The sequence below is a fragment of the Mobula birostris genome, chromosome 18, assembly GCF_030028105.1.
Source record: "Mobula birostris isolate sMobBir1 chromosome 18, sMobBir1.hap1, whole genome shotgun sequence".
Lineage (NCBI taxonomy): Eukaryota > Metazoa > Chordata > Chondrichthyes > Myliobatiformes > Myliobatidae > Mobula > Mobula birostris.
The window spans coordinates 8,014,828-8,119,348 of NC_092387.1; the positions used below are offsets into that span (position 1 = coordinate 8,014,828).

At 47.5% G+C, this 104,521-nt stretch overlaps 1 protein-coding gene across 1 annotated transcript; it reads left to right on the forward strand.

Moving 5' to 3' along the window:
* Positions 1-700: 700 nt before the first annotated feature.
* On the forward strand, positions 701-102,273 carry fes (FES proto-oncogene, tyrosine kinase). The gene is made up of 19 exons (XM_072282137.1): positions 701-996; positions 26,804-27,037; positions 31,669-31,842; positions 37,501-37,597; positions 40,971-41,154; positions 51,185-51,322; positions 54,097-54,216; positions 62,444-62,566; positions 64,169-64,355; positions 65,209-65,286; positions 66,350-66,559; positions 70,140-70,262; positions 71,040-71,093; positions 72,261-72,379; positions 72,782-72,876; positions 75,657-75,780; positions 88,234-88,391; positions 96,684-96,806; positions 97,985-102,273. The coding sequence occupies exons 2-19, from the start codon at positions 26,813-26,815 to the stop codon at positions 98,125-98,127; spliced, it is 2,475 nt and encodes an 824-aa protein (XP_072138238.1). The 5' UTR covers positions 701-996; positions 26,804-26,812; the 3' UTR covers positions 98,128-102,273.
* Positions 102,274-104,521: the final 2,248 nt, after the last annotated feature.

The following is a 104,521-nucleotide window of genomic DNA, read 5'->3' on the forward strand; positions in this document are numbered from 1 at the left end:
TCCTGCCTAATATAAATTTCCTTCAGTTCATACATTACCCTCGGTCCTTTGGCCACTATTACATCTGGGAGATTGTTTGTGTCTTCCCTAGTGAAGACAGATCCAAAGTACCTGTTCAACTCGTCTGCCATTTCCTTGTTCCCTATAATAAATTCACCCGTTTCTGCCTTCAAGGGCCCAATTTTGGTCTTAACTATTTTTTTCCTATCCTTTCATATTATGGTCACTACCTCCTAATGGCTCCTTTACCTCGAGGTCCCTGACCGAATCCGGTTCATTGCACAACACTAAATCTAAAATCCAGATCGTGGGGTAGGTTACAAGGTCGTGGGCCGAAGGGACTGTAAGGAACACAATTAGAACAAAAAACTAAACAAAGTCCATTTTAGTGCAGTGGTCATCATTTTGCCAAACTGCGGTGATCTGGATTTTACCAAATGGCTGCGGGGTGTGGGCTCGAATTCCCCCGACTCACTTTTACCAAGGTCACACACACTATACGTACCTATCAGTCAACAACGAAATAATACTTTACCTAACACTTTCGAGTTTAAAGGACCCCCAGCACCGCGAGCGCGAGGGTTGTGCGCCGCTGCCGAGTCTGAGGCTTTTTGCGCCGCTGCCTCGCCGCGGGACCGAGTCTCTGTGTCGGCAGGGTGTCCGGCACGGCGAGGGTTAACCGGCAGCGCGGAAGGTGCAGGACATTCACACTTGTCGAGGCGAGAGGAAGGAAACTGGGGACCGGGGCGCTATGTCAGAGAGCACTTCACGAAACTAAATCAGGAGCTGCCGAGCGAACCGGGGGCAGGTTTACAGGAATCGAGGGCGGAGATGTAACTGGGGTGCGGAGCCACACAAGGCGCCTGTACCCCGGCCGTTCTCCTCTGCGGACTTCATCGAACTCCAGTTCGCAAATCGCTCGAGGGAATCAGACGACGTTTCCGGCGACTGCACGCTATATTAATAATTAGAAATAAGAAAATTGTTCATCGAGAGGTGAGTCCTGGCGAGCGGGTAAACGCCCCCGCCGCGGCGTTGCTTAAACTTCGCCTTTTGGTTTACAAGTTATTCCCGCGGGCAGAGAGCAGCAACAACAAAAGAGTCTGTGTCAGACAAGGAAAATATTTGGAGAGGATTGTTTAACTCCGGACATGGGCACCTGACGTCAAAGTTTTGTCTCGGGATAGCCCGGGTTCGCTGCGCGGCTTAAGTTGGGGGAAGAACAGGTTACGGGGGAGGGGGAGGAAGTGTGATTGTTCTGTGAGCCAGTACGGACTCGGCGGGCTGAAGGTCCGTCTGTTGAGTCATCGGGAAAGCTTGACCGGACTTTGAAGTCTGGGGCTGGGGTTTGTCGGTGGGGTTCCAGACGTGGGCCGTGCCTGGGTGCGGGAGTGCCGCGCTCTCTCGGGGAGGTCACGGCCCCTCCCGCAGGGGGGACTGGACGGAGGGGCACCTCCACATCGGACCGAACCCTGGCCCGGTTTGTGTTGCCGAACTGTTTCACCCGCCTGTTGGAGCTGTTGTAATTTATAACGTGTCTGTGTATTGCGCAGTACTGCTGCCCCAAAACAACGCATCTCACGACATATATCAGCGATAACAAACCTCATCTGGAGCTAGAACAAAGCTAAACTACAACAATGCAGCATAAAAAGAAAGAGTTACAGGGGGAGTGCTGGTAAACAGTAAGGTGCAAGGTCATACAGAGGCAGATTCCGGCTTCCTCAGGGTCCTGACGAAGGGCCTCTGCCCGAAACGTCGACTGCACCTCTTCCTGGAGATGCTGCCTGGCCTGCTGCGTTCACCAGCAACTTCGATGTGTGTTGTCAGCATGAATACCTGAGTGAAGTCACCTGGAGAGAAGTACTGGTAGACACGAAGCTGCCTCTTTATTCAATAAAAATATCACAAATAAGCTGACAGTCTTTGGAATGGGGGGGAGGGGAGAAGGAGACTTAAAGGGGAAAGACCCTTTTGGAGAAAGAGGTTTGCTTGACCCAACACTACATGACATTTTGTATACTAAAGATCAAAGAAAAATTTAGGACAATCCAAACAATTCCATATTTACAATGCTTCCTTTGAACTAACAGTTTCGAAAGCTTGCATCTTCCCACCATCATACCTTCCTGTTCACACCTATACTACAGACACCTAAATACACATGAGTAAATAATTTAAATCAGCAGGTCTGTCCTTCCAATTAATTTGGTTCTTGGTTCTTTGGAACCCATTGTTCAGAGCTGCATTTTAGATTTAATCCACTGTTCATATTCAGATCTGAAGGATAGAGGCTGAACTCAGTTGAAGTTATTTGCTGCATGTGCGAACCTCAAAAATCGCTCTAACACTACGCTGCCTGGGAAGGAATTCCCAAGACATTCCTTTGGCTGGGGGAGCTCATCCTCAGCTTGGTTTTCAGTGGGGACTTCTGCCCCGACCTCTGTTTTGCCGGTCCTTAAATCCATAGGATACAGAAGCAGAATTGGCCCGTTCGGCCTTTTGTTTATTCTCTGCTATTCAATCGTGGCTGATTTCTCTTTTTGACCCCATTCTTCCTCTTAACATCCCTTACCAATCAATAGCCTATCAACCGCTGCCCAGTGACTTGGCCTCCTCAGCCACTCTTCTCTGTAAGTTCTGTGGGTGTGGAGCCGCACGGTAACGGAAACGCTGCCGTGCACGTAGTCTTTGTTGGCCCGCAGCTGGGCTGGACGCAGCCAGAGAAGGTGTACAAACTGAGCAAGATTTTCTTTGTTGTAATGTTTCATACCCTTCAATTAATAACATCAGAAGTAGATGATTTCTCAATTTTCATTCTAAATATTCATAGTTTGCATATTATATATTAAAAAAAACCATTTCAAGTGCTGCACAAGCCATGTAAAAATTTCCTGATCTGAGCAACGGTTGGCCCGCACCAAATTAGAGGGAACGTTGCTCTCAGCTGATTGTGGCAATGAATTCCACAGTTCCATCACCCTCGGGCTGAGGAAATTTCTCCTCGACTCAGTGGATAGCCAGAGACTTTTTCTTAGAGTGGAAGTGAGGGGGGGTAATTTTAAAGTGATTGGAGGGGAGTGCAGGGGGAATGTGTACATCTGAAAGTGGTGGGTACATGGTATATGCTGCCAGAGGTGGTGAGAGAGACAGATACATTAGAAACTTAGATGGGGAAATGGAAGATGGAAACGTGGAGTACTACCTAGGAGGGTGGTGTTAGATTCAACATGGAGGAAGTTGAAAGGTTGGCACAACATTGTGGGCTGATGGACCTGTTCAGTCTTTTAACTGAGATGTTGACTATTAAACCTGCACTGTCACTTACCATGAGAATGGCTGGTCCACTTGTCACCTCAAATCTGCATTCCATCCTGGCTCTGATTTTTTGTCCCCCTACTTATTAAATATCATTCTAGTTCTGCCGCAAACACTCGACTTCCACTCGTTTTGAAGAAGAGAACTGCAATGACTCAGTGTCCCCCAAAAGAGAAAACCACGATTATGTGAAAGCCCTCTGCTGGTCAGGGTCGCTCATGGATGTAGCATCCTGGCACTCCAAAGTACAGGGCAGGACCATATGGAGAGCAAGTTGTTGTCCACGCAGCAGGTGAACCCAAAGGAAAGGCAGAGACGGATACAGTTCGGCACCAGTGTTGTCGCAGGAGTTGCCAGTCAGTGTTGAACTCAACGTAGGACTACCTTAGGGTTGCCGGTTCCAGATCTTTCCTCTGGGTTTACTCCCGATGCTTTTACCCCTTCTTCAGTTCCGCCCGGTTCAGTAGCTAAGCCACACGTGAAGGCCAGAAGTTGCACTTCCTGGTCAGAGAGTATTTGAGATGCACACCATGGGGAGCTTATCCCCACTACCCCCTCCCCCAGCCATGGCAGCCTGCAGGAACCCAATTATTGCTCTATCAAATGGGTACCTCTAGGTTCCACAGGGAAACACTGTCTCGAGACCCCTCAGCAACATCCATGCTTCAATCTAGTCCGACAAGGAGGACCCTTGACGTCACAATCTACCTCTGTATGGCATCACACATCAAAGTTGCTGGTGAACGCAGCAGGCCAGGCAGCATCTCTAGGAAGAGGTACAGTCGACGTTTTGGGCTGAGACCCTTCGTCAGGACCTCTTCCTAGAGATGCTGCCTGGCCTGCTGCGTTCACCAGCAACTTTGATGTGTGTTGCTTGAATTTCCAGCGTCTGCAGAATTCCTGGTGTTTCTGTATGACATTATTTGTTATTGTTTACCTGCACTGCGCTTTCTCCGTGACTGTTTTATTCAGCATTGTTTTACCTTGTTCAACGTCAGAATCAGGTTTAATATCACTGGCATATGTTGTGAAATTTGTTGTTTTGTGGCAACAGTGCAGTTCAATACGTGAAAAATACTCTAAATTACACAAAGGATATGTAACAGAAAAGTGCAAAAAGAGAACAAGATAGTATATTGATTCATTGTCCACTCAGGAATCTGCTGATGGAGGGAAGAATCATTGAGTGTGTGTTCTTCAGGCTCCTGTACCCCCCTCTTGAGGTTGTAATGAGGAGAGGGCTTGTCCTGAATGATGAGGGTCCTTCGTGATGGAAAGATGGATATCTTATTGATCCCAAAGGAAATTAGACTGGCACAATAGCACTAGAAGTGCACAGATATACAAACATAAAAATTGTCTGCCAATCATACGTGTGCAACCCTCTGTACTATGTAATGTTTTGATCTGTATGCGGTTGAGTGGGATCCGGGATCAGCCATGATGGAATGGTGGAGCAGACTTGATGGGCTGAATGGCCTAATTTTGCTCCTATGCCTTATGGTCTAACGGTGTGCAAGATGAACTTCTTGCTGTATCTCAGTATATGTGACAATAATAAACCAATTATAATTCTCACTTTTCTAACACCAGTGAATCTGAGCTCAGTTAGCCCAGCCTCGGGGTCAAGGGGGAATGGTGTACAGTAGGTAATTGTGCTGATGATGCTAAACAAAGAATTTCATGACACTGGCACACGTCGTGAAATTTGTTGCACTGCATCATCAGGCCAGTGCAATACGTAATGAAAAAAAACTAAGAATTATGATATACTGCAAAAAGACGGGGAATAAAAGTAGTGAGGAGGTGTTCATGAACTCACTGTCCATTCATAAATCTGATGGTAGAGGGGAAGAAGCTGTTCCTGAAACATTGTGTGTGTGTCTTCAGGCTCCTCTACCTCCCCCTTGATGGTAGCAATGAGAAGAGGACATGTTCTGGGTGATGGGTCCTTAATGACAGACGCCACCTTTCTGAGGCATCACCTTTTGAAGATGTCCTTAATGCTGGGGAGGCTAGTGCCCATGATGGAGTTGCTGTCTCTTTATAGACAGTGGTAGGACCTGAACTCTGCACACTGCCACTGTAATGCATCATGTGAAGGGCTATGCAACTGTGCCGTCCCTCGAGTCCAGGCAGAACTGTAAATTTCCTCGTGGCCATGGCTGATCAGTAGAATCTGGGGCAGTTGTTGAGAATGTGAGATTAATATAGGATTGTTGCAAATGGATGTCTGGAAAGTGAGAGAAATCTGGAACACCTGGAGGAAATCCACTCATTCATGGGGAGAAACTCCTTACAGACAGCAGTGGGCATTGAACCCGGGACCCTTGTGCTGTGATAGCATTATGCTAGCCGCTAAGAAAACGTACCACCCCAGTACTATCTACAGTCCTCCAGCTGCCATCTTACCAATGGCCTCCACAACTGAAGCATCACCTCCCTACGTTTGTTCTTCATTCTCCCACAACACTCTTCACTCTCCAAGTCACTTGTGAATCATGTGCCAAGCTAGGACACCCAGACCCCTCTTAGCAGAGCTCTCATCTTCTGCATTCCCTCCAAAGCCTTCAATTCTCCCTGAAGTCCGTACTAGCTGGAGTTTAGATGAATGATGGTGGAAGCCATCTTGAAAGGCCTAGATAGAGTGGATATGGAGAGGGGGAGCCACAGCCTCAGAATTCAAGGACGTCCCTTTGGACCAGAGGAGAGGAACTTCTTTAGCCAGAGCATAGTGAGCCTGTGGAACTCATTGCGACAGACGACTGGACTGTGGAGGCCTAGTCATTGGATATATTTAAAGCAGAGGCTGAATGGCCCAACTGTACTCCTCTATCTTCTGGTCTGTCATACTACATCACAACACAGGTGTTGGAGATGAGCCAATGTATTTTTAAAGATTCATTGTTCCCTCTTTTATTTTTACCTTGCATGACAGGCCACTATTTATAAACCTGTGATGCTTTTCTAACCTCTTTATCAACCTGTCCAGACCTGCACACGTTTCATCACCTCTCTGTCGTTCTCTTTCGCGCCTGTGCTCTCTCGTTAATGTGCTGCCAACTCAAGGTGATGGTGACCGGATCATTTGCATTTTTGGTGAATTGGGAAGTAGAAATATTGTACAAATTTCCCTGCTTCTTGAAAGATTCAGGATTGTTTCATGTCATTTGCAGTGCACAAGTGGAAAGGAGAACAAAATAATTGTTATTCCGGATCCGATGGGACACAACAAAACCACAAAAGATAAAGAACAAAATAATAATAATAAAGCACAATACATATAAATTTGAGATGTATAGATCGATTTTATTTCCATGAAGTGACACTGGGCTGTACATAAGGTGACTGATGCTTTGCCACATCCGAGCACCAACATTTCCAGATGAGCTCGATGCCTTCTGTGCTGGCTTTGACCGTCAGAATGCGGGGAAACATTGTGAACCCCCACGTCCCCATTGATTCTATGATCTCATTCTCTGGACCCGACGTGCGGGCTGTCTTCAGGAGGGTGATTCCATGGGAAGCATCTGGACCGGACAAGGTAGCTGGTCACATACTTGTGCTGACCAGCTAGCTGGTGTGTTCACTGAGATCTTTAACATAGAAACATAGAAAACCTACAGCACAATACAGGCCCTTTGGCCCACAGAGTTGTGCCGAACATGTCCTTACCATAGAAATTACTAGGCTTGCCTATAGCCCTCTATTTTACTAAGCTCCATGTACCTATCTAAAAGTCTCTTAAAAGGCCCTATCGTATCCGCCTCCACCACCATTGCCGGCAGCCCATTCCACGTACCCACCACTCTCTGAGTAAAATACTTACCCCTGACATCTCCTCTGTACCCACTCCCCAGCACCTTAAACCTGTGTCCTGTTATGACAACCATTTCAGCCCTGGGAAAAAGCCTCAGACTATCCACACGATCAATGCCTCTCATCATCTTATACACCTCTACCAGGTCACCTCTCATCCTCCGTCGCTCCAAGGAGAAAAGGCCGAGTTTAACCTCAAGCAAGCTTCAGTTATCCTGGTGCCCAAGAAGAGCATGGTCACCTTCCTCAATGACTATTGCCCCGTTGCACTTACATCCTTTGTGATGAATGTTTTGAGAGATTGGTGATGAGGTGACTTAGATCTGCTCCAATTTGCTTACAAAAGCAGCAGGTCCACAGCAGATTCCGTTTCGTTGGCTCTTCACTCAATCCTGGAACATCTGGGCAGCAAAGATGCATGTATCAGGATGTTCTCTACCAACTACAGCTCAGCATTCAATACCATCAACTCTTCAAAACTAATTAATAAGCTCCAAGACCTTGGTCTCAATACCTCCTTGTGCAATTAGATTGTGGATTTCCTTACTTGTCAGTTCGAATTGGCAACAATATCTCCTCTATGATCTCCATGAACACAGGTGAACCACACGGCTGTGTGCTTTCCCCATGCTCTACTTGCTTTACACCTATGACTGTGTGGCTAAGCACAGCTCCAACACCATCTACACGTTTGCTGACGACACCACTGTTGTGAGCTGAATCAAAGGTGGTGACAAACCAGCATACAGTGGCGGGGGGGACTGAAAATTTAGCTGAGTGGTGTCATGACAACAACTTCTCACTCAACGTCAGCAAGACCAAGGAGCTGATTATGGATTTCAGGAGAGGGAAACCAGAGGTTCATAAGCCAGTTCTTATCAGAGGATTGGTGTTGGAGAGGGTTAGCAACTTGAAGTTCCGGGGTGTTATTATTTCAGAGGCCTTGTCCTGGATCTTTCATTAGTCCTGTTAGATTTACTATTCTATAGATTTTCTGAGTATGCCCACAAGAAAATTGAATCTCTGGGTTGTATATGGTAACATATATATTTACTTTGATAATAAAATTTACCTTGAACTTTGGGAAATAATGAAGTAGTGCTGGAGTTAATGGGTGGAGATGTTGATCAGCCTTACTGCTTGGGGAAAGAAACTGCTTTTGAATCTGGTGGTCCTGGCATGGCCTTCTCCCTGATGGGAGTGGAACAAACTGTCTACAAGCAGGGTGGGTGGGATCCTTCACAATGTTGCTGGCCCTTTGCCGGTGCCTTTCCGAACATAGGCAGGTGCCGATGATGCGTTGGGCAGTTTTGACTAGCCGTTGTAGAGCCTTTCTGTTGACCGCAGTGCGGTTTCCATACCAAGCAGTGATGCAGCTTGTTAGGAAGCTCTCTGCTGCATACCTGTAGAATGATGTGAATATGGATGTGCAAAGGCGAAGTAAAGAAGCATGTTAGGATGCTCTGTACTGCACGTCTATAGAATGACGTGAGTGTGGATGTGCAAAGGCGAAGTAAAGAAGCATGTTAGGATGCTCTGTACTGCATGCCTGTAGAATGACGTGAGTGTGGATGTGCAGAGGCGAAGTACTCCCTGTCCACTCAAGCAGATGGGCCCTCAGTGTGAGGTTATAAGCACTGCCCTGGGGAGAGGCAGCTGGGTCTTTGTCTGTTATCCTGGACTGCATCTTAACCCCACAATTTTCTGACTCAGGAACAACACTTGATCACAACTTGCTGGACCAATTGTTATGATTTTGAGTGAGTTTAAAGGATAAGATAGGGTCTGTTGCAAGAGGTCTTACTGAGTGCCAGCGTCTCAGAGAGTCTATTCTGGGCCCAACATATTGATGCAATCACAAAGAAGGAACGCCAGGGGCTATATTTTATTAGCAGTTTGAGGAGATTTGTCGCAAACTTCTACAGATATACCATGGAGAACATTCTAACGGGTTGCATCACTGTCTGGTGTGGGTTTGACCACTGCACAGGATCAGAAAAAGCTGCAGAGGGCTGTAAACTCAGCCAGCTCCACCGTGGCCACCAGCCTCCCCACCCCTGAGGATACTCTAATAGAAAATGCCTCAAAAGGGTATCATCTACCATTTAATGACCCTGACCGCCCAGGGCATGCCTCCTTCTCATAACTACCACCAGGGAGGTGGTACAGGAGCCTGAAGATCACCTCTTATCCTCCTTTGCTCCAAAGAGAACAGCCCTAGCTTGCTCAACATTTTAGGAACAGCTTCTTCCCCTCGGCCATCAGATTTCTGAACGGTCAGTGAACCCATGAACACTTCCTCACTCTTTTTGCCCTTTTTCCACTACTTCATTATTTTTTAAACACTTATTGTAATTTATAGTGTATTTTGTGTGTTGCACTGTACCACTGTCACAAAACAACACATTTCACATTTGTCAGTGACATTAAACCTGATTCTGTAGTAGTGTTTGTAAACATGGCTCGTTTAACACCATTTACTTTGCTGATCAATACACACAAAATGCTGGAGGAACTCAACAGGTCAGGCAGCATCTATGGAGGAGAATATTGAGTCCCTCTATTAGGTTATTTGTTTGCCTGCTAATGGTTGGGACTGTGCTGTGGCAATTTGGTTGAACTTAGAATCAAAATCGTATTATTGCCATACACACAGTGCACTGATTCTTGAGACTTCAGCGAAAACATGTCCCACTAAGAAAAGTGCTAATTCCGTTGAAAATGAGTAACATTTTCTTATTTAAAATAATCAGGGTTGATCATCTGAGGATCTTTTGCACAAATGCAACAATTTTTCATATGTTTGTTTTTAATTTTATAAATTATATGATTATATGATAGCTCAGTACCCACAAAATCAGTTGTCCTCAGACAAGAGATTATCATTTCAATCTGATCAAAAAGTGTGGAAAAAAAAGTCATTTAAAATGTATAATATATATGCCAGATGAAAGAGTAGAGTGAAAAACCTCTTTAAAACCTAAAGCAGTGAATTTTCAACAATATTTACTCTTATTTTGTGTTTGCTCAAGATGTGACTCAAGTTTCTGTCAGCACTGTCGTATATTTATAAAAAAGCAATAAAATCAGGCAACCACATGGTCAACCATATTCCTGAGGACCCCCTTTCCACCCTCCAAATCTGCTAAATGCAACAAGGTCAAACAAGCTCCTGTAAGTTTGCTATTTTTTCAATAATTTGTACATATTGATTGTTGCTACTGTCACAACCATGACGTGTCAACACTGTCACTTCTGTACAGAAAGAATTATTTTAAATTATGACATAAATTTATGCATTTTAAGTAGAGGCCAGAGACAGCTAGCAACAGAGGGAAAACGAGATGGCTCCTGTATACAACTCATGCATGTCACATAAAAATGTGTGTTTTTGTCACTACCGTCAGACATCAATGCCGTCAGGTTTTCTGTCTGACAATGGTGACGCGTGATTTGACGGTGTTGACAAAAACATCCAAGTCATCCTCAGTGGAGGCTTGAATATAATTTATGATCACAATAAATAGGAATATGGCTTGTAATGTTTCATTAACCTCTTTATTTATAATATACACAATTTCCCCTTTATTTCTTCCACACACAGGCCTACAATATTTCTTTACTATATGTATCCCCAATGACTAAAACCATAAATGAGTTTAGTTTCACCATTTCATAATCATTTTATAAAATTTGATCAAATTAAACATAATTAAATTCATAGTAATTTTGCACAATTTCATAGTTATTGCATTAAATTCTGACCTTCCTTTTATGTATTTTTAGGAAGTTACGGCTAGGCAGCAGCTATCAGTGGAGGAGTGAAGGAGAAGAAACAGGGAATACCAAAAAAAGTGGAGAGAGAAAAATACATAGTGAGGGAGAGTTAAAGGAGGAATACCTGAGAAAGGAAAAGCAAAGATGGAAGAAGAGAGTAGAGGATCGGAAGATAAAAACTATCAGTGATTTGAATGAAAGGGAAAAGAGGAGTAAGAGAAAGGCATGGAAACGTAGACAGCAAGAGTCAAGAGAGCGTAAGAGAAAGGAAACAGAACGCCCAGAAACTGCCCCAGATAGTCCATTGGATCAGACTATACAGGAGCCAGCTCGCAGTAGGCAGTCTATAGCAGGGGAAAGGGGAAGAAAAAAAACAAGAGCAAGATACTTGAGAGAGATGAAAGCTTTGAAAAATAAACTTCAAGAGATAATAAAAGATAGGAACAAACTGAAAAAGCGTTGGTGATGAGAGCAAACTAGAAACACCACAGATATATCTGCTGGTGTCATTAGTTGTGGAGATTGGCGTGCAGTCATTTATGACCAAAATTGGTGGTTAGCAAAGGCTGTCACTGTGGATGTGCATCATCAAGATGTTCAACTGGAGTTTTTCCACCCTCGTGGGCCCAACACACGCTTCCATCCAAAACCAGGTGGAAAAGATATGTGCTTCGTACCAGTTGAAGATATTCTGGTCAGACTGATGTAGCCATCACCACCGGGTCGTGCAAGCAGGACGAGGGAGATCTACCACTTGTCTGCTGAAGTCTTGGACTTCATAGAGGAGGAGCATATTAATCGTCCACTTCCTGATAAAGCTGACTGAACGTTTTCGAAGATTTGCAAGCCCAGAAATGAATGGAATTTTTTTTTAGTTACTGGTGTGTTTTCTGATGTTTATGCTTAAAGATTGCAGTTGTACTGTAGTTTTTATTTTGCTGTTTACCATTGTTGTTAGTATTTACAGAAGGATAAAATGTACATGACAAATTGTTATTTGTTGTACCAAATTGTTAAATAAAGCTGTCAAGCAAGGAAGCATTGGCCTGAGTGGTGAAAAGGTTGGAATTGTTTGTTGTTATTAGGCCACTGTCACCACCGTTAGGTCTCAGTCACCACCGTCAGATGGAACTTCCTTCGTTTTAAATTAACATGCTTACAATCTGTTCCTCCAAAACAGTTGATTTATTAAAGTAATTGTCTCTTTAAAATTAAAAATGTGTTTTTTATGTCCAAAATTGTTATTTTGTATATTTAATGCTAATGATAAAAGTTGTATGATGTAAGAGTTTTTAAAGGAGTACACGTGAAATAGTATAAAAATGAAAAGTGAATATTCAACATTTAACAGCATATATGTGTACCTATGGTGTAGACACAATGATTTAAAAGCTCTAAATCTGTATCAAGACTAAATAAATAGGAATAATAGCTTTTTATTGTGTCTGTGTTGACAAAAACTAAGTAATGACAGGAAAAACAGGTATTTTATGAAAATGTTATAAAATCAGGAGGTTGCACTGAAATATTGCTTGATTGCTAAGACCTTGTTCTATAAATATATAAGCTTAGATTTCTTAACTTTTAAAATTTTTTCTTTTCAAAATTAAAACCTGTTTTATCCAAATTCTCAAGAATCAGTGAGTGGCTACTTTATTAGGTACTTCCGGTACCTAATATAGAGGTCACCGAGTGTGTGTTAGTGTTCTTCTGTTCCTGTAGCCCATCCTGTTCAAGGTTCAACTGTGTGTTCAGAGATGCTTTTCTGCGCACTACTGTTGTAATGCGTGGTTATTTGAGTTTCTGTCATCTTCCTGTCTGCTTGAACCAGCCTGGCCATTCTCTTCTGACCTCCTTAACAAGCCGTTTTCACCACTCACTGGATGGTTTTTCTTTGTTTTTGCACAATTCTCTGTAAACTCTAGAAACTGTTGTGTGTGAAAATCCCAGGAGATCAGCTTTTGAGATACTCAAGCCACCTCATCTGGCACCAACAATCATTCCACAAAGTCACTTCGATCACACTCAGATTTCTAGTCTGAACAACAACTGAGCCTCTTGATCGTGTCAGAATGCTTTTATATACGGTATTGAGTTGCTGCCACATGATTGGCTGATTTGATATTTGAATTAACAAGCCAGTGTACCTAATAAAGTGGCCACTACGTGTATGTTATGCTACGACAACAATAATGTATCTGAAATATCATTGGCTGTGGGGACGGTGGATTCTGCTGGTGCTGGAAAAACGTTACAGAAATATAATTATCTCTCTTAGCAAAGTTATTATGTTGCAATTTTCATTGAATGGTAGTTCCTCAGACAATGTGGCACTCTGCAGGGAGGGCCGATTTGATTTTGGACGTATCTGAAAAAGTTTCTCTCCCTGGCTTGGGCGCAATGGCACGACTGAGTAGCACTGTAACATGTTACTGCATTGACTGAGTAACATTGTCAGTGCTGTACTGGGCACAGTCATTCTGGAAGTGTGCAGACAATGCATAGAACTGATCCCTGCACAGAGTGACTGCTGTCTGCTTCTGACTGGAGCTTATCTGGCTTCTTACAATTATAGATAGTGGATCAAAGATTCGTTAAAAGTTTGGGCACAAAAAGAGTTGATTTGGTCGATGGAAGAACTCAGCAGGTAAGGCAGCATTTATGGAGAGGAACATGTCATCAAAGATTCTTGCACATTTCTGCAGATGTACCAAGGAGAGGATTCTAACTGGTTGCGTCGCCATCTGATATGGAGGGGCCTTCTGTACAGGGTTGGAAAAAGCTGCAGGAAGTTGCAAACTCAGCCATCTCCAATTGTGGTCCAAGCAGGGTTTTATAGAGCTGCAACATTACCTCACAGCTCTTGAACTCAGTCCCCAGCTAATCAAGGCCAACACAGCATCTACCTTCTTCAACACCCTATCAACTTGTGAACTGGCAACTTCTTTCCCTTTGCTTTTTGTTGTGCACCTTCCTCTTTTCACAGCCTGAACTCTCACACTTTGACACACCTCAGTATTCTCTACAAAGAAAGCACACCAAAGTGTCACCACTGACCAATGCACACAAAATGCTGGAGGAGCTAGTCAGATCAGGCAGCATCGACGGAAGGAAATAAACAGTCGATGTTTATTTTGGGACCTTTCGTCAGGACTGGAAAGGAAGGGAGTAGAAGATGAATAAGAAGGTGGGGGCTGGGAAAGAGTACACGCCGGAGGGTGGTAGGTGAGACCAGGTGAAGGGGTGAGTGGGTGAGTGGGGGAGGGGGATGAAGTGAGAAACTATGCCTGTTGTATTCCTCCAGCGTTCGGCTGTGCATGTTGCTCAGTGCATCTTACAGAGTGTGAACCTTAAAAATTGGGGTGTGAAAATCGTTGAGTTGACGAGAACTGTGAAGATGCTTCTTCTTTGAATCAGAAACCCTGTTAGCAATTCGTCATTGCACTCCCATCCCCCCAGTCCTGAACTCTGCCCCACCCATCCCCCCAGTCCTGAACTCTGCCCCACCCGTACCCCCAGTCCTGAACTCTGCCCCACCCGTACCCCCCAGTCCTGAACTCTGCCCCACCCGTATCCCCCAGTCCTGAACTCTGCCCACCAACACACCCAGTCCTGAACTCTGCCCACCAACACACCTCCAGTCCTGAACTCTGCCCACCCGTACCCCCAGTCCTGAACTCTGCCCCACCCGTACCCCCGTCCTGAATTCTGCCCACCAACACACCCCCAGTCCTGAACTCTGCCCCACCTGTACCCCCAGTCCTCAACTCTGCCCACCCGTACCCCCAGTCCTCAACTCTGCCCACCCGTACCCCCAGTCCTGAACTCTGCCCCACCCGTACCCCCCAGTCCTCAACTCTGCCCCACCCGTACCCCCAGTCCTCAACTCTGCCCCACCCGTACCCCCAGTCCTGAACTCTGCCCCACCCACACACCCAGTCCTGAACTCTGCCCCACCCACACCCCCAGTCCTGAACTCTGTCCCACGCGTACCCCCAGTCCTGAACTCTGCCCCACCCGTACCCCCAGTCCTGAACTCTGTCCCACGCGTACCCCCAGTCCTGAACTCTGCCCACGCGTACCCCCTGTCCTGAACTCTGCCCACTCGTACCCCCCAGTCCTGAAGTCTGCCCACCCGTATCCCCCAGTCCTGAAGTCTGCCCACCCGTACCCTCAGTCCTGAACTGTGCTCCATCCGTACCCCCAGTCCTGAACTGTGCCCACCCACACCCCCAGTCCTGAAATGTGCCCACCCACACCCCCAGTCCTGAACTCTGCCCCACCCATAGCCCCAGCCCTGAACTCTGCCCACCAACACACACCCAGTCCTGAACACTGCCCCACCCGTACCCCCAGTCCTGAACTCTGCCCCACCCATACCCCCAGTCCTGAACTCTGCCCCACCCGTACCCCCAGTCCTGCACTCTGCCCCACCCACACCCCCAGTCCTGAACTCTGCCCCACCCGTACCCCCCAGCATCCTGTTGGTCTCCATTCCTGAACCCTGCCCCACTCACATCCCACCCTCCGTCCTGCTGGTGCCCAGTCTCGAACTCTGCCCCATTTACCCTCCCCACCACTCCCCCACCCGCAACCCATCGGTGTCCACTCCTGTACACTTCCCTTCTCGCACCCTACCCCCACCCCATGTCCCACCTGTGTGCAGTCCTGAACCCTGCCCCTGCCCCACTCACTCCAGCCCCTTTCCCCAGTGTCTCGCTGGTGTCCCAGTCCTGTACCCTGTCCCGTTCACCCCCTCACCCCACACCGTTTTCCTCACTGGATCGGCCATTTCCTGAGAGATGTCTAGGCAGAGGTTCTCAGAAAACTCTTGTCTTTGCTATTTTGCATTCCTTTGGTTTAAAATCTAAACGCGAGGCTTGTTATTTTTGGTTTGTAACAGTCAGCCTCGAACACTTCCCCATGTTAACAGTCACCTTCTCCACTGTAACTTCCTCTTGCCATTACTGGCATTCTTCTGGCTTTGGGCCAAGCTGTTTCACTATAGTTACAACATTAGCATGGTGCGAATGTTTGCAAAAAGCAGGATAAATCCATCTAGGTTAATCATCAGAGTGATGGGAGCTGTCACTGACTCTACCTTTGAGTGGCAGTTACTTGCCTGCTGATGTCCCATGTGCATCAGTCAATTCCAAACCTCATCCTGGCCCTTGTCCAGACACTGGACAAAGTGCTCAATCCCGCAGGCCGGGTGAGAGTGGCTGTATAGACATGAAGGCACGTTTGACCAAGGGCGCCGTCAATCAGCGTCAGGTCTATTATCACCAGACCATCGGCCATTCAGCCCCGTGAGTCCATTCCACCATTCCATCGTGGCTGATTTATTATATCTCTCAACCCCGTTCTTCTGCCTTTTCCCTGTAGTCTTTGCCATCCCGTCTAATCAAGAACGTATCAACCTCCACTTTAAATATGCCCAGTTACGCGGCCTTCATAGCCGTCTGTGCCAGTGAATTAATTCCACAAATTTGCCACCCTCTGGATAAACAAATCCCTCTTCATCTCCATGCTAAATGGACATCCCTCTATTCCGAAGGTGTGCCCTCTAATCCAAGTCTTCCCCGTTATTGGAAACACCCTCTCCACGTCCACTCTATCAATATTCTGTAGTTTTCAATGAGATCTCCCTGCATTCTTCTAAACTCCACCGAGTACAAGAGCAGAGTCATCAAATGCTCCTCATATGTTAACCCTTTCATCCCAAATCATTCTTGTGAGCCTCACCAATGCCAGTACATCTTTTCTTGGATAACGGGCACAATGATACTCACAATACTCCAAGTGCAGTCTGACCAATGCCTTATAAAGCCTCAGCATGAAATGAATGCTAACATCGCATTTGACTTTCTCACCGTCGGTAACTTTTATGATTTAAAAAAAAATTAGTGTTTTGCAGAGGCAGTACGCTGCAACACATAAAGTTACTATAAACTACAAAAAATGGTTAATGAGGTAGTGTTCATGCAGGGGAGATTAAAGATGAGCTTTATTTGTCACATGTACATGGAAACCTACAATGAAATGTGTTGTCTGCATCATATTAAATCAGCCAGTATTGTGCTGGACACACCATGAATATTTCCAAGCTTCCAGAGCCAACAGAGCATAGCCAAACTTGCTGACCCTGACTGTCCGTCTTTGGAAGGTGCGAGGAGACCTGAGCGGTCACAGGGACGGCGAAGCAACTCTGTACGGACAGCAACAGCGAGAGGTTATTTCTCCTTTGTTAGGTTTCGGGCTCTGTACCCTTCTCTGATGGTCGTAACAAGGAGAGGGCATATCCCAGATGGTTAGGGTCCTTGATGGTGATACCTGCTTCTCAGGGCACCGCCTCTGATGGAGCTGGCTGACTCGACAACCCTTTCCAGCCTCTTGTGATCCCGGCCAATGGAGCCGATGGCACAACCAGTCAGAATCCTCCCCACTGTACATTCAGTAGAAATATTTCATTGTCCACTGACTTCAGTTTACTACTAAAGAGTAGAGGAGCCCTGGTAAAACTGAAGCCAGTGGGCATCAGAGGGAAAAGAGTAAACACGAGAAGGTCTACAGATGCTGGAAATCCAGAGCAACACACACAAAATGGGGGAGGAACTCAACAGGTCAGGCAGCATCTACGGAAATGAACCAAGAGTTGAAGTTTCACCGAGACCCTTCTTCGGTCCTGCCTGACCTGCTGAGTTTCTCCAGCATTTTGAGTGTGCTGCAAAGGGAAAAGAGTCCAATAGTTGGAGTCAGACCTGCAGCAGAGGGAGATGGCTGGAGTCAGATGTCAGACAGGGAGGTGGCTGGAGTCGGGGGTCACACAGGGAGGTGGCTGGAGTCGAACGTCACACAGGGAGGTGGCTGGAGTCAGATGTCAGACAGGGAGGTGGCTGGAGTTGGACGTCACACAGGGAGGTGGCTGGAGTCGGACGTTACACAGGGAGGTGGCTGGAGTCGGACGTTACACAGGGAGGTGGCTGGAGTCGGACGTTACACAGGGAGGTGGCTGGAGTCGGGAGTCACATAGAGGGAGGTGAGATGATGTTCAATTCTATTCACACTCCTCAATGTGTGTGAGCAGCAAGACCCAGGCAACATTCACAACTGCTTGTCTAATTTCCTTTGGGATCAATAGAGTGTCTGTCTTCCTGTGTCTGGTCCTAGATGACATTCAGCTCTAAGTGGCAAGAAATCAGAATCGGGTTTAATATCTCCAGCATCTGTTGTGAAATTTGTTAATTTTGTGGCAGCAGTACATTGCAATAAATAATAAATATAGAAAAAAATTGAATTACAGTAAAATTTTAATTTAACTTTAATATACATATATAAATAGAGCAAAAACAAAAATAAAAAAAAGTACTGAGGTGGTGTTCACGGGTTCAAACTCTATTTAGAAATCAAATGGCAGAGAGGAAGAAGCTGTTCTTGAATTGTGAGTGTGCGCTTTCAGGCTTCTGTACCTCCTTCCCAATGGTAACAGTGTGAAGAGGGAATGTCCTGGGTGAGAAACTAAATTCCAGTGCCTCGGTATTTCAGTGGAATAAAGGGAATTACAATGGCACGAGAGGGGAACTGGCAAGGTTGACTGGAAAGGGACACTAACAGGAAGGACAGCAGAGCAGCAATGGTCGGGGTTTCTGCGAAAAATGAGGGAAGTGCAAGACAGATATATTCCAAATAAGAAGAAATTTTCGAATGGAAGAAGGACACTACCGTGGCTGACAAGTGAAGTCAGAGCCAAAGTAAAAGAGAGGGCATAGAAGAAAGCAAAAGCTAGTGGCAAGATAAAGATTTGAGAAGCTTTTAAAAACTTGCAGAAGGAAACTAAGAAGGTCATTAGGAAGGAAAAGTTGGATTATGAAAGGAAGCTGGTAACTAATATCAAAGAAGATACTAAAAGCTTTTTTAAGTATATAAAGGGTAAAAGAGAGTTGAGGGTAGATATAGGACCAATAGAAAATGACGTTGGAGATATTGTAATGAGAGATGCAGAGGTGGCAGAGGAACTGAATGAGTATTTTGCATCAGTCTTCACAGTGCAAGACATCTGCAGTATGCTGAACATCCAAGAGTGTCAAGGAAGTGAAGTATGTGCAGTGAAAATTACTACTGAGAAGGTGCTCAGGAAGCTTAATGGTCTGAGGGTGGATAAATCTCCTGGACCTGATGGAATGCACCCTCGGGTTCTGAAGGAAGTAGCTGGAGAGATTGTGGAGGCATTAACAATAATCTTTCAAGAATTGATAGATCCTAGCATTGTACCAGATGACTGGAAAATTGCAAATGTTACCCTGCTATTTAAGAAGGGTAGGAGACAGCAGAAAGGAAACTACAGACCTGTTAGCCTGACATCAGTGGATAGGAAGCTGTTGGAATCGATTATTAGAGTTGAGATTATGGAGTACCTGGAGGCACATGACAAGATAGGCCAAAGTCAGAATGGTTTCTTGAAAGGAAAATACTGCCTGAGTAACCTACTGCAACTTTTTGAGGGAATTACAAGCAATGTAGACAAAGGAGAGGCAGTAGATGTGGTGTACTTGGATTTTCAAGGTGCTGCACATGAGGGTGCTTAGCAAGAAAAGAGCCTGTGAAATTACAGGGGAGTTTCTAGCATAGGTGGAGCATTGGCTGGTCGGCAGAAAACAGAGAGTGGGAATAAAGAGATCCTATTCTGGCTGGCTGCCGGTTACCAGTGGAGTTCCACAGGGGTCGGTTTTGGGACCACTGCTTTTTACGATGTATGTCAATGATTTGGACTATGGGATTAATGGATTTGTGGCTAAATTTGCCGATGATACAAAGATAGGTGGAGGAGCGGGTAGTGTTGAGGAAATAGAGAGCCTGCAGAGTGACTTTGCCTGCAGACAGATAGTTTAGGGGAATGGACAAAGAAGTGGCAAATGAAGTACAATGTTGGAAAGTGTATGCCTATGCACTTTGGTGGAAGAATTAGATGGGCAGACTATTATTTAGGTGGAGAGAAGAATTCAAAATCCAGAGATTCAAAGGGACTTGGGAGTCCTTGTGCAGGATACCCTAAAGGTTAACCTCCAAGTTGAGTCGATTGTGAAGAAGGGAAATACAATGTTGGCATTCATTTCTGGAGATATAGAATATAAGAGCAGGGATGTGATGTTGAGGCTCTATAAGGCACTCATGAGACCACACTTGGAGTATCGTGTGCAGTTTTGGGCTCCTTATTTTAGAAAGGATATACTGACATTGGAGAGGGTTCAGAGAAGATTCACGAGAATGATTCCAGGAATGAAAGGGTTACGGTATGAGGAATGTCTGGCAGCTCTTGGACTGTATTCCCTGGAGTTCAGGAGAATGAGGGGGGATCTCATAGAAACATTCCAAATGTTAAAAGGCCTGAACAGATTAGATATGGCGAAGTTATTTCCCATGGTAGGGGAGTCTAGGACAAGAGGGGACAACTTCAGGATTGAAGGATGTCCATTTAGAACGGAGATGCAGAGAAATTACTTTAGTCAGAGGGTGGTAAGCCTGTGGAATTTGTTGCCACGAGCGGCTGTGGAGACCAAGTCATTGAGTGTATTTAAGGCAGAGATAGATAGGTTCTTGATTAGCCAGGGCATCGAAGGGTATGGGGAGAAGGCAGGGGAGTGGGGATGACTGGAAGAATTGGATCAGCCCATGATTAAATGGCGGAGCAGACGATGGACTGAATGGCCTACTTCTTCTCCTTTATCTTACGGTGGGAGTCCTTAATGATGGAGACCATCTTCCTGAGGCAACGCTCCTTGAAGACGTCTTGGATACTCGGAGGCTAGTACCCATGATGGAGCTGACTGATTTTACAACTCTGCAGCCTACTTCAATCCTGTGCAGTAGCCCTTCTCCCCACCCCCCCAACCCCCATACCAGACCGTGATGCAGCCATTCAGAATGCCCTCCACTCTCCATGGTGCATCTGTAGAAGTTTTCAAGTTTTTAGGTGACAAGCTAAATCTCCTCAAACTCCGAGTGAAATATAGCTGCTGTCTTGCCTTCTTTGTAACTGCATCGATATGTTGGGACCAGGTTAGATCTTCAGAGATCTTGACACCCAGGAATTTGAAGCTGCTCACTCTCCCCACTTCTGATCCCTCTATGAGGATTGGTATGTGTTCCCAAGTCTTACCCTTCCTGAAGTCCACAATCAGCCCTCTGCTCTTACTGCTGTTGAGTGCCAGGTTGTTGCTGCGACACCACTAGTTGGCATATTTCACTCCTGTACGCCCTCTCATCACCATCTGAGATTCGGCCAACAATAGTTGTATCATCAGCAAATTTATCGATGGCTTTTGAGCTGTGCCTAGTCAAACATTTGTGCCAGGCAATCACCATTTCAAACAGGAGAGTTGCTTCCTCTCTTTGACAGTGAAAGGCACTTTCTGTCATCGAGTTGCCCAACTATTAACATCCTGAGGTTTGTCATTGACTAGAACATGTTGGAGGCTGAGGCTCCTGTGGTGAGTGACAAAGAGGGTCTGAGGTGTGCTGGAACAGCCTCCACCTGCATGGTTCAGTTCTGTGCCAATGACCAAAGAAGTGCTCAGTCCCTGCCAAGTCGCCTACATAACTGATAGCCTGTCCATAAGACACGGGTGCAGGCCATTCAGTCCACTGAGTCTGCTATCATGGCTAATTTATTTTCCTTCTCAACCCCGTTCTCCTGCCTTCTTCCTGTAACCTCCGCTTTAAATATACCCAATGTCTTGACCTCCTCGGCCATCTATGGCAGTGAATTCCACAGATTCACCACCATGTGGCCAAAAACGTTCCTCCTCTTCTCAGCTTTAAAGGCATGTCCTTGTATTCTAAGGTTGTGCCCTCTGGTCTTAGACTCCCCCACTATTGGAAACATCCTCTCTGTCCCCTCTATCAATATTCAGTAGAAGAATATCGACAGTTTTGAAGAAGATGGTGCTGGTGAACAACGCGACCAAGGGCAACATCCTTCAGACAGTTCACAAAACTATTTATTTTGGTTGGTTTCAAATATGGTCCTGCTACTTCTGGAGCCTATGATCTACATTTTGATGGCCTGTTTTTGGGCTGATTGAGCAATCTGGCGCTTTGCTGCCTTGGAGGAGGTTTGGTGAGGTTTCAAGCGAAGTGTGCGGCCTGGAGACGGGGTGCAGGCTCACGGCCTGCTCTATTTCTCACCGATCCCGCCGGTTAAAGTGCCAGGGAAGGTTGAAATCCACGAGGATGGGAGCGGAAGGCGAGCAGGTGTTCAGCACCATCTGCCTGCGGGTAATCGCTCCCTCTCTCGCTCCCGCTCCTGCTCTCATTCGCTACTGCTGGAAGCGGGTGTTGGAGTCCTGGGTCTTGAGCAAGCTCTGTGTCTTGGACACAGTTTGTGGACTGGACACTGTCGTTCCTGTTATGATGTGTTTCTGGTTTCTGCTGGCTCCTTCTTTGTTGCTGTTTTCTACGGTTTTGATTGGAGCAGACTGGTATTGCCGCCTGCGGTCAACGAAAGTCTGGCGCTGGAACGAGCTGAGCTGAGCATTTCTGGACTGTTTGGATGACATGTGGGTTGATGTATATATTTTCTGTTTTCCGCTTTTTTTTTGAGCCTTTTGCGCAGTTTGTTCCTTGCGTGTTGGGGTTTTTCTTTGAACAGGTTCCATGTTTCATGACTGTCTGTGGGAGGACGAATTCAGCGCTGTATACTGCACTGCATACGTACTCTGATAAAAATGTAGTTCCATTTCGATGAGATCTCCCTACATTCCTCTGAACTCCAGTGGGCCTGTACGCAGAGTCGTCAACTACTCCTCATACATTAACTCTTTCATTGCCAGGAACATTCTGGTAAACCACCCCTGGACCCTTTCCACCATCAGCACATCCTTCCTTAGCTGAGGGGCCCAAAACTGCTCACAATACTCCAAGGATGGTTTGATTAAAGCCTTATAAAGCCTCAGCATTACATCCTTGCTCTTATATTTTAGAGCAGGGTTCTCAACCAGAAGTCACTCAGGGTTCTGCGAGAGATTGTGATTTATTTAAAAAAAACATTGTTTTTTTGAACTTTGCGTGATGCTAGAGCTCGCAGTGGAGAGCAGTGACTGAGCATCCCCATTAGCAATCTCATTGGAGGTCTCTCAGCCCAGCGTGGCAGTGCCCAGTCCGACCATGTTTATTTAGTTGTGTCCATTCTGAGTTTTTGATGCGAAATAGGGGAGGCCACTGATAATTGGTGAGTGCTGTATTGCACGGAGGGGAGGACAGTAGGGTGATAATTGGTGAGCACCGTATTGCATGGAGGGGAGGAGGTTGAAGTGCGTTTCCAAACATTGAATGGACTCGCCCAACTTGGGCTGTGATGTCAGCCTCTCCCTCCCTCCCCTGACTGACCTATGGGAGTGAACAAACTCTGTTGGTGTAGTAGAAAATTGGAGGGAAATTTTCACATTGAGCATTCTCTCCACCACTGGCACACAGTGGTGATCGTATACACTGTGCACCATATGCATTGCAATTACTTACCTAGGCTGCTCTGAAAGTGTTGTCCTAATCACAAGCTCAACGGCCAAGAAGGACGAGGCAGTGGGTGTAGGAGAGTGCCGCTCCCGCAGGCCTGCCTCCGCTTCACACGCCGTTCCGAGTTTCCACTGCATGCTCGGGTCCTTCGACATCATTGCGTCTGAATGACAGAACATAGACAGTACAACACAGTACAGGCCCTTGGGCCCACAATGTTGTGCTGACCTTTCAAACTACTCCAAGATCAGTCTAACCCCTTCCTCCCACATACCCCTCCATTTTTCTTTCATCCGTCTGCCTGTTTATGAGTGTCTTAAACAGGTCTAATGTGTCTGCTTCACTCTCCATTTCCCTCCCCTCTCTTTCTCCTCACCTTTCCCCTCCGTTCCCCTTCACCAGCTTTTTAAAAAAATCTGCCTTTCCGCCTGCCCCTGCTTTCCCATTCAGAAATCGGGAAGATTCTGGGAGAAAACCTACGTATCACAAGGAGAATGTAGACGGTGCCAGGATTGAACTCTCGGCTCCGATATCCTGAGCTGTAATAGTCATGCTAACCGTGGTGCCCAATGGCATGCTGATACGAAATATTATTGAGGGTGACTACAGGGAGAGATACTGGAGATGGTCTGCTGGTGCATCTTCATTTTACTCTCACCTCAGCTCAGTGGTAAAACCTCTGAGAGTAGGGCAGTAGAAAATACAAAGTAAATTTTAATATCAAACTACCTATACACAACCCTGAGATTCACTTTCTTGTGGGCATACTCAAGCAAATCTATAGAATAATAACTATAACAGAATCAATGAAAAACTGCCCAACTAGGGCGTTCATTTAGAGTGCAGACGACAACAAACTGTACAAATACAAAAAGAAGAAATAATAATAAATAAATATCAAGAATGAGAGATGAGGAGTCCTTAAAAGTGAGTCCACTGACTGTGGGAGCATTTCAATGATGGGTGAGTGAAGTTATCCCCTTTGTTCAAGAGCCTGATGGTTGAAAGGTAATAACGGTTCCTAAACCTGGTGGTGCAAGTTCTGAGGCTCTTGTACCTTCTTCCTGACGGCAGCAGTGAGAAGAGAGTATGACCTGGGTGGTGGGGGTCTCTGATGGTGCTACTTCCTTGAAACAGCATTTCATGTAGATGTGCTCCATGGTGGTGAGGACTGGAATGGACTGTGGTGGACTGGGCCGCATCCACTACTTTTTGTAGGATTTTTCCATTCAAGGGCGTTGGTGTTTCCACACCGGGCTGTTTAGCAGACAATCGGTATACTCTCCACTACACATCTATAGAAGTTTGTCAAAGTTTTAGATGTCATGCTGAATCTCCACAAGCTCCTAAGAAAGTAGAGGCACTGCAATGTGGGCCCAGGACAGGTCCTCCGAAATAATAATGCCAAAGTTGCTGACCCTCTATACCTTTCATACTCCAACGAGGACTGGCTCTTGGACCTCTGGTTTCCTTCTCCTGAAATTTACAATCAGTTCTTTGGTCTTGCTGACATTGAGTGAGAGGTGGTTGTTAGGATACATTCAGCCAGATTTTCCACCTCCCTCCCATATGTGATTCATCACCACATCTGATGTGGCCTGCGACAGTGATGTTATCGGCAAACTTGAATATGACATTAGAGCTGTGCTTATCCACACAGTCATAAATGTAAAGTGAGTAGAGCAGGGGACCAAGCACATGGTTTGTGATGCACCAGTGCTGATGGAGACCATGGAGGAGATGTGACCAATCTGACCTGACTGTGTTCTACAAGTGAGGAAATCAAGGATCCAATTGCACAAGGAGATATTGAGGCCAAGGTCTTGGGGTTTATTGATTAGTTTTGATGGGATAATAGTATTCAATGCCAAGCAGTAGCCGATAAAGAGCATCCTGATGCTTGGACCTTTGCTGTCCGGATGTTCCAGGGTTGAGTGAAGAGCTGATGAGATGGCATCTGTTGTGGATCTGTTGCTCCTGAAGACAAATTGGAGCAGATCTAAATTGCTTCTCAGGCAAGGGTTGATGTGTTTCATCACTAACGTCTCAAAACACTTCATCACTGTGGATGTAACTGCTACTGGACAATAGATATTGAGACAGGTCAGCATGCTTTTCTTGGGCACTGGTATAATGGAAGCCTGTTTGCAGCAGGTGGGTACCACACAATGCCAATGTGAGAGGTTAAAGATCTCAGTGAACACCAGGCAGTGGAAAGGTGATACCAAACGATCTCCACACAATGGCAGGGACAGGGCTCTGCACGGAATCATAACAATTAAAATCAGGATTTTTATTACTGACGTGTGTTGTGAAATTTGTTGTTTTGCAGCAGCAGTACACCGTAATACGTAAAATATACAACAAATTACGATATAGAACAGTGAAAGAATTGCCTTGCATGCAGATCAACTCAGTGCACACTACATTGAGGTAGTGCAAGGTTAAGCAATAACAGATCTGGAGTTATGAGTAACAGCTACAGAGAAAGTACAATGCAGGTAAACAATAAGGTGCAAGATCATAATGAGGGAGATTGTAAGGTCAGGAGTCCATCTTGTCTTCTGAGGGAACCACTTAATAATCTTATAACAGTGCGGTAGAAGTTGTTCTTAAGCTTAGTGGTGCGTGCTTTTGGGCCTTTGTATCCTCTGCCGGATGAGAGGGGGAGAAGAGAGAACGTCTGTGGTTGGTGGTGTCTTTGGTTGTGCTGGTTGGTTTACTAAGGCACTGAGAAGTGTAGACCAAGTCCCTGGAGGGGTGGCAGATTTCTGTGATGTGCTCAGCTGTGTCCACAACACTCTGGTCACAGGCAGAGCAGTTATCATACCAAGCCAGATAGAATGCTTTTTACAAATCTAATAGAAACAAAAGCAGAATTAGGCCATTCAGCCCATCAAGTTTGTTCTATCATCCCATCATGGCTGATCTATTATCCCTCTCAACCCCATTCTTCTGCCTCTTTCCAATAATCTTTGATGGCCTGACTAATCAAGAATCTGTGAACCTCCGCTTTAAATAAACCCATTGACTTGGTCTCCACTGCTGTCTGTAGCAATGAATTCCACAGATACACTACCCTCTGGCTAAAGAAATTCCTCCTCATTTCTGTTCTGAAAGGATGTTCTCCCATTCTGTGGTGCATCAATAAAAATTGGTAAGGACTGATGGAGACTTGCCAGTTCACCTTGGGGAATGCTGCATCATTGGGACAGTATTCAAGGAGCTTTGTAGCACTAGAGGGGCTAGACTGCAAGGGTGCTGCATTGCCAGACGAGTGCAAGGACCCAAGCTGCAGCTGGGGAGCCTGTGCTCAGGGTGCGGCTTGTGCTTGTCCTACATCGATGATTAACGTGTTTCCTTCCTCCTGCTGGCGAAGGTACAGGCAATGGGATTCAGCTCGGATCTGTGGTGTCCGCAGAGCCACGCGGTGCTGCTGCGCCTCCAGGACTCGGAGCTGCGGATGATGGAGGTGATGAAGAAGTGGATGACCAGCCGCATGCGGAGCGACAAGGAGTACTCCGTCCTTCTTCGCCAGATGACCTCGCAGGTGGAGAGGCAGGAGAACAGCCTGCAGGCAGGAGGGGGCGACTACATCAGTCAGCTCAGCAAGGTACAGGGGAGGGATGGTGCATAGGGGGAATCTCCACAAGTGTTGGCCCAAGTTATACAGACAATGGCCAGGCCCAGAGGCAGCACTCCGCCTTTGGGAGCTCTGCAGACCCCAAGTAGAAAGGCTCTGACAGACTTGCACGGTGCTGAGGGAGGGTCACACTGTCGAGGTGGGTGGGGAGAGTGGTACTGAGGGAGTGTCACACTGTAGGAGGGGTGGTACTGTTGGAGGGTCACACTGTGGGAGGGGTGGTATTGAGGGGAGTCACATGGTGGGAGGGGCGGGTACTGAGGGAGGGTCACACTGTGGGAGGGGTGGTACTGAGGGAGGGTCTCACTGTGGGAGGAGTGGTACTGAGGGAGTGTCACACCGTGGGAGGGGTGGTACCGAGGGAGGGTCACACTGTGAGAGGGGTGGTACCGAGGGAGGGTCACACACTGGCAGGGGTGGTACTGAGGGAGGGTCACACGGTGGGAGGGGTGGTCCTGAGGGAGAGTCACACGGTGGGAGGGTGGTACTGAGGGAGGGTCACACACTGGGAGGGGTGGTACTGAGGGAGGGTCACACTGTGGGAGGGGTGGTACTGAGGGAGGGTCACACGGTGGGAGGGTGGTACTGAGGGAGGGTCACACTGTGGGAGGGGTGGTACTGAGGGGAGTCACACTGTGGGAGGAGTGGTACTGAGGGAGGGTCACACGGTGGGAGGGGTGGTACTGAGGGAGGGTCACACGGTGGGAGGGGTGGTACTGAGGGGAGTCACACTGTGGGAGGGGTGGTACTGAGGGGAGTCACACTGTGGGAGGGATGGTACCGAGGGAGGGTCTCACTGTGGGAGGGGTGGTACTGAGGGGAGTCACACTGTGGGAGGAGTGGTACTGAGGGAGAGTCACACGGTGGGAGGGGTGGTACTGAGGGAGGGTCACACGGTGGGAGGGGTGGTACTGAGGGGAGTCACACTGTGGGAGGGGTGGTACTGAGGGGAGTCACACTGTGGGAGGGATGGTACCGAGGGAGGGTCTCACTGTGGGAGGGGTGGTACTGAGGGGAGTCACACTGTGGGAGGGGTGGTACTGAGGGAGGATCACACACTGGGAGGGGTGGTACTGAGGGGAGTCACACTGTGGGAGGGGTGGTACTGAGGGAGGGTCACACGGTGGGAGGGGTGGTACTGAGGGGAGTCACACTGTGGGAGGGGTGGTACCGAGGGAGGGTCTCACTGTGGGAGGGGTGGTACCGAGGGAGGGTCACACTGTGGGAGGGGCGGTACCGAGGGAGGGTCTCACTATGGGAGGGGTGGTACCGAGGGAGGGTCACACTATGGGAGGGGTGGTCCTGAGGATGTGACACACTGTGGGAGGGGTGGTACTGAGGGGAGTCACATTGTGGGAGGGGTGGTACTGAGGGAGGGTCACACTGTGGGAGGGGCGGTACTGAGGGAGGGTCACATTGTCGGAGGGGCGGTACTGAGGGAGGGTCACACTGTGGGAGGGGTGGTACTGAGGGGAGTCACATTGTGGGAGGGGTGGTACTGAGGGAGGGCCACACTGTGGGAGGGGTGGTACTGAGGGAGGGTCTCACTGTGGGAGGGGTGGTACTGAGGGAGTGTCACACCGTGGGAGGGGTGGTACCAAGGGAGGGTCACACTGTGAGAGGGGTGGTACCGAGGGAGGGTCACACACTGGCAGGGGTGGTACCGAGGGAGGGTCACACGGTGGGAGGGGTGGTCCTGAGGGAGAGTCACACGGTGGGAGGGTGGTACTGAGGGGAGTCACACTGTGGGAAGGGTGGTACTGAGGGAGGGTCACACTGTGGAGGGGTGGTACTGAGGGGAGTCACACTGTGGGAGGGGTGGTACTGAGGGAGGGTCACACTGTGGGAGGGATGGTACTGAGGGAGGGTCTCACTGTGGGAGGGGTGGTACTGAGGGGAGTCACACTGTGGGAGGGGTGGTACTGAGGGAGGGTCACACACTGGGAGGGGTGGTACTGAGGGGAGTCACACTGTGGGAGGGGTGGTACTGAGGGAGGGTCACACTGTGGGAGGGGTGGTACTGAGGGGAGTCACACTGTGAGAGGGGTGGTACTGAGAGAGGGTCACACTGTGAGAGGGGTGGTACTGAGGAAGGGTCACACTGGGAGGGGTGGTACTGAGGGAGGGTCACACTGTGAGAGGGGTGGTACTGAGGGGAGTCACACTGTGAGAGGGGTGGTACTGAGGGGAGTCACACTGTGAGAGGGGTGGTACCGAGGGAGGGTCACACACTGGCAGGGGTGGTACTGAGGGGAGTCACACGGTGGGAGGGGTGGTCCTGAGGGAGAGTCACACGGTGGGAGGGGTGGTACTGAGGGAGGGTCACACTGTGAGAGGGGTGGTACTGAGGGGAGTCACACTGTGAGAGGGGTGGTACTGAGGGGAGTCACACTGTGAGAGGGGTGGTACTGAGGGGAGTCACACTGTGGGAGGGGTGGTACTGAGGGAGGGTCACACTGTGACTGAGGTGGTACCGAGGGAGAGTCACACTATGGGGGGGCTGATAGGGGTGGAGAGATGGTAGGTGGTAGAGTGGTGGTACTGAGGGAGGGTCACCCTGGGAGGGGTGGTACTGAGGGAGGGTCACACTGTGGTAGAGTGGTGGTACTGAGGGAGGGTCACCCTAATGGGGGGGTGGTACTGAGAGTCACACTGAAAAGTTAGAGGGACTGATTTGTAAAGGCGATTTCTCTCAGCTGATTAACATCAACCACGGTGTCAGAATCCGGTTTATTGTCACTGACATATGTTGTGAAATGTGTTTCTTTCTGGCAGCAGTTCAATGCAATACGTAATTTTAAAAATATTGTAAGTTACAAAAATAAATCAATGAATAGTGCAGATGTCGGTTAATGAGGTAGTGTACAGAAACCTGATGGTGGAGAAGCAGAGACTGCTCCTAAAACGGTGTGTCTTTAGTCTCCTGTACCTTCTCCCTGATACCACTAATGAGAAGAGGGCATGTCCCGAATGGTGAGGGTACCTCCTGGGGCACCACCTTTTGAAGATGCCCTCAGTGGCTGGAGGGTTGTGCCCACGATGGTGCTGGGTGAGTTTGCCCCCTCTGCAGCCTCTGTCGATGCTGTTTATTGGAGCCTCCAGACCAGGAGTTCATGCAACTGGTAAGAACACTCGCCACCATACATCTGTAGAAATTTGCCAGAGTCTTTGCTGAGCAAGATCAACTGGTCAATTAAAACATCGATCATTGCAAGGTCACTTCCATCCATTTCCTCTGGGGTGAGTTGAACCTGTTGTAAAGATTCGGGAATTAGGAGCAGGACTGGGCATGCAGACCTTCGAGCTCTTCACTCGTTCATCAGGATCATGCCTGCTCTATCCTGCCCTATCCTCAGCTGTCAACTCCCTTCACATCCAGAAATCTTACTAATTTGTATTTTGAATAAGTCGGTAACTGAAACTCCACAAACCTCTCTAAGATAGTTTACCAAGCTCTGTCTGAAGATTTTTTTTTCTTTATCTCTGTCCTAAATAGTTACCCTTTATTCAGTGATTATGACTCCAGGTTCTTGTCTCTTCAGCTGGCAAAACCTCGTCCCTCTCACAACTTTGTATTGAGATTTCATCCCATTCTTCTTAATAAGGTAATGGCCCCTACTGGGACACAGGCTGCCAATGACAGTGCGCCAGAGTCCTCTGCCCTGGGCCAGGCTTCAGTATCTCCAGGCCTAGTCCATCGAAGATCCTTCCTCTCCCAGGGATGAGGCCTTTAGAGCTCCTGTAGTTCTGGGTTTTCTCAGGATGAGGTTGTTAGCCCCATTTCCAGATCCCCTCCTTTCACAGCCAGGCTTGGGACTGTCTATGGTGAAGTTATCCTATTACATGCCGGAAAATATAGGGCCTTGCCCCTTCATTTGACAAACACATTATCCTGGGTGCCCGTCTAGTAAAAATTACTCACTCCAAGTTAAGTATCCACTCATTTCTTTAGGTAAGAAGACCAAAACTGTACATGGTATTGCAGTTGTGGTCTCACCAAGGTATGGCTGTGGTAAGAATACAGAACAGAACAGGCCCTCCAGCCCCTGGCGTTCACATACTCCATCAAGTGACTATCTTTACTCTTGTATCACCAAAGACTCGGCAAATTTCTATAGATGTAGTGTGGAGAGCATTCTAACTGGTTGAATCACCGTTTGGTACGGAGGCTCCCATTCACAGGAGTGAATGAAACTCCAGAGTTGTATGTTAGCCAGCTCCACCTTGGGCACAAGCCGTACACCGTCGAGGACATCTTACACAGGCAGTGCCTCTGTGTTCTGTGACGGTGGGGGAGACACCACATTGGAATCTGAATACCACATAGGTCTGGGAATACGGCTGCCGAGGTCTCTGATCTGGCATCCATCACGAAGGGCCCTCATGCCCTCTCCTCGTTACTACCATCGGGAAGGAGGCACGGGAGCCTGAAGACACACACTGAACAGCTTCCTCCCCTCGGCCATCAGGTTTCTGAATGGTCCATGAACACTGCCTCACTTACTTTACTCTCTTTTTGCATGACTTATTGGCCCTCAGTGGTGTTTTTGCGTTTTCTGGTTCTGTCAGTGAGTCTGAAAGCTTCCTGTCTGTCCTTGCAGTCCTGGGCCACCATTGTGAATCAGACGGAGGCACTGAGTCGTGCCATGCGGAAACATTCGGACGACCTGAGCTCGGGGCCCATTAACAAGCTCACCCTGCTGATCCGTGACAAGCAGCTGCTGAAGAAGAGTTACACTGAGCAGTGGCAACACATCAGCCAGGAGGTGCTGAAGGTACAGGACAGGAGGTGTATCCGTTCATCTGACTGGCTGCACATCGGGAATCTCCATCCCGGAAAACCTCTGATCCTCTGGAAGTTCCCCCCCCCCCCCTCCCCACCCTACATTTCTTCATTTCTCTTCAGTCTTTCTTCTCCCAACAGCGTTGTCTCGGACCAGCGGGCACAGTCTCGGAATAGAAGGATGTCCCTTTAGAACTGGGATGAGGAGGAATTTCTTTAGCCAGAGGGCAGAGCATCTGTGGAATTCATTTCCACGGGTGGCTGCAGAGGAGAGGCTAAGTCATCGGGTGTACTTAAAGCAAAGGTTGATAGGTTCTTGATTAGTAAGGGTGTCATACCTTGTGGGGAGAAGGCAGGAGAATGGGGTTGAGAGGGAAAATAAGTCAGTCATGATTGAATGATAGGATAGAGACCATGGGCCAAATGGCCTAATTCTGCTCCTATGTGTTGTGGTCTTTTGGTCTCCTCAGCTGGTGAAGGTGGTTTTGTAAGACTGGTCTGGTCAGAATTTCCACTGAACACTCCCAGTACACAAACCTGCATCCCTGATCTGCCCTGTACATTCCTAATAAGCCAGTCATAAGACCTCCCTTCCCCCATTACTCTGTGCATAGTGCATCCTCACAGCCCCCATATAAGCTTCACATACAGTGATCGGTATCTCTGACCAGCCACAAACAATACTGTTTAAAAAGAAATCTGCAAAGCGAAGATGCTTTCAAAAGTAATGAAATAAAAATTTCCTAAATATCAGGAAATATTCTATAAGGAGCAGTAAACAGTAAAACACTAAATCAAAGCAATATTTAGGATGAATACCCTTTGCCTTTCAAACTGCATCAATTCTTTTGGGTGCGCTGTCATGTAGTTTTATAAGAAAATCGGCTGGTAGGTTACTCCCAAGCGTCTTGGAGATCTTGCCACAGTTCTTCTGCAGACTTTGGCTGTCTTGCTGGCTTCTGTCTCTCCAGGTAATCCCAGACAGCCTCGATGATGTTGAGATCAGGGCTCTGTGGAGGCCATACCATCTGAAACCTTATTAAAAAAAAATCTAGCGTGCCCAAGACAGTTTTTAACTTACCGTACAACGCACTCTCATGGTGGTCAGCGGAAATGGTGATCGATTGCACGTTTTGGGAACATACAGACCCAGCCCGGTGCAGCTTTCTCAATAAAGGTGCCACCAAAGCCGAGAAGGGTCACAGCACTGGAGCAAAAAGGAAACGATAACAGTGGAAAGAAGGAGCAGCAGGCAGCTCAACTGCAGAACCTTCACACGCTTGGCCCACGTGTGGGAGGGGAGGTACTTCCTAGCCCGGATTGGACTCATCAGTCACCTCCAGACACACAAATAACAAACGCACCCACCAAAGCATGTCAGCGGTCCTCATCTCTCACAATGGACGCACATGCACACATAGTGACACAGAGGCCATTCAGTCCATCAGGGTTAATGCTAGCCCTCTGGGGGACAGTGCCATCAGTCCCATACCCCCGCATTATCTCACTGTAGCACTGCAACTTTATTCTTTCTACGCTAGTAATTTACAATGGCCAATTAACCCAGTGACCTGCAAGAGTCTTTGGGGTATGGGAGGAAATCGGAGCACTTTGGGAAAACCAGCTCAGTCACAGGGAGACACAAGGTGCTGCCAATGTTGGAAATCTTCAGCAATACACAAAATGCTGGAAGAACTCAGTAGATCAAGCAGCATCTATCTGTTTAAAAAAAAAAGTCAACATTTTGGGCTGAGACCCTTCCTCAGGATTTGAGTTCCCCAGCACTGTGTGTGTGTGTGTGTGTGTGTGTGTGAGAGTGTGTGTGATAGTGAGTGTGTGTGTCTGTGTGTGTGTCTGTGTGTGTGCGTGTGTGTGTGTGTGAGGTCACAGGGTGATGGTGCGAACTCCACATAGACAGCAGTGGAGGTCAGGATGGAGCCAGAGTGGCTGGAGCTGTGATACAGCAACTCTACCCACTGGGGCACCCACCTTTTGATACTGGATTTTGGAATGCATAAACCGGACACCTTGAAGATAAAGGAAGTTCAGCCTGTGGCCCTCTGGGTTTGACTAGCTGAGGACTGGAGACTAGTACAGCCCCGGGGCCTTGGCAGTCGTTTTCCCAGGCCAATGTGATATCCAGATTGAAAGGATCTAGTCTGTTGTAACCTTCTCCAAGATCCCCTCACACAGCACATTACAGACTCTTAGATAGCACATGGATGAAATACATCTTCGTGTCTATCTAAGAATCTCTAATATATCAGCCTGGCAGGGCATTCCACACACCCAGCGCTCTGTGTTTTAAAAAAAAAAAAATCCTACCTCTGATATCCCCCCTCCTATACTTTCCTCCAGTCATTTCAAAATTATACCCCCTTGTATTAGTCATTTTCCACCCTGGGAAAAAGGTGATGGCTATCCACTTGATCACTGCCTCTTACCATCTTGTACACCTCCGTCAAGTCACCTCTCAACCTCCTTTGTTCCAAAGAGAAAAGCCCTCGCTGACTCAACCTTTCCTCATAAGTCATGCTTTCTGATCCAGGCAGCGTCCTGGTAAATCTCCTCTGCACCCTCTCCAAAGCTTCCTCATCCTTCCCATACTGAAGTGACCAGAACTGAGCCAGTGTGATCCAAACAGGGTTTTGTAGAGCTGCAACATTACCTCACGGCTTTTCAACATTCAGACTGAACGGAATGAGAATCAGGTTTATGATCACTGACTTGTGTCGTGAAGCTTGTTATTTTGCGGCAGCAGTGGAAAAAAAAGTGATATATTACCAGAAGAGATATACAACTAAATAAATAGTGCCAAAGGGGAATAGTGAGGGAGTGACCATGGGTTCGCGGTCCGTTCAGAAATCTGATGGCGCAGGGGAAGGCCATGTTCCTAAAACGTTGACTGGGTGTTGTCAGGCTCCTGGACCTCCTCCCTGACGGCAACAATGAGAAGAGGGCACGTCCTGGGTTTTGGATTTTGGATTTTGGAGGTCCTTAAACATGGATGCTGCCTCCGTGAGGTACCTCTTTCTGAAATTGTCCTCACTGGTTGGGAGTGTGCCCGTGATGGGGCTGGATGAGTTTGCAACCCTCTCTGCAGCTTTTCCCAATCCTGCGTATTGGTGCTTCCATACCAGACGGTGATACCGACCGTCAGAACGCTCTCCATGGCACTTCTGTAGAAATTTGCCAGTCTTTGGTGACAAGCCATGATGGAATGGCAGAGCAGACTCAATGGGCTGAGTGGCCTGATTGTGTCCCTATGTCTTATGGTCTTATACCAAAGCACCTCAAACTCCTGAAGGAAGTATAGACACTGGTGTGCCTTCTCTGAAATGGCTTCAGTATGATCAGATCGATCCTCTGAGATGTTGATGCCCCCATCCGTGTGACTCACAATCTGAGCTGCCCTCCCGCCCCCACCACTGCTTCCCGCCTCTACCCCATGACTACAACTCCATCTGCCTGTCGTAACCTTTACCTGCAGAGCTGCAACATGTTTGTGTTTCTTGTGAAGCTTTGGGTTATGGTATGGGTGGAGGGACTTTGGGGTACACCTGACACACCCTTCCCTACAGTGGCAACTTGTGTTAGTTACAGTCGTAAATAGAACCACTTTAAAAAAACCGGTTTGTCGAGGTGTTGTGTTCTGTCGTGTTTGCCAGTATGTTCACTCCCTGTAAGGGGAGAAGCTGTTACGTGGAATGAGCCAGAAGCCAAGGTCACGTCACTGTGGTGAGCCCACACTGTTTCCCTTGGAGATGCGGGAGACTGCAGGTCCAGTGGGGAGTATGGAATGATACGGATGTTGTGTGGGCAGAGGAGATTAGTCTGATCACTGATTTAATTGGTTTGACACAGCATTGTGGGCCAAGGGGCCTGTTCCTGTACTGTTGTGTGTTCTATCCCTTCACCACCTGTACCAGCCATTTCTCCTCTACCTCCCAGTGCAGAGGAAGGGACGCGATCCCATATCGACCGTTTCCCTCCTGGCCCGGGTTCCTCCGCTACTTTCCGGTCCCCAAAGGCCGTTCAGACCAGTGCAGCTGTGCCGGCCCTCGGGTAAAGCTCTCCAGCTAAGCCCAAACACACAAGGTTCTGCAGACGCTGGAAATCCAGAGCAACTTGCACAAGTGCTGGGGGAGCTCAGCAGGTCAGGCAGCATCTACGGAGAGGAATAAGCTGCCTGTGTTTCGAGCCAAGACCCGTCATCAGAATTTGAACAGATTATCCGAATTAACATCCTGCTGAAGCGTCTCGGCCCGAAACATTGACTCTTTGTTCCTTTCCATGGACGCTGCCTGACCAACCAGACCCACTCGGCTGACTCCCTGGCCATCTCTAACCCCTCTTGAGTCTCTGTTTTATTTCACCTGAGCAGGAACTGGTTTTCCATTTTTCCCCTTTGGAAAGTTTCCTGCCGCCCCCTCTGCTGGTTTTCCTGCCACTCAATATCCGCTTGGTAATTGCTTCAACTGTAAACAGAGGTGACCATCTCCCTGATGCATCAGCCCTGCTGTCTAATCCTAGTCACAGTCCCTTCAGGAAGAGGCAAAGGTGAAACAGTCCGCATCCAACTGATTCTCCGTCCACATTTTATGGACAGTCTTCCCCACCCATTCTGACCATCCCTGGGGCCTCACACACTTGGCACACCCACAAAGACACTCTCTCGGTAGTGTAGCACGACACTGTTACATCTCGGGGCGTCAGAATTCAGAGTCCAATTCTGGCATCCTCTGTTGGAAGTTAGTGCGTTGCTTCCTATGAACGTGTGGGTTTCTTAAAAAAGTCTCAGTTACAAGTGCTTACACATCTGCTGTTTGTTACCACTACCTATGCTTATGGGCAGTTTTCATCAAGATATGCTGTTCTGCTCTACACAAACACCCACAAGCATAGGGGAAAATTAACTCCAGGAGAAAGTGCAGAGAAGACCTGCGGGTTAGTGGGTCACATAGGTGTGATTGGGTAGTGCAGCTTGTTGGGTCTGAAGGTCTGTTACCACACTGACTGTCCAAGTAAATAAAAATAGGCAGCAAATCAGGCAGCGTCTGTGGAGGTAAATGGACAATCAACAACTGGCCTGAGAGCTTTCATCCTGGACTCCTGTGTCCATCAAGTCCATCAATGCGATTTCACCTCCCTCGTTTTCTCTCATTTTAACAAGACAACTCTTTGTCAATCTTAAACACGAGAGATCCTGCAGATGCTAGAAATCTAGATCAACAAAGTCAAAACGCTGGGGGAACTCAACAAGTCAGGCAACATCAACAGAGAGGAATAAACAATCGATGTTTCAGATCATCAGGGCTGGGGGGGCGGGGGGGAGGACACCAGAATAAGAACGTTGTGGGTTGAGGAGGAGGACAAGCTGGAAGGTGAGAGGGCGAGGGGGATGAAGTAAGAAGCTGGGAGGTAATAGGTGGAAAAGGTGAACTGCTGGAGAAGAAGGAATCTTTATCATTCTGGTATTGCATTTAGTCCTCCCAATCTTCAACTCCCACTGGTGTATCCACCAAAAGTTCTCGATGTACTCTTATGTCAGCGGTAAAAGAACTGTCTCAAGTTGCATAGAAATGAGTGTTTCTCCTGAAGGCCACGCTGTAGGAAGCTGTGTTTAAGCTGTGCTTCTCTGGTTTTACAGAACACACAAAATGAAGTTGAGAAACTGAAATCACAATATCGCCAGCAAGCCAAGGAAGTGAGCGCAGCGAAGAGGAAACTTCATGAGGCTAGCAAAGGTGAGTGCAGCGGAGAGAAGAGCAAACTCTATCAGCTCCCGCAGCCATGACACTGGGAATCAGAATCTGGTTTATTATCGCTGACGTATATTGTGAAATTTGTTGTTTTGTGGCAGCAGTGCAGTGAATTATAAATTATAACAAGAAAAATACAGAATATGTCGAGGTCTTCTGTTGGTCAAGGTTGACAGTGGAAGTTGTATCCTAGCTGTCTACGTGATACGCAAGCCAGGGCAGTATGATACGGAGAGCAAGCTGTTGTCGAAGCAACAGGCTTCCCCTCCACCAGCTGATGAGTCAAAAAGAATGGCAGAGACCAATTAGCAGGAGGATTGAAGGACATTTTCAATCTCTCATTGCTGCAATCAGAGGTTCCCATCTGCTTCAAAAGAGCAACAATCATACCAGTGCCCAAGAGGAGCAGGGAGAGCTGCCTCAGTGACTAACACCCTGAGGCAGGTTGAAGCTCAAGTTGAAGTTTACTTGTCATTCAACCATACCTGAACACCCATGAATACAGCCCAATGAAACAGCGTTACTCTGGGCCAACGTACAAAACACAGTACCAACAGTCACACACAGCACAGGCCGCATCTAGCCCATGGAAGGTAGCAAGCATTTCTGCGATATCAGTAAAATACAGTCGCAGAAAAAAACTATAGTCCAAGACCCTGAATCCATGAAGGTTGCAGCAGTCTGCACCAAACATAATATGTCTTTTGCAGAGCAAGTACCGGGTGGGGGAGGGGGCAGCGCCACCTCTAGCAGAACACTGTGCCACACTGCCTCCAGTGGAGTGCATCGACTCTGGTGCCTCTCCCCTGGGTGGCAATCTCCAGCAGGCTCTTGCCATCACAAGGAAAGTGACTAAGGCAATCACTCGTACATCGCCTTCACGTACCGAAGCCTCTCTAACGCAGGAGGCGCCGTGGTCCGCACCAAGCCCAGCTCCAAAAGTTTCTCCACTGATGGGGTAGACCTGGAGTACTTTGAGTTCTTAGTGTCCAGCAGGGTCCTGCAAATGTTGAAAGTGTGTTTAAAAAAGGCAATAACACCCTTGGTTGACCCAGTAGAAGCTGCTGTGTCCAAGCGTGCTGCCATCTTACCAGATCAGACTCTTCTGTGATGAGGTGCTTTGAGAAGTTGGTCATGGCTCGAATCAACTCCTGCCTAAGCAAGGACCTGGACCCACTGCAATATGTCCACAGCAGATACAACCTCACTGGCTCTCCACTTGGCCTTGGATCATCTGGACAATAGCAATACCTACATCAGGCTGCTGTTTATTGACTACAGCTCAGTGCTCAACACCACCATATCCACAGTACTAATTACCAAGCTCCAAAACCCTGGGCCTCTGTACCTCCCTCTGCAAGTGAATGCTTGACCTCCTCACTGGGAGACCACAGTCAGTGCAGATTGGAAATGACGTCTCCTCCTCACCAACGATCAAGACGGTGCACCTCAAGCTTGTGTGCTGATGAGACCACTGCTCTACTCTCTACACAGCCATGACTGTGTGGCTCGGCACAGCTCAAACACCATCTATAAATTTGCCAGCAACACAACTACTGCTGGCAGAATTTCAGGTGGTGACAAGGAGGCGTACAGGAGCAGGATAGATCAGCTAGTTGAGTGGTGTCACAGCAACAACCTGGCACTCAACGTCAGTTAGGCTAAGGAACTGATTGTGGACTTCGGGAAGGGGAAGTTGAGGGAACACACACCAGTCCTCATCGAGGGATCAGAAATGGAAAGGGTGAACAGTTTCAAGTTCCTGGGTGTCAACATCTCTGAGAATCTGTCCTGGGCCCAACATACTGATGCAATTACAAAGAACGCACAACAGCAGCTATATTTCATTAGTAGTTTGAGGAGATTTGTTACGTCAGCAAATACACTCACAAATTTCTACAGATGGACCTTGGAGAGCATTCTGACTGGTTGCTTCACCATCTGGTACAGTGGGGCCACTGCACAGTGTTGGAAAAAAGCTGCAGAAAGTTGTAAGCTCGTCAGCTCCACGATGGGCACTAGACTCCCCAGCATCCAGTACACCTTCAAAAGACAATGCCTCAGAAAGGCAGCACCCATCATGAAGGACCCCCATCACCCAGGACATGTCCCTTCTCATTGCCACAGTCAAGTAGGAAGTACAGGAGTCTGAAGACACACAGTGAATGTTTCAGAAACAGCTTCTTCCCCTCCACCATCAGATTTCTGAATGGACAGTGAACCCATGAACACTTCCTCAGTATTTTCCCCCTCTTTTTGCAGTACTTATTTAATTTATTTTTTCATGTACTTATTGTGCTTTATAGCTTTTATTACTCTGTATTGCAATGTACTGCTGCCACATAACAACAAATTTCATCAGATACCGATGATATTAAACCTGATTCTGACCAATAGAGTTTGGCCCCAGCAGCATTGCAGGAGCTGCCTTAGGGATTCCAGCTCTCCTCAGGGTTTACTCCCCAAGAGTGGGTATAGCTGCCAGGCAGCAGAGCTTTCAGATCATAGAGTTCCTTCGCTGAGATGAGCTGCCAACCGCAGCTAACAAGCCACATCTGCCTAAAGCCAGTACTTGTGTGTCCTGATATTCCCCTATCTCTGATACTCTGTGAAGCACTTGGGAGCTTTTACTATAGAGTAGTGCCACACAGTCCAGGCCCTTCTGCCCACAGTGCTGTGCCAACCTTCTAACCTTCAACAAGATAAATCTGAGCCCTCCCTCTGCCACCACCTTGGCAGTGTGTTCCATGCTGTCACCTCTCTCTGTAAAAATCCTACCTCTGACAAACCCCCCCCCCCGGGAAAAAGTCTCTGTCTGTCCAGTCAATTTATGCATCTTATCATCTTGTGCACCTCTGTCAAGCTGTCTTTCATCCTCCTTCACTCCGATGAGCAAAGCTCAAGTTCGCTGAACCTATTGTCATAAAACATGCCCTCTAATTCAGGCAGCATCCTGGTAAATTTCCTCTGCACCCTCTCTAAAGCTTCCACATCTTTCCTATAAAGAGGTGACCAGAACTGAATACAATATTCCAAGTGCGGTCTAACCAGGGACTTACAGAGCTGTGACAATTTCTCGAGGCTCTATAACTCAATTTCCCTGGCTAGAGGAGGTCAGCACACCACACACCTTCTTAACAACTCTCAACTTTTGAGTGTTGATTGTAAATTTGTTCCTGAAGTGTAATCCTGACTCAGACACTTGGGATTAGGAACAATGGTCTGAGAGGCTCACTCTTGAGAAGGGTTGTTGCCTGACAGTCTGCTGCTCTGTCCTGGACTGAGCTGGACGTTGACCTCCGGTGTCTCTCCCCAGGCTCAGCAGAATCTGATTACAGACATTTCTTTTCTAAATTAGACAAGGAGCGGGACAAAATGAAAGACAAGTACGTCAAGGCCACCATGAAGATGCACATCCTGCACAACCAGTACGTGCTGGCCGTCCGCTCAGCCGAAGCCCACCACCAGCAGTATTACCAGCAGGAGTTACCGGGGCTGCTCGATGCACTGCAGCAGCTGCACCAGGAGATGGTTCACATCCTGTAAGTACCATCCCTGAGTGCTGTACTGAAAATACTTTCACACCCATCCCTGTTCTTTATCTAATTCAGCAGCATGGGATTTCTGCAGACAAGGGAGACACTGTACACTGTTAAAGGTGTGTAAAATACTCCACAGGAGTTATACAAAGCATAAAATACAGAAGGAAAGAAAAATTATTAATGAAGTGACAAAAGAGGCAAAATAATATCAGCCAATTACTAAGCCACACCACGCAATATACTGCCAGAGGGAGCTACATATCCAACTGTTCTTCCTGTGTCTCTCAGTCTCCCTCTGTCTCTGTCCCCCCCACCCCCCACCCCGCTCCAACTCTTCATACTAGACATGGCCAACCCTGAGGAGATTTCCTTTTTATACCCCTCTAGATCCCTTCAAAAATCAAGCATAACTTTTACCCCAGTACTTTTCCAAACAAACACGTTTCTCATCATTATCTACTCTCAGGGCTGTCGACTGTTCCTCACGGCAGGTTCTCAGAACATGCCTGTGCACTAATTTCCTAGAAACCAACTAGCACCATTCTATCTATGAACTTCCACTTTATGTTACATATTTTGCCATGTTAGCAAACTGGAATCCAATTTAACTCTTTCGTTGCAAGTGTGATATTCAGCTTAACCAGCCGTTTGCAAGAAATGGGGCAGTTTTGGTCTCCTTATTTAAGAAAGGATGTGCTGACGTTGGAGAGGGTACAGAGAAGATTCACTAGAATGATTCCGGGAATGAGAGGGTTAACATATGAGGAACGTTTGTCCGCTCTTGGACTGTATTCCTTGGAGTTTAGAAGAATGAGGGGAGACCTCATAGAAACATTTCGAATGTTAAAAGGCATGGACAGAGTGGATGTGGCAAAGTTGTTTCCCATGATGGGGGAGTCTGGTGCGAGAGGGCATGACTTAAGGATTGAAGGGCGCCCATTCAGAACAGAAATGCAAAGAAATTTTTTTAGTCAGTGGGTGGTGAATCTATGGAATTTGTTGCCACGGGCAGCAGTGGAGGCCAAGTCATTGGGTGTATTTAAGGCAGAGATTGATAGGTATCGGAGTAGCCAGGGCATCAAAGGTTATGGTGAGAAGGCGGGGGAGTGGGACTAAATGGGAGAATGGATCAGCTCATGATAAAATGGCGGAGCAGACTCGATGGGCCGAATGGCCGACTTCTGCTCCTTTGTCTTATGGTCTTATGGTCTAAGATTACAAATGACTGAGCTCCAGGGCACAGTCCAACATCTGCTCAGAATCAGAATCAGAATCGGTCCAATATCAGCTCAAAATCAGAGTCAGTCCAGCATCTGCTCAGAATCCCTCTGCCCTCTGCCCTCTGCCCTCTGCCCTCTGCCCTCCACCCTCCGCCCTCTACCCTCCGCCCTCTACCCTCTACCCTCCACCCTCCCCTCTCCCCCCTCTTCTCCCCACGGAGGAAACCCACACAGTCGCAGGCTAGCGTACAAACTCCTTACAGACAGCGGTGCGAGTTGCACCCAATTGCTGGCACTGTAAAGCATTTCACTAATCGTGCTGCCATTTAACCCTTTGTTAACAGTTCAACTGATCAACAGCTGCTCTCATCCTCCAGCTGATGGTCAATCTTCCAAAAGCAAGGAGTCTCCCCTTTTCCTCTGAATCCGAAATCATGGTCCAAGTCCCACTTCTACCATCTCCACTGAACACTCATTAATCTGAAACGTTAACCCTGTTTCTCTCATCACAGATACTCACTGATCTGGTTGGTGGTTTTATAACTGTCACATCAATTCAAGATTCGATTCAATTCGATTCCAGATTGGTTAATGTCATTTCCAGTACACAAGTGTAAAGGAAAAAGAAGTAATTGTTACTCCGGATCTGATGCAACAGGAAAAAAAGATAAAGAAGACAATAAAAACACCACAATGAATATAAATACAAAAGATGGCGTGTGTGTAGATAAGAGGACTGACAGGAAATGATGAAGTAGTGGTGATGATGTAGGGGCTTCTGACAGACAGTGGAAAAATTTTCGTGTGCTATCCAGACAGATTATGCAAGACCTAATTATATCGAGGTAGTAAAAAGAAAAAAAAGAAGAAAGAATAAAATTACAGATAAAGTGGACGCAGATAGGTAAACAGCGTAGGGGAGTCACAGATTGGGAGATGATGAGTTAAGATTAAGATTAGCTTTGTTTGTCACACGATTATTCAGTTCCTCATTTAGGGTTTGAGAGGTTCGTTCCGGCGTCTGATAGCAACGGGATGAAAGCTGTCCTTGAGCCTGGTGGTGTGTGTTCTCAAAGTTTTGTGTCTTCTGCCCAATGGGTGACAGCAGAAGTGACCGGGGTAGGAGAAGTCTTTGATTCTGTTGCTTTCCAAGGCAGGGGTCAGTGAATGGGGAGGCTGTTTGCACAATGGACTGGGCTGTGGTCACAGCATTGCAACTTCCTCATGAAAGTGTTGCTCTGGACTTCCAGCATCTGCAGAATCTCTTGTGTCTGCAGTTTCTTGTGGTCTCAAGCAGAGCAGTTACCGCAACTAGCTATGAAGCATCCAGATAAGGTGCTTCCTTTTTTTTTGTAATTTATTTTTTATTGAAGTTCATCATCAAACAAGCATTTCCATAAGATGTATTTCAGATACTGTACATATATATCATGTAGTCATATTTGTCACAAACCTCCACATAATATTTATCTGAAGTATGCACTTATAGAAAGGAGAGGAAAGAAAGAACAATCAAAAAAAGACTATGTACAGAGTAGGGAGTGATTTTTTTACAACATATTCATTGACTTGTGAGAATAAAATCAGGCCTATGAGGTGTGTAGTTAAACCACTTTTCCCCAGTATGAATCAAATTGTTCCAACTTATGATTAACAGATGCTGTTATCTTCTCCATTTTGTAAACGTCCATTGTAATTTCCATCCATACATTTGAAGTCGGGCTCTCCTGTGATAACCATTTCCTGGTCTTTTTACCAGCCACCAGCAGTACATTCATTAAACATTTATCTCTTTTCAACCATTCTTGAGGTATATACCCAAAATATATGGTCTTATTTTCTAAGGATATTTCACATTTAAAAATGTCTTGTAGGGCATTATGTATCCCACTCCAATAGTCTTTGATAATGGGGCATTCCCAGAAAATATGATAATAGTTTGCATTTTGATTTCCACAATTTCTCCTGCAAACAGGGAGGTTACTATCATAATGGGATTTCTGAGAGGGTGTAATAAAATATCAATTTTTTCCATCTGAACTCCCTCCATTTCTGTGAACTAGTACACTTCCATTGATATCTCCATGTTATTGTCCATTCTTCGTCAGATATTATTATCCCTCCTTGTTTCTCCCATTTTGTTTTAATGTATGAAGTCGAATACGTTTTAAGATTTGATAAACCCTTATACACTCTTGAAATGATTCTACTACCGTTATCTGAATTATATGCTTTTCTAAATAGCTCTATCAGACATGTACTTGCCTTGGTTACATTTTTAACCGTTCTATTAACATACTGGTGCATCTGCAAATACTGGTAAAAGTCTTGTTTTTCTAATGAGTGTTTCTCTTTGAGCATTTCAAAACTGAACAGTGTTCCTTCTTTCATTATATTGCAAATAGCTGTTATTCCTTTGCCGTCCAGTCCTTAAATCTAGTATCCAGTTTATTCAGCATAAAATCCAAGTCATATGCACATCATTTAAGAATTGCAATATCTCCCTCTAGTTTATATTCTTTTATAATAGTTTTCCATATTTTAAGAGTCCATTTCACATATGGGTTATCAATAGTATTTATGTAACATTGTAGGTTGTTATCAGCCAAAATTGCCTGTATGGGGATGGAAAGTATCCTCTCCTCAATGTTTTTCCATTGAGCGTCATATGATGGGTTGCACCAACATATCACAGCTGTCAACTGTGCTGCAAAATAATAATCTCTAAGAGAAGGTAGACCCCATCCCCCCTTTTCCTTGGCTAATTGCAAAGTTTTGAGACGAACTCTGGGCCTTTTAGCTTGCCATATATATCTTGATAACATTTTGTTCCATTCATTGAATTGATTTTGGTTAATCTCTATTGGTTGTGTCTAAAAGAGATATAATAGTCCGGGCAGTATATTCATTTTAATGGATTCAATCCTTGAACTGAGACTAAGAAAAGGAATTAGGTTCCATCTTGTTATATCTTCCTTAATTTTTTTTATATATGGGCGAATAATTGCATTCTGATAATTTTGCCAAATCTCTTGGCATAATGATGCCCAAATATTTGAAAGACTCTGTTTGCCATGCCAGGGATTTCTACTTTCAATTTCTCTTGGTGGGCTATAGTCATATGAAAGTAATTGTGTTTTATCTATGTTGATCTTGTATCCTGATAATTGACCATATTGTTCAAAGGATTGCATCAATTTAAGTAAAGAGTATGTTGGTTGCCCTAGATAGATCAAAATGTCATCCGCGTAACAGGCCAATTTATGCTCTGTCCCTTTAATAGTAATTCCCCTGATATCTTCATTTTGTCTGATGTATTGAGCTAATGGTTCCAGATATGATGTGAAGAGTAGTGGTGACCATGCACACCCTGTCTCGTGCCCCTTTCTAGGGTAAAACTATTAGATAAATATCCATTGATTTTAATCCTAGCAGTAGGGTTGTCATATAGTGCCTGTATAGTTTTAATAATTGTGTCATGGAAACCAAATCTATGTAAAACTCTGTAAAGAAAATTCCAATTAACTGAATCAAATGCCTTTTCAGCGTCCACACTTATCACTATTGCTTCAATTTCATTTTTTGTATATGATCCATAATGTGAAGTGTCCTTTGTATATTGTCTTGTGTTTGGCGTTGTTGTATAAAACCTGTCTGATCATTATGTATCAGTGTGGGGAGAAACTCTTCTAATCGTTTGGCCATAATGGAGGTAAATATTCTATAATCCACATTAAGAACAGATGTTGGTCTAAATGACCCACATTCCATTTTATCCTGCCTTCTTTCGGTATAGCTGAGATTATCGCCTCCTTCCAGCTGGGTGGCATTTGCGCCTTTTTTAGGGCCCAGTTCAGTGTGGGGAGTAAAACAGGAATTAACTCACTTCTAAACTCTTTATACCACTCAGCCGTATATCCATCTGATCCTGGTGACTTGCTTAATTTAAGCCTACTAATTGCAGTTTTTAGTTCAGCTTCAGTCATGTCAGCAGTCATCGTTCTGTTTTGTTCTTCGCTTAAAGTGGGTAACTCTAAAGAATTCAGGAAGGTGTCAATTTGGGTTAAGTTTCCCCCTGGAACTTTGGAATATAGGGTTTTGTAAAACACTTCCAAAGCTTCTTGAATTTCACTTAGCTTATTTTTTTTCATCACTTTTGTTTTTGGATCCCTTATTCTATGAATTGTATTTTCTGCTTTTTTTTTCAGTTTCCACACCAGTATTTTCATAGATTTAGATCCACTTTCATAATGCCTCTGTTTCAGAAACATTAATTTTTTTCCTGATTTCTTGTGTAACCAAACTATTAATTTCATTCCTAATTTTTTTTTCTTCTAATGTATCCTGTGACAAACTCGATTTGTGTTTTTTTTTCTAGTTCCTTCAGTTTATTTTGTAATTCCTCTAATGTTTTATTCCTTTTTTTTCTTATATGAAGATTTCGCTATAATTTTCCCTCTTAAGTCAGCCTTCAGAGTATCCCATAGAATGGGAGGTGAAACCTCTCCATTATCAGTGAATTCTAAGAAAGGACCAATTTCTTTTTTAATTTGTTCCTTAAAATAGGGATCATTGAGTAGACTTGAATTTAGTTTCCAAGTAGTATTCTTTGGTTGTAGGTCAAAATCAACAGATAAATATATAGGTGCATGGTCACTTAGATCTATTGTCCCAATTCCACAGATGTTTATTTTGTCTTTGTCTTTGTTTTTTCCAAATACTATGAAATAGTCTATTCTTGAATATATGGAATGGGGGGCAGAATAATGAGTGTAATCCCTTCTGTCAGGGAAGAGGTCCCTCCATATATCACTTAGACCAACATCCTCAAAAAGATTGTTAACTTTCTTATGTAAGGACTTTGTTTCATAAGTTTTTCTATTGGAAGAGTCTAACTTCGGTTGTATTTGTAAATTTAAGTCTCCCCCACATATCAAGAGACCTTCTGTTTCCATTACCATAATATTAGTAATTTTCTGGAAAAAACTAATATCACTTCCTGGGGGTGTGTATATATTCAATAAAGTAACTGGATTTCCATCTGTATTCCCCCTTACCAGAATATATCTGCCCTCCTCATCTCCCATTTCGAATACTTTTTCAAAATTTAGCTTACTTGAGATGAGAATAGCAACTCCTCTTCAATGTCCTGATTTATATGAGGAGAGAAACAAATTAGTGAAACCCATTCCTTTAATTTTCCATGCTCATTATCACTTGTGAGTTTCCTGTAAATATACCACATGGGCTTGTTCTTTTTTCATTTTTGATAGAATTTTACTGCATTTGATTGGATTTAACAGCCCATTGACATTAAAAGAAATGAATTTTACTTTGTCCTTAGCCATGTGTATTTATCTGTCAGTATATCATTGAAATTAGCAGAATAAAACTTAATTGATCTACTCCCTGAACAAATAAAAACCAAGAAACGCGAGTTTTTAAAAAAGGCAGCGAAGGAGTGATTCCAAGGCTGAGGTCTCTAGTAGATGACCCTGGGTTGAGCTGGAGGAAACGTCTAGCCGTTGGGGATAGCCTCTCCTACCTGTGAGTTGAGGGCCCCCACTGCAGTACCCATAAAAGTAAGTGAAAAAATCTATGTCCATTACACAGAAAAGATTTCCCTGTGTCTTCCTCCCATGTATATATTCTCATTTAGGTGGGGAAAAGGGAGCGAATGAATGAATAAAAAATAAAATAATTGAGTAATATAAAATCCACATTGTAATATGTGCTTCTTGAGATAAGTATAGCACTGTCTATTTAGTCATAGTCATAGTCATACTTTATTGATCCCGGGGGAAATTGGTTTTTGTTACAGTCGTACCATAAATAATAAATAGTAATAGAACTATAAATAGTTAAATAGTAATATGTAAATTATGCCAGTAAATTATGAATTAAGTCCAGGACCAGCCTATTGGCTCAGGGTGTCTGACCCTCCAAGGGAGGAGTTGTAAAGTTTGATGGCCACAGGCAGGAATGACCTCCTATGATGCTCTGTGTTGCATCTCGGTGGAATAAGTCTCTGGCTGAATGTACTTCTGTGCCCAACCAGTACATTATGTAGTGGATGGGAGACATTGACCAAGATGGCATGCAACTTAGACAGCGTCTTCTTTTCAGACACCACCGTCAGAGAGTCCAGTTCCATCCCCACGACATCACTGGCCTTACGAATGAGTTTGTTGATTCTGTTGGTGTCTGCTACCCTCAGCCTGCTGCCCCAGCACACAACAGCAAACATGATCGCACTGGCCACCACAGACTCGTAGAACATCCTCAGCATCGTCCGGCAGATGTTAAAGGACCTCAGTCTCCTCAGGAAATAGAGACGGCTCTGACCCTTCTTCTAGACAGCCTCAGTGTTCTTTGACCAGTCCAGTTTATTGTCAATTCGTATCCCCAGGTATTTGTAATCCTCCACCATGTCCACACTGACCCCCTGGATGGAAGCAGGGCTCACCGTACCTTAGCTCTCCTCAGGTCTACCACCAGCTCCTTAGTCTTTTTCACATTAAGCTGCAGATAATTCTGCTCACACCATGTGACAAAGTTTCCTACTGTAGCCATGTACTCAGCCTCATCTCCCTTGCTGATGCATCCAACTATGGCAGAGTCATCAGAAAACTTCTGAAGATAACAAGACTCTGTGCAGTAGTTGAAGTCTGAGGTGTAAATGGTGAAGAGAAAGGGAGACAAGACAGTCCCCTGTGGAGCCCCAGTGCTGCTGATCACTCTGTCGGACACACAGTGTTGCAAGCACACGTACTGTGGTCTGCCAGTCAGGTAATCAAGAATCCATGACACCAGGAAAGCATCCACCTGCATCGCTGTCAGCTTCTCCCCCAGCAGTGCAGGGCGGATGGTGTTGAATGAACTGGAGAAGTCAAAAAACATGACCCTCACAGTGCTTGCTGGCTTGTCCAGGTGGCCGTAGACACGGTTCAGCAGGTAGATGATGGCATCCTCAACTCCTAGTCGGGGCTGGTAGGCGAACTGGAGGGGATCTAAGTGTGGCCTGACCATAGGCCGGAGCAGCTCCAGAGCAAGTCTCTCCAGGGTCTTCATGATGTGGGAGGTCAATGCCACTGGTCTGTAGTCATTGAGGCCGCTGGGGCGTGGTGTCTTCAGCACAGGGACGAGGCAGAACGTCTTCCACAGTGCAGGAACCCTCCGGAGCCTCAGGCTCATTTTTGCTTCTGTTTAGCTTATCAACACTTTTGAAATTAGTCAGACCTTATGGCTCTTCTGGAGGGGATGAGGGCTGTCTTCAGAAAACTCACGGTCTCTTCCTGATATTCTTCTCTTGCTCTCCTCCTGTCCCCTGCTTTCTCGATTCTCTCACTATTTCCCAAGCAGAGCGGGATAACTGCTCAGCCAGGCTTTCCCTCGGTTTGATCACGCTGACGGGCAACCCTCTGTCTTTCATGTCTGCAGTCGCCTCTTCCACTGTCTGATACAGCTGCGTCCCGTCTTCATAAAACACTTGCAGTTTAGCAGGGTACGGAGTCTGGAATCTAATCTTACTTGGCTTTAATATTCACTTCGCTTCAGAATATTCCTTACGTTTCTGCAGGGCCGCTGGGGGGTAATCTTGATCGAAATATATTAATTTCCCATTCAAAAATACCACCTTCTTTCCCCAGGCCTTGCGCAGAATCTCTGCTTCGGTATTGTACTGAAGGAATCTAATTACTGTTGAGCGTGGCTTATCTTCCCTGTCTCCAGAAGGCCTCGGGACGAGTGCCCAGTGCGCTCTCTCAGTTTCAAGTTCCGTAGTCGAGGGAATCTCCAGCGCGTCCCGCAGCAACTTTTCTACCAACTCTACCATAGACAACTCCTCCGCTCCTTCGGGATAATTATATATCCTGATATTCTTCCGTTGTGATCTTCCCTCCTGGTCCAGCAGTTTACTTTCTTGTTGATTTAACACTTTTATCGTCTTACTTAGCATCTGTTCCATGTTTTGAAAGCAACCTTCTGCCTTTTCAATTCATGTCTCTGCCACCGCTATTTTCTGATTGACATTGGTGAGCTCTGACTTGATATCACTTAGTTGCTGTTTTATGTCTTTTTGGACTTCCGTATCTCTTCCAGAATTTTTATTAAATTTGCCGCTTCACCTGAACGAGGCCCAGTGTCAGCCTCGCTATCATGAGCTTGTGTAGGAGAGCCGCTTGTTGCACCCCTCTTGTCCACAGGCTTCGCAGTGACTTTTTAAAATCTCCATTCCTTTTCCCCACTCTTGCCCCCCCTTACCAGTTCAGATATTTTCAAGAGATTTTGTACTTGGTGGATTAAAGGGGCAAAATAAGTGTTTTTCCGGAGGAGCTGTTATTTTAGGCTGTCATTCTGGATGATGACATCACCCTGCTCCCGATAAGATGCTTTCTATGCAACACACACAAAATGCTGGAGGAACTCAGCAGGCCAGGCAGCATCTATGGAAAAGAGTACAGTCAACGTTACGAGTCGAGAACCTTCATCAGAATTCATGCTGATTTCCTCCAGCATTTTGTGTGTGGTGCTTGAATTTCCAGCATCTGCAGATCTTCTCTTGTTTGTGATAAGATGCTTTCTATGATGCCTGTATAAAGATGGACAGGAGTCGTCAGAAGCAGGCTGAGCTTCCTTAAACTTCTAGCAGAACCTACTGTTGTTTGATATTCCCAGCAACTGCAGGTTTTTGCTTTGGATGACTCTACAGGATACTGAATGCAGCCCGCTCTGAGTGGTTCCTGAGGTTGCTCTGACCTGTGTCCGGGCCACTGACGACGATCTTCCCATTTGTCTTCCCACACTCACAGCAAGGACATCCTGCAGGAGTACCACGAGCTGACGAGCCTGGTGCAGGACGAAGTGGTGGCAGTTCACCGGGAGATCAGCAACGCGATCGAGGCCATCGACCCGCTCAGGGAGTACGACAGCTTCATCGAGCAGAACAGGTGTGTGATCCATTCCCCTCGGCCAGTCAACCCACGTCCGGGCATGACCAGGGTCTGCAGCCCCTGTGGAAAACGTGTGTTTAATAGACACACACACACACACACACACACACACACACACACACACACACACACACACACACACACAGTCACACACACACACACACACACACACACACACACGCAGACGCACACACAGACAGACACACACACACTCACACACACAGACACACTCACACACACGCAGACGCACACACAGACACACACACACAGACAGACACACTCACACTCACACACAGACACACACACACACACACACACACAGTCACACACACACTCACACACACAGACAGACACACTCACACACACACACAGACACACACACTCACACAGACACACACACACACACACACACACACACACACACACACACACAGAGTCCGTTTTTTTCCTCTCCATAGATGCTGTCTGACCTGCTGAGCTCCTCCAGCATTTTGTGCATGTTTTGCGCTAGATTCCCCACCCACACCACGCACCCCCAAAGACGGGTCGGTTCCCACCTTCCTCAACCACTGCGGGAGCCTGGATGTGGGCACTTCAACCTGTGTGGTTTAACATCCATCATGACCTGGGCCCCCCTCCATCCCAGTCCAAGCTCAAATCTATCTTGTGTTCATTGCCAGATGCACAAGCACATGTGGCAACGAAAAATTAGCATCCACATCACAGGCACATAACATCAGATGACAGACATCCCACCCTGCAAAAACTCACCCCCCCCCGCAACCCCATATCCCCCCACCCCGGCCCTGGTCGACCTCCAAGGGTGTATTTAATACTTTGTTTAGTGATTTTGTCTAATCTGTAAACCAAGTTGGGTATATGCAGAAAATGTGACATTAAAATATGTACTTATATTATATTATCATGTTTATTCTATTACAACTTTAAGCAAGTCTACAGGGAGTTTGGCCTCATCAAGTAGGATATCAATAGAGTAGCTCCTTAGCAGCCAGCCAGCTAGTTTAAATAACGTTAGCTATGCTAATGAATGAATGACATCTGTTAAACTCACCTCAACATGTCTTTCACAGTCTTAACCCACCATGGGCAATAGAAGAGTCACTGTTGCAAACAGTGCAGCGAGCAACACTGTCATTATTTTTGAGGTCGACTGTAAAACCCGCCCACAGACAGAACTGATAGGTCTACTTAGCAGGGGTCCGCAATCGTTTTTGCACTGCAGACCGGTTTAATATTGAGAATATTCTTGTGGACCAGCTGACCGGGTGCGGGGGTGTTAATCATAACCGGAATATAGGCGATAAGTGAATCGCATCATAACATTTTAAGTAACGTTTGGATATTAAACACACAGCACATATTTCCCCCGTATGAACATATAAAATCATTGCAACACACCGATATCGCTGAATTAGTGGGAGCCCTGGGCTTGTTTCCCTGCAACAAGACGGTCCTACCGAGGGGTGATGGGAGACAGCGATACTCGAATGGGTTCCTTATATCCAGTCTATTCCGCAATTTAGTTTTCATTGCATTCATTGCAGAGATATATTGGAAATGGAAACAACGTTTTCAGTGCTTCCATAGCTATCTCAGGATATTTAGCCTTGACTTTGATCCGGAATGCCGGCAGAGATGTTATGTCAAACATACTTTTCAGCCCGCCGTCATTTGCAAGCTCGAGGAGTTGATCTTCTTCCCGCGCTGACATGGATGATTCACCGGGGACATTCACAAATGGGTCACGGACCCATTCCTTTGCACGACTTGGGTCATTGATGCCCTCACATGCGTTAAAATTCAACAGTGCATGACGGAATGAGGAAAGGTGCAACTGACTCGTATCGTTTCATATCACCAAATCATACTGTTTCCTCGCGGCCCGGTGGTTGGGGACCACTCTTAGCACGAAGAGAGACCAATCAGGATGCTCGCTCTCCCTCTCAAAAAAATATATTTCCGGGATATTGTATATAATTTCCGGGCATCAGGGAGCCACTATCGATATGCGGGAGACTCCCGGAACTTCCGGGAGAGGTGGGATGTCTGAGATGAGCAGCATTCACAAGAAAATCGAAAGTCAGACATAAATTGTGACAGATTCTGGTTAACTGGGTGACTCTGGGACCGGTACATTTTGGCCCAATTAATCAGCTGCCACAATTAGTCGAAGTTTCATGGAAATAGTTAAAAAGGTATAAAAAGACAAAACATTAACCAAGTAACAAATTATGTGCTTAAACAACATACAGAACTGTATTAGTTCCTTGTAGTTATCGACTGAGGAATTCAACCAGTATACATTGCTGTGTTCTTTTGTTTGACTGTAAATGAACAAAATCAGACATCTCGTGCAGATAATGGATTTCCTTTAATGCCCCACCTTCCCTTCGTACCCCATCTGTTACTTATTTTTATGCACACATTCTTTCTCTCACTCTCCTTTTTCTCCCTCTGTCCCTCTGAATATACCCCTTGCCCATCCTCTGGTTCCCCCCCTCCTGTCTTTCTTCCCGGACCTCCTGTCCCATGATCCTCTCGTATCCCTTTTGCCTATCACCTGTCCAGCTCTTGGCTCCATCCCTCCCCCTCCAGGGTTCTGTCCATCCATTGGGTTCCCCAGCAGGGGCGGACTCCTGGGCAGGTGCTGAGCTGGACTGTGGCTGGGGAACTCCAGGCAGGAAAGGACTGGTGTGAAGCTTGAGGGGATCGCCATGACACCTCACTCTGACTCTTCATGTCCCGCACAGGACGGTGACCGAGCTGCCCCCGGTCGTTACCTTTGACGCCAGCCTCTTGGAGGACTTGGAGGACTTGCAAGTGGGCGAGTTGCAGGTGAACGACCTGACCATCGAGTCCGTGCAGCACAGGTGAGTGTGTGCAGCCGACCATGCGTGTCATTGCCGTGCGCGTGCTCATCTGAACGTGCGTGTGTTGGACCATACCTGTATATTTGGGTTCTCATGAATATCAGAATCGGTTTATTATCACTGACGTAAGTTATGTAATTTGTTTTGTGGCATCAGCACAGTGAAACACATTTAAAAATTACTCTGGCTAAAAATAAACAGAGCAAAGGAGAGCCAAAATAGTGGGGGAGTGTTCATGGACCATTCACAAATCTGATGGCGGAGGGGACGAAGCTGTTCCTAAAATGTTGAGTGTGTGTCTTCAGGCTCCTGTACCTCCTCCCTGATGGTAGCAATGAGAACACAACGTGACCTGGATGGTGAGGGTTCTTAATGACCAGCACCACTTTGTTGGGACGTTGCCTTTTGCGGATGTCCTCAGTGGTGGGGAGGCTAGTGCCTGTGATGGCGCCTGCTGAGCCTTCAGCCCTCTGCCTGAATTTCTGATCCATTACATTGGATTCTCCAGAACGGAGGGTGATGCAGCCAGCCAGAATTTGAAATAAAGCAAAGTTAAACTCTGTGTGCGTGCTACGAATCATGGCGTCGAGGGTCATGCACACCGGCACCAAGCTGTCAGTGGGTCACGGAAGCTGGTGGTCCTGTGGATAGCAAGGAAGATCCCATCAGGATATATATCAGACAGAAAGTTGGGTAGAGTGCTGGCAGATGGAATTTAATCCCAACAAGTGCAAGCTGACACATTTTGGGGGTCAGGAATATTCAGCAAATGGTTGGGCACAAAACAATGTTGATGAACAGAGGGATCTTGGGGTTCAGGTCCATAGTCCCCTGAAAGTAGCAACACATGTCAAAGTTCAACGTATATTTATTACTGAAGTATGTATACTATGCACAATCTTGAGATTTGTCTTCTTGCAGGCAGCCACAAAACAAAGAAACATAGAAAAACCTACAACACAATACAGGCCCTTCGGCCCACAATGCTGTGCCAAACATGTACTTACTTTAGAAATTACCCAGGGTTACCCATAGCCGTCTGTTTTTCTGAGCTCCATGTACCTATCCAGCAGTCTCTTAAAAGACCCTATTGTATTCACCTCCACCACTGTCGCCAGCAGCCCATTCCACGCTCTCACCACCCTCTGCGTAAAAAAAATTTACCCCTGACATCTCCTGTATATCCACTTGCAAGCACCTTAAAACTGTGCCCTCTGGTGTCAGCCATTACAGCCCCGGGGAAAAAGCCTCTGACTATCCACACGATCAATGCCTCTCATCATCTCATACACCTCTACCAGGTCACCTCTCATCCTCCATTGCTCCAAGGAGAAAAGGCCAAGTTCACTCAACCTATTCTCATAAGGCATGCTCCCTAATCCAGGCAACATCCTTGTAATTCTCCTGTGCACCCTTTCTATAGTTTCCACATCCCTCCTGTAATGAAGTTATTTTTTATTAAGTGCAATCGTGAACAATAGCCAGATCAGAAATGCTGATCAAGTCAACTAGTTCCTAAAGAGAACTCTGATAGGCCAATCAGATGGTTCACTGCCGCTCGGGCAATCAGAACTGAGCACAGTACTCTAAGAGGGGTCTGACCAGAGTCCTGTATAGTTGTAACATTACCTCTCGGCTCTTGAACTTAATCCCATGGTTGATGAAGGCCAATACACTGTATGCCTTCTTAATCACACAATCAACCTGCGCAGCAGCTTTATGTGTCCTATGGACTCGGACTCCAAGATCCCTCTGATCCTCCACACTGCCAAGAGCCTTGCCATTAATACTATATTCTGCCATCCTATTTGGCCTACCAAAATGAACCACCTCACACTTATCTGGGTTGAACTCCATCTGCCACTTCTCAGCCCTGTTTTGCATCCTATTGATGTCCTGCTTATACCCTCTGACAGCCCTCCACACTATCCACAACACCCCCAGCCTTTGTGTCATCAGTAAACTTACTAACCCATCCCTCCATTTCTTCATCCAGGTCAGTTATAAAAATCACAAAGAGAAGGGGTCCCAGAACAGATCCCTGAGGCACACCACTGGTCACTGACCTCCATGCAGAATATGACTCATCTACAACCACTCTTTGCCTTCTGTGGGCAAGCCAGTTCTGGATCCACAAAGCAATGTCCCCTTGTATCCCATGCCTCCTTGCTTTCTCAATAAGCCTTGCATGGGGTACCTTATGAAATGCCTTGCTGAAACCCATATACACTACATCTACTGCTCTACCCTCATCAATGTGTTTAGTCACATCCTCAAAAAATTCAATCAGGCTCGTAAGGCACGACCTGCCTTTGACAAAGCCATGCTGACTATTCTTAATCAGACTATACCTCTCTAAATGTTCATAAATCCTGCCTCTCAGGATCTTCTCCATCAACTTACCAACTGCTGAAGTAAGACTCACTGATCTATAATTTCCTGGGCTATCTCTACTCCCTTTCTTGAATAAAGGAACAACATCCGCAACCCTCCAATCCTCTGGAACCTCTCCCATCCCCATTGATGATGCAAAGATCATTGCCCGAGGCTCAGCAATCTCCTCTCTCATCTCCCACAGTAGCCTGGGGTACATCTCGTCTGGTCCCGGTGTCTTATCCAACAGGAGCCTGACGTCGACAGGCCACAGCCACCGAACCGGTTCAGGGCTGAGACAAGAGCCAAGGGGTGCAGGTCACACCTGCAGAGTCAGTTCAGGGCTGTAGTTGGTCCAGGAGCCTAATGGTTGCAGGCCACAGCCACAGAGCCAGTTCAGGGCTGAGGTGAGTGAAGCCTTGGAATAGTGAGCTGAACATCAGTTCGTCCTTTGCCCTCAGCCTCAACGCCTTTTTAAAAAAAATCTAGCTCGGCACTTAAATCGGTTAAACATCAGTCGTTTTTAGCTCTTGGGTTGGAGCCCTGCACTCTGATCTGGCCCAAAGTTTGCTCCAGCATTGGCCGATAGGCTGATGAAGAAGGGATATGGTACGCTCACCTTCATCAGTTGGGGAAAAAAATGAACATTTGTGTGCTATTTGGCAACTTCACAAAACACTGGTAGTGTACAGAAGGAATATTTATTCAAAGTTCAAAGTAAATTGAGTATCAAAGTACATATATGTCACCATATACAATACTGAGATTCATTTTCTTGTGGGCATACTCAATAAATCCATAGATTAAAACCTTAACAGATTCAATGAAAGACTTGGGTATTCAACCATTATGCAAAACATAGCAACAAACACAATACACTAGAGGAACTCAGCAGGTCGGGCAGCATCCATGGAAAAGATCGGTCGACGTTTCAGGCCGGACCCCTTCGTCAGGACTGCAGGGGGAAGAGACAGAGCCCCTATAAAGAAGGTGGGGGGAGGGTGGGAAGGAGAAGGCTGGTAGGTTCCAGGTGAAAGACCAGTAAGGGGAAAGATAAAGGGGTGGGGGAGAGTAAGCAGGGAGGTGATAGGCAGGAAAGGTGAAGAAGGAATAGGGGAAAACACAATGGGTAGTAGAAGGAGGCAGAACCATGAGGGAGGTGATAGGCAGCTGGGGGAGGGGGCAGAGTGACATAGGGATAGGGGAAGGGAGGGGGAGGGAATTACCGGAAGTTGGAGAATTCTATGTTCATACCAAGGGGCTGGAGACTACCTAGACGGTATATGAGGTGTTACTCCTCCAACCTGAGCTTAGCCTTATCATGGCAGTAGAGGAGGCCATGTATGGACATATCTGAATGGGAGTGGGAAGCAGAGTTGGAGTAGGTGGCTACTGGGAGATCCTGTCTGTTGTGGCGGACGGAGCAGAGGTGCTCGACGAAGTGGTCCCCCAATCTGCGTCGGGTTTCACCGATGTAGAGGAGGCCGCACCGGGAGCACCGGATGCAATAGATGACCCCAACAGACTCACAAGTGAAGTGTTGCCTCACCTGGAAGGACTGTTTGGGGCCCTGAATGGTGGCAAGAGATGAGGTGTAGGGACAGGTGTAGCACTTACACTTACAGGGATAAGTGCCGGGTGGGAGATCAGTGGGGAGGGACGTGCGGATAAGGGAGTCGCGGAGGGACCGATCCCTGTGGAAAGCAGAAAGGGGTGCAGAGGGAAAGATGTGGGGTCCTGTTAAAGGTGGCGGAAGTTGTGGAGGACAATGTGCTGGATCCGGAGGCTGGTGGGGTGATAGGTGAGGACAAGGGGAACTCTGTCCCTGTTGTGGTGGCGGGAGGGTGGGGTGAGTGCCGAAGTGCGGGAACCCACCAGCCTTCTCCTTCCCACCCTCCCCCCACCTTCTTTATAGGGCCTCTGCCCCTTCCCTCCACAGTCCTGATGAAGGGTTCCGGCCCGAAACGTTGACTGATCGTTTCCACGGATGCTGCCCGACCTACTGAGTTCCTCCAGCATGTTGTGAGTGTTGTTTTGACCCCAGCATCTGCAGATTATTGTGTGTTTATGCAAAAGATAGTAATCTGTGCTAATTCAAAAGGAAAGAAATAATACAAAATAAGCAATAAATATCGAGAACATGACAAAGTGAGTCCATTGCTCGTGGGAACAGTTCGAGGATGGGGCAAGTGAAGATATCCCCTTTGGTTGTTGGTTGAGGGGTAGTAACTGTTCTGGAACCTGGAGATGGAGGTTCTGAGGCTCCTGTACCACCTTCCTGATGGCAGCAGTGAGGAGAGAGCATGGCCTGGGTGATGGGTGTCACTGGTGATGGATGCTGCTTTCCTGCAACAGTGTTTCTTATAGATATGCTCAGTGGTGGGGAGGGCTTTACCCAGGCTGCATCCATGACTTTTTGTAGGATTTTCCGTTAAGGGCATTGGTGTTTTCAAACCAGGTTCTGATGCAGCCAGATAACATACTCTCCACGACACACCTATAGAAGTTTGTCAAAGTTTTAAATGTTATGTCAAATCTCCGCAAACTCTTAAGGAAGGAGAGGCACTGCTGTGCTTTCTTCATAATTACACTTACGTACTGGGCCCTGGACAGGTCCTCCAGAATAATAACACCTCGGAATTTAAAGTTGCTGACCCTCTCCATCTCTGATCCTCTGATGAGGACTGGCTCATAGACCTCTGGTTTCCTCCTGAAGTCAATAATCAGCTCCTTGGTCTTGCTGGCATTGAGTGAGAGGTTGTTGATATGGCACCACTCAGCCAGATTTTCAGTCTCCCTCCTATGTGCTGATTCATCACCACCTTTGATTCAGCAAACTTAAATATGGCATTTGTAGTCACCAGGTTTCATGGAGGATGTGTTTGTGCTGGAGAGAGAGCTTAGACCATAAGATATAGGAGCGGAAGTAGGCCATTCGGCCCATTGACTCTGCTCCGCTGTTCAATCATGGGCTGATCCAATTCTTCCAATCATCCCCACTCTCCTGCCTTCTCCCCACACCCTTTGATGCCCTGGCTAATCAGGAACCTGTCTATCTCTGCCTTAAATGCACCCAATGACTTGGCCTCCACACCTGCTCATGACAACAAATTCCACAGATTTACCACCCTCTGACTAAAGTAATTTCTCCACATCTCTGTTCTAAATGGACATCCTTCAATCCTGAAGTCGTGACCTCTTGTCCGAGACTCCCTTACCATGGGAAATAACTTTGCTATGTCTAATCTGTTCAGGCCTTTTAACATTTGGAATGTTTCTATGAGATCCCTCCTCATTCTCCTGAACTCCAGGGAATACAGCCCAGGAGCTGCCAGACATTCCTCATATGGTAACCCTTTCATTCCTGGAATCATTCTCGTGAATCTTCCCTGAACCCTCTCTAATGTCAGTATATCCTTTCTCAAATGAGGAGCCCAAAACTGGACACAATATTCCAAGTGTGGTCTCATGAGTGCCTTATAGAGCCTCAACATCACATCCCTGCTCTTAAATTCTATACTCTAGAAATGAATGCCAACATTGTATGCACCTTCTTCACCACCGACCCAATCTGGAGATTAACCTTTAGGGTATCTTGCGCAAGGACTCACAAGTCCCTTTGCATCTCTGCATTTTGAATTCTCTCCCCATCTAAATAATAGTCTGCCCATTTATTTCTTCCACCAAAGTGCATGACCATACATTTTCCAACATTGTATTTCATTTGCCACTTCTTTACCTATTCTCCTAAACCTTCTAAGTCTCTCTGCAGGCTCTCTGTTTCCTCAACACTACCCACTACTCCACCTATCTTTGTGTCATTGGCACATTTAGCCACAAATCCATTAACACCGTAGTGCAAGTCATTGACATACATTGTAAGAAGTAGTGGCCCCAACACCAATCCCTGTAGAACTCCACTGGTAACCGGCAGCCAGCCAGATAAGGATCCCTTTATTCCCACTCTCTGTTTTCTGCCGACCAGCCATTGCTCCACCCACATGAGTAACTTCCCTGTAACTCCATGGGCTCTTATCTTGCTAAGCAGCCTCATGTGGGGCACCTTGTCAAAGGCCTTCTGAAAATCCAAGTACACCACATCCATTGCATCTCCTTTGTCTACCCTGCTTGTAATTTCCTCAAAGAATTGCTGTAGGTTTGTCAGGCAGGATTTTCCTTTCAGGAGACCATGCTGGCTTTGGCCTATCTTGTCATGTGCCTCCAGGTACTCTGTAATCTGATCCCTAACAACTTCCCAACCAGTGATGCCAGGCTAACAGGTCTATAGTTTCCTTTCTGCTGCCTCCCACCCTTCTTAAATAGCGGAGTAACATTTGCAATTTTCCAGACATCCGGTACATTGCCAGAATCTATCGATTCTTGAAAGATCATCGTTAATCTCTTCAGCTAATGCCTTCAGAACCCAGGTCCAGGAGATTTATCCACCCTCAGACCATTAAGCTTGCTAAGCTCCTTCACAGTCGTAATTTTCACTGCACAAACTTCGCTTCCCTGATAATCTTGAACGTCCGGTATACTGCAGACATCTTCCTCTCTGAAGACTGATGCAAAATATGCATTCCGTTCCTCTGCCATCTCTGCATCTCTCATTACAATATCTCCAGTGTCATCTTGTATTAGTCCTATATCTACCCTCGACTCCCTTTTACCCTTTATATACTTAAAGAAGCTTTCAGTATCTTCTTTGACACAAGGAAATCTGAAGATGCTGGAAATTTAAGTATCTTCTTTGATATTAGTTGTCAGCTTCCTTTCATAATTCATTTTTCCTTCCTAATGACCTTTTTAGTTTCCTTCTGCAAGTTTTTAAAAGCTTCCCAATCCTCTATCTTCCCACTAGCTCTGGCTTTTGCCCTCTCTTTTGCTTTTACTTTGGCTCTGACTTCACTTGTCAGCCACGGTAGTGTCCTTCTTCCATTCGAAAATTTCTTCTTATTTGGAATATATCTGTATTGCACCTCCCTCATTTTTCGCAGAAACCCCGACCATTGCTGCTCTGCTGTCCTTCCTGTTAGTGTCCCTTTCCAGTCAACCTTGCCAGTTCCCCTCTCATGCCATTGTAATTCCCTTTATTCCACTGAAATACCGACACATTGGATTTTATTTTGTTCCCTCTCAAGTTTCACCAGAATGCTGCTTGGATTCAGTTATGGAGAGTGATTGAATAGACTGGGCTTGTTTTCCCTGGAGTGAGGCAGTCTGAGGGATGAGCTGATAGAGGTATATAAAATTATGAGGGGTAGGTATAGAGTAGAAAGTTATATATTTTTCATGGTAGGAGTATCAAAACCAAGAGGGCATGGGTTTCAAGGAGTTTTAAAGATGATTTGGAGGGGAAAATTCTTCACACAGAGAGTGGTTGATATGTGGAATGTGTTGCCAAAGGAAGTGGTGAATTCAGATATGATTACTATGCTTAACAGCATCTAGACCGGCAAGGCATTGAAGGGTACAGACCTCATTGTAAGGGTGTTAGGGGTGATAGGGAGAAGGTGGGAGAATGGGTTTTAAAAAAAGGGCATGATTGAATGGTGGAGCAAACTCAATGGGCTGAATGGCTGTATTCTACCCCTCTGTCCCAGTGTTCGAAGTTGGCATATGTGATGAGTGTAGATGGGCGGAGAGTTTAATGTGGAAGCCGTGGGTCAAAGGGCCTGTCTTGGTGCTGTACAACTCTCCACATTGAGACGGTGTTAGCTGCATGGAGACCGCCTTGTCTGCAAGGTGGGCCATGATGTCCTCCAGGTTGGGATTGTGTTCTTGACGCCTGGCTTGTTTGCGATGCACGCCTGGCCAGGGTGGTGTGCGCTGACATCCCTGTGTTCCCACCCAGCCTAACATCCATCGAGGAGGAGCTGCAGACTCTGACGGAGACCATCAACAATCGCCAGGCCACCAGCAGACAGATCTTCAATGAGATAACGGCGGAGGAGCAGTCCACGGGCTTCCGGTCACGGTGAGCACCATAGCTGGCAAGGGCTGGCGCGCACTGCACCACTTCTCGGGCATCAGCATGAGTTTCATGGTGATGGGAAATCTAGAGCTCCAAGTATATACAGGCCACCATACACAACCCCGAGATTCATTTTCTTGTGGACATTCACAGTAAACACAAGAAGCACAATAGAATCAGTGAAAGACCACACCCAGCAAGGCGGACAAACAACCAGTGTGCAAAAGACAACAAACTGTGCAAATACAGTAAGAGAAAATAAATAATAATAATAAACAAACAATATATATCATGAACATGAGATGAAGGGTCCTTGAAAGTGAGTCCATAGGCTGTGGGAAAGGTTCAGTGACAGGGTGAGTGAAGTTATCCCCTCTGATTCAAAAGCCTGATAGTTGAGGGGTAACTACTGTTTCTGAACCTGGTGGTGTGGGTCCAGAGGCTCCTGTACCTCCTTCCTGATGGCAGCAGCGAAAAGAGAGCATGTCCAGAGAGTGGGAGAATCCCGTCACATTTTATGGATAAACCCAAGTTTTGTCTCCTCCAGCACAGACACCATCTCCCATCACTGGCCCCTTCTTTCACTGCCTCTCACTCCCACTCTCACCTCTCCTGTCGACTGACTGGCAGAGTCTGCACTGCCCATCCACCAATCCCACATCACTCCTGCATTCCGGTAATCCCTCCCCTCTGGGGGGGTGCAGAATTTACTACTGACCAGCATGTCCTTGGAATGTGGAGGGAACCGGGGTGCCTGGTCACAGAGAGCACTTGCAAGCTCCACACAGACGTTGCCTGAGGCCAGGATCGAACTCTGGTCTCTGGAGCTATGAGGTAATGGCTCCACAAACTTCTCTCAGAGCTCTCAGTCATCTGGGACCAGAGTGCGCATAATCATTTTCGTTTTATAACCCTGCTCGAGCTCTCAGCTCTTCTGAGATTAAATTTAAACAATCTCCCTCAAAAGATAATTGGCAGTTCGGCTTTTATAATCCACTAATAAACCAATACTAATTTGTGGGGCTACGGCTCAGCCACATCAGACAGAGACGAGGAGTTATTTTCTGCTTGCTGAATCTTTGGAATTCTGTGATCCCACTCCCCGGCCCCTCCCCACTCAGTTGATGCCAAGGTGGGTGGGAGTTTTGGACACTGGGGTTACAGCTGGGAGCGGGTGTTGGCTAGTGGGATAGCAGCACACAGTGAAGGGGTAGACTGAGGTACACCTCCTTCCCCTCCCAAGGTCCCTCCCATTGGTGCCGCCCTCTGGTGTTCTCTCGGTGGGAGGCGAGGCGTTCTGCGCACATACGTGCGTTCGTCTGCGGACTGCTACAAGCTTGTTCTTGCCGACAATCATCCATGCACCTCCAATCTGCAGGACGTGTCACTCAGGGACTTTGGGCTATACTATGTTTTTTGTGTGTTTACCACTGTCTTTCATGTGCTGTATGTGGTGTGCGCTGTGTGCTGTTGGCACCGTGTTTTGCAGCTTGGCCCCGGAGGAATGCTGTTTTGTTTGACTGTATTCATGTGTGGTTGAATGACAATTAAACTTCAACATGAATTTGAACCTCTGATGTGCCCTTTCTGGCCCACGTCTGGCAGAGTCTACATCTTCAGCAAGAAGTGTGCTCTGGAAGAGAGTTACCAGCAGAAGAGAGCCTTGATGTGTACCAAGGCTCGACTAGACGCCCAAAAGCTCATGCTCGAACACAAACTGAGGGAGTTGGGAGACAGGGAGCCCCCCGTGGCCCTGGCCGTCGACGAGGATTGCTGCTCCATCACCTCGGCGGTGAGGCACCACCGGACACAGGCAGGGGTGGGGGAGGCAGCGAGGCACGGGTGGGTTGGGCTGGAGATGGAGAACAGGGAAGCTGCAGCGGCTTGGGTGCCAATGAGTACCACTCCCCCATCACATCAGCAGTGAGGCAACATCGGACCCAGGCAGGCTTCTGAGGAGGTCGGCGGGACGAGCGGAGATGGGAGCAGGTTTGATATGGGAGGTGGAGGGTAGATAGGGGCAGGTGAATGCAGGGGAGACAGGGTGTAATGACAGGTGATGTGGGAGAAACAATGATATGATCACTGGGAGGGTGCAGGGTAGGATTATAGGGGGAGGGGAGTCAAGGGGAGTGATACCTGCAGGGACAGAGTGGAGCTGGGGTTCCACAGTGGTGAGGTCTGTGGTGGTGGTGGGGGGGGGGAGTGAGTAGGGGATCGGAGAACTGTGCTTGCAGCTCTGTGGTACAATTCCATGTCGGTGAATCATCTTCACCATTAGAAACCCACCACCACACCACTCCCCCCCCCCAACTCCCCACTCCCCCTACTCCCTTCCCAATACCCCCTCCTTGCCCTCGCCCTTGCTTTCCCTCCCCACTCCAACCTCCACTCATGTTCTCGCCCTTCCAACCCTTTTGCCCCTCCCCTTCCCTCCCCCACTCTCCCACCCAACCCCACTCCCCTCCACACCCTCCCCTACCTCTCCCGTCTCCCCCTCACCTCCTTCCCATTTCAGTCCCTTTCACCCTCTCCCTCTCCCTCTTCTCTCCTCCCCCTTCCCATCTCTCTCTCTCCCTCCCCCTTACCTTTCCCTTGTTCCTCCTGGCCTGGGAGCTCTGACACAGTTTGTCTCTCACCCTCAGGGGAAGGATGGTGTCCGGCCCATGACCCTGGAGACACTGAAGAACCACATCTCGGGACTCTTCAAGCCGAAGTTCAGTGTAAGCAGCGCCTACTCCCTCCACCGGTTTCCCTGGGGGTGTCGAGAGCGACAAGCGATGGGATTGAGCCGTGGTGTGAAAGAACAGACTGAATAGTAGAGCAGGGGCTGGATCGGACCTGATGAAATGGTGGGGCAGACTCGATGGGCCGAGTGGCCTGGTTCTGCTCCTATAGCTTCTAGTCTGACGGACCCAGGATGCCACGTGCGTGAGCTGTGGGCAGCAAGGTAGCACAGCAGTTAGTGTGACACTATTCCAGCTCAGGCTGTTGGAGTTCAAAGTTCAATCCTGGCATCCTCCCTGTGGAATGCATAGACTTCCCCCGGTGTTCCGGTTTCCTTCATCGTCCAGGTCATTGTAGGTTGTGCCGTGATTAGACCAGGGTCAAAGCAGTCGCTGGCAACGCTCCTCAAAGGCCAGCCGGGCTTGTTACGTGTTGTATCTCTGAATAACCAAATGAAGTAATGGACCACTGTCCAGGTACATTCTGCCCACCTTTGCCACCCTGACCTGCTGTAGAGTGTCCTGGTTGGCAGCGATACCACCCCACACCTGGGTCACCTCCTTTGGGGACAGTGGGACATCGCTCTGAGCCCCCGTGTGGGCCTCGTCTCCATCCTCTGCTCCCCGGAGGGTTCTTCCTGGCCCACAAGTGGTGGGGCGTCCCTGGGTTGGTAAGCGTGGCACAGCAGCATTACAGGTGGCATAACCTTTAACCGCTCGCGATCAGGGCAGAAATCGCACCAGGGTCCGTTCTCCCCCTGACTCTGTAGGGGTCCTCCAGGTGCCGCGGTTTCCTCCCACATTCCAAAGTTGTACAGGTTGGAGTTACTAAGTTGTGGGGATGCTATACTGGCCCCAGAAACATGACAACACTGGCGGGCAGACCCAGCACATCCTCGGACTGTGTTAGTTGTTGACACAAAATGATGCATTTCATTGTACGTTTCAATGTACTTGTGACAAATAAAGCTAAGATTTATCTCCTAGGAACGTGGGGAGGGGAGTGTTAAGGGGGAAGGGGTCGAAACTGTCTTCATGCAGTGTGTTCTGGCTCCTCCAGCTTCCCCCGCTGCTGCCCATCGTCCCGGCGGTACAGAAGCCCCTGACCCAACAGGCCTGGTACCATGGAGCCATCCCCCGAATGGAAACCCAGCAACTCCTGACCACCGAAGGAGACTTCCTGGTGCGAGAGAGCCAGAACAAGGGGGAGTACGTCCTATCCGTGATGTCTGGGGGACAGTGCCGCCATTTCATCATTCAGCACTCGGACGTAAGTGGCCGTGGGGTCCTGCCTGTTGGTGTTTATCCGTCCCGTCCACTGCTGTGTGAGGGGCCAACCTGCAGATGCTGGAAATCCTGAGCAACACAAAATGCTGGAGGAGCTCAGCACATCAGGCATTTATTCCTCTCCATAGAAGGTGCCTGACCTGCTGAGTTCCCCCACCATCTTGTGCCTGATGGAGATACTTCAGATGGTGGTAGGGATGTGTCCATGATGTATTGGGCATAGTCGACAATCCTCTGCAGCTTCTTGTGTTCTGGTGCATTTGAATTGCTGGACCAGACCATGACGCAACAGTCTTTGGTTGTCCATCGAAATCCGATGACGACGTCCACTCCTTAAACGGTGAGATCTTTGATGACTATACAGTAGACACACAAAAAATACCATGGGAAGTCAGCAGGTCAAGCAGCATCTATGGAGTGGAACAAACAGTCAAAGTTTTAGGGTCTCTGCCCGAAATTTTGACTGCTTATTCCCTTCCACAGCTGTTGCCTGACCTGCTGATTTCCTCCTCTCTCTTGTGTGTGTTCTTCTGGCTTTTCCAGCATGTGCAGAGTCTCTTGTGTCTATCTGCAGAATTCCGCTAGAGTGCTCTGTGACGTGCTAAATCTCCTTAACGGAAGAGTGTTTGGACATTGTTTGACAGTGCAACAACAACACACACAAAATGCTGAAGGAACTGTTCAGATCAGGCAGTGTCTATGGAAAGGAATAAACAGTCAGCAATCCAGACCGACCTTTCAGCAGGACTGGAAAGGAAGGACGCAGAAACCAGAACCGGAATAAGATTCAAACACGAGGAAATCTGCTGATGCTGGAAGTTCAAGCAACACACACAAATTGCTGGTCAACGCAGCAGGCCAGACAGTATCTATAAGAAGAAGCTCAGTCGATGTTTCGGGCCGAGACCCTTCGTCAGGACTAACTGAAAGAACAGATAGTAAGAGATCTGAAAGTGGGAGGGGGAGGGGGAGATCTGAAATGATAGGAGAAGACAGGAGGGGGAGGGATGGAGCCAAGAGCTGGAAAGTTGATTGGCAAAAGGGATACAAGACTGGAGAAGGGAGAGGATCATGGGATGGGAGGCCTAGGGAGAAAAAGGGGGAGGGGAGCACCAGAGGAAGATGGAGAGCAGGCAAGGAGTGATTATGAGAGGGACAGAGAGAGAAAAAAGAGAGAGAGGAAAAGGGGATAAATAAATAAATAAGGGATGGGGTAAGAATGGGAGGAGGGGCATTAACGGAAGTTAGAGAAGTCAATGTTCATGCCATCAGGTTGGAGGCTACCCAGACGGAATATAAGGTGTTGTTCCTCCAACCTGAGTGTGGCTTCATCTTGACAGTAGAGGAGGCCGTGGATAGACATGTCAGAATGGGAATGGGACATGGAATTAAAATGTGTGGCCACTGGGAGATCCTGCTTTCTCTGGCGGACAGAACGTAGGTGTTCAGCGAAGCGGTCTCCCAGTCTGCGTCGGGTCTCGCCAATATATAAAAGGCCACATCGGGAGCACCGGACGCAGTATATCACCCCAGCCGAATCACAGGTGAAGTGTCGCCTCACCTGGAAGGACTGTCTTGGGGCCCTGAATGGTGGTGAGGGAGGAAGTGTAAGGGCAGGTGTGGCACTTGTTCCGCTTACAAGGATAATTACCGGGAGGGAGATCGGTGGGAAGGGATGGGGGGGACGAATGGACAAGGGAGTCACATACAGAGCAATCCCTGCGGAAAGCAGAAAGTGGGGGGAGGGAAAGATGTGCTTGGTGTGGGATCCCATTGGAGGTGGTGGAAGTTACAGAGAATTATATGTTGGACCTGGAGGCTGGTGGGGTGGTAGGTGAGGACAATGGGAACCCTATCCCTAGTGGGGTGGCGGGAGGATGGGGTGAGAGCAGATGTGCGTGAAATGGGAGAGATTTGTTTGAGAGCAGAGTTGATGGTGGAGGAAGGGAAGCCCCTTTCTTTAAAAAAGGAAGAGATCTCCTTCGTCCTGGAATGAAAGGCCTCATCCTGAGAGCAGAGGCGGAGGAGACAGAGGAATTTCGAGAAGGAGATGGCATTTTTGCAGGAGATAGGGTGGGAAGAGGAGTAGTCCACGTAGCTGTGAGAGTCAGTAGGCTTATAGTAGACATCAGTAGATAAGCTGTCTCCAGATATAGAGACAGAAAGATCAAGAAAGGGGAGGGAGGTGTCGGAAATGGACTAGGTAAATTTGAGGGCAAGGTGAAAGTTGGAGGCCTTCTCCCTAGGCCTCCCGTCCCATGATCCTCTCCCTTCTCCAGCCTTGTATCCCTTTTGCCAATCAACTTTCCAGCTCTTGGCTCCATCCCTCCCCCTCCTGTCTTCTCCTATCATTTTGGATCTCCCCCTCCCCCTCCCACTTTCAAATCTCTTACTGTCTCTTCTTTCAGTTAGTCCTGACGAAGGGTCTCGGCCCGAAACGTCGACTGTGCATCTTCCTATGGATGCTGTCTAAACTGCTGCATTCACCAGCATTTTGTGTGTGTTACCAGAATAAGATTAAAGATTTCAAGCTAGAAGGTGATGGGGAAGTCAGGTGGATGGGGGAGGGCTTTGATAGGCAGGTGTGGAGAGGAAGTAAGAGGTATCCGTTGTTCCCAATGTGGCCTCCTTTACATTGGTGTGATCCAACACTGGTGAGACAACACTTTGTCAAGCACGTTTGCTCCATCTGCGGAAAGCAGGATTTCCCGGTGGCCAACCATTTAAATTCCTACCCCCACCCCCATTCCAACGTGTCGGTCCATGGCCTCATCTTCTGCCACAGGAGGCCATGCTCTGGTTGGAGGAGCACCACCATTCCATCTAACCCGACAGCATGAACATCAATTTCTCCTTCTGGTAACTTTTTGCTCTCCCCCTTCCCTCTTTTCCAATTCCCCACTCTGGCCCCTGTCTTGCCTCTTCCCTTCATCTGCCTATCACCTCTGTCTGGTGCCCCTCCTCCTTCCCTTTCTCCCATGGTCCACTCTTCTCTCCTATCAGATTCCTTCTTCTCCAGCCCTTTACCTCTTCCACCTATCACCTCCCAGCTTCTCACTTCATCCCCCCTCCCCCAGCCAGCTGGACTTACCCATCACCTTCCAATTAGACCTCCTTCCTCTCCCCCCGACTTCATATTCTGGCATCTTCCCCTTCCTTTCCAGTCCTGAAGAAGGGTCTCGGCCGGAAACATCGTTTGTTTGTTCATTTCCACAGATGCTCCCTGGCCCGTGGAGTCCCTCCAGCACATCGCGTGTGTTGTTCCGGATTTCCAGCGTCTGCAGAATCTCTTGTGTTTCTGAGAGTACAACAGGACAGTTGAACGTACACAGCCTCTAGGGTGCCATATATCATGTAGAAAATATCTGGTTACGATGCACAGGTACAAAATACCAAACACATTGACAATGTAGACTATCTCATGCAGGAATAGAAGTTCCTGCATTTATTGGTATATTTCTCCAGGATAAGACCATTCTCAATACGTTAAGACATGTTGGTTGGTAACTTTGAGTTAGAAGCAGAGCTGTGGATGTCTGATTTGCCCCCTTGTTTCTCAACAGTCACAGTATCGATTTGATGGTGACAGTTTTCCCACCATCCCTCTGCTCATTGACAACCTCCAGAAGACTGGACAGCCCGTCACAAAGAAAACTGGGGCGACATTGATCAGGCCTGTTGTGAAGGTACCTCACAGCGTTTCTCAGCTGAGACGAACTTTCCCACCTATTCGTCTCTTCTCCCACGCTTTCACACCCTCTACTTCACACCCTCTCTCATTTTCACCTCACTCTTTTTTCCCCCCTCTTCTCTCAATGAGTTTTTCACTCAATCTAATTTGCCTTGGAGTTCCGTGCACCCCCTCTATCACTGGTTCTCCTGTGCATTTTATACACGTTCCTGCACTCTTTATTTCTCTTGTGCCCTCTACAACTCTCCCTCTCTTCTCACCTCATCTTCTATATCTCTCTCTCTTCTCACCCTCTATCTCTCTATCTCCCACTCTCTCCTCTCTCTCTCACTCTCTATCTCTCAATTTCTCATCGTGCCCTCTGTCACCCCTCACCTGGCCCTCTGTCTCCCACTGCCCCATGTCCCCATGCCCCTCCGGCTCCCGAGCTGCCGCACCCTCTCTCCCCAAATTCCCCACGCCTGTCCCTCACCCCTCGTCCCTCTCCCCCCTGTCCCTCTCCCCGCCGTCCCTCTCCCCCCGTCCCTCTCCCCCCCATCCACCTCCTCCCCGTCCATCTCCCCTTGTCCCTCTCCCCCCCGTTCCATCTTCCTCCCCCGGTCCATCTCCTCCCCATCCATCTACCCCCCTCGTCCCTCTCCCCCATCCCTCTCCCCACCTCTCCCTCCCTCTCCCCCATCTTGCGTGCCCTTTCTTGTACTCTCTCTGTGTCGATTTCTACTGCTGAATCTGACATACTTATTACTGAAGGAGGTGCTGTGTTATTTTCCAGGACAAGTGGGTTCTGGATCACGAGGATGTTCTGATTGGAGATCAGATCGGCCGGGTAAGTGCCAGACCTGTCTGAGGGCAGATGTGTTTGCTCAGAATCCTCTGTCACCCAGTATACAGCATGAAATCCATTTCTCCTCTAAACCAGGGAGAGCCAGCTGTTCAGACCTTCGGTGGTCGAAGTGCTGTGGCGCTGAATGTCCAGGTCGACCTGAGAACATGCGTGTGAGTGGAGTTGATGATGGCGGCTGCACAGCAACCCAATGAACGCACTCACTCACACGCAGTCCTCTGCATAAGAATATAAAAGTGAGAGAAACTGGAGTAACCTCTCTAAACTCCGGTCTCTGTCTGACTCACGCCTGCTCTCACTAAACTCCGGGTCTCTGTCTGATTCATCCCTGCTCTCACTAAACTCCGGGTCTCTGTCTGACTCATCCCTGCTCTCTCTAAACTCCGGGTCTCTGTCTGATTCATCCCTGCTCTCTCTAAACTCCGGGTCTCTGTCTGACTCATCCCTGCTCTCTCTAAACTCCGGTCTCTGTCTGACTCATCCCTGCTCTCTCTAAACTCCGGGTCTCTGTCTGACTCATCCCTGCTCTCTCTAAACTCCGGTCTCTGTCTGACTCATCCCTGCTCTCTCTAAACTCCGGGTCTCTGTCTGATTCATCCCTGCTCGCTCTAAAGTTTGGATCTCTTTTTCTCAAATGAGAAAATCTGCAAATGCTGGAAATCGGCAGCATCGATGGACAAGAGTGCAGTCAACTTTTCAGGCCAAGGCCCTTCATATCAGTCCCCCTCTCTCCCGTCCCCCATCTCTCCCGTCGCCCCCCCTCCCGTTACGCACCTCTCCCATCACCCCCCTCCCATCCCCCCTCTCTCCGTGCCCACCCTCTCTCCTGTCCTCCCCCTCTCCCATCGTCCCCCCCCTCCCATCTCCCCTCTTTCTGCGCCACCCCCCTTCCCCCCACCCTCGGACCCACTGCGGCTTCCTGTGTACCCTGGAGCTGTCTGTGTGCTTTGCCTTGGTCACCGTGCTGGCTGTTGATGGGGTGCTGATGTGGCTCTGCCGAGCCGGGTGAGGCTGTGGGGACGCCGTGCTGGAACACGAGGAGTGATGTGGCTCTGTAGGAGGGGCAGGAGTTGGAGGGTGATTTGGGGAGCTTGGGAAATGTGGAAAGCTGTGGGCTGCTCCTCATCTGAGGCACCTTCCCCCCCGCAGGGCAACTTTGGCGAGGTGTTCAGTGGCAGGATGAGAAACGACAATACGTTGGTGGCTGTGAAGATGTGCCGGGAGAACCTGCCGGCCGAGCAGAAGAACAAGTTCCTGATGGAGGCCAGGTTAGCATTTGGTGCGGGGTCTGAGCCAAACCATGGATGGGACTGACCAGGCCCCGGAGTCCGGCGGGTGTGACCACCCGCTGATGTCCGGCTGCCCAATTTACCCAGCAACTGGTACGTCTTTGGAATGTGGGAGGAAACCAGAGCCCTTGGAGGAAACCCATGAGGTCACAGGGTGAAACGTGCAAACTCCTTACAGGCAGCAATGGGAATCGAACCCGGGTCGGTGATTATTGGTACTGTAATGCTACCAGGACATTCCTAGTTGTGTTATTCACGGTTATTTTCCCAGTGTTTGCTGTCGTGCTGCAGTGTAAACTTGCAATAAATGTATTTTGCATCATGAGGGAGAGAGGAGAGGCAGCTGGAATAAGGATCTCTGGGGGGCGGTTTGTCTTGCAGAATCCTGAAGCAGTATGACCATCCAAACATCGTCAGGCTGATTGGCGTCTGCACGCAGAAACAGCCCATCTACATCATTATGGAACTCGTGCAAGGTAAGCTCGGGGCTCGGGTTACTGGTTTGAGGGGCTTCTTCACCCACCAGCTTCACCCCCTTCACCCCAAAGACAGGTTTTCCCAGTGGCCACCCATTTTAATCTATTTCCCATTCCCATTCCAACATGTCAGTCCACGGCCTCCTCTACTGCCAATATGGGGCCACACACAGGTTGAGGAGAGTCACCTAATATTCGGTCTGGGTAGCCTCCAACCTGATGACATAAACATTGATTTCTCTAATTTCCACTAATTTCTTCCCCCTCTCCCGTTCTCACTTTTTCCATTCCCCATTCTGCACCCCCCTTACCCCGTCTCCTCACCACACCTGCCCATCTCCCTCTCCCTCCATCAAATCTCCCATGGTGCACTCTCCTCTCCAATCAGATTCTTCCTTCTTCAGCCCTTTACCTCTTCCACCTATCACCCCCCAGCTTCGTACTTCATCCCCCTCCCCACCTATACACATGCCCCCTCATCTGGTCCCACCCATCACCTGCCAGCTTGTCCTCCAACCCCCCCCCCACCTTCTTATTCTGGCTTCTTTCCCTTTCTCTTCCAGCCGTGGTGAATGGTCCTGTCTCAGCCTGAAACATCAACTGTTTATACCTCTCCAAAGAGCTGCCTGGCCTGCTGAGTTCCTCCATCATTTTGGTTCACTACCCATCCCTTTGTGACTTATTGAGTGCTTTGAGTGCTTCATTGCTGGCATTGGAGAGGGTCACTATCGGGAAGGTTGAGTTGGACAACACAAGCCTTCTCTCAATTCTTCCGCCTCTGCTGCATCAGTTTTGGACAACACATCTAAGGAAGGATGTGCTGGCATTGGAGAGGGTCCAGAGGATTTACGAGAATGATCCTGGAAATGAAAGGGTTAACATGCGAGGAGCATTTGACGGCTATCCGCCTGTACTCGCTCAGGTTTAGAAGAATTGGTGGGGAGCGGAAGTGGGGTGCAGTTTGTGGATCTCATGGAAACCTATCAAATATTAAAAGGCCTAGACAGAGTGGATGTGGGGAGGATGATTCCCAGGGTGGGGGCATCTAGGACCAGAGGACACAGCCTCAGGGTTGAGTGCAATCCATTTAGAACAGAGGAGGAAAGATTTCCTTAGCCAGAGGGTGGTGAATCTGTGTGATTCATTGCCACAGACATCTGTGGGGGTCAAGTCATTGGGTATATTTAAAGCGGAAGTTGATAGTTTTTGATTAATCAGGGCGTCAAAGGTTACCGGGAGAAGGTAAGAGAGTGCGGGTTGAGAGGGATAATAAATCAGCCATGATGGAATGGCGGAGCAGACTCAATGGGCCGAATGGCCCAATTCTTAACCTACGTCATGTCCATTCAGATGGCAGCTTGGGAAGATGGGAAGTGTAAGGGCACAGCTCATACCAGTTCCTTGGCCACAGAAACCTTGGGAAGGCTGCTGATATCTGCTCTGCTTTGGACCAGCAAGCCTGACAGAACTCCACTCCCTGCAAGTCGCTGGCTGTCCTGAGCGATTCACAGAGAATGCTGAAGGGACTCAGCAGGTCAGGCAGAATCTCTGGAGGGAAATGGACAGTCAATGCTTCAGGTGGAGACCTCTTGTCCAGCCCTCACTCCCCCAGTTCAGATCCTTCCCACCTACATCTGGAACAGCTCGCAGGTTTTTTTAAAACACTTCCCTCGTCAGAAGTTGCTCAGCTCCCTGAGTTTCTCCTGTACGTTGTTTGTTCCAGATTCAGTCTCTTGCAATTTTGAAAATGTTATTTATTTTATTTTAAAGTTGCAGTTCTACAGGCCTTTCCGTCCCAACAAGCCCACACCTCCCGATTATACCAGCATGACCAACTAACCCCTAAGTCTTCGGACTGTGGGAGGAAACCCACGTGGTCACAGGGAGAACATGCAAACTCCTTACTGACACCAGCGGGAATTGAACCTGGGTGTTGGTTCTACTGCTGTAACAGCATAATGTGGACTGCTATAACACCATGCGTCTCCAGGTTGCATAGCACCCTGATCTGGAAATATATCGCCCACCCTTCATCATGGCTGTGTCCAATTCCTGAAACCTCCTCCTCGACAGAGTGACTTCACAGGGACAGGAGCCAGATTCACCACCAGCTTCTCAGACACGGTCCGGGATGGTCAGTAAACACTGGCCTTCCCACCGATAACTGATCCTGAGAAGTGAATGAGTGAAAAATAATGTTAGAGCCAAACAGGTTTAAAAATTAGGTTAATTATTTGTCGGGGCGGGGGGAGCATCGAAACTTTATGCATTGTTCCCATCAACGACCAACACAGTCTGAGGATCACGCTGGGGACAGCCTGCAAGTGTTGCCAACAAAACGTGGCCACAATTCACTCACCCTAACCTGTACGTCTTTGGAATGTGCGAGGAAACCGCTGCGGTCACAAGAAGAACGTTCAAACTCCGTATGGACGGTGGCTGGAATTGGTCCCAGATCGCTGGCGTTATAAACCATTACGCTAGCCGCCATGCTACTGGCTGTGAGATCTCCCCTCGGCACTGGTGTAAAATCCTTGCCACTCCTTCCCCTCACTGCAGTCCCCACCCTCAGGCCAGCATGGATAGGTTTGGCCGAAGGACCTGTTTCCCTGCTATACAACTCCCGTCACAAACACAGAGCATGGCATTGCGACCGCCAACAACAGAGAAAGATTCTCAGCTGGTCAGGCAGCATCTGTGGGGGTGGAAATCAGTTTGCAGGGAGGTCAGCAGAGCTGGAAGTTTAAGTCGTTGAGGTTTCGCTTTCTCTCTCAATTCAGGAGGAGATTTCTTGACGTTTTTACGGAACGAAGCCAGTCGTTTGACCACCAAAGACCTGATCAAGATGGCGAAGAATGCTGCTGCGGGGATGGCCTACCTGGAGAGCAAGCATTGCATCCACAGGTCAGTGGTGGTCGTCTCCAGGGCACCCAGCAACATGCTGGGGTCACAGTGTCGCCCCGCGCCCCATGCTGGTGTCACACGTCTCCAAGGTCCCTGGACATCCAGTTACAGCCATTTCAGTAATGTCCTCACCTCTTCTATGAATGATGTCCCTCCACTCCATCTGCAGGAGGGTAGGTTGAATGAGTTAGGGCTTTTCTCTCTGGAGTGAAGGAGGATGAGAGGTGACTTTTAGAGGTATACAAGACAATAAGAGGCATTGATAGAGTTAACAGGCAGAGACATTTTGTCCAGAGTAGAATACAAGGGGGCATAATTTAAAGTGATTGGGGGAAAGAATAGGAGGGATTGACACATGGAATTATGACGTTATAGCAATTAGTGAAACTTGGCTACAGGAGGGGCAGGACTGACAGCTTAATATTCCAGGGTTCCGATGTTTCAGATGTGATCGAGGCAGAGGAATGAAAGGTCGGGGTGTAGCATTGCTTGTTAGGGAAAATATTACAGCAGTGCTCAGGCAGGACAGATTAGAGGGCTTGTCTACTGAGTCCTTATGGGTGGAGCTGAGAAACAGGAAAGGTATGGCCACATTAGTGGGATTGTAGTACAGACCACCCAAAAGTCAACGAGAATTGGAAGAGCAAATCTGCAGAGGGATAGCAGGCAACTGCAGGAAACATAAAATTGTGGTGGTAGGGGATTTTAATTTTCCATATATTGATTGGGACTCCCATACTGTTAGGGGTCTAGATGGTTTAGAGTTTGTATAATGTGTTCAGGAAAGTTTTCTAAATCAATATATAGAGGGACCAACTAGAAGGGATGCAATATTGGATCTCCTGTTAGGAAACGAATTAGGACAAGTGACGGAAGTCTGTGTAGGGGAGCACTTTGGTTCCAGTGATCATAACACCATTAGTTTCAACTTGATCATGGACAAGGATAGATCTGGTCCTAGGGTTGAGGTTCTGAACTGGAAGAAGGCCAAATTTGAAGAAATGAGAAAGGATCTAAAAAGCGTGGATCGGGACAGGTTGTTCTCTGGCAAAGGTGTGATCGGTAGGTGGGAAGCCTTCAAAGGAGAAATTTTGAGAGTGCAGAGTTTGTATGTTCCTGTCAGGATTAAAGGTAAAGTGAATAGGAATAAGGAACCTTGGTTCTCAAGGGATATTGCAACTCTGATAAAGAAGAAGAGGGAGTTGTATGACATATATAGGAAACAGGGAGTAAATAAGGTGCTTGAGGAGTATAAGAAGTGCCAGAAAATACTTAAGAAAGAAATCAGGAGGGCTAAAAGAAGACATGAGGTTGCCTTGGCAGTCAAAGTGAAGGATAATCCAAAGAGCTTTTACAGGTATATTAAGAGCAAAAGGATTGTAAGGGATAAAATTGGCCCTCTTGAAGATCAGAGTGGTCGGCTATGTGCGGAACCAAAGGAAATGAGGAATGAGGGAGATCTTAAATAGGTTTTTTGCGTCTGTATTTACTAAGGAAACTGGCATGAAGTCTATGGAGTTAAGGGAAACAAGTAGTGAGATCATGGAAACTGTACAGATTGAAAAGGAGGAGGTCCTTGCTGTCTTGAGGAAAATTAAAGTGGATAAATCCCCAGGACCTGACAGGGTGTTCCCTCAGACCTTGAAGGAGACTAGTGTTGAAATTGCAGGGGTCCTGGCTGAAATATTTAAAATGTCGCTGTCTACAGGTGAGGTGCCGGAGGACTGGAGTGTGGCTCATGTTGTTCCATTGTTTAAAAAAGGATGGCAAAGTAACCCGGGAAATAATAGGCCAGTAAGTTTAACGTCGGTAGTAGGTAAGTTATTGGAGGGAGTACTAAGAGACAGAATCTACAAGCATTTGGATAGACAGGGACTTATTAGGGAGAGTCAACATGGCTTTGTGCGTGGTAGGTCATGTTTGACCAATCTGTTGGAGTTTTTCGAGGAGGTTACCAGGAAAGTGGATGAAGGGAAGGCAGTGGATATTGTCTACATGAACTTCAGTAAGGCCTTTGACAAGGTCCCGCATGGGAGGTTAGTTAGGAAAATTCAGTCACTAGGTATACATGGAGAGGTGGTAAGTTGGATTAGACATTGGCTCGATGGAAGAAGCCAGAGAGTGGTGGTAGAGAATTGCTTCTCTGAGTGGAGGCCTGTGACTAGTGGTGTGCCACAGGGATCAGTGCGGGGTCCATTGTTATTTGTCATCTATATCAATGATCTGGATGATAATATGGTAAATTGGATCAGCAAATTTGCTGTAGGTACAAAGATTGGAGGTGTAGTAGACAGTGAGGAAGGTTTTCAGAGCCTGCAGAGGGACTTGGACCAGCTGGAAAAATGGGCTGAAAAATGGCAGATGGAGTTTAATACAGACAAGTGTGGGGTATTGCACGTTGGAAGGACAAACCAACGTAGAACATACAGGGTTAATGGTAAGGCACTGAGGAGTGCAGTAGAACAGAGGGATCTGGGAATACAGATACAAAATTCCCTAAAAGTGGCGTCACAGGTAGATAGGGTCGTAAAGAGAGCTTTTGGTACATTGGCCTTTTTTTAATCAAAGTATTGAGTATAAGAGCTGGAATGTTATGATGAGGTTGTATAAGGCATTGGTGAGGCCGAATCTGGAGTATTGTGTTCAGTTTTGGTCACCAAATTACAGGAAAGATAAAAATAAGGTTGAAAGAGTGCAGAAAAGGTTTACAAGGATGTTGCCGGGACTTGAGAAACTCAGTTACAGAGAAAGGTTGAATAGGTTAGGGCTTTATTCCCTGGAGCGTAAAAGAATGAGGGGAGATTTGATAGAGGTATATAAAATTATGATGGGTATTGATAGAGTGAATGCAAGCAGGCTTTTTCCACTGAGGCAAGGGGAGAAAAAAACCAGAGGACATGGGTTAAAGGTGAGGGGGGAAAAGTTTAAAGGGAACATTAGTGGGGGCTTCTTCACACAGAGGGTGGTGGGAGTATGGAATGAGCTGCCAGACAAGGTGGTAAATGCGGGTTCTTTTTTAACATTTAAGAATAAATTGGACAGATACATGGATGGGAGGTGTATGGAGGGATATGGTCCGTGTGCAGGTCAGTGGGACTAGGCAGAAAATGGTTCGGCACAGCCAAGAAGGGCCAAAAGGCCTGTATCTGTGCTGTTGTTTTTCTATGGTTTCTATGGATATCAGGGGAGCACCATGCCAGGGATAGTGGTAGAGGCAAATACGTTCAGGGCATTTACAGGTACAGTAAGTTTCTAGTAAGTATTTTTTTCTCTGTTCGTACATAACCAGTGCGCAGAGAATAGATGCGGAGTTAGTGGTATGTAATTGTGTGAGATGTGGGAACTCCAGGAGAACACCCCCACCCCCACCCCCGTCTCCCTGATAACTGCATCTGCACACAGAATACTAAGCTGCAGCTCCTCGGTGGGGAACTGGAGCTACAGCTCGATGACCTTAGTACGGGAGAACGAGGAGGTGATGGACAGGAGCCACAGGGAGGTAGTCACCTCTAAGTTTCAAGAGGCAGGTACTTGGGGTTCCTGTCAGGAGAGGGAAAGGGCGTAGGCAGCCAGAGCAGAGTACCCCGTGGCCTTTCCCCTCAATAATAAGTATACCACTTTGGATACTGTTGGGGATGGGGGGAGCTGCGGTAACCTGTCCTCTGCCATTGAGTCTGTCTCTGTGACTCAGGAGGGACGGGAGAAGAAGAGGATTGGGGATTCCACAATGAGAGGAGTAGACATGAGCTTTTGTGGACATGAAAGAGAGACCGAAACGGTGTGTTGCCTCCCTGGTACCAGGGTCCGGGATGTCTGGGATCGGGTCCACAGCATTCTAAAGGGGGAGGGTGAACAGCTGGAAGGCATGGTACATATTGGTACCAGCGACATGGGTAGGAAAAGGAGGTCCTGAAGAATGAATTTAGGAAGCTGTTGTAGCGTGAATGTTGTAGTGTGGATGAAATCACCAGAGAGACAGAGTCACTGGTAGATACAAAGCAGCTTCTTTATTCGACACAACAAGGTACAGCAGTCGTCTACGGACAGAGACGCTTTCGGTGGAAAGGTCTGCTAGCTCAATGTGGGCTCGATATTTATATGCTAAACTCAAAGGACAATTTGTATTTACAAGTATAGACAATGCTTCCTTTTGAAGCTACATACAAAACATCACACCTTCTGACTTCATCCTTGCCTCCCGATGCCAACGTGTCTGGGTTGGTACTCACAGTCTTTAGGAGTGCAAGTTAAATCCACAATACATTTATTTGGTATTTTACGTGCTAACATAGAGGACAATTAATATTTATAAAGTATGGATAAGGCTGTCTTCGAAACTACCTGTAAACTTCACACTTCCATCCGCAGCATCTGGCTAGTATTCCGATATTCACAGCTTTTAGGAAATGCGTTGTTGTGAACTTAATGCACAGTACTTTGTCAAACAGAAGATTAGTAGCCAGAGTAATTTAAGTGTAAATGAATGATCTACCCAAAAACTCGCTGTTACAGAAGCTAGGTAGAAATCTGAAAAACAGGTCTTCCGGAGTAGTATCTCTGGTTTGCTGTCTGTACCACATGCCAGTGAGGGGAAGGATAGGATGATTTGGCAGTTGGCTGTGTGGCTGAGGAACCGGTGCAGGGGGCAGGGATTCAGATTTCTGGATCATTGGGATCTCTTCTGGAGAAGGTACGATCTGTACAAAAGGGATGGGTTACACTTGAACCCAAGGGGGTTCCTGCTGGCAGGTTGGCTAGAACGGTTGGGGAGGGTTTAAACTAATTTGGCAGCGGGGTGGATGAGGAAGTTAGTCCTGACGAAGGGTCTCGTCCTGAAACGTCGACTGTACCTCTTCCTAGAGATGCTGCCTGGCCTGCTGCGTTCACCAGCAACTTTGATGTGTGATGGATGGGGAAGCTGGTGTACTACACAAGCAGGTGCATTGTGTAGTGAGACAGTGAGGAAGGACAGGCAGATGACAAGGCAAAATTGCAGTCAGTGAGTTCGTGTAAAAGAGGGCCAAAATCAAAAAAGTGTGATGAAGAAAGGACTGAAAATGTTATATTTGGATGCACATACTATATGGAATAAGGCAGATGATCTTGTGGTGCAGTTAGAGATTGGCAGATCAGATGTTATGGGCATCACAGAGTTGTGGCTGAAAGATCATAGTTGGAGCTTAATGTCCAAGGATCCACACTGTATCAAAAAGACAGGTAGGTAGGGAACTGGAGTGGGCTGGCTCTGTTGGTAAAGAAATGAAGCCAAATCCTTAGAAAGAGGAGACATAGGTTCAGAAGATGTAGAATCTTTGTAGGTAGAGTTAAAGTGCAAACTGATTGGAGTTATATACAAGCCTCCGAACAGTAGCCAGGATGTGCACTACAAATTACAATGAAGATGGAAAGGGCAGGTGAAAAGGACGTGGGGGGTTTCAATATGCAAGTAGATCAGGAAAATCAGGTTGGTACTGGATCCCAGTAGAAGTAATTTGTAGAATGTCTACAAGATGGCTTTTTAGAGCGGCTTGTGGTTGAGGTTACTAAGGGAACGGCAATTCTGGATTGGATGTTATGTAATTACCCAGATTTGATGAGGAAGCTTAAGGTAAAGGAACTCTAATGAGGTAGTGGTCATAATATAATAGAATTCACCCTGTAGTTTGAGAGGGAGAAGAAAAGTCAGATGTATCGGTATTATAGTGGAGTAAGTGGAATTACAGAGGCATGAAAGAGAACTGGCCAAAATTGATTGGAAGGGGACACTAGCAGGGATGATAGCAGAGCAGTAATGGCTGGAGTTTCTGGGAGAAATTCAGAAGGCTTGGGAAAGATGCATCCCAAAGATGAAGCAATATTCTAAAGGGAGGATGAGGCAACCGAGGCTGACAAGGGAAATCAAAGCCAACATAAAAGCACAAGAGAGGGCCCTGGGTGCCAGGGTCCATGATGTATCAGAGCAGCTGCAGAATATTCTCAAACAAGTATTGTCTGTGAGGACGAATGTTTCAGTTTGTATGATGTATACACTCTCTGATAATAAACAGAACCATCTGAACAGCCAGAGGTCATGGTGCATATTGGCACCAACGACGTAGAAAGAAAAGGGGACACCTATTAGCAAAACAAGATTTTTATCGGTATTTGCAGATGTGACAGTATGTTAATAGGAGGGTGAAAAATGTAACCGAGGCAAGTATATGTTTGATAGAACTGTTTAGAAAAGCATATAATTCAGATAACGGTAGTAGGATCATATCAAGCATGTCTAAAGCTTTGTCAAGTCTTAAAACACACTCAACTTCATACATTAAAACAAAATGGGAGAAGGAAGGAGGGATAACTATATCTGAGGAAGGGGGGGAGGGGGAACATCAACTCAGACCATGAGAGGCCTGCGTCTGGCATTTTCATGCCTTACGAGGCGCAGATTGGAAGTCTGTGTGGGCCGCCACTCCTCGCAAAGACACTAGAGCAATGTGTAGTTAAGTGCCTTGCTCAAGGACACAAACATGTTGCCACAGCTGAGGCTCAAACTAGCGACCTTGAGATAACTAGACGAACGCCTTAACCACTTAGCCATGTGCCCAACACTACATATCTGAGGAAGAATGGACAATAATATGGAGGTATCAATGGAAGTGTACCAGTTCACAGAAATGGAGGGAGTTTGGATGGAAAAGCTTGATAAGATATTTTATTACACCCTCTCAGAAATCCCATTATGATAGTAACCTCCCTGTTTGCTGGAGAAATTGTGGAAATCAAAATGCAAACCATTATCATATTTTCTGGGAATGCCCCGTTATCAAAGATTATTGGAGTGAGATACACAACACCCTACAAGACCTTTTTAAATGTGAAATACCCTTATAAAGTAAGACCGTATATTTTGGGTATATACCTCAAGAATGGTCGAAAAGAGATAAATATTTAATGAATATACTGCTGGTAGCTGGTAAAAAGACCCTTACCAGGAAATAGTTATCACAGGAGAGCCCAACTTTAAACGCATGGATGGTAATTACAATGGACATTTACAAAATGGAGAAGATAACAGCATCTGTCAATCATAAATTGGAACAATTTGATTCATACTGGGGAAAATGGTTTGACTACATAACACCCCATAGACCTGATTTTATTCTCATAAATCAATGATCACTCCCTACTTGTACATAGTTTTCCTTTTGTTAGTTCTTTATTTTCTTTCTTTTCTGTAAGTGTATACCTCAGATAAATACTATGTGGAGTTTTGTGGCAAACATGAATATATGATACTGTATATACATACAGTAACTGAAATACATCTTATGGAAATGTTTGTATGATACTGAATTTCAATAAAAACATAAATTACAAGAAAAAACAGAAAGAAAAGGGGAAGGGGTCTTACACAGTGAGTATATAGAGTTAGGAAAAAGGCTGAAGAGAAGGGTCTCCAAGGTTATAATCTCCAGTATACTCCCAGTCCCATAGGCTAGTGCAGGTAGGAGTGGGGTGAAAGCACGGATGAATGAGTGGCTGAGGAGATGGTGCAGGGGGCAGGGTTTCAGGTTCTTGGATCACTGGAACATTTTATGGGGAAACAGAAACCTGTACAAGGGGGACAGGCTGTACCTGAACTGGAGGAGAACCAATATCCTGGCCAGGAGGTTTGCTGATGCTGCTCGGGAGGGTTTAAACTAGTATTGCCGGGGGTTGGGAACTGGAGCCACAGCTCAGTAAGGGAAGGTTTGGATTGGAAGCTAGATGGCAGGGAAAGTATTGAAAGGCCAAGGTGAAATAATAAGGAATGATGGATCAGATCGATGGAAATGTGGTTATTTTAATGCTAGGAGTATTATGGGTAAAGATGATGAGCTTAGAGCATGGATCAGTATGTGGAACTACGATGTAGCTGTTACAGAAACTTGGTTGTGAGAGCGGTAGGAATGGGTGATTAATGTGCCAGGTTTTCAGAGTTCTAGAAAAGATAGAGGAGGAAGTAAAAGAGGGTGGGAAGTTGCACCTCTGGTCAGGGACAATATCACAGCTGCACACAAGAGACATAATGGAGGGCTCAGACACTGAGACTATTTGGGTGGAACTCAGGAATAGGAAGGGGGCCATCACACTGATGGGATTGTACTACAGACCCCCAGTAGCCACCGGGACATTGAGGAACAGGTATGTAATCAGATTAAGGAAATGTGTAAAGATGATAAGGTTGTTGTCATGGGGGATTTCAACTTCCCTAATATAAACAGGGACCTTCTTAGTGCAAGGGGTTTAGATGGGGCTGAATGTGTTAAGTGTATCCAGGATGGTTTCTTAAATCAATACATGGACGGTCCAGTGAGAGGAGGGGCTGTAGTGGGCCTGGTGTTGGGTACTGGTCCTGGCCAGTGACTGACCTTTCAGTGGATGAACAGTGACCACAACTCCTTATCTTTCAAGATAGCTAAAGATAGGGATAGGTACGGTCTTTGTAGGAGAGCTTTAAATTGGAGTAGGGCAAATTAAGATGACATTAGGCAGAAACTAAGAAGCATTAATTGGTAACACCTCTTCTCTGGCAAGTCCACATCAGACATATGGAGGGTCTTTGAAGATCAATTGCACAGAGCACAGGAAAGGCACGGTCCTTTTAGAAAGAAGAACAGGGTTGTAAAGATGAGGAAACCTTGGATGTCCAGGTGATGAATTTAGTCCAGAAGAAAAGGGAAAGGTCTGTAAAACTTCAGAAGTCGGAATCAAATGAAAGACACAAGGAGTTTAAAGAAGCCAGAAAAGAACTAAAGGAGGGAATTAGGAAAGCCAGCAGGGTCCATGAAAAGTCTTTGGCAAGTAGGGTTCAGGTGAATCCCAAGGCATTCTAAACATACATCAAGAGTAAAGGGACAACTAAGGGGAGTGTGGGACCATTCAATGATAAAGAGGGTGAGATTTGCCTGGAAGCAGAGAAAGTAGGTGAGGTACTTTGCTTCAATACTTACCAAGGAAAAGGATATGGAGGACCAGGAGATCAGTGCTGGGTGTATGAATATATTAGGGCATTTAGAGGTCAAGGAGGAGGAAGTGTTGGGCTTCCTTAGGAGTATTAAGATGGATAAGTCCCCAGGGTCTGACGGGATTTACCCCAGGTTGTTGAAGGAGGCATATGAGATTGTTGGGCTCTTGACCAGTATCTTTACATCGTCTCTAGCCACAGACGAGGTCCTGGAGGACTGGCGAGTGGCTAATGTTGTACTTCTGTTTAAGAAGGGAGAATCCTGGGAACTGTGGACTGGTGAGTCTCATGTCACTTCCAGGGAAATTACTGGAGAAAATTCTTAGGGATAGGATATATGAGCATTTAGAAGCCCATGGCGTAATTAGGGAGAGCCATCGCAGGTCTTGCCTTACCAACTCAACTGAATTTTTTTGACAAAGTGACGAGAGAGATTGATGAGGGTAGGGCAGTGGATGTTGTCTACATGGGTTTTAAGAAGGCATTTGACAGTCTGTCATGGGAGGCTAATCCAGAAGATTAAAATGCAGGGGATCCGTGGTGAATTGGCTGATTGGATTCAGAATTGGCTTGCGCACAAAAGACAGAGGGTAGTGGGTAGTGGTTGAAGGGACTTGTTTGAGCTGGAGGTCTGTAACTAGTGGTGTTCCACAGGGATCTGTGCTGGGACCTCTGCTGTTAGTAATGTATATAAATGACCTGGATGGATGGGTTAGTAAATTGGTAGATGATACCAAGATTGATGGAGTTGATTAATCAGGGTGTCAAAGGTTACAGGGAGAAGGCAGGAGAATGGAGTTCAGAGGGATAATAAATCAGCCATGATGGAATGGCAGAACGGACTCGATGGGCTGAATGGCCTAATTATGCTCCTAGGTTTTATGGTCATTTAAGAAGCTCTTAAATAGACACATGGATGACAGAAATGTGGAAGGCACTGTGGGAGGGAAGGGTTAGATTGATCTTAGATCAGCACAACATTGTGGGCCAAAAGGCCTGTATTGTGCTGCAGCAATCTACGTTTAAGGCAACATCCGTCATCACAGACCCTCACAATCCGGCTCATTCTGTTCCCCCCCCCCAACCCAGCCCATTCTATCCTCCCCACCCGCACCATTCCATCCCCCCCACCCGCACCATTCCATCCCCCCCCACCCGACCCATTCCGTTCCCCCCACCCAGCCCATTCCACCCCCCCCACCCGGCCCACTTTGTCCCCCCCCCACCCGGCCCATTCCATCCCCCCCCACGCCTGGCCCATTCCATCCCCCCCCCACACCCGGCCCATTCCATCCTCCCCACCCGGCCCATTCCATCCTCCCCACCTGGCCCATTCCATCCCCCCCACACCCGGCCCATTCCATCCCCCCCCACACCCGGCCCATTCCATCCTCCCCACCTGGCCCATTCCATCCCTCCCCCACCTGGCCCATTCCATCCCCCTCCCACCTGGTCCATTCCATCCTCCCCACCTGGCCCATTCCATCCCTCCCCCACCTGGCCCATTCCATCCCCCTCCCACCTGGTCCATTCCATCCCCCCCCCCACCTGGCCCATTCCATCCTCCCCACACCCGGCCCATTCCATCCTCCCCACCTGGCCCATTCCATCCCCCCCCACCTGGCCCATTCCATTCCCCCCCCCACACCCGGCCCATTCCATCCCCCCCCACCTGGCCCATTCCATCCCCTCCCCACCTGGCCCATTCCATTCCCCCCCCCCCACCAGGCCCATTTCGTCCCCCCTACCTGGCCCATTCCATCCTCCCCACCTGGCCCATTCCATCCCCCCCCAACCCAGCCCATTCCATCCCCCCCCACACCCGGCCCATTCCGTTCCCCCCCCACCCGGCCCATTCCATCCTCCCCACCTGGCCCATTCCGTCCCCCCGACACCCGGCCCATTCCATCCTCCCCACCTGGCCCATTCCATCCTCCCCACCTGGCCCATTCCATCCCTCCCCCACATGGCCCATTCCATCCCCCCCACACCCGGCCCATTCCATCCTCCCCACCCAGCCCATTCCATCCTCCCCACCTGGCCCATTCCATCCCCCCCCCACCTGGCCCATTCCATCCTCCCCACCTGGCCCATTCCATCCCTCCCCCACATGGCCCATTCCATCCTCCCCACCCAGCCCATTCCATCCTCCCCACCCAGCCCATTCCATCCTCCCCACCCGGCCCATTCCATCCCTCCCCCACCTGGCCCATTCCATCCCCCCCACCTGGCCCATTCCATCCCCCCCCCACCTGGCCCATTCCATTCCCCCCCCTACACCCGGCCCATTCCATCCCCCCCCCACCTGGCCCATTCCACCCCCCCCCACCTGGCCCATTCCACCCCCCCCCACCTGGCCCATTCCACCCCCTCCCCCACCTGGCCCATTCCATCCCCCCCCCCACACCCGGCCCATTCCATTCCCCCCCCCCACACCCGGCCCATTTTGTCCCCCCTACCTGCCCATTCCATCCCCCCCCCACCTGGCCCATTCCACCCCCCCCCCACCTGGCCCATTCCATCCCCCCCCCCACACCCGGCCCATTTTGTCCCCCCTACCTGCCCATTCTATCCCCCCCTCCACCTGGCCCATTCCACCCCCTCCCCCACACCCGGCCCATTCCATCCCCCCCCCACACCCGGCCCATTTTGTCCCCCCTACCTGCCCATTCCATTCCCTCCCCCACCACCTGGCCCAGTCCATCCCCCCCCCCCACCCAGCCCATTCCATTCCCCCCCCCCCCACCCGGCTCATTCCACCGTCACCATCCAGCTCATTCCATCTTCTCACAGCTCCGATTGGCAGGAGGTACAGAATCCTGAAGTCCCATACCACCAGCGTCAACTTCTCCTGACCCTTTTGGTTCTAGAACCAATCAGCACAACCCTCATCACTACAGTTAGCTAAACCATGATCACTCTGATCACTTTACGCTAAAATGCATATTTTTCTGTTCTAAATGTGCTTTTCCTTACAAAATTCTGTACAATTTACATTTCTTTTTGATGAATGCTGCTTATCTGATGGTGTTTGCCTGTGATGATGCTGCCAAGTAAGTTTTGCATTGCCCCTGTACACTTGACTTTGACTTTGACAAGTGAAGGTGGTGAGACCCAGGAGGGAGAGCAGGAACTACAAGACCACAAAGCCATAAAACGTAGCACCAGAAATAGACCATTTGGCCCATCAAATCTGTCATTCCATCGTGGCAGATTTATTATGCCTCCCAACCTCATTCTCCTGCCTTCTCCGTGTAACCTTTGACACCCTGACTAATCAAGAACCTATCAATCTCTGCTTTACATATACCAAATGACTTGGCCACTCACCCACTAGAGGGAAGACATCTTCTGCCCCCACCCCCTGCCGATCTGTGTACCCCCTCCTGCTCACTCAGATCAGCACCAGATGTGTCTGCTTGTGTGATTTTGCTCTTCAGCTGATACCTGTTTCATTGCAGAGACCTGGCTGCTCGGAACTGCTTGGTTTCTGAGAAGAACGTGCTGAAGATCAGTGATTTTGGCATGTCCCGTGAGGAGGAGGACGGTGTCTACTCTTCCACTGGGGGGATGAAGCAGATTCCAATCAAGTGGACGGCACCTGAGGCACTCAATTACGGTGGGTTGTGTTTGCTCTGAGGCCAATCAGCCTCTTCTTTCATAAAATATGCCTTACTCCCCAAAATGGAGACAGGAAGTACAGCGCGCGCCTTTCTCTACATTCAGTTTTACTGGCGTTCCGGAGTCGGGAAGTGGTGCCGACTGGCACATTCCAGGGTGCTGAGGGACACACTGAAACTGCAGGAAAGATCCACGCTGTGTGGTCCCACTGCCTCTGGACGTTGAGGGAATGAGCCCCTGTGTGACAGCCTCTTCCACACTCCACTAATGCACTGTGTAAAGAGTGACCCTGGTGTTTTTAAGAGCTTTATAGTCATCTGAGGCGATAGTGGTCGTGGAGAGCTGAGCACTAAGCCTGAGCCCTCCTGTATGTGCAGCTCATGGTGGGTGGTGGGACGGAGGGGGTGGGGAAATCACAGAGTAGAGAACAGCACAACACAGGAACTGGCCCTTTGGCCACAGGGTTCTGAATCAACCCAATTAGTGATCAGACAGCCAGTTCAACTAATCCCCTCTGCCAACACAATGTCCATTTCCTTCCACTTTCCTTGCACTCGTGTCAGTCTAAGCAACTCTTGAAAGTCCAAATGTGTCTGCCTCTCCCACCACCCCAGACAACTCGTTCCAGGCACCCAGCTCTCTCTGTGTTTTAAAAAAAAACTTGCCTCTCACTTCTTTGAAGTTAGCCCCTCTCACCTTAAGTCATGCCTTCTGGTATTAGACATTTCAAAACTTCGGAAAAAGATTTTATTGTCTGTTTATCTCTGCCTCTCATAATCTTATAAACCTGTATCAGATTTCCCTTGGCCTCTGCCGCTGCAGAGAGAACAACCCATGTCTATCCAGCCTCTTGCTTTTGAACATACTGTCCAGTCCAGGAAGATGTTTATCCTTTCTGAGTTCCTTTCACTTAGTTGCTGCAATATATTTTGTGATAAGGTGTGTTTCCCGAGCATTGTAGGCATGCCATATTGGTGTTAGAATATGCAGCTTCCCATCTCCCTAGTTCCAGTCAGATCAACAGGGACATGAAGCAGAGGTGGCCGGCGTCTCACTGCGATCTCCCTTCACAAAGACCCAACTCTGAGAGCTTGGACTGCACACCACGTCTGGTGTGGGGCCTAGGGCCTGGGGCCAAATGTAGGATCACATCTGGTAGTCAGGGGTTAAGTGTGGACACGCACTCTATGGTCAGAGGTGTGGACACAGCTTATGACTAGCCTGAGAACTAGAACATTCAGGATGAAGGGAATTTTGGGATGCAGAGTCAGGAAGGACAGCCAATACGGTACGCAAAGTGTTGTATCTAAATGCACATAGTATAAGAAGTAAGGTGGATGATCCTGTTGCAATATTACAGGTTGCCAGGTATGATGTTGTGACCATCACTGAATCATGACTGAAGGATGGCTGTAGTTGGGAGTGTCCAAAGTTACACGTTATATCAGTGGGATAAAGGAGGTGGTGTGGCTCTGCTGGTAAAGAATGGCATCAAATCGGTAGAAAGATGTGTCATAGGATTGGAAGATGATGAATCCTTGTGGGTTGAGTTAAGAAACTGCAAGGGTAAAACACGCTGATGGCAGTTATATACAGGCCTCCCAACAGTGGCTGGGAGGTGGACCACAGGTTACAACAGGAAATAGAAAAGGGGAGTCAAGAGGGCAATGTTATGGCAGTCATGGGAGATTTTAACATGTAGGTTGATTGAAAAAATCAGGTTGGTAATGGATCTCAAAAGAGTGAGTTTGTTAAATGCCTAAGAGATAGCTTTTTAGAGCAGTTTGTTGTTGAGCCTACTTGGGGATCAGCTATACTGGATTGGGTGTTATGTAATGAACCAGAGGTGATTAGGGAGCTTAAGGTAGAAGAACCCTTAGGAGCCAGTGATCACAATATGATTGTGCTCAAATTGAAATTTGATAGGGAGAAAGTAAAATCTGATGTAGCAGCATTTCAGTGGAGTAAGGCAGTAGTCCCCAACCACCGGGCCGCAAAGCATGTGCTACTGGGCCGCGAGGAAACGATGTGATTTGGCGATATGAAACGATATGAGTCAGCTGCATCTTTCCTCATTCCCTGTCACATCCACTGTTGAACTTGAACGCACGCGAGGTCATCAGTCAGTCATTAACCTACAACTACTCGATGAGTAAAAACAAACGTCGCTTGAGAGTTTCTTTGGAAGAGATGGTAGGGGACATAAAAGGCCTAACAATGATGATAATGCAGAGACAGCTGAGGCCAAGACTGCAAAAAAAAGAAAACTTCCTTCAATAGAAAATATGACGAGTCGTACATTAAAATATGGCTTTATTGCAATCGGTGTCTTGCACGCTCCATGCCCCCTGTGTGTGATATGTGGAGACAAGCTGTCTAATGAGGCAATGAAGCCCTCAAACTGCTTCGGAACCTTGAGTCCAAGCACCCTGCACTTAAAGACAAACCCGTTGAGTTTTCTGAACGGAAAAAACGTGAGCAAGCGGAACAGAAGCAAGTGCTGCGAGCCACCACCTCCACAAATGCTGCTGCTCTGAGAGCGTCGTACTTAGTGGCTGGCCGTATTGCTAAGGCTAAGAAGCCTTTCACTGTTGGTGAAGAATTGATTCTGCCTGCTGCCAAGGACATGTGCCGTGAACTGTTGGGAGAAGTTGCAGCTAACAAGATAGAAACATAGAAAATAGGTGCAGGAGTAGGCCATTCGGCCCTTCGAGCCTGCACCGCCGTTCAGTATGATCGTGGCTGATCATCCAACTCAGAACCCTGTACCTGCCTTCCCTCCATACCCTCTGATCCCTTTAGTCACAATGGTCATATCTAACTCCCTCTTAAATATAGCCAATGAACTGGCCTCAACTGTTTCCTGTGGCAGAGAATTCCACAGATTCACCACTCTCTGTGTGAAGAAGTTTTTCCTCATCTCGGTCCTAAAAGGCTTCCCCTTTATCCTCAAACTGTGACCCCTCGTTCTGGACTTCCCCAACATCGGGAACAATCTTCCTACATCTAGCCTGTCCAATCCCTTTAGAATTTTATACGTTTCAATAAGATCCCCCCTCAATCTTCTAAATTCCAGAGAGTATAAGCCTAGTCAATCCAGTCTTTCATCATATGAAAGTCCTGCCATCCCAGGAGTCAATCTGGTGAACCTTCTTTATACTCCCTCTATGGCAAGAATGTCTTTCCTCAGATTAGGGCACCAAAACTGCACACAATACTCCAGGTGTGGTCTCACCAAGGCCTTGTACAACTGCAGTAGTACCTCCCTGCTCCTGTACTCGAATCCTCTTGCTATGAATGCCAGCATACCATTCGCCTTTTTCACCGCCTGCTGTACCTGCATGCCCACTTTCAATGACTGGTGTACAATGACACCCAGGTCTCGTTGCACCTCCCCTTTTCCTAATCAGCCACCATTCAGATAATAATCTGTTTTCCTATTTTTGCCACTAAAGTGGATTACCTCTCATTTATCCACATTAAATTGCCATGAATTTGCCCACTCACCTAACCTATCCAAGTCACCCTGCATCCTCTTAGCATCCTCCTCACAGCTAACACTGCCGCCCAGCTTTGTGTCATCCGCAAACTTGGAGATGCTGCATTTAATTCCCTCATCCAAGTCATTAATATATATTGTAAACAACTGGGGTCCCAGCAGTGAGCCTTGCGGTACCCCACTAGTCACTGCCTGCCATTCTGAAAAGGTCCCACTTATTCCCACTCTTTGCTTCCTGTCTGCCAACCAATTCTCTATCCACATCAATACCTTACCCCCAGTACCGTGTGCTTTAAGTTTGCACACTAATCTCCTGTGTGGGACCTTGTCAAAAGCCTTTTGAGAATCCAAATATACCACATCCACTGGTTCTCCCCTATCCACTCTACTAGTTACATCCTCAAAAAATTCTATGAGATTTGTCAGACATGATTTTCCTTTCACAAATCCATGCTGACTTTGTCCAATGATTTCACCGCTTTCCAAGTATGCTGTTCCAAATAGCATAGGTTTCTCTTTCAGCTACCACAGTTTCAAGGAGAGTTGATGACATAGCGGAGGACATCGAAGCACAGCTGTTGGAACGGCTTAACGAGTCTGGTTTCACTACCCAAGTCAAAGAGGTTGCTCCTGAATGCCAGTCTACGCACTGTGTCACACACTGGGAAATGCTGGCTAGCCGAAAAATGTCACCTGATCTTAACAGCATATTGAGTGACGTTGTTGAAGTTATCAATCACATCAAAGCAAAAGCCCTTAATTGACGTCTGTTTGAGCAGCTTTGCGAGGAAATGGATGCAGAGCACAAAGGCCTTCTCTTACACACTGAAGTCAGGTGGCTATCAAGGGGGATTGCCCTGGCCAGGGTTTTTGAGTTAAGAGAGCAGCTACAGAGATTTCTTTCAAGAAAAAAGTCACCACTGGCAGTACTCTTTAGTGACGAGGAGTGGATAGCAAAACTCGCTTATCTGTGTGACATTTTCAGCCTCCTCAATGAACTCAATTTGTCACTTCGGGGGAGAATGACAATTGTCTTCAAGTTGGCAGATAAAGTGTCAGCTTTCACAGCCAAACTGGAACTGGGGGGTCAGCGAGTGGATAGAGGCATATTTGACATGTTCCCAACATTAGCTGGGAATTTGGGGGAGACTGAGGCTCACAGCTGGTGCACGAACACCTGTCTTCGCTGTCGACAGAACTCGAGCGTTATTTCCCAACCGCAAATGACCCAAGTCGTGCAAAGGAATGGGTCCGTGACCCATTTGTGAATGTCCCCGGTGAATCATCTATGTCAGCGCGGGAAGAAGATCAACTCCTCGAGCTTGCAAGTGACGATGGGCTGAAAAGTATGTTTGACATAACATCTCTGCCAACATTCTGGATCAAAGTCAAGGGTGAATATCCTGAGATAGCCACGAAAGCACTGAAAACATTGCTTCCATTTCCAACATCATATCTCTGCGAAGCGGAGTTTTCTGCAGTGAATGCAACGAAAACTAAATTGTGGAATAGACTGGACATAAGGAACCCCCTTATGACATAATTGACTTATCACTATATTCATGCGAGGAAAATATGCGCTGTGTGTTTAATATTAAATTTGTTAGATAAACCCTTTTAGAACAAAATTGAGTGTATTAGCCACCGATAAGTGACTTACAGTTGACTTATCACCTATATTCCGGTCGTGATTAACACCCCCCGTGGTCGGCCGGTCAGCAAGAATATTGCCAATATTAAACCGGTCCGTGGTGCAAAAAAGGTTGGGGACCCCTGGAGTAAGGGAAATTACACTGGAATGAGGGAGGAGTTGGCCAGGGTAAATTGGAAGGAGCTGCTGGCAGGGATGTCAGCAGAGCAGCAATGGTGTGCATTTCTGGGAAAAATGAGGAAGGTGCAGGACGTGTGTATTCCAAAAATGCAGAAGTACTCAAATGATGAAATAGTAAAATCATGGCTGACAAGGGAAGTCGAAGCTATTGTAAAAGCAAAAGAAAGGACATACAACAAAGTAAAAATTAGTGGGAAGATAGAGGATTGGGAAGTTTTTAAAAATCTGCAGAGCAACTAAAAAAAATCATTAGGAGGTAAACGATGAAATATGAAAGCAAGCTAGGAAATAATATCAAAGTGGATAGTAAAAGTTTTTTCAAATATGTTAAAAATAAAAGAGAAATGAGAGTGGATATAGGACCGCTAGAAAATGAGGCAGGAGAAATAATAACGGGGGACAAGGAGATGGCTGATGAACTAAATGATTATTTTGCATCAGTCTTCACTGTGGAAGACACTAGCAGTATGCCTGATGTTGTAGTGTGTGAAGGAGGAGAAGTGAGTCCAGTTACTGTTACAAGAGAGAAGGTGCTCAGAAAGCTGAAAGACCTAAAGGTACTTATGTCATCCAGACCAGAGGAACTGCACCCTAGGGTTCTGAAAGAGGTGGCATTAGGGTTTGTGGTGTCATTAGAAATGATCTTTCAAAAATCATTGGACTCTGGCATGGTGCCAGAGGGCTGAAAAATTGCAAATGTTACCCCACTCTTTAAGAAAGGAGGAAGGCAGCAGAAGAAATTATAGACCAGTTAGCCTGACCTCAGTGGTTGGGAAGATGTTGGAGTCAATTGTTAAGGATGAGGTGATGGAGTACTTGGTGACACAGGATAAGATAGGACAAAGTCAGCATGGTTTCCTTCAGGGAAAATCCTGCCTGACGAACCTGTTGGAATTCTTTGAGCAAATTACAAGTAGGATAGGTAAAGGGGATGCAGTGGATGTTGTATATTTGGACTTTCGGAAGGCCTCTGACAAGGTGCCACACATGAGGCTGCTTACCAAGTTAGGAGCCCGTGGTATTACAGGCAAGTTACTAACATGGTTAGAACATTGGCTGATTGGTAGGAGGCAGCAAGTGGGAATAAAAGAATCCTTTTCTGGTTGGCTGCCAGTGACTAGTGGTGTTCCACAGGGGTTGGTGTTAGGACCACTTCTTTTTATGCTGTACATAAATGATTTAGATGATGGAATAGATGGCTTTGTTGCCAAGTTTGCAAATGATACGAAGATTGGTGGAGGGGCAGGTAGTGTTGAGGAAATGGGTAGGATGCAGAAGGACTTAGATTAGGAGAATAGGCGAGAAAGTGGCAAATGAAGTACAATGTTGGAAAATGCATGGTCATACACTTTGATAGCAGAAATAAATGTACAGACTATTTTCTAAACGGGGAGAAAATCCAGGAATCTGAGATGCAGACGGACTTGGGAGTCCTTGTGCAGAACACCCTGAAGGTTAACTTGCAGGTTGAGTCAGTGGTGAGGAAGGCAAATGCCCTGTCAGCATTCATTTCAAAGAGGTCTAGAATACAAGAGCAGGGATGTGATGCTGAGGCACTGGTGAGGCTTCACCTTGAGTATTGTAAACAGTTTTGGGTCCCTCATCTTAGAAAAGATGTGCTGGCATTGGAGAGAGTCCAGAGGAGGTTCACAAGGATGATTCCAGGAATGAAGGGGTTAGCATACAAGGAGCGTTTGATGGCTGTGGTCTGTACTGACTGGAATTCAGAAGAATGAGGGGGGATCTCATTGAAACCTTTCGGATGTTGAAAGGCCTCGACAGAATAGATGTGGAAAGGAAGTTTCCCATGGTGGGAGAGTCTAGGACAAGAGGGCACAGCCTCAGGATAGAGGGGCGCTCTTTCAAAACAGAGATGTGGAGACATTTCTTTAACCAAAGGATGGGGAATTAGTGGAATTTGTTGTCACATGCAGCTGTGGAGGCCAGGTCGTTGGGTGTATTTAAGGCAGAGATTGATAGGTTCTCAATTGGACATGGCATCAAAGGTTACGGGGAGAAGGCCGGGAACTGGGGTTGAGGAGGAGAAAAAAAAGGATCAGCTATGATTGAATGGTGGGGCAGACTCGATGGGCCAAATGGCCTAATTCTGCTCCTATGTCTTATGGTCTTATGAATGTCAGGAAGCATTTCCTGAATCAAAGGGGCTCGGAAGTGCTAAGCAATTCTCCTCTGAAGAGTTGCAAATGAGAAAATCAACTCTCTGTCTCCAACCTGAGTGTCCTGGTTTTATCAGATATAGGGGAATGTGTATCTGAGGCAATGCATGAGACAACTGGGGAACTCCGCAGCCTCTGTGGAGAGAGATGGACAGTCGACATTTCGGGCGGAGATCCTTCATCGGGACTCAATGTTGACTGTCCATCTCCCTCCACAGACGCTGCCTGACTGAGTTTCTCCAGCATTTCCTGTGTTGCTTCCGGTTCAGGCAGGTGCAGAATCTGTGTCGCTGTGCATCTGAGTGGAATACTGTCCCTGATCTATTTCTGATGAAGAAATCTGGAAGTCAAAGTATACAAATGGAAATATGGAAATACTGTATAGTGATAGAAATATTTAAATAAAATGGAAGTATAGAATATAGAAATAGAGAAACACAGTAATATAGACAGACGGGCACCTTCCAATCTCCATCCAGTAAACAGGAGTCACCTGCCACTCATTTCCAACACATCACCTGCAGCCTATTTAAACCCAGCTTTCATCCACAGCCCTTTTTTCACTCATTGAACCAGACAATATAGATATACAGATAGAGGAATAGAAAGATAGTGAAATATAGATCGTAAGTATAGACTAGAAATATAGGAATGGAAATATAGATGTGAAGGATGGGAAGTGCGTTTGTGTTTCCTGTGTAAAACTGTTGAAAGACATCTAGCTCAATGCCTGGAGGCCCAGCTGTCTGCCTCTGTTTATTGACCGAGTTGGTTACGTCACAGGCCGGTTCACCACGGAGAGTGATATCTGGAGTTACGGTATACTGCTGTGGGAGACCTTCACACTGGGCTCAACCCCGTATCCAACAATGACGAATCAGCAAACCCGTGAGGAGGTTGAACAAGGTGAGAGTTCACACAACGATAGAACAATGTTATGAATGTTACAAGACTCTCGGATTTTACATAATTAACATTGTGTCTCCACCTGTTCCCTAAAAAATGACAGCACTGAATATGGGAGATTTACTCTGTATTTGACCTGTGCTTTCCAATGGCTGGCAGTGTGTGATGGGACGGTGTGGAGGAAGCTTCACTCAGAGTCTGACCCTGGGAGTATGTGATGGGAAGGTGTAGAGGGAGCTTCACTCAGAGTCTGACCCTGGGAGTGTGTGATGGGAAGGTGTAGAGGGAGCTTCACTCAGAGTCTGACCCTGGGAGTGTGTGATGGGACAGTGTAGAGGGAGCTTCACTCAGAGTCTGACCCTGGGAGTATGTGATGGGAAGGTGTAGAGGGAGCTTCACTCAGAGTCTGACCCTGGGAATGTGTGATGGGAAGGTGTAGAGTGAGCTTCACTCAGAGTCTGACCCTGGGAGTGTGTGATGGGACAGTGTAGAGGGAGCTTCACTCAGAGTCTGACCCTGGGAGTATGTGATAGGAAGGTGTAGAGGGAGCTTCACTCAGAGTCTGACCCTGGGAGTGTGTGATGGGAAGGTGTAGAGGGAGCTTCACTCAGAGTCTGACCTGTGCTATTCTTGCCCTGGGACTGAATGATACCAGCAGTGGGAGTGTTTTATTCTAAAGCCGAAGCTTTAGCCGGTGGCCACTGCTGGGCTCTGACTCCGGCCACAGGCAGGACTGTACCGAAGTCCCTGGGCCTCCAGCAGCCTGCTGGCCTGTGTCTCGGGAACAGTGAGGAAGGGAGCTCTGGCCATGGTTCAGAATCTCCTGTAGCTGATGGCCACTTTGGGGTGACACAGTACGGTAGCAGTTAGTCTAACACCCTACAACAGCATCTGTAAGATTGAGGCACAGTCGCCGCTGAAAGGAGTTTGTACGTTCTCCCCGTGACCACGTAGGCTTCCTCCAGGTGCTCTAGCTTCTCCCCACAGTCCCAAGACAGACTAGTTGGGTGCGCTGCGTTGGCGCTGGAAGCACGGTGACACTTGCGGGCTGCCCCCAGCACATCTTCGCACTCTGGTGGTGGATGATGCAAACAGTGCATTTTACTGTATCTTTTTCGATGTACACCTGACAAGTAAATATCTTGGTCTTTCTTTCCTTGCCGTGCTTCTTGCCCTAGGCTACCGCATGGACTCTCCAGACTCCTGCCCAGAAGAGATTTACAACATAATGACCCGCTGCTGGGAGTACGATCCGAAGAGACGGCCGAGTTTCAGCACCATCCACCAACAACTTGTAAGCATCAGGAAGAAGTGGAAGTGAATCTGGAAGTTCTGCTTTCTGCAGTCAGCTGTTTCCCGAGTGTGTGTGTGGGTGCGCACTGTGCACAGGGACCAGCAGACTGGACAGTAACATTCCAATGCTTAACGTCTTGGGGAAGCTCTTGTCGGCAGCCCTGATGAAGGATCTCAGTCTGAAACATCAACACTTTATTCCTCTCCATAGCTGCCGGCTGACCTGCTGAGCTCCACCAGCATTTTCCGTGTTGCTGATTTGGATTTCCTGCAGAATCTCTTGTGTATGTCTTGCTAGTGATGCACATGTAAAGTAATTGCAATTTTTTTTCCTGTGTAATGTTGTGAGAGGGTAATACTTCCTCTCTCGGTCAGTCAGTGTCCCGAGCCGCACATTCACAATGTGAAGCTGTCTTTGCGCTGAGCCAGCAGTTGGGTTCAACCTTGGCTTTGGCAGACAAGCAACACTACCCTTGTGTCTCTCTTCCTCCTCCGACTGCCAGCAGGAAGCGGTGTGGGTTTGCCTGTACCTATCGCTGCCCTACGATTCCCTAACGAGGGGTCCAACCCCTTCCCGGGCAGTGTGGCAACAGAGGGCGAGGCAACTGCAAACAGCCTGCGAGGTGATTATTCAGGATGATAGGTTGGTGGCTGCTGATCTTTGGTTCAAGTTCAAGTTTAATTCCCATTCAACTATGCACATGAATACAGCCAAAAGAAACCGTGTTCCTCTGGGCCAAGGTGCAAAGCACAGAACCAACAGCACACAGCACATATAATTATCATAGTAGAAAACACACAATTACAAAAAAAGAATAGCCCACATCCCCAAGTGTCATGGCCTGTAGATTGCTGGTGCACGGATGTTGTCCTGGGGCCATGTTTCTGCAAGAGCATCCCACAGCAGTTCCTGATAACATGCTAGTGCAGCCGCAGATGAATGCAATCTAGCTTGTCTTTCACCAAGTGAACACTGGGGGGCAGCATGACAGGAGGGCCAATCCCCAACCCAGTGTGGAATCCAGCCCTGGCAATGAAAGGCTGTCACACCACCCTTTCATTGCCAGTGAAGAACTGGGGCATTCCACTGGATGAGGCTTCACCCCAGTCTCGTGATCCTAACTCCCTTAGGTTGTAGGGTGCAGGGAATAGTCTCTTTCAGTCACTTCACCCAGAGCAATGCTCCCTGTAAGGTCTGCGTGCACACACATCTTTTGCTACTAGCGCACAAAGGAATTTAAACTCCACACAAAAGATCTTCACCCTTGACCTTGTTGGCATATTTCATGATCATACACGATCACACTTCCTTTTCTGGTTTCTGATGCAGATGGTGTTGATATCGTGAAGTTTGTGATGATTTTCGAACTGGCTTATTTATACTGTTTTAATTGAAGAAATTATTGATTCACTGTGTTGAATTCCATAGAAGCAGAGCAAGTGAAGTGCAATAGAACTGCTCATTCATTTAAAGCGGAATGTTTTGTGAGAGTACAGGTGAACAAGAGCGAAAACGATCAAACCCAGAGAAGATCAAAGTTCCTATTGACAGTTATTTTATTTCCTTTAAGTAATGAACAACACACTGGACTTGGTAGTTTATTGTCCTTAGAGTAGCTTCAGGTTTATGTCCACTTAAAAATTCAGTGCGCACATGTTGTTGTCACTGGGCAAAAAATTGCACAGCACAAGGTGTTTGCGCACACTGGTCATTACAAATTAGAGGGAACGTTGACCCGGGGTGCAGACTTCGATCCTCTCCTCCTCATCCCCATCTCACTCCTTATCTAATGACTCACCTTTACTCACTGGCGTTTAGAAGAATGTGGGGGGGGGGGGGGGATCTCATTGAAACCTCCCAAATGTTGAAAGGCCTAGACAGAGTGGATGTGCAGAGGGTGTTTCCTATAGTGGGGGAGTCTGGGACCAGAAGGTACAGCCCTCAGATCAGAGATGAATTTCTTTCACCAGAGTGTAGAGAATCTGCGGAGTTCATTGTCATTGTGAAGCCTGAGTCATTAGCATATTTAAAGTGGAGGTTAGTAGGTTCTTGCTTAGTCAGGGTGTCAAAGGTTACAGGGAGAAGGCAGGAGAATGGGGTTGAGAGGGATAGTAAATCAGCCATGACAGAATGGTGGAGCAGACTCCATGGGCCAAATGGCCTCATTGTATCTAATAGTCTTATCCATGGGGCCACTGCCTGCCTGGTTCAAGTTGGATGTGTGTGGTGGTTCAGTAATTGGGCTGGTGTTACAAGTCCAGGACCACGAATCGCATCACAGCTGCTGAGGAAAATTTAAATTCATTTAAGTAACATCTAAGTGAAAAGACAGTATTAATTTCCATGATCTTCAGGGGACACTTTTTTTCAGGGGGAAGGAAATCCACCATTTTACCCAGTTTGATCTAGTCTTGGCCTCTGTCGGTCAGAGGTGACCATGGATGATGCATCCCAGCTCTCTAAGTCGACACACAAGCCAGGGCAGTACGATGCGAAGGGCAAGCTGTTGATATGCAAGCCAGGGCTGTACGACACGGAGAGCAAGCTGTTGATACGCAAGCCAGGGCAGTATGATGCGAAGGGCAAGCTGTTGCCCATGCAGCAGGCTCCTCCTCTCCACACTGCTGGGGCTCCAGCTCTGGGTTTTTCCTCGGGGTTTACTCCTGAAGCCTTCCCCATGAGTGGGTACAGCCACAAGGCAGTGGAGGTTTGAGATCAGAGTTTTCTGTTTGCTAGATGAGCTGCCAACCACAGCTGACAAGCCCCATTTGCCCAGAGTGACTGGTTTTAAGGTGACTGTATCCCACCTTTGTCCATTCTCCTGTCAGCAGGAACGGTTCCCCTAGGCTTAGTAACTGAGCCACATGTGAAGGCCAGGAGCTGGACTTGGTTGTCAGAGGCTATTGGAAACACTTGCCATATGGAGCATTTAATAGGCAGTGGGCATCCCCACTAACCCCCCCCCCCCCCCCGGAACGATCAGACTGATGCCAGAGCCAGTAACACAGCTCTGTAGGACTACTCCCTGTTCACGTGCTGACGTTTCCAGCACCATCCAGCTCCTGGGAGGGTTGCTTGTGGCATAGTACAGAGGCTATCAGTGTCTGCACCAGATACAATGTCAGATTAAGCTATATCTCTTCTGTGTGCTCATGACCAATTACTCTCCAGTTTCTGCATATTCCTCAAGCCTGTCAGCCCTACTGGGGCACAGGCTGCCGACGGCAGCTCACCAGAGTCGTCTGTCCTGGCCAGTCTTTCAAAGTGTAGCCCATGGAGGAGCATTCCTCTCTCCGGGATGAGGTCTCCAGAGCTTCGCTTTGCATTTCTAAAGCAGTGTTTATTTACCGGATGAGCTTGCCCAATCCTCCTCCTCTCGCAGCCTGAGTTTCTGCATATACCTGTCCCTACCTAGAGCCTCTCACTATCGAGCCAGCAAGGAGAACTCAAGATCCCAGGAGGTTGAAATGTGGACCATTGTCGCCCCACACTTCCAGCGCCAGATAGCATGCTCACAACTGATAAACCCTAACCCTGCTTGACTTCGGGAGGAACCCAGAGGAAACCTACCCTGCTACAGGGAGAATGGCCAAACTCCCTCAGGGCAGCGGCGGAAATTGAACCTGGGTCACTGCGCCAGCCTCTGTTACCTCACAGTTTAACGTTGAGCCAATGTAGCTGGAGCACGGTGGAGCCCTCAAAAATTTCCACAGTCGGGCAATTAATTTTGGGGACATTTGCCAAACAATTCCAGCCCAATTGTGTAAAATTCCCGTGTGCACTAGCCTGTTGAATTGTGGTCTCAGATCAAATGATCTACTGTTTCAATACTCCATTCTGCAGAGATACCCAAAGCTTCTGGCCTGATCTGACCACCAGTAGCACCCTCATTCTCTCATCCAGTCCAAGGAATGGAGCCTTCGTATTTGTACTTGACTTTTTCTTTGAATGTATTGACTTTGAAATCTAGAAAAGTGATGTCTTCCAATTGTTTGATAAAATTACACCAAGAAGGTCTGATAATGTCAGCAACGAATTAATGGGAACATTAACTGAAATTTGAAGAAACTACATGCAGAGCCAAAACGTTTGCTCCTTGTGTACCCCGTGCCCCTGTGTAAGGAAACTGCAGCCAGCTGCTTGATAATAAAGCTTAAAATGGTGTGTTTTAAACGTCAGACTCAGGTGTTAAAATGGTTCTGTGGAGTGTGTGGCGAGATAAACACAACTGTGACCTTACTAAATCGGGTTTAACATCACTGGCATATGTCATGAAATTTGTTGATTTGCAGCAGCAGTACATTGCAACACAATAAATTTCTAAAATTTCAATATGAAATATATCTAAAAATATAAAGTAAGTGCAAAAAGAGATAGTAAAACAAAATAGCGTGATAGTGTTCGTGGTCCATTCTGAAATCTGATGGTGGAGGGGAAGAAGCTGTTCCGGAAACATTGTTTTAGATTAGATTAGATTCAACTCTATTGTCATTGTGCCGAGTACAGGTACAAAGCCAATGAAATGCATTTAGCATCTGACCAGAAATGCAAAGAATAGTGTTATTTACAAAGTAACTGCGAATAAAAGAAGTGCTTACAGCACACAAATATAAAAGTACTGAGACAGTACAATACGGGTGCAATACTGCTTAGCACCGTGATGTGAGGTTCAGCAGGGTCACAGCCTCAGGGAAGAAGCTCTTCCTGTGCCTGCTGGTGCGGGAGCGGAGGCTCCTGTAGTGCCTACCAGATGGGAGGAGAGTAAAAAGTCCATGGTTAGGGTGAGATGCATCCTTGATAATGCTTTTTGCCCTGCCCAGGCAGCGTTTATGGTAGATGTTCTCAATGGTGGGCAATTGGGTGCCGATAATCTGCCGGGCAGTTTTCACCACACGCTGGAGTGCTTTGTGGTCCGATACGGGACAATTGCCATACCACACTGAGATGTAGTTGGTGAGTATGCTCTCAATGGTACAGCGGTAAAAGTCCGTCAGTATCCTGGGACAGAGGTGAGCTTTCGCCTTTTTGATCAGGATGGAGGAGTTCAGGGACCAGGTGAGATCCTCGGAAATGTGGACACCAGGGAATTTGAAGCTTGATACATGCTCCACTACAGCTCCGTTGATGTAGATGGGAACGTGAGTGTGGCTCCTAGCATGCCTGAAGTCTACAATAATCTCCTTGGCCTTCTGGGTGTTAAGAGCCAGATTGTTGTCGGCACACCACATGGCCAGGTGCTGGACCTCGTCCCTGTAGGCCGTCTCATCATCCCCTCTCGTCAGACCAACCACCGTGGTGTCGTCTGTGAACTTGATTATGGAGTTAGAACCATGTACAGGAACGCAGTCATAGGTGAAGAGGGCTCAGCACACAGCGTTGAGCCACGCCGGTGTTCAGGGTGAGAGTGGAGGAGGAGAGGTTGTCTAACTTAACTGATTGGGGTCTGTTAGTCAGAAAGTCCAAGGTCCAATTGCAGAGGGATGAGCTGATACCAAGCTGGCGAAGTTTGGCGATCAGCTTGGAGGGGATCACAGAATTGAATGCCGAACTAAAGTCAATGAGCAGCATTCTGACATAAGAGTTGGGGCTGTCCAGGTGGGTCAGGGCAGAGTGAAGTGCCGTGGAGATGGCGTCCTCTGTTGACCTGTATGTCAACATCATACTGTAGGCAAACAGTGTGTGTCTTCAGGCTCCTGTACCTCCAGCTTGATGGTAGCAATGAGAAGAGGGCATGTTCTGGGTGATGGGGTCCCTAATGATGGACACCACCTCCTTAAGGCATTGGTCCTTGAGGGTGTTGCTGGTGCCCGTGATGGAACTGGCTGAGTTTACAGTCTTTGCTGACATCCCAAGTACTGTTGCCAGAACTGCTCGGGTGCTGAGTGGTTTCTTCATTCAGACTGAACACACTGGGGGGAAAAGTCCTCTGACCTGAGATGTTGTCTCTCCATTCATTTATCTATGTATCTCTCCCCACCCCCGCAGTCCCCAGTCCCCCTCCTCCCCACTCCCTGGGCTTGACCCCAGGTCGCTGGCACTGTAGACCATCAGGCTATCGTACCGCTCCTTCCTCTATAGATGCTGCCTGACCTGCTGAGTTCCTCCGGCTCTTTGTGTATATTACCCTGGATTTCCAGCTTCTGCAGAATCTCGTGTTGTTATCTACCGAAGCCGGGTTTCCACACTGGAACAGTTTGTGCGGCTACCAAGTGGTTTCGGATTTATCGCAATGCTGAAATGCCAGGATTGAATTTAAGGTGGAGTGGGAAGCAAGAACAGTAGTATTTCCCCCCACCAAACAATCTCTCTGAGATTTGTCCTATAATTGGAACTGGTTTATCATCGTCCCACGAATCAAGATACAGTGAAAAGCGTGTCTTGCTTACTGTTCGAACAGACCATATCGTTACTCAGTGCTTTG

Excerpts from the sequence above, each read along its gene's own strand:
- fes (XM_072282137.1), top strand. The coding sequence starts at position 26,813 with ATGGGATTCAGCTCGGATCTGTGGTGTCCGCAGAGCCACGCGGTGCTG. Across the intron at positions 66,560-70,139 it reads TCATCATTCAGCACTCGGAC|TCACAGTATCGATTTGATGG; the intron begins GTAAGTGGCCGT and ends GTTTCTCAACAG. Across the intron at positions 70,263-71,039 it reads TGATCAGGCCTGTTGTGAAG|GACAAGTGGGTTCTGGATCA; the intron begins GTACCTCACAGC and ends GTTATTTTCCAG.